Source organism: Dermochelys coriacea, chromosome 5, assembly GCF_009764565.3.
Source record: "Dermochelys coriacea isolate rDerCor1 chromosome 5, rDerCor1.pri.v4, whole genome shotgun sequence".
Lineage (NCBI taxonomy): Eukaryota > Metazoa > Chordata > Testudines > Dermochelyidae > Dermochelys > Dermochelys coriacea.
In genome coordinates this window covers 114,931,464-115,075,642 of record NC_050072.1, presented here as the reverse complement: position 1 = coordinate 115,075,642, position 144,179 = coordinate 114,931,464, and the positions used below count along the sequence as shown (strand labels likewise).

The window sequence follows — 144,179 nt, the reverse complement described above, 5'->3', positions numbered from 1 at the left end:
TAACCCTTCCTGTTTAAATGCTTACATTTTAAGAGCTACAAATTGCATTTATCTTATCTGTCCCATAGGTTAGGCACTTCTGAGATTTTATTATGAACTCTTGGCTTAGCAATTCCCCATGGGCATACTGTTCAACAGTATTTCATGACTAGGGGGATTGTCCTTTGCTTTGACCCAACTTTATTTCTATCCCCCAAACATACCTAATGTTATCTCAGCTTTTTTGTGCATGCACCATAGTCAGCTGGCATAAACAGGTGCAACTCTCACTGAAGGCCACATATCTATGTATATGGATCCTCCTGGATTCCTCTGTTCACCAAACCCCATCACCAAAAATCCCCAAGTGATTTTGTGAAACCTCACACTTCTCCACATTTTCATATCATTAGTTAAAATATTTTCTCCTCCTTCAAATACCTACTTAAGGCTCATTGCTGTCATGATGGCTATAGAATGCTACAAGTTGATAACAGTTAGGCAGATGGTGAGCTAAACTATATGCACAGCTACTATTTACAAAGACAGGATAGAATTATTATTAATGCTCTGTCTTCCCTCCTGCCCTATTCTCACCCCTTTGGTTCATCTGTCTATTGTGTCTTGTCACTGGCTAAGACTGTATGCTCTTTGGGGCAGGGACTTCCTTTTTACTTCATATGTGAACAGAGCCTAGCATAACAATCTCTCATTGTGGCTTCCAGGTACTAGTATAATGCAATTAATCAATAATAATAATTAATCATAAATAAATGGAGATTTACCATATAGCATGGTTTATAGTAGTAACGGAGCATGATGAATTGCAATGGACACTCAGACACACATTCGGAGGCTGATAAAGAGAGACAAGGCAAGAGTAATTATTCTATTGGCACCACAACTTTCTACAGTGAATGTCCAATAGACAGGGTAACACAGAGACAGGCTCGTGTATAATGCACCTGATATGATCAATTACTGTGTATTGTAAGATTGACCCTGTTTTTTCCCCCTTCCTGGTTTTCAATCTTGTGTATTACAGACAATGTAATATGGAGAGTGTAACAAAACTAACGGTACCAACTCCTGTCACAAACACTGGCACAATAATTAGAAGGCCCACACAAGGTTTGTTTTTCTTTCTTTCTTATAATGAAAATCAAAAAAGGTCAACAGAGCTTTCGTTGAAATAACAGGTTTATAACTCAAAATCCCTTTACAGCAAAGATACAAACCTGAATTGTTAGACAAGCCAATCAGCTATTCCAGATTCCAGTAACAAATCCAAATAAGCAACTCTTGCTTAGGTGTTCAGGAAGCACATAAACTCGTCAAATCTTCAGACTTACAGTAAGCCACACACATCAGCCAGAACTCCAAATTAATGTCACCGCAAATGCAGCATTCAAAACAGCACATTTCAAGATCCTGTTCTTGACTAGGCTGTAGAACAACAGTGCTACGGATTAGAGAGCTAGCACTAAAAGCCCGAGGCTCTTTAGTGTCAAGAACTATGGTTTGAGTCTCCTCATTGCTTTTCGGAATGGGGATAACAAGTAGTTATGAGGAGTAAAATGGCTAATCTTGACTACACCTGGCAAAAATAATGGGTGGTTGTCGGCCACTGAAAAAGAAAAAAGGATGAAAGGAAAAACACTGCACGAGGAATTTATGCCGAACTGATTAAAGTATTAGTAGGTCTATGCAATGTGTTCACCTGGTATCCTAAAGCAGAGTGGGTTCAAATTGTATGCCAAAACTTTAAGCAATTAGTCCACATTCGTTAAAATTCCTGGACCTGTGCTGCTCTGTCTAGGTATACATATAGCTCCACAACACTAAGGTGCAATCTTTTCCACCAGAAGTGGCTCCACCAGCAACCTTCCCTCATGCCTCAAGTGTGTCTACCCCAAAGGTATGCCACACCTTTCATATATTCAGGGATCTTATTGGTGTCCACACCTCTGGAGAAGTGTCTTTATTTCCTTCCCAGACCCCTTTTCTGTGCCAAAACTCAAAATACGTTAATTATGGAGGATCTGGTTGCAACTCCATAGTAAGGGCTGAGTCTTGCATGTAAGTCATGTATTTGTTGTCATTTACAGAGATTACAGTGTGTCCTCCCCAAGTGCTTACTCGTTGATGTTTTTAATGAATTTTATGATAATTTAGTATTTGATCCCTTAATTAGAGTTAAAATTAATTTTAAAATGGAACCTTTAAGAAATATAGCACATAATGTCACACCTTTCTTTGTCCCAAATCATCTTAATAATGTGATAGCCTTCAAAATTTCCATATAGTGATGATTAATTGAAATCATGTTCATATTGAAGACTTTAGGTTGTAATTAGGTTAAATTATTAATGATTGTTATATCTAATTATTATTACAGACTAATAGACAAGATCAGTTCAATAGCTTGGATCATTCTTAAGTGGGGCTTGTAGTGATGCCACGAAATAACTGTATGACCGATTAAGGAATTTTAATATTTGCGGTCGCAGGTTAGACTGAAAAGATTTTTAATGAGCGATTCATTTTTCTACCTCCCCCCTTCCCATTGTGACAGGGAAGGGCTGAGGTTGTTTGGATGCCTTAAATGTGCATGTCCAGAGCTTCATGTGTTACTTTTAAGTTTAACTTAACTCTGAATTCCCTGGGTTTGTGCTTGTTTTGAGGATAATTGCAACATCCCTGTAATGTTTTTTACCCTTAAATTACTGACATATTTTTCCTGGGTATTAGAGCTGATCAAAAATTAGAGCTTCTGCCTTCCAGGAATTCCAATATGTTGACATTTGTTTTTGTCCTTATTTTGGATGAAAAGTTGAACTACTGAGCCCCTAGGGTGAGATCATAGTGCATCCTGGGGGATGGCATGCAGCTAGAGAGGAGGTCCCATAGGACAGAATGGGGGCAGGAGGGACCATGGAACTACAACTCCCAAGAGGCACTGTGGCTGCTCAGATGAAAGAAGATGCTCCCAGACAAAATGTTTCTATTCAGGTTGAGTAAACAGAATGTTTTGTTTTCATTTTCTCAGTGGAAATTTCAGCTGAAAACTTTCCCCACAGATAATTTAGATTTTGGCAAAGTTTGATCATGAGCACATTATTATTATTTATTATTTAATACTGTTTATTTAATATTTGTATTATAGCCCCAATCAGGAATCAGGATCTCATTGTGGAAGGCACTATCACACATGTATAGCAAAAAGGCAGTCCCAAAGAGCTTACTGATGATGAGATATCTATTGCAATATCATTTGAGATGCTCTGCATCACTTACCTATGGATTTCCCTCTTCTGAGGAATGTAACTAACATGGTTAAAACTTTTGAACTGCAGTATTCTCTATCTCTTTCTCTGACAGTGAGACTTTTTCTCCTTCCTAATTGCCTTGATAAGGTCACTTGATTCTTTTTTTTTCTCAGTTTGTCTTTATTACAGTGTCAATAGCACACCCTAAACTGGAAATATGTAGAAAGTAAAGTGATTTTTCTTGGATCTGTCCCTTGCCTGTAGAACTCTTGTTATTTGCCTGATTTGTTATTATAGCTAATTGTATTACTACTTAGGCTTGCTAATACAGCACAAAAACAAAATGAATGGCTAGTAATAAAAAGCTTTTAGAGGCAATATTTAAGCAATAATGACCTCTGAATCATGCATTTCCTGGCAGTTAATGACTATCTGGGATGAGTAGGGGGTCTGATATAAAGCTGAGGGCTCTTAACCCAACCAGTCATTAGCTGCCAGGAAATGTCTGACCTGGAGATCACTAATGCTATTATAAATCATAAAAACCTAAAGAAAAACTAATTATCTTCTTGTGTGTTAGAAAGCTAAAAGTTGAACTGCAAGTTGCCATGGATTTGATGTTCATTTTCCAGTACTTGCCTTTTCTCAGCTATTAATCACCAGGATAGTACCAATAGGAGAACAAAACTCATAATTCCATTGGGTTTAGAATTGTTCTTTGGCTATGATTTTTCACCCACATATCTGAATCAAATATAAATCTCTTCTTCCATTCACCACACTAGATCTTAATAAGAGTAAGGACTAAAAGAGCAAGAAAAGTGTATCCTCCTGCATCAGACAACTTCTAACTAAGGGAAGAACTGGGAAGAAACGTTCTTGTACCTTCTGCTGAAGCATCTGGTACTGGTCATTGCCACAGACAGGATACTGGACTAGGTTGGACACTGGTCTGATCCAGTATGGTGATTCCTGTGTTCCTAGAATGGAGACTGGGAGTCTGTTCCACATTTTAAAGAATCTAGTGCTTAAATTTTTTCCTAATATTCATCTTAAAATTTCCTTTGCTCAATGTCCCCACATTACTCTTAACTTCACATTCTAAATAATTCTTTTCCAGCCTTCAAATATTTTCCATCATATTCCAAGTGCACCTGAGTTTGCTCCTGAAATGCACCTTGTGAGTTTTGCTTTTGTCTTTTGAGCAAAATTGTCCATTGAAGACCTATCCTGCCCAATTTCCACCCCATCCATTTACCTTTTCTCCTTTCTCTTTGTGATGGCTGTGACAGATATTGCAAACCCATGCAGTGTCTTTGAAGGGCTATTTTATTAAATATATGAATTGTTTATGAATGATTGTGTTCTACTCCATGGGGGAAGGGATACTACAGTTCCCCCAGAAACTAAAAATAGTGGGTGGTGATTAAAGTGAGTCACTGAGACAACTCCAGAGAGGTACTACCCCCTGAAATGGTTTGCATATATTGGTTCAAGATAGGCTTTCCAGAGACTAGGATACAAAGGTCTTTTGGTATAAAATGAGAGTTTGAACTGACACAGGGCCTTCTTTCTGATCCAGCAAATGGACAGGACCTTCTGTCCACAATGAGCCTCAACCCTTGCAGGACAATTGGAAAGATTTTGGCTTATTATGGCACCATAAGGCTGATAGGTGACGTCTGGTAAGCATGCATATAGGAACTTTTACAATTTTCTGTGTTTTCTCTATAGTACATTTACTGTAAGAATAAATATGCTTGCTTAGAAAGAGTTGTGTGATAAGTTGGAACTGCTGGCAATACATTGTTCATAGATCTCAGAGAGAAAGCAAAGTGCAGGCACTGAGCTTTAGCCAGACTGGCTTTCTAGGGATTTCACAGTCTAAGGCAGGTGCTGAGCAGCCTTAAAATCCCCAGTCAGAAGGGAATGGGCCACAAGTCCCTATTCAAAGACAGGTGATGACTCGATACCTGAGGCCTGACTGGAAACCACTGGAGTGGATCATGGAGGGAGGAATACAGATGCAGTTACCCTGAAACTGTAACAAACACATCTCAGCCTTTTTATAGCAGTCTTGGAAGTCTTTGGGCCAGAGCTTTAGAGGTGTTGTTACAACAAAGATAGAATTGTATGTGGATTGGAACCATTTTATGGCAGGGAGAGAGCTATAACTGTCACCCATATAATGGAAATGGAATGTAGTTTGAATAAAAAAGTATTTCATTTGGAAAACGCTGCCATTTTCCCTAGTGAAATGACTCTGGGCATGATGATAGGTCAGCTGCAGGCCTCATTCCTGGAGTACTTACTGCATATTACAGCTTATTGCAGTTTTTTACTGCTAAAAACAAACAATGAAAAGCCTGCCTGATAAGCTTCAGTGTGAAGTTTTATGTGCCCTCATTCTCTCAATATTTTCCAAAGGTTTTATGTTTATATATTTTACCCATGTGAGCTCAAAGCTCTTTCCTGGGTAAATGCTTTTTGTGATTGGTACATCCTTGTTGATTTACAATCAAAGAGGAAATAGAAAATTAATAAATCACAGAAAAATGCAAGAGTAGTTACACTCTTAAAGCAGCATGTGCTTACTTAGGGAAGGTTTAGCAAACCTGAAGAAAACTGAGGAAGCAGCACTGTGAGACACGGGGCCAGAGCGCTAGAAAACATCAAGGTTATAATAACTCCAACTGTATCCATTTGTCAATTGACCCTGTGCCCTCCCCACAGCTACTCCAGTGATATTCAAGCTTGTCAGCCCTGGAGCCAAACATGTTATTTTAAAAATGCCCTGGGGCCACAATCAATACTTTAGGACATATTCTTTGCCCTTTTTCTGCTACCTTAGCACCACTCACATGATGCAAAAAAAACCCAGAAACCATCCTTAAATCCCCTGCTTGATTACCTCTGCATGGGGGAGTTCTCAGAAGACACAGAGACAGCTCCTAAGCTTCCTTCCCTACAGCACAAGGGGTATATTTGGAGATGAGCACTGCTGGAGTATTCTGGAACTGCCCTGGCTGCCTGATTAGCCCAGCCTCTGCACCAGAGGAAAGAGGAGGAACTTAATTAGCTGATTTAGTTGGGGATTGGTCCTGCTTTGAGCAGGGTGTTGGACTAGATGACCTCCTGAGGTCCCTTCCAACCCTGATATTCTATGATTCTATGACCCTTAGGAAGGGGAAGTGGGACTGCAGCATCCTTCAAGAAGTGGAAGGGGAGGCAGTGCTCCCAAATGACTGTTATTGGGGTTAATGCTAGTGCTGAGAGGAGCTTTTCCACAAAACCAAATGGATAAGAGAGGAGACTGTTTGGGGAGCCCTTGAGGGCTGAGGCTCTGAGGTAAGAGCCATGAAATATTGCTATGGGGAATTACTGGTGCAGGAGACTGGTTTGTGGAAGGGGCAGCTATGCTTGCACTGACTTTGAAGTAAGAGTTGGTAAGGGGTGGGATTGTGTTCGATAAGAAGATTCAGTTAAAGAAATGACCAAAGCTGAAGGCAGCTTCCCTGGATTCCTTGAGAAAGCACAGACAAGGGTCACCCCAGGGCGTGAGCTGACCCAGCAGAATAAAGCATCCTCTGGTAGGAGGAGCATGCTATAAAATAGGTTCAATGTATTACACAGAGGTTATAAGAATTAAAATAATTTGCTAATAGCAATATGGATGTATATTTTCTTTATGCAGAAATGGTCTTTGTTCTTCCCACACTCCCTGCTAGAAATGCTTGATACCTTCCTCTGCTGAGTTTCCATGCAGTCCTAGAGAAGAGAATTAAAAAATAATGTAATCTGGGAGACAATTAAGACTCAGCATTAAGGTAAAAGAAAAGCATGTTTATTAGCTACATTGGGTATTCCTGGATATCTTACCTGAAACTAAACTCTGAAAGTGCCTTTTCCCTCAATGCGCTAATCTGAGATGTATTCTTACAGGTTTGTCTGCTTTGATTGCTCTAAACTCTGAGCAGAAACTTGGAATGTGACCTTCCAGCAGATTGTAATATATAGGCAGAGTTTAAAGAGATCTCAAAGAAGTGTTGAGAATGTCACTGCACAGTGATGGAACGTCATTAGTTGATAACATATTTGACATCTTTTTCAAGTATATAAATTGTATTAGCACATACTATTGCCACTATGAAGGAGAGTGGAGGTCTGTTATATATCTAGATCGTAGAGCAGACTCCGAAGTAATATGGTCTAAATTGGTAGGAAAACATTCTGAGTGCATCTCTCTGCTTCCAGACCAGACCGATAGAGGCCCAGAGCAGCAACTCAGCATAGTTAGACATGGAAGTATTGCCAAACCCAAGAATTGACAAATCAGAAGATGAACCAAAATTAACCCATAATTCCAATCTGAAATCCACACAGAAACCCATGTCAGGGCATGCATCCCTGCTTTGTATGTATATAGTACTGCATTATTGCTGGTAATATCATACCCAGAAAAGAGCTGGCTTATCTTGGTTGTGGGAATATTTGATACTGAATGCCAAGTACCAAGCACTGCTTCAGATTTAGCCACGTCTTTGCCTCTTCACCAACAACTCGGGGGGGGGGGGGGCAGAACTGGGGGGCAATAGAGGCTAGAGCTGCACAATGGAAATATTGTGGGAGTTCTGCCCTTGCATCAGCCTGCACACACACACTGGGGGGGGGGGGGAAATAGAGGTGAGAGTGGGTACTTGTAAAGGCTGGAGTGGCCACCATGGCACCTAGGATCAGGCTGGGGAGCAGATATCAACTGCCAAGATCCCCCTTCCGGCCTGAAGCCGGCTCTTCCCCATACTGAGTGTCAGTAGTACCCCTCACTCCCCCTCCTATACCTCCATCCCGCCTCATCATAATGAGCTTCTGCCCACCCCACACCCCCAGCAACTGACCTTCCTCAGACCCATCTCCAAGCTCCTTAAACCTTTCTTACGTTAAACGTGGTAAATGGATTTGTTCTTTAGCATTCCACCAGTGAAGTGTTGCAGTTAGCAAAGGTGTAGACACCTTTTTTTAGATCATTGACAACTTAGCTAATGAGCCAGTGCACTAGGACTTGTCTACAGGAACGGCCAGTTCACGAAACAGTGGGATGGGAATCTTTCCTGCACTAGCCTGCAGCACTGACACACATTAATAGCTTGTTAATGCACTCTGATCTACTCCTCTTTGAAATGGGACTGGATGAAAGTGGATTAATGAACTGTTAATGTGCATCAGCAGGGTCCACATGTACAGTTAGTCCATGGCAGTTTATTGAGTTGGTCAAGAAGGTGAATGATTGACAGACATATGGGATAGGTTTAAACTCAAGCTACAACTTTTATTTATTATATTGTGGGCGGGGCACTATATTGCCACCCCCAGCTCTCAAGTGCCAGGCACTTAATTAGTTCCAGTGTATGTTACCGGGCTTTCACCACAAAGCAACAGCAGCTTTGGGAGGACCCTCCCAGGTCTACCCCATGAAATCCGCTCACCTGTGAAACTGCTTCTCTCTCCATCCCCTGCATATAAGGGGGCTTTGTGATGGGGGCCACAAGCTGGGTGGGGGGAACCTCGGTCTTCAAAGACTTCAAGATCCAACCATGCAATCCCAGGTCCCATTTTATCTGTGGGAGCTGGCCCTTTTAACCCTTCCATGCACTGGGAGCACCAGCGATTGGCATGGATGCACCTCACACTCACCATACCTGCTACCCATCTCCTGCCTGACCCAATCCCTAATGTTACAGAGCCAAATGTCAGTCCCAGCATCTGACAGATGACTGCCATCCTCCCTAAAGAGTGCAGGGCCATTGTGTCAGCTGTCACTATGTGTTATCACTACTATCTTCCCACACCCCTACTCTCAAAATTATCCTGGCTACTGCATGGTTCCTATTTCTTGTCCAGTCAACAATAGCTGACTGAGTGGCCCCCCTCCCTTACTCCATGACAGAGGAGCAGCACAGGGCTGACCGTGCTGCTGCAATGCCAGTGACACTTGATCCCTACAGGCGCAAGGTTGTGGGAAGGCTGAGTGCCCGTTGACTGTTACTGATCTATTATTTTTAGTGTGTCAGCTGAAACTGACATTTACAACTTACCTATCCAGCAAAACAAAAATGTGCACTTCTATCTTTCAGATGCACATAGACTGACTTGCAGCTCTGCAGAAATACTCTAAAGGGGAGAGAGATATGAGCCATCAGATAGACTAGAGAAGACGATTCATAATCTGGGGGAGGAAAAACATAGGGCAAAATCGCTTGTGATTCTTTTAAGCAACAATCATTCATGCCAATTAGATAATGTCCCACAGTAGATAAAACTCCCTCACCAATAACCCACAGTGTTACATGCTTTAAGATCACTACTTATAATTTCTTAATGATTCCTACTTTAGATAGGAAACTGTTCCTTCAAAAATTTGCTAACACTGTCCCCATTTTATATTCCAAAGTAATTTATTACCTATTCTGCTAATTCCTTTTAGACATGTGGAGAAACCACTGAACTCAGATCAAAAAGAATATTTTTCACACACAAAGTCATAAGACTTAAACGTCAAATCTTGTACAAAATCGTTTCTTTGAACATGATGTTCTTTACTTATTTTGGATTAGTATAAAGCGCTGGAACTGATTCCTGTTGATTTGAGATAGTTACTTTTGATCACTGTTGATTAAATTGCAATGTTGCTTTTCTCTAGTTCCAACTCCAAGGACACTAACCTGCTCCTTGCATGGAATGACAGGTTGTGTATTTTTTTTTAAATCACAAATGCAGGACATCAATACCTGATAAAACAGCAGGGTCTGCTTAGTGCAGTGGGCTAATGAACTAGCTTCACACCTCATGGCTAGCTTCAATAACAAATGAAATGAGTTTGGTAATTTCAACCAGTTTCAAATGGCTGTTTGTCCAACTGAAAAGACGCAACATATTTCAGCACATGTGGTCTGAGATTATTAGTATTTACTTATATTTATATTGTGATAGCACAAAAAGGCATCAGCCAGAACTCCACTGTGCTGAGTGCTAAACAATTGTATAATTAATGATAGTCCCTGCTCCAAACAGCTTGCAACCTAAAAAAAACAGAAGAGTCTCTGGCCTGGGATAGATTAGATGTAGCAAGTGGTCAGGAACATAGCCAGCACTGTGGGTTATTTTACACAGCTCTAAGCCTGGATTTAAGTGCCATTGGTTCTATTTCTTTCATGAGTACCCAATTCAACCAAACATCAAAGGCGCTCATTGATTAGCAAATTCTGGGGATTAGCAAAAATTGTTTTCAATAATCTTTCTTTTGAATCGAACCCTCTTATGAGACAACAAAACACAAGGCCCAGTTATGGCCTCTGATGCATTCATGTAAGTCCCAGTGGAGTCCATGGGACCATGCCTACTTGTTTGAGGGCAGAAATGAGCTCACGGGATCTTACATATCATGCATATGGCAAAGCTTGGTGTTTCTATGGGGGAGGAGGGAGAACCTAGTTTTAGATGCTGAAAATCCTTGAGTGCATTACTTTATTTCTAGACCAAAGCCTTCATTTTGTTGGAGTTAAGGCTGAAAATATTTCCTTTCAGACATTAATAGAATGTTAGAAGCTTTAAAAATTGAGTGACTAGACAAACAGGAAACCACAGTTGAGGTTCTAATCCCAACTTTATTATTAATTATTGATATTATTTATTCTTGTGATGGCACCTACAAAGCCTCAGTCACATACCAGGACCCCATCATGCAAGGTGCTTTGCAAACTTGGAACACAAAGAGCTTATGGTTTAAACGTAAGACAAGAGTCAACAGGTAGATACAGATGAGGGAGTGCAAGGAATCAGTGGGACAACTGTTGGTCAGTACAATAGGCAATGGTCTCCACACACCAGTGGCCTAACATTTTCAGTTTGTTTTAGGCATCACAGCGAAGGGAAGTTTTAAGGTGGGATTTGAAGGAGAACAAAGATGTAGCTTTGTGGATGTTTATAGGGAACTCCTCCCAGAGGTGCAAGGCAGCATGGAAACTTTAACTTTGCTACCATATCCCAGCCATCATTATACAATGAATCAAAATCGGACAGCTCTAGAAATGATACTTGTGTATCACATAGGATCTACTGGAGGTCAAAACTATCTGCAGGGATGCCCTGTGCTTCCCTAATCCGGTCTGGGCCCCCCAATGCCCCCTCTCGCTCTGCCCACTACTGGTTCTGGAACCCAACCTTAAGGGAAGAGAAAAAAGATTCCAAAGCACAAAAGACTCATCTTAAAAACTGAATACAACCTAAGGCTACCTTAACTTTTACGTGGGGTTCCCCACAACATTGGTGTAGGCTGAGTCTATGCAGATAGCACACATATCCAGCCCTGCATCCTTGGCTCTCCCTTACTTCTCTCTAATCACAGACCTCTGAGCCCCACAGAGCCCTCCACAGCACCTGGAGAAGGGATGGTATTATCACATAGACAGCATCCTCTCTTCTTTTCAGAGGGGTCCCTCCATAGAGGGATCTCAAGGGTATGATCTCTTATGTTCTATACTGAAACATATACTGCCCTCATCATCTCTATATGTGGGCATCTTGCACTTGTGAGTTAAGTGCCATGACTATTATCTGCCATGTGTGGTTCATCCTCTCCCCAGTGGAGAACTGTTCCTCAGTTAAAGGCTTTTTGTTTTGTTTTTAAATGTACATGCTGCCACATATTTATGTTAGAGAAGGCAGGTCAAACAAGGGCCCCTTCCACTTGGAGAAAAAAGGTGGTGAGGTATGTGATGGTTTTCAATTCCTCTGGAATTTCATTCCACACCATCAGACTGGCCCTTGGTAAAGCTCTCTCTCCTGTGCAGACCAGCTTTTTCCTAGCAGTAGAAAGTTACATTGTGCCACAGGAGCAGACTGGTTGAGCACAATCTTCATTCTGGAGCTGTAGGCAACCTTTTTGATATCCTGGGCCCAGGCCACCATATAGCTTGAAGATAAGGATCAAGACATTTAATGATTTCATGTTCTATGGGAAGTCAGTGTAGAGATCCAGCCCTTACATTAGATTAAGGGAACTTTTTTCATGGTTTTTATTTAAGAAATGAAGGTAACCCTTCATACCATATGTCCATTTCAACACCACATGGTTCTAAAAAAACATTCTGAGAGTGAAAGGAAACAGAATTTTAAGTTTTAACATTACTCAATAAATGGAACTACAGATTAATACAAATGGTGCTTTTCTTTGTTACTCTAACATAAAATAATCTTAAAGTTCAAAATCAAAAAGTGGAGCTCCTATGAAATGCTAAATGACTAATGTAAGTTCTATTCATCCTCATTACTGCAAACTTGTATGAAGGGGAATACTCCCACATGCACAGTGTTGCAGAGCCAGAGCTGACTGAATTAATAAACTGGTCCCAATTTGACAGTTTTGAACCCAGCATTAAAATTGAACCATCTACACTCTAATAAAGACCTCAGGGGGATCTAATGCCTTACAAATCTCTATTATTTAAAAGAATTGGCAGTGGAAACCTTAGAACTTTTTAATAACATGGGGACAATTTTAGCAAGAAGTCAAATACTTGCAACTTCTAATTCAGCACCATAAAATGAGTTCCGCTTTTTAAAAAAGTTTTTATTTCTGTTTTTTTCTTTTTTTTTGAAAACTGGCTTTTCATTGTGAATCAAAATTCATGTTTCCCATTATTGCTTATTTCAGTGCTTAAACATGCTCATGTACATTTCCTTTATCTTTTTGAGTTTCAATATTAAAGCAGACTCCATGTCCTCCCATCATTTTTTAATCATGATCACTTGAGTGTAACATGCAAACCAAAGGCAAATTTACAGTTCTGGGTGTAACATTCCTCCAGTTGGATTCCTCATTCCATAGCAGGGTAAAATTAATTTCTTGGGCTCTGACTTTGAGAGATGCTGCAGAGCTGCATCTCCTACTAAGAGTAGCTTGGTGGCAATGAAGTGTGAAGTTTCATCGCTCTGTTTAGAAGTTATTTTGTTTATCATATCTGGAATAACACAGCAATATTAGAAATTAGACTCATTCACTAGAGTATAATAGAGTGTTAGAGCAATACAAAAAATGCTGATTAATGATGGGTAAGCTGAGGGGCAGGGGCGGGATACCGGACTCCAACGTTATCTATAACAACAAAATTGTCATACACAATTGCATATGTTTGACTGTGTCCATCTCTCCCTCCCTTTTTCATGTGTCACTTTTCTTCATAGATTTTGAGCTTTTCTTGGCAGAGGCTGTTTCTTTGTAGTTGTTTGTACAGCACATAACACAACAAGGCTTTGATTCTGACTGGCGAGGCCTTGGAGACTACTTTCATGTGAATGTTAAATACTAAATGGTAAACCAACACAATTGCAAACCATCGTCCTAAGGAGAATAGTCAAAACAAACTACAATGTTCCTACTGCAAGAAGAAGATAGTTAGCCCTTTTTTCTTTAACTCTTTAGAAGCTGGTGCTGATATCTGCTGAGACTGTGACCTCCTTAGCTGTCATGTGAAACTGGCAAAGCACAGCAGAAAGAGTCGCTTTCACCTAACACTGAACAAAGAACTTTATTCAAAAAATAAACTGACCTCAAAACTATTCTGTCTTTTTCTTTGCTTGAGTGTAGAACTGCTGCCTAGAATCTTCCCCACCCCCATCTCACTTGGCTTCCTACTACAGATTTTTAGGAACAGTTTACATATTCTCATGTTAGTCTGGTGCAGCCCTGTGGGACAATGTCACTTAGAGAATCCTGGGTGTCATTGTCTCTTCCCCACGCAGTTGGGGGCATGTCCTCTCTGGTCCATGGGATGTTAGCAGGAGTTGCATCTCAACATGAGCAAGACATTGTGCTCCATCTGCTACTGAACTACTAGGCAACTAAGGAATCCACTCCCAAACCAGGCTAAAGAGAGCATCCTCTATGGTGATCAGGGCACTTCTGCTGGCCTCAGCACTGGCAAGCAGTTGCCTGGAGACTAATTGCTGACACAGTTCAGTGCACTCTTCCTTAATAACTGTAAGGGTCTGAAGACCTAGTCCTTGCAGGCTAGGCTTATACACGTCACTAGAAGCCTTTCTGGGCTTTGTGGCCAGCTAGAGCAGTGGGGGCACAAAGAGCAGAGAGAATGATAGCACTGGTTTGTGGGAATCAGGAAAAGACTCTTGCACAGCTTCGGCATTGGACATGAAGGAAAGGTGGCTGCCATGCAGACTTCCTAACCCATCAGGGTAGAGACATTTTTCTTGGTGGTTTAAGAGACACAGATGGTGGCTGCTGGCTCCCACATGCCTCCCCCAAGGTGCTTGTGGCTAGTGTACAAAGGGAAATGGGTACGTACTTAAGTATCTTGATGAATTGGAGCATATGCGAAGACAATATAAGCAACATATTGATTTCCATCAACAAATTGGAGCCAAATTCAGTCTGCAAGATTAATAGGGGCATTGGTGTGTATACCTTGGTATACACATTAACTTCACTATAGCAAGCTCCACCTCAAGCAGTGGGACAGCTGCCTAGTCTACACACAGGGTTTGTACTGGTATAACTAATTTAGTTAAGGTTTAAAAAAATCGTTATAGTTGTACTGGTACAAGCCCTAGTGGAGCCACAGCTATTTTGGAGATAACGTTGTCTTATGCCAGTATAGTTATTCCCCTTCCCATATGGCAAATAGTCATCCTGGTATCTTTGGATTCATATAATTGCATCCACACCAGGAGCGTTTTACTGCTTTACCTATACTGGTATAGTAAGGAGTACAACATTCTAGTGTAGACAAAGCCATATTGTTTTCCCATACCTCAAATCAAAAATGTTTTCTTGCCTTAATATCCTGTCTAGGCACGTTGGGATTTGAGAAAATTTAGTCTTCCTGCAGTTCACTCCACCTCAAAAAGCTATGGAGCGAGTGGATCCACAGCACACAGTTACTTCTCAGCCCTCACCTTTCAGCACTTTTCCTTGTCATGTCTTCAATAATAGTTTTCTCTCACTGATGCTATAGCAATGGTGCTGAATGCCAATGAGATAACATGATGCAACCCCCAGTTGGTCCTTTGTAGGTAATTTCTTCAGGGTACCAAATAGCCAGCCCACATTTTCTGAACACAAGGTGGGTTGGGTCAGCCAATTATCCATATTATTTTGGTGGTAACCATGGCTACACGATATAAGCTGAGTATTCCAGTATCTACACCTCCATTTATTTCCTTAAGGAAATGCAAAACCATTTTACAGTGAAGGTGAAATTCACTAAGTACAGTATTAAAATCAGAAAGCTTATGATAATAAATGTTCTCGCTCCCTACCCACCTAAATAGCCTTACAGTACCACAGAGTTTTTCTGCCACCCTCAAAGCAGATGAGAGTCTTTTAATAAGGGAGAGAAAGTAAGGGAAAGGAAGAAAGGGAAGAAACGGCAAAAGAGCCCCAAACCAAACAACGTATAAGGCTAATAAATTCAAAATCCAAACCAGAAAACAAAGCGACTGATCAAAAAAACCTAGCAGCTTTTTTTTCCAGATCATAGCCTTTGCAGGGGCCTATCAACACTTCATGAAAGTGTCCCTATACTCACAAATGAACTGATTTTCAAAGACAACATAAAAAGTAAATTTTAAAGCAACCAGTAAGAAACAGAGTTCATTTCACAGTAAGAGCTCCAGCAGGAGCAATACATTTTATAAGCACAGAGCTCCTTGCAGTCTGAATCACAGCTCAATGACTAGTTTAGACATTTCAAACAAAACTTAGCTACTTCTAAATATAATGAAAAATAGGCAGTAGATTTAATATAGGGTATAGAGGGCAACATTTATGTACTCTGCATTTCATACCATATTTATATACAGGTAAAACTCAATTAACTGTATTGCAGACTATGCAAAGTTCTATTCTTTCTGTTCTTCAGAGGTTATTATAAAATGACTACCAATGGGTCTAAATGCGCTCTAAACCTAAAAAACACACAAGATAATTTAAGTCAGTAAAGTTTCTTCTCCATTCCACCCCTAGAAGGAGGAAGTTGCATGGAATTTTTTTCTTCTGTTCCTCAAATCTGACATTTGTATAGAAACTGAATTTCATTTGTGTTGCTCAAAATATCTGAAAGTTTGAGTCTCCCCAAAGTCATTTGGATAATTGAGGCAAACCTGTACATACTAAGTCAAATATTTCCCACATTTAGATACATACATCTTCATTAAAATTAAGGGATTGCATAGGTGTTAATTGGGGACAGAATTTGACCCACTGAATATCGTACAGTCAGTGTTCAAAGCATTTTGTGTCAAAGGCCAACAGATCAATGTCGTTTTCACAGGGATTGGTTACAGTTGTATCCGGTAGCATTACAGCACATGGAGTTTTGTTTTTTTTTAATCTGTGATGTTTCCTCTTCATTGTTAAACCTTAATAATAAATAGCTCCTTCATACAGTGCATGTCACCCTTAGTCTCAAAGTACTTTATGAATAGGGCTGTCAAGTGATTAAGAAAATTAATCATGATTAATCGCACTGTTAATAATAGAATACATTTATTTAAATATTTTTGGATATTTTCCACATTTTAAAATATATTGATTTCAATTACAATACAGAATTCTAAGTGCTCACTTTATATTATTTTTAATTACATATATTTGCACTTTAAAAAACAAAATAAATAGTATTTTTCAATTAACTTAATACAAGTACTGTAGTGCAATATCTTTATCGTGAAAGTTGAACTTACAAATGCAGAATTATGTACCAAAAAATAACTGCACTCAAAAATAAAACCATGTAAAACTTGAGAGCCTAGAATTACACTCAGTTCTACTGCTTGTTCAGCCAATTGCTCAAACAAATTTATTTACATTTTCAGGAAATAATGCTGCCCACTTCTTGTTTACAATGTCACCTGAAAGTAAGAACAGGCATTTGCATGGCACTGTTTTAGCCGGCGTCACAAGATATTTATGTGACTAGATGCACTAAAGATTCATATGTCCCTTCATGCTTCAACCACCATTCCAGAGGACATGAGTCCATGCCAATGATGGATTCTGCTCAATAATGTTCCAAAGCGGTGTGGACCAGCACACGTTCATTTTCATTATCTGAGTCAGATGGCACCAGCGAAAGGTTGATTTTCTTTTTGGTGGTTTGGGTTCTGAAGTTTCCGCATTGGAGCGTTGCTCTTTTAACTCTTCTGAAAGCATGCTCCACACCTTGTCCCTCTCAGATTTTGGAAGGCATTTCAGATTCTTAAACCTTGGTCGAGTGCTGTAGCTAACTTTAGAAATCTCACATTGGTACCTTCTTTGTGTTTTGTCACATCTGCAGTGAAAGTGTTCTTAAAATGAACAACATGTGTTGTCATCATCCAAGACTGCTTATAACATGAAGTATATGGCAGAATGTGGATAAAACAGAGCAGGAGTCACGCAATTCTCCCCCAAGGAGTTCAGTCTCTAATTTAATTAACACTTTTTTTTATGAGCATCATCAGCAAGGAAACATGTCCTCTGGAATGGTGCTGAAGCATGAAGGGGCATACAAATGTTTAGCATATCTGGTATGGAAATACCTTGCAATGCTTTCTACAAAAGTGCCATGTGAATGTCTCAGTGACATTGTAAATAATAAGTGGGCAGCATTATCTCCCGTAAATATAAATAAATTTGTTTTTCTGAGCGATTGGCTGAACAAGAAGTAGGACTGAATTGACTTGTAGGCTCTAAAGTTTTACATTGTTTTGTTTTTGAGTGCAGTTATGTAACAAAAAAAATCTACATTTTTAAGTTACGCTTTTGTGATAATGAGATTGCACTACAGTACTTGTATGAGGTGAAATGAAAAATACTATCTTTTGTTTATCATTTTTACAGAGCAAATATTTGTAATAAAAAATAATAATATAAAGTGAGCAATGTACACTTTGTATTCTGTGTTGTAATTGAAAACAATATATTTGAAAATGTAGAAAAACATCCAAAAATATTTAATAAATTTCAATTGGTATTCTATTGTTTATCAGTGTGATTAATCACAATTAATTTTTTGTATTAATTGTGTGAGTTAACTGTGTTTAATCGACAGCCCTATTTATGAAGTCTCACTACCCTTATTTTTCAGCTGGGGAAACTGATGCACAGACAAATATAGTGATTTGTTCAAGGTTACCAGGCAGATATGTGGCAGAGCCAGGAATAGCATCCAGACAGCCAGGCCAATGACCCTACCCTTTGGGTCAGATTTCCTGACAAACCCTGAATTACAAGTGCTCCATGTAACACTGCTAACAAAATATTATTCCACAGACTATCCCAGAAGAAGTGTTGCATGTTGCATTGAAATGCTACTAAATGGGCCATAAAAGATCTACAACAAAAACAACATAGCTCCCCACATCTGCTGGGATTAAATGGCTTAAGTACAAAGAACTGTGGTCTTTGCTGTTGGCATTTATAATACGATTAGCTGACATTAACAGAGCATGTGTAAGGGCCTCTAAATTCTATCTGGAGGTCACACCCAGTCCTCTTGCTGTTTAGGGCATGGCTCCATGTTGCAATTTGAAGAAAAGTGCTATATAGTTCCCCTACTACAGCAAGGCATTGGCCTTAAATCTAATTATAGAACATAGTCAGAATTGGGTCAGCTGAGCTTCCACACCACCGATGACCTCTGGCTGCAGAAGATGAGTAAATTGCCCTGGGAGGGTAACCCCAGTGTGAGAGTCATCCTGCAGTGCTGTACAGCCAACAAAGGAGTTCATATGCCACACATGCTCCTTGCGGCACGCTTAACAGGAAAGAGGGGATGGGGATGGTAACTGATTGTGGGCCTGGTCCATATGCCACTTATGTTGAACAAAGAATAAATTTTTGGCCCCTAGTGGCTGTTAGAGGCCAGCATAAATTCTTAGAGTAGTCCCTAGCCTATTACAGCACAGTGCATGATGGGAAACATGCATCATCAAGATCAGGGCAGTGCCAGTGGAATCTTTCTACCTGCTGACTTGTACACCATTGATTCTGGTAGTACAGGGGCTCTGGCCCACTCTCTCTGATGGTATTATTTTCCAGGAATTCTTAGAATATCTTATTGCTGAATATCACAAGGGAAGAATGATAATTGAAGGCTAAAACACAAGATTGGGAGTCCAGCGATCTAGCTTCTGTTCATTGTTCTGCCACAGGCTTCCTGCGTGACCTTGGCTAACTCACTTATGTCCTGATTTTTTCCATTTATATAACTCTTACCAAAGTCCATGTAAATTGTGTTCATGGAACATATATCAAGATTAGGCCCTAAATCTGACTCATTTACCTGTTTTTATAGATGGAGAAACTATGTACTTACTTGCTTACCTTCCAGTGGGGTAGTGAGGATTCATTAATTAGTGTTTGTGATGCACTTTGAAGATGAAAAGTGCTATGTGAGTGCTAACTAGTCATAATTAAGAAGGGACATACTGGATTACTATACCAGGCAGGCAAAAGAAGGACAGCATTTTTCAAAAGTGAATTGTACTTCTAAAATACTGTAATAAAGTGACTTGCTGAAGATCACAGAGGGAGCCAATGTCAGTGCAATGTTTATAATTCAGGAGTTCCTAACTCTCAGGTATGTTCCCAGAACACTCTGCTTTCCCATATAATGTTTATAGTTTAAAATATTTTATTCTGTGAGGATCTGAACAGATCAAGAACTTCTGAAAACCTCTTAACAAACATAACTTCATTGAGATAATGTTGTTAACAGACACTACATCCATACAGCCAATGTCCACCAGTTCTGAAGAATCTATTTGGGAAGTTGTTTTTGAGGAATGTTACAATGAGAAATTTGTGGTTTCATATGATTTTGCTGTGATACTTGGCAGATCAAGTTTCAGTTGTGAAAGGAAAACACTGAATTGTAGTATTTACATATAAATCCTTTTTTGTTTCTGGTTTTTCAGAGTAGCCCAGCTTGACAATAAAGCTGTCTGAAAAATGGGAACATTTTTCACAAACACACACTGACACAAATACATAATAAACAATAAATAGCAAGAAAAATGTCTGTATTTCCCACTGAAAAAACTGGAATTTTTTTTTCAACCAGTTCTACTTGACAATCTTCAGAGTAATTGAGAAACTCTCTTTGGTGTACGGACAGTCTCTTTTGTTCCAAGTTTTGTACTGCACCATCATAAAGAGATGCTGGTTTGTGACTTGAACTCCTAGGCAATACAAATAATGAATATTAATAACAATAAATTGATGCCTTTTTGATAGATCACCAGATTTACTGTATATTCCAGATAAAAATTGGCTTCCCTAAGCACAATTTTACTTTTATGGAGTCTGATATTTATACTTTTAGGACTCAGAATTGTTGCCTACTTTTCACATGTGTTATATTATAGATTTTTTCCCTTTAAATTTTGTTAACACAATGACAATTTATTTTGTACTAGTTTTTCAAATTTGTGACTGTAGGGATAACATTCAAACCAGTCAGGGTAATCTGAGAACACTCATTTATTTCCTACTTTTGGATTTCTCATCAGGGTCTCACTTCACATTTACATTCCACTGATAAGGCCTCAAATGGAGGATTGTCTAGTTCTGGATGCCACATTTCAGGAAAGAAGTGGACAAATTAGAGACAGTCCTGAGGAGAGCAACAAAAATGATTAAAGGTGTAGAAAACATGGTTTGTGAGGAAAATTTTAAAAAATTGGGTTTATCTAATCTGCAGAAGAGAAGACTGAGGGGGGACATAACAGTTTTCAAGTACAAAAAGATTGTTAGAAGGAGAAAAGAACAAATTTTCTCCGAACCTCAGAGGACAGGGCAAGAAATAATGGGTTTATATTGCACTAAGGGAGGTTAGGGTTGGACATTAGAAAAAACTTTCTAACTATAAAGGTAGTTAAGCACTGGAACAAATTGCCAAGGGAGGTTGTGGAATTTCCATCATTGGAGGTTTTTAAGAACACATTAGACAAACACCTGTCAGGAATGGTCTAGTTATTACATAATCTTGTTCCCAGTGCAGGGCACTGGACTAGATGACCTCTCAAGGTCCTTTCCAGTGTTACTCTTCTATGATTCTATCTCGGCTTTGACAGACTTCCTATTTTCTAATACCAAAGCTGACTTCAGGTTTACAAAGTGTTTGGGCCACTTGACATTGAACAAAATTGTGGGAAGAGCATAATACATACAGTTAGCATAAGTTCCCCCCCCCCCGCCACACACACATATGTATATTATATTAATACCATGCACTTAATACCTATTAATGTACTGCACACTATGCTTATATATGGTAATAACAGTGAAAGACTTAAAAAGCTCAGTCTGTTTAGTTTATTAAAAGGAAGATTGAAAGGTGATGTGACTGCAATGTTTAAGTACCTTCAAAAGGAGAAAATTCTAGGTAGAAAAAGGCTTTTTAATCTAGCAGATAAAGGCATAACAAGAACTGAGGGCCAGAAGTTGAAGCTAGACAACTTCGTATTAAAAATTAGGCACCAGTTTATAACAGTTAGGACGATTAACCATTGGAACAAACACCTAAGGAAAGTGATGGATTCTCCATCTTTTGATGCCATCAAATCAAGACTGGATTCCTTCTTGGAAGATATGATTTAACCAAACTCAAGTTATTGGGCTCAATACAGGGGTAACTGGATAAAATGTAATGACCAATTATTTACTGGTTCTCATGGTCCCTTCTGGCCTTGAACTTTGTGAATCTAGGAAGGTATTTCTGTGTTATCATAGTTACTCCAGAGAAACTCCTACTGGCAAGCAAATTGGAGCCCTCAGTATGCCTATTTCTGCATAATCACATGGTTAAATTCATTTGGAAGAAGGGGAATCTAATCAATTACTCATTCAAAGTTTTAACTAAGCTCAAAATATAAATTTAAGGGTTGCAATAAGACATTTTACCATAAAGATCTCATCTAGATACTGCTTAATTCAACTTCACTGCTATAAATTGGGGGAGGGGTTGGTCCCTTCTTGTTTTTATCCCCTCTCATACTCATTCCTCACACCTTCTTCTCTCTTTTCTTTCTTTCTCCATCCTCCACCTTTATTCTATCAATGAGACATCAGGGTCGTCCATTTGACGTGCTTGTGTAGGAAGTAAGGAAGGCTTTCATAAAAACTTGTGTTTTCCATTATATCTAAACACACTTAGACTAGGAATAAAATAGGAGCTGGGAGTCCAGGAATGGAAAACCAAAGACATGATCTGGATGTGCCTCTCTTCATTCTCTCTTACACACAGAGGAAGCAAGGTCATGAATGGTTCAGAAATATGTTGAAGAGCAGAGTTGCTGAAATTTCCCCTCGAACTAGAGCTGTGCAGGAATCAGAATTCCCATTTGGCAGAAAATGTCAGTTTTTAAAAATATGATTTAATTTGCTCATTGGCTGCCCATCTTCCTGTTTTAGGTGGGTCCCCTGCTGGCTGGTTCCCCTGCCTGCTTGGTGGGTTGGTTAGTTGCCTGCCTGCCAGACACCATGAATGGATGCCTCAGGTGCCCAGCTGGCAAGCTCCCCAGACTGCCCACCTCATGGGTGTGTGGGCTGCCTAGGTCTCAAGTTCCACAGGCAGCTGGCTCCCCTTGGAACTGAGGATCTTGGGAGCCAGACACCCTAGGGAGCAGGGAATTGTGGGGATCATTTTGCTTGGAAACACCAAAGTGTTCCAGCTGCAAGACTGTTGCAGTGTGTCTGAAACACAATATTTCTTTGACCTTCCTTCCTGTGAAAAATGTTTAGGTTTTGATATTATTTTTTGTCCTTTTTCATGCTGAACTTTTTTTCAAAAACAATTTTTCTTACAGGAAGGAAGTTTCATTTGCCAGGCAGCTGTAATTATAATATAAAACAAATTACGTTTCTAAGCAAGAAGTTATTTTGAAAAGAAAAATCAAAATAGACTTTAAGGCCGGAAGGGGCCATCATGGCCATCTAGTCTGACCTCCTGGATGTTGCAGTCCACAGAACCTCATTTATCACCCCTGTAATAGGCCCATGACCTCTAGCTGAATTACTGAAGTCCTCAAATCTTGATTTAAAGACTTGAGGTTACAGAGAATCCACCATTTACTCTAGTTCAACCCAACAAGTGATGTGTGCCCCACGCTGCAGAGGAAGGCAACCTTCTCCGCCCCCAGTGTCTGCTAATCTGACCTGGGGAAAAAATTCTTCCCAACCCCATATACAGTGGTCAGTTAGACCCTGAACATCGGGATGAGACCCGTCAACCAGACACCTGGGGAGGAATTCTCTGTAGTAACTCAAAGCTCTCCACATCTAGTGTCCCATCTCTGGCTGTTGGAGATATTTGCTAATAGCAGTCGCAGATTGGCCACATGCCATTGTAGACTGGGAGTAACCTGAATATTTTGTGAGCTTTGTTGTAAGTGACCGTTTATCACTAAGTCCAGCTTGTCTGGGTGGCAAGATAGGCTGGAGTGCCCAAGGGGACTGTCTGTGACTCCATGATAAGGCTATTATAGTATTTCAGGGGGTTCACATTTATTACTGGGTTGGTGAAATCTGTTTATAGAACATACCACGGGTATGGGGTGTCTATCAAAAAGCAGGGCAGTCTGCCCTGAGGTTGGCACTCGTGGTTATGAACCACTCCAGACAGCATGACAATATTAGACTTTAAAAAAAATTCCCCTGTGTAGCGCAAAGGAAGATGCATTTTATAGAGACTACAGTGGGATGATGTGAGATGTGGGAATATAAGAAAGACATTTTACAGTAGTTAATATGAGACAGGAGAAGAAAGGAAGTTCTTGTGAGACACTGCACTTCGACATTAAAGCACTGGAGTCAGTTCTTGCCTCTGCCCCAGAGTTCCTGTGTGACCTAGGTTAAGGTACTTGGTCTCTCTGTAAAAGTAGAGACATTATTTCCTGTTTCCCACAAAATTGTCTGTTTTGCCTATGTAGGTTGTAGACTCTTATGGCAGGGCTGTGTATTACCTTGCCTGGGTCTAGAATCAGAGGCCGTTGGAACATTTTTATAAGACGTATTTTCATCCAGATATGGTGCTTTGTCAAAGCCAAAACATGTAACAGAGATGTACTGGTTTCAACATTTTTGTCGGGAAGGTTTCTGAGGACCAGGGCTCTCTGGTCACCAGAGAGAGAGAGAGAGAGATCCAAATTGAAAACCTGAGTTGTCAATCCAAAATGGTCATTTTGACCCAATGCCATTGCACAAAAATGTTCAGAAGGTTTTGTTTTTATTCAAATGTGTAACACAAATGTTTAAAGCCTCAAACAAAACAGAACTGTTGTCCTGGGACCAGCTCCAGATAGACGTATCATAAAGGGGGCTACCTTCACTTCGGGTCTTTAGTTGCCAGTGTCATGCAGATAATTAATAATAAGGGCAAAAACAAGGTTTGTAGTGGTAGCATTGAGGAAGAAAGGACAGACTATAGAGATTATGTAAAGGACAGTTTGGCAGCCTTCCCTCTTTGTGTATTAAATTAAATTTGTCTCCCACTAACTTACCCACCAATTGCCCACTATAAATATTTCGCTCAGTTGTAGTTCAAAATAACTAAGTTACAAGCAAAGCTGTTATATTTGATGGGTTTAGGGCTGAAAAATCCATGTGGAACTCAACAGTTTTCTTTGAACTGGAAATTACATAAAACTCAGCAATTTAGCTTGAATTTCACTGTGAAGTTTTTTGATTCATTCAAATCTGAAACTCAAAGTATGTGAAATGGAATGGAAAATTCCTTGTGAGTGGATGTCACTATCCTGCATGACTGTAGCCTATAACAATTAATCAATGTGCAATAAAATCAATTAATCAATGTGCAATAAAGAAAGCAACAATTAATCAATGTGCAATAATGGTACAGCATTTTTTCTATGAAGACGCAACCACACTTCTTAATAAATTCCCCTTGGCTGTGTTCATGCCCCTTTTGAGTTCGTTGTCTGTGAACATTTGAGTGATTGAGTAGCAAATCTCTTCATTATTTAGGGAATAGATTAAGCCTTTAGACACACCCTGAGTAAAGGACAGTACATAGACTGCAGCATATCAGCAATCACTGTGCCACATTGATGCATCTCTGAGATACAGTCCTTCCTGTGTGCACCTCTTGTATTGGGTCCTGGAGTGGTACAACCTTTATATGGAGCAACATATCTCTCATGCATAGTGGCTCTACCCCCCCCCTCCCCTGACCTCACCTTACTGGAGAGGAAATATTGGGCACATACTGTCCCCATGGCATGTGAGAAGGTCTTTAGGGTGTTGCATTGGGGGATGAAGGGTAATTATTGCTCAGTACAGCCATGGAATGCTAGGGCACAAACCAGCCCCTAATAAATAGCTGCTTGGATCAAATATAGATTATCAAAATGTTCACCCAAAGCTTTAACAGACTCCTCAGATGAGTCTATTTTATTTATTTGTTTTAAATTCAAAATGGGTTGGTATGGACCCCATCTGGTCAGAATTTTCAAATTTTGCACTTGATCAAATTTTGGATTTGGAGGGAACAAACCAAAAAACTTGTCCTCCTGACCAGCCTTAGTTTGGATAACTTTATAAAAGAAAAACACACTAGACTGCTGGTCACCACTATACCATCTTCCTCGCTCCTGGAAGTGACGTCAGGGAGTGAAATCCCCCACCCCTTGACCTGCTGCTGCTCTCTGGCAGATGCTTATGGGGTAGCAGGACTGCGGTTATCTCTTGGTGCATTTTGCTCTAGGGGCTGTTTGATGAGCCTTATATCTGGCTGGAGTATTCAGGGCAGTCCATTTTAGGGCTAATTTCCCTTCGGTAATTGCGAACCTTACTTCCTTCAGCTGAAGGGGGCATTAGCCTCCATTCTAATTTTCATTCTTTTTTTCTGATTCGTACATTCATGATGCTGTCAAAGTGCGATCAGAAAAATAGGGATAGGGTGCCATTGGAAAAAATGTTAAGTGACATTCTTATGATGGCACAACTGTCCAGCACAAGGAGCACTTCCCTGGAGCTACAATCCCTGACATGTTTTCCCTTAACTATTATACACCACTCTAAGTAGTTTGGTTGAGAAAGGCAATAATTTTTCTTCCAAATCTGTTACAATACACAGTCCTGATTTTGAACTAATTCATACAGCCGTCCATGCTCTTGATGCTTAACTTGACATTGCTAATAATAAAATCACCCATACTGAAACTCAACTGGAAATGATAGACAAGTATCTTGCACGGGTGGAGGAAAAGATTTTGACTTGGTAACAATGAATGGAAGTACCAAAATTCTAACTGGTGTCTTAAAGATAATATCTTGTTATATTGGGAAATAGAGAATCTAGACAATTTCAACAAAGCCTCTCATATTTTATAAAAGCTCTGATGTCTGCATGTATGCCTTTTGATAACTGGGGGACCTAACTAAAGCTTTGATCCTGAAGTGAATTCTGCATGGAATCTTGACTTCAGCTGGGCTCCATGTGAGTGCAGGAGTTTGCCTCTGTAAAGCTCATTATAAGATCAGGGCTTTATTAAATTCTTAGCAAGAATTTGGCATTCCTTGTAAGTTTTTTCAGGATACCCAATAAAGATTCCAGACCAGAGCCTCAGCCAATGCAAACCTGACTTAAGTGAAGCTATGGTGATTGATACCAGCTGAGGCTCAATCCCACTATCTAAATCTTCAGACAAATTTCCTCTTTCCATTGTTGCTATAATAGAAGTATTTATGCCTTCTTATGATAGAGATCTTGTGTTGCAGTTAGTCTGGAAAAACCTGAAATTTTATATATAATAAAATCCAGACCTATCCGAAGCTGCCCACGCTCAGTGTGAAAATAATTTTGCTTAAGGCTTGAGATTTGCTGCTTTCAGCTTCCACGCTTCCATTTGCTTCCTTGCCAAGCTTAGATTAAATCATAGATCAAAAGCATTATAGATTGTTTGTTTGTTTTGACTATGATGATGGGAAAATGTTTTTGGCTTCTTCAATTAAGAATAGGGAAGTTAGCCGCATTAATTCTGATAATGGTCCCCATCTCCATCTGACAGATTAGTAGCTATTTCATGATTGCTATTGTGTTGATCAGAGCAAGATCAACTATTTTAAGAGATTTATTTTATAAATGTTAATTTTTAAAGTAAATGTCTAATTATTTCTCCTTTTATTATCCCTCAAGATGTTGTGTTTGTTTGAGGACTTCTTTGTAGATAAAATATATTTATGGATTTCTGATACTTATTTGTATACAAACTTTACATTCTGTCATTGGTTGAGAATTAAGTGTCATAATAATCCTGAAATGATAAACATTTTTACAAAAGCAAAATATTTCATATGGTTTTGCCTAGACCCTGCAGTTGATTTTGGTCTTCTATCAAGAAGGACCAAAGTAAATTATCTTACTTACAGCAGCATATACATTGTGGAGGCTATTCACAAAAAAGTGAATTAAGGATGGAGCTTTCCCCATGACTCTAGTAAATCCTCATGCTTGTTAGCTTATCAGACCCACTTCTGATTTTTATAGCAATTTGTGTGTGTGTGTAGAGATGAAAAGCCTGTACATTGCCTTTCTGTAAACTGCACAACTTGTTACTGACACCATGTGGCGATTATTTAGCGTTCCCCAACTCCACAAGGATAAAGAGGATAGAGAGCTGATCAGAAAATGGCATTTCTGTTCTCCAGGAAAGTCAGACTTTTTTTAAAAAAAAATATCCTGAATCAAAACTAAAAATTATCAAAATATCAAAATCTCCCAAACGATAGAAACTAGAAAAAATTGATTCTGAAATATTGCAATGTTTCATTTCAATATTGCCAAATTGTTTCTTCTAGATAATGTCATAATGTTGAGTTTCAATAAGGGAAAAAAATAATAATTTCAATAACATTTAAACAATATAATATATTAAAATTATTACAATATAAAAGTTTAAATGAACGTAAACTAAATGTTTCAACATTACCCAAAAAACTGACAAAGCCGTAACACATGATTTGAAATATTTCCTGTTGAAAATCTCATTGAAATTGACATATTCCATGACATATTGAAAATGCACTTTTGTCAAAATTGAAAACAGAAAACTGTTATGTAGAAAAATGTTTGACTCGCTCTAAAAGTAGACAAGGAAGATAAAGGATACCTTTTCTTGGACCAAAAAAATATTTTTAAATATACCAAGTTTTAGTTCAAAGAGTTTTTTCTGGAAATTTTGATAGATTTTAGGTTTGGCCGAATAAAAATTATCATTACTCTGGCTGCGTCTTCCTCCAGAACAAGCTTGATCACAAATATCTTCCTGCCTCATATTAATAAGGCAACAGAATATATCCAATGCTGACTTCCTGCTACTATACAGTAAAACCTAGAGAACAACATATGCAGTTGGAGAGCTGCTGTCAGATGGTGATTCAGGACTGGCCTTGTGCTTTTGAGTCTAACTAAAGGATCAAAGCAGGAAAAGGGGTAAGCTATTTGAATGTGGGGCTAGATCTCAGTGCACACAAAAGAGCGGGGATATCTAAATATGGCAATGTTTATTCAAGGAATTATTGTTTACAGTAATGCCCACAGGCTTCAGTAAGGGATTTGGGCGTCATTGTGCAAATGTATAATAAAGACATGGTCACTGCCTTAGACAGCTTACAGTCTAAGCAAGAGACCACAAAAGATACAAGAAACAGACAGGGGGGAACACAGAATAATAGGGATACAGTTATGATGTGTGTGTGATAAGCAGCAGTCTCAGCACACCAGCTGCATATCCTTGCCAAGTTTTTCATAGGCATTGTGGCAAAGGAGGGTTTTAAGAAGAGATCTGAAGCAAGGTAACATGGTGGCACTGCACAATTTCCCCATGCATACAGGGCAACAAGGGAAAAGTGCTGAGTTCTTGCAAGACTTTTTTACTAGGGGGCAACAAAGTCTGGCATCACTGAATGGAAGCAGATGTTGATGGCTTTATACCCTATACAAGGTGATAGACAAGGCAGGGCTAAGCCACAAAGGGAAAACAAGTAACATGTGACACACATTCTTTTATGCATCTTTATAAGACTAATACAATAGCCCACAAGGCACTGAAGACATTAAAGAACATCTTCTTCATAGCTCCAAGTGCATTACATGCCATAATGTCATTCTGTTTTATGCCACATAAGGTATTGCTGAGTTTGGTGCATGTACTACAATTTACAAGATGTTTGCTTGTGATGCTTAGGGTGATTGTCTTTAATGATCAGAAATGGCTAGTCATTGTCAGTGGACACTTCATTGTGTGGAGCTGTCTCCAAAGTCATTAGACGGGACACAGGTGGGTAACAGCCCCTCAGGTACACCAATCTCTGTATATCTAACGTTTTCATTTTTATAACTCTACTCTTGCCCCTTCCCTATCACCCCCATCCTACCATTGGCCAGCATCTATGTAGCTTGTGTCCGTGAACAATGCAGCATGACCATTTATTCATTTGGAGCCTGTGGTGGGAAGGTCAGGGAGGAATCCATGGGCCAACACCATGCCCCCCAAGCTGCTCCTTGTCTTGGAGGGTGACCATAAGGTATTTAGAGATGTATTGTCTCACTTCTGTATCTGGGACACAAGGCCCTTGTGCCATCATCTGAAGAGAGGGGAAAACTGTCTGAGACTTTGTTGTCCCAGGATGTGCACAAACCTTAGTGATTGTCCAAGGCCCTGGCTTCCTAGACCAGAGATGACTCAGCCCCACCTTCGGTCCTGATCTATTGCCAGAAACCAATTGTTAACCATCAAGTAGCTGCAGGGACTGGCACAGTCAGCCAGGAAAAGCCAGCCAGCCAGTTTCCCCTTTTGAATGACAGTGAGTATGCTCTGCAGCAAGGGGGCTTTGAGTGGTCTAGCAGATAGGGCAGGTTCACTGACACGCTATATCCTCACAAGGAGAAGGGAAAACACACCGAACAAATCTGTTGAAATTCTGCTATAGTAAACCCCAAAATGGGCAAGAGGATTCAGGGCTTCAAGTTTCTGAGCTATCAGATATGGGTGATTATACCCTTATCTGAAGATCAGGGTGCCTGATTAGATGGCACACTGCATAATCTGATGGGGACATTCACAGGTTGTCTATTTCCTACCTGAGAGAAGCACCCTGTTAGCTCACCAGAATCTTAGAAACTGGAGTAAGATCAGAAATAGGATTCTATAGTATCCCTGAAAAAAAAAAGTGAGACATTGTAACTTGGGAAGTCCAGGAAAAACTAAGGCTAGGGATGAATGAAGAATCTAGCAGTGACTGGTGCAACCTAATTCCCATGATCCCTAAGCTGGATGGGAGCATTTGCCTCTGAATGTATTTCTGGAGAATAAATTCAGTTTCCAGATTGATGTCTATCCAATGTACATGAGGTTATTGACCAGATAGAGAGGCTAGATACAGCACCACTTTTAGAATTACTCAAGGGAACTGCCAAGAGCTAACTGATTCCTGCGAGTTAAAAAAGCAGCTTTTGTCAGCCCACTTGTTCTGTTCCATTTAATCACCATGCTCCTAGGACTACATAGTGCTCCAGTGACCTTTGAGAATATCCTATGACAGCAACAGTGGCATGCAGCCATATCCCCGGATAACATGTTTATCTTTAGCCCTGACTGGCAGCCATATCTGTGTGGCGTGCAGGTCCTCCAGTCTTTGAGGGATGCCAGACTCACTGCTAACCCCAAATAAAGCAAACCCTGGCAAAGAGGAAACAGGTATCTGGAAGGGAATGAGAAGGTTCAGCCCCCTTCTAAAATGGAGGGCCTACAAAAGAGCCTTGTCCCTAAACACAAGAAGCAGTCTGGACTGTCCCATGGGACTTAGTGTCTAAATCCTAAATCAGTTAGATGTTGCAATGCTGAACGCAGCAATGCCTAAATACCTGTAAAAATATGAGCCTGGATTCTTATTAAGGCTGAGAAGAGGTAAGTTCAACTACAGAACTTCAAGGAGCAGGCAAGCTCCTGAAGGAGTCTCTAAGTCAGAGCACTACTAAGAGGTGAGGGGACAATAACATAAACTGTGAAAAAATAAAAACAAAATCAATCAAAAGATACAAAACAAAAAATAATATAATGTTAAAGGTCATTAAAACATCATAAAACAATAAAAATATAGTAAGAAAATAAAAACAAATGCCAAATAAGATAGAAAAACAAAAATATAGAATTAAAAATGTAAAAAACAAAATTACAAAGTACAAAAACAAAAATTGAAACAAATATAAAATACACATACAAAATAAACAAGAATAGGATAAAAATTAAAAGACAAATATGAACAAAGTAATTACAAAAATAAAAAAAAGAAAAATACAAAATACAAACAAGAATAAAATAAACATTTTGATTTACTTTAAATTATTTTTTCTTAATTTCATTTCATGGGATATTTTGAAATTTGATCTTTTGTTTATTTCAGAAATGAATTTCAAAAACATGACCGTTCCCAAGAAATGGAAATTCTAGCTCCCGCACTGCTCTGCTACTTTATTTTGCCCAAGTTTCTGTGTAAACCAATTAACTGTGGCAGGGTCTGAAAGAAATTCTGGCATGGCCCAGGAAGGATTGATGACTGTGAGCTAATTTGCTGGCTTACATGAGTTGGAAGATGGGAGCAGCTGATTGGCCCCTGGAAATAAGGAGAAATTTAGGCAGTATGAGAAAAAGTGGAAAAGAAAGCAGCATGAGCTACCGAAAAGACAGTGGCAATAATGACAGTCAGCAGGATTGTCTGGTCAACTACCCACACTTTCATTAGTAGAAGGGAAAGGATGGAGAACATTCTCAATCTGCTGGTGGTGCAACAGAAACAGCACCAACAGACCCAGGCATTCTTCCTGTATTTCCTGCTAGGTCATCTACACGGTCTTATGGCGATATTTAGAGTACCTGCATGGCTAGCCCTCCCTCCCCCCCCATCAGAGTATAAACAGAAATGTAGATAGTGAGGCACTGCTTAGACAAATACAGTAAAGACACACTTGAAGCCTGTGGGGATGTACCCAGGTACATACCCTACATAGTTCTCTTCATGCCCAAGTAATGCCTCCCCATCTACACAACTATTTTTAGCAGTATAGTCTCCTGCTTCCTCCCTGCTGCTAGAGCATTCTCCCACCACAGAGAGAGACTCCAGCAGTGGGAAAAGGCCCTGCCAGCTCCTTGTTGCTGGAGCTCTTCCCCATCTCAAGGAAAGACTCCCTTAGAAGGAAAAGGCTCTGGTGGGGGGACAGAGCATGAAAAGGGTATGGCACCTCCCTGTTGCCAGAGCCTTTCTCCACTGCCTTCCCTCTGCTCGAACCTTTCACTGACATGTGGAGCTACCAACCACAGTGTGGACTCATCTTGTTTTTCATTGTGGTGTGTAGTTACACATACACTACAGGCTGCCGACACTGGTGTGCAATATAGACATAGTCACAGAGTCAACAAAAGCAGCAATAAGCCCAAAACCAGCAACAGGAACAGTTCCAGAAACACCTTCAGAGGGCTCCAGGGAGTCTTGCTCCTGCTGGAGAAGGTAGCTCAGGCAAGTCTGGCCCTAGATGTGAAGTTAGGGCAGAATATGACCCTAAGGCCTGCATCTGAACTTTCAAGTGATTGGCTAGTGAGGCCAAGGCAGTGTACTAAGACTTCAATGGTCAGCGGTCAAGCTCATATCCAGGCTGCTATTTTAGACAGACTGAGATTGACTCCAGAGACATATCATCGCCTGTTCCAGGTTGAATCATTTCAACTGCAAGTACATTCTTGTGTACTGTCCCAAAAATTGTGGCATCTTGCTACCCATTGGTTGTGTCCAGAGATGAGTTCCAATGAGAGAATGATGGAGCTGGTTGTCCTGGAACAATTCTTGCAGCTCCTGCCTGCAGGAGTCCAAACCTGGGTAAGGCATGTCCAGCCATCATTGGTAGGTCAGGCAATGCAGAGAGCAGAAGACAAGGGAATTGAGTGCCCTGAGTGGCATAACGGACCAAAAATGTCTAATTTGTGAAGGCAAGAATAGGGGATGCCCCAACCTGGGGATTCAGGGGAGAACTATCAAGGAGACAGAGTCATTGTTAGTCGTAGGTAGGTTTGAAGAGCTAGCAGTTCCCCCGTCATTTCCAAAATCTAGTGGAAATTCCTCTTAGAGCTGCAGTGAAACCCCATTAAAGTGTTTCTGAAGTGAGAAGCCAGGGCTCATCAGGAAGGACTGCCCACGAAAGAAATACAACTCTATGGAGTGGTATTTCAGCTGAATGGATGATCTGAGATCCCATAGCACGAGCTCATCCCCTAAACTGTGTCAGACCACAAAGGAGGAAGGATCAGTCCAAGGTGTGCTTTGGCTATGGGATTGTAGGACATGTAGTAAAAGGATCTCAAAAGTGGATAATTGCTTTTGGGGCGATAGTGGCTGTACAGTATAAAGCATGCAAGGACACTAATTGATGGCTGAGACACAATGAACAGAGCTAGATTTTCAAACACATCAGATATTTGGAAGTATTTCTACCCTTCAGCACTTGACAGGGGAAGACCTTTTTCCAGATGAGACAAGCTTAGCACTGGCTTCCTTAGAGGAAGGCTCTCTTGGTGTCAGTTGATTATCTACCTTCCAGCTCCTAGTTTGAGTTTTAGCTGCATCAGCACATGATATCCACACAGCCTCTGGATGAAAGACTTCACTGACTGGTTAAGCTTCTGCTTGTGGTGATTGAACACCAGTTGGTGGGCACAGAAGTCTTCATTTGCATCATGTGTTTATTCTATTTAGTTCCTAATAGTGAACTTAAATCCATAAGGAGAAACATGCATCTATACTCATAAGCAATTCAGAAGATGTCCAACAGTTTGAAGTGGAAACACAAACTGTTCAGCAACATTAGAGCAAGCTCAAACACCTGAGTTAACTCAGTATTCACTACTGGAAACCTCAGGCGGAAGTGCAAAAGCTCTCTTTGGCTCATAGACAGGGGGTCCATTGCCTTGGATGAGGGACTCCAGTGATATGGTAAGATATAAGGTAGACAAAAACAGTAATATTTGAGTCTCTGTCCACCTGTGAGCCTGGGAAATCCTCTTTAAATAAGCTTTTGTTGGCTAGCTAGGTCATTCACAGTTTCTTTGCTCTTGGCTGGCTCAGGGTCCCATGCAATTCAGAGGAGGGAAGGCAATCCCGCTGTCCTGATAAAGGTCTCTTGCCTTGGGGTCTGGTCTCTAACCTGAAGTTTTCTGTGAGAATTCATGAGTCAGTAGCAGGGTCTGCCTAGCACACTGACTTTACACAGCTCATAAACTGGGAACTTCTTTTTCTTTCAAGGCTACTTCTCCTCAGCCTTATGCTCCCCTTCTCACCAGGGAAAAGTCCCTGACTTTCGATTAGTTTAAAAAGTCTCTCTGACTTTTCTGTTTCCATAGGTTTCCTTCTGAAAAGGTAGGGATCTCTTTGCTAAAGAAATTGGGGACCGTGGAGAGAAAATACTGAACTGGGATTAGTTGGAATTTGGTGGAAGAAGGAAGTATAAGGGGGAGTATCTGGGAACTGATGGATTGGGGGGCAGGGAAGAGTACTTTACAAAGTGAATGTCATAGATCACCATGTGAGGTGAAAACATTTTTAAAGGGAACTCCATTTAATTTTGGCAGCGTATTACTGAGCTGTACCCAGAAATGTGCAGGTCTATTGTGTTAGAAAACCTAGAGATGCCCTAGGAAAATGTACTAGAACATTCAGGATGGGGGAAGCAGGCCAGCCAACCTCACCTCAAGCAGAGATATAAGGACTAATCTCTCTTGTAGGATATGAATAACTCCCACTGAAGTCAAAGGCTGTCACTTGTATTTGGGGATGGGGGGAAACCAGGCTCTAGGAGGGACCCAGATAGACCTTTTCTGCATCCATTCTCATGCCTATGACCATGCCTTGTGATATTAGAAGTCCAGGGGATCAATAGCTAAAATCCAAACAAGGCAAATACCTGGAAATATTCAATTTGCCCACCTCCACCGAAGGTCAAACAGTGAATCAGAGAGAAATTGTCAGCCTAAGGATACTTGAAGATGTGTGTGTGTGTGTGTGTGTGTAAATTGCTTGTTCAAGGTTACTCACCAGTACTGGTGGACATGAACATTATGGAGGCAAACTGACAACTGCTCCATTGTTTAACTACAGTCAGCAGTGAAACTGGTCGCATGCTATGATGGCTGCTGCATGCATGTGGTTCTTTGATGTGTCACACAACTAAGTCCAGATGTCAAGAGTTAGATGTTTTGAGACAATGTAGAGTGAACAGTTAAAGATTAGACTTGCAAATCTCAAAGTACAAGATGTCAGTCTAGTGATGTTAAAACATCCACTTAGAATAAGTCACACAGTTACTGTAGCATATTATAGAGAAGAATCATGAATATGCAATCAGAAAACAGTTTTGGAGCCTGATCACCATCTCTGTCAATTACCGCAGTCACTTTCTTTGACGTTGCCTTGTCATTTTGACAGTGATTATACCTTTACATGATGTATTGCAGATATTACACTTCAGTTGTTTACAAATAGAACCATATCTTACACTTTCACTATAAGAGTAGGACGTTTTAAGTAAGGAAAACATTCCTCATAATAAGTCTTCCACTTAGGTCAGTCATGCATGAGCACAAGAGCTGCAACTGAGAAAATCATGCTATGCCACAACTATATGACACAATCAAACCTAACAATACCATTTTATACCTTAAAAGCTAAGTCAATTTGGAGTCTTACAGTCAAACGACTAGAAACTAATGTGAAGGATTTTTCAGATACTAATGCAAGTACTTTGTAAAATAGAACAGTTAAATCTATCCCCAGTAATATAAAATTTGTTGAAACAAAGTTTTAAGGAAAGCAGGAAATGACCAGTCAGTCTGTGTGTGCACTCACCTCCTCCTTCCCTTCTCACCCCTCCAAATCTCTGGCTCTTGAAAGGAGTCAGTTAAGTCTTTGGCATTTTTACAAAGGATTTAAGATCACAAACAAAAGAGAAACAAAAGATAATCTACAATTAAATCATAAAGTGATTATAATGAAAATTTCTCTCCAATCCTAAAGCAACAGCTAATTATTTATTTACTATTTAAAGTTATGGTTGTATTTGTATACCTCCATCAATTTAATTTGTTTGAGATAGGGATTGGAGGGTTAAAAAAATTGATATAACTCAGTTGTTAGTAATTAATGCTTATATTTATTATATAGATATTTACATTATGAATGTGCTCCCATATTCTAGGTAGTTGTAGTAGGCTGTGCCTTTCAGAGACCAGGTAGTGTCCCACATCAAGAATCACAGTCAGCTGGATTGAAGAGTTGGAACATACAGAATAAGTTCTGAGTAAACTTTAATAAGTTTGTTGGGACCTCCTGACTTATGTGTCCATATCAGTTGCCTCCATGTCTGATACGAAACTAGAGGTATTATATTGGTCAAGGTTCCAGGCAAAGTCTCCCGTCACACTTTAGATGAAACCTGTCAGGAACAGAAATGATATGGTAAGGGTGGTGTTGAGCACTTTCCAGATCAGAAGATGTAGGTTTTGAAACTAGCACTTTATTTTATATTGTTGCAAAAATTCTGGAGGTGTTGATAGTGACTCCATGGTTAGGGTTGTGGTGAGAAATGTATTTAAGCAGATCTGAAATCCCTGTTTCATTTTTTAATGCTAGATTTTAGTTCCCAAACTTGGCACAATAGCTCTTCAGGGAAGAATTAAAATTTCCATATAATCTTCTCAATACAGTATTTATCAACTTTGAGGGAAAACACTTTAAAATATTTCCCCTAAGAATTTGTGCGCCCTTTTCACGCACAGGTTTGAGTTCATATTGCTAAACAACCACACTAGAACTGGTCAGAATGTTTTTTCTGAAGAATATTTTGACTTTCAAAAAAAAAAACCCAACAGATTTTTTTTCAGTTTTTGGCAATCACATGACTACATGGTAAAGAGTCATTTAATTATTAGTATATATATATAAATATATAAAAAACACCCCTACGACACACCCCATCCCAATAAAATAGATATCAGTTGCACCTCTTAGCCATCTACCCAGGCATTTCAGAAAGAATCAGTACATTCAATTTCCAGTTCTCAACAAATCATTCCAATGGTTAAATCATCTCTTATCATTTTCTCCCATGTGGAACCAATTGTAAATACCCAGTACCGTTTAATCAACAGCCAATCAGAATGGAGAACAAGAGTTTATTTATTCCCAGACACCTAAACGCTGTACTTTATAGAATTCTTCCATTCTGACTGAAGTGTTTGTGCCTGGAGGGGAACTTCTGGTTCACTAGGAGGTTTAATGTTCTTGCTTTTGCCAGTGTTCATGCTTATTTGTCATGCCACTTTTTTGTGGCAGGGACAATGATTGGATAACCTGTCATCAGCATTATTGTTTCCAGCTGAAAAATGTCTAGTTCTAAGTGACAGTGGTGTGGTGATGATGAGAACTGAATGGGGTAGAGAAAGTCAATCAACACTCCTCTTTGCCCCTTCTAATGATACTTTCCCCCTCTGTAATTTTGTGCAGTACTTAGCACAGTGGTAGGTGCTATATAAAAACAAGGTGTTAGTGAATGAAGTTGAAAGGCAAACCTGATAAAATTAAATACATTTTGCATTGCCTAATTAACTGGTTGAATCCTGTGCAAAATATTATTGAGATCAAAAGCTTAGTAGCATTCGAAGATATTAATCTATATAGCCATTACGAATATGCAGTTACTGTAGATATGAAAACAAGTACAAAACCCTTATGTTTCTGGCCAGAAACCAATCACTTACCAAAGGAGGTTAGAAGAAAATTTCTTCTGTAGCCAAATTATTCCATAATTATCTGGTATGGTGGTTTTTGTACCTTCTTCTGAAGCAGCTGGTACTGGCCAAGATTGTAGATGGGTTATTGGACTACATGGACCACGGCTCACATCTGGCATGGTAATGCCCATGTTCCTATGGTAAAATAAATTGACCAATTTGCACAAACTCAGAAAACCTGTATCCATTTAAATGAAACAGAAATGTACTCATTCAGAACCTTAGACTGGATTCAAAGTTGTAAAAAGGCATTGTCCTTTTTTCAGTTTTTCAATCTGAACCAAAAAACTGGCTAAACTTATTAAAATGTGTAAGTAAATAAGTAACTAGTGGACAGAGCACTAAGCTGGGACTCGGGAGACCTGGATGCTATTTCTAGCCCTGGCGTGCAGGCTAGCCTTAGCAAGTCACATTACAGCTTTGTGCCTGAATTTCCCCATCTGTAAAATGGAGACAATGATGCTTTCCATCTTTTGTAAGGTGCTCTGATCAAAAGTGCTTTTTTAGTCTTTTTGATAACTGCTGCGTATTGAGCAGAAGTTTTCCAAGAACTAGCTATGGTGACACCAAGATCTTTTCTTGGGTGGTAACAGGTAATTTAGAACCTATCATCATATATGCATAGTTGGGATTATTTTTCCAGTGTGCATTACTTTGCACTTCTCGACATTTGAATTTCATCTCCCATTTTGTTGCCCAGTGCCCCAGTTTCATGAGAACTCTTCATGAGTAACTTCTCGCAGTCTGCTTTGGACAAAACTATCTTGAATAGTTTTGTATCGTCTGCAGACCATGCTACTTTACTATTCACCCCCTTTTCCAGATCATTAGTGAGTATGTTGAACAGCACAGAACCTAGTACAGATCCTTGGGGGATCCTGCTGTTTGCCTTTCTCGATTGTCAAAACTGAGCATTTATTCCTACCTTATCTTTAAAAAAGTGACTGATGCATGAGAGGACCTTCCCTCTTACCCCGTAGCTACTTCATTTCCTTAAGAGCCTTTGGTGAGGACTTTGTCAAAGGCTTTCTGAAAATCAAAGTACACTGTGTCAACTGGATCATCCTTATCCACATGCTTGTTGACTCCCTCAAAGAATTCTAAAATATTGGTGAGGTATGACTTCCTTTTACAAAGCTGTGTTTGACTCTTCCCCAACAAATCATGTTTATCTGTGTGTATTATAATTATGTTCTTTACTATAGTTTTCTATCAGTTTGCCCCCTATTGTAGTGAAGTTCATTAGCCTGTAATTGCCAGATTTCTGGAGGAGCCCTTTTTAAAAATCGGTGTTACATTAGTTATTTTCCAGTCATCTGGTACATCTGATTTCAGTGATAGGTTACATACAATAGTTAGTAGTTCTACAATTTCATATTTGAGTTCCTTCAGAACTCTTGGATGAATACCATCAGGTACTGGTGACTTATTACTGTTTATCAATTTGTTCTAAATCCTCTTCTATTGACAGTTAACATTCATGGCTTCAAATTTTCACGAATCTGAATGACATTCGTTGCAATCTGAAAAAAAAAAAAAGAAAAGAAAAGTTCTGCCTATTGTCCCTTTCACGAATTTAATGCCCAGAAACAGAATTATTTTTGCTGGAGAATTAGCTTCAAATTTGTTCCAGAGGTGTTCGCTCACCGAAGAAAATGCTTAATTGCATTCCTTAATGGTAGCAAATACCTACTCACATTCACAGGTTTTTAAAAGGAACTTTATTCTTGCTTAGGACGAGACGATTAGGTCCCACATCAAACAAACATCCAGGCCATAGAATTTCACCAAATGTTCCTGCATCAACCCCATCATTTCTGGTTAAGCTTGAGCATATATTTTAGAAAGGCATCTGATCTTGATTTAAAGTACTGAAGATTCCTCCACCTCCTTAGTTAAATTGTTCCAACGTTTAATTACCCTCACTGATTTAAAAGAAAATTGTGCACATCATTTCTTCTACTTGTTATAGAAACAGTACAATAAATAAAGTTTCAGATGAAATTGATTGTTAGGCCAAACCCACCCTATCCAGCTCATCAGAATGCTATATCATAGTCTGCTGGCTTGCTGGGAACAGGTATCAATGGTTCCACTCACCTTCCAAGTCTAACTAGCTTGGACTACTTGGATTTGAAATCAGAGTTTTCCTTCTCCTAGACAGAATTGCCTCAAGACGCAAAGCGAGCCCCATTTGCCTCAGTGTGAAGGTTGTGACATTGGGCGATCTAGCATTAAGCTCTTTAGCTTATGCAGATGGCACTGGACAACTGGCAAACAAGAATTAATGACTGTGATGTTCGCTACCTTGGAAAATTGATATAGTTGACTTGAACTTACAATAACTTCCAAGAAGAAGAAGTGTTTGCGTCTTGGAAAGGGAGAAAAAGATAAAGTGTTTAAATGCAGCAGCAGCAAAGTCACAAGAAAAAATAGTCTTATGTGCACCTAGGAAGTCTGATCAGAGCCACTAGGTCCCTCAAGGATGAGGCTAACAGCTTTAGCTACAAGTGTTGCACTGAAGCTGATGAAATTATGGATTGATAAAAAACATAGTGAAAAATTTACCATACCAGTTTACTAACAGTATTACTGTATGGTCTGCAAGCAGCTGCATTAAATGGAACAGACATCAGAAGCTGCAGGCAATAGAGATGAGTGTTTTTTGGAAGATGGCAGGTATAAATTGAATAGAATAGAATATAGAATGATTTCAAGACAAATGAAGTAGTTAGAAGGAGAGTAGGATGTGAACTCAGGGTACAGGCCTGGCTGCAATTATAAAGATTGGTAGGGACACTGCAAAAGACAAACAGATGATAGGATTGCAAAGAAAATTATGCAAACACAACCAAGGTCAGTCCAGCCTAGAAGCTGACCAGTGGCTAGATGGCAAGATATCATATGCAGAGACCTGACCAAGCTGGGCTTCATTGAGGAACAAGCCATGGGCAAGAATGAATGGTGACACTGAACTGCTCTTTATGTCTCCAAAGATGCTTTGGGACTAGAAGAAGAGACATTATTTATAGTCTAAATTTGACTTGTAGTCTGAATTCAGTGTTTGAATAATGGTATATTGTGGAAACCCAGAGAAAAACCTGGGCGCATCTAATTGTAGCTGTTTCAGCTAACACATCAGAAGGCAAGTTTGGGGTGTTTGTGTTTTGGGTGATTGATCATGGCACATCTCAGGGGTGATGGCATTGTATGTTTTGAAGTGATGTTATTTGTTTCAGAAGAAGCATTTTCAGGAAGAGCTTTATGGAAGTATAGCTTTGACGATGCTGTGTTGCACTACAATGGTCTTTCTAGCAGACTTTCAAGAGCAATGTCCCTCTTTTGATATCACTTTTTGAAAAGTTCTAGAGTAATCATTCCTTTCCTGGCTAGCTCTGAGGGCTGATACAAAAGTGGGTGGGGCCATGGAACTGTTTATCCATCCAGGTTCTGATATGCTCACGTCAGCACAGTATGTGAGCTGTTTCCTTATAGCCCACCCCCTTTCAGATACCTAATATCAGCAGAGACATTAAGACAGATTGCACTCCCCTTTTGCCTTTCTAACAGAATGTTGTTAGAAATATTTTTGAGCCTATGAGACTAACAGCTAGGCTAAACTACCAAAGATATCAAAAGTGTCATGATGAAGATGACTTGGTGGGCTAGTAATAGTGTTCTATTGTGTATCCAGAAGGTCTGAATTTGATTTCCGTCCTTATCTAGGTTCCCCAGTAGATAAGAATTTGGGATAGTGTTAAAATAGCATGCCCTGCCCCTGAGAGAGAAGGGAGCCTCTTATATTTATCTGATTACAATGCAGCATTGATAGTCTTGAAGAGCCCTCACTGCTCACCTGAAAGGGTATAAAACCATTAAAATTAGAGTACTTGTGGCACCTTAGAGACTAACAAATTTATTTGGGCATAAACTTTCATGGGCTAAAGCACATTTCATCAGATGCATGCAGTGGAAAATACAGTAGAAAGATATATATATGTATTCAGAGAACATGAAAAAATGAGTGTTGGTATGAATTAGAGGGCTCTTAGGGATCCATAGGGTCCATCCAGCACCTTTTGCATTTGCACAGAGCTGCATAGTTGTACTGTCTGAATGTTTACAGATCAAGCACAAATATTCACAGACTAAATTTTACATTTAAACATGTGGGTATTCACCCCAGAAGTGCTTGTGCAGTCATCCCACCAGAGAAGAGAAACAAATCATGTGGCTTATCTGAACAATCACAGTTAACCAGCAAATTGTTTGTGAATATAGGGTATCAGAATTTAACAAAAATTGCGATAAATATTCATTGTATACTTTCCTATAACAAATACATTCATGGAAACTGAGAACTGCTTGCACACATTCTGCGAGTGGGGTGGGGGGCCTGATTCATCAGATAAATTACTACTTGCAAATTAATCACTCCACTCTAGTTCTGGTGAATAAACAGGGTGGGGGAGATCTGTTGGCAACAAGAAAGATCTGATCTCTCCAGAGAAAAACTAGCAGAATTATTTTTGGCATACAAAAAAACCTTTCTTCTAGTTCTGCTTCCACTAGTGCTCTCTATAAAAGCATGCAGTACCTGTTGTACATCTCCAGCAGTGAAACAATAATGATATTCTGGTCATTAATTCCTGGACTGTTTATCTGCTTGTTTACTCTCCAACAAAATGATTGCTGTTTAATTATACTACAAATAGGTTTTGCCAGCCAATTGTACAGCAGATGTTATTTACTCCCAAAACAATCCTCATAAGACCAATGCTGCACATGTAACAAACCAAAATGTATTCTATCAAGTCACAGGCAACATTCACAGCCGTCCAGCCAGTCTTTTAACTATCGTGAACTTATCCTAGCCCCTTTCCACTTCAGGATTGACCAGATTCACATTCATTAATAAGGCATATACACTCATACAGAGCAGATAACACATAGTTATCCTCAGTGAAAACATTCGTTTAAAAAAATGTAAACCTTCTGGGCCAGATCTGTAACTGGTGTAAATGGGCCTATTTTCTTTGAAGTCAATGGAGCTATATGGATTTATACCTGCTGGTTCTCGAGCTATAAATATCCACCTTCACTTTCTTTTATTGAAATATACATAGCAGACTCCCTCACACACCCCTCCAACTTCACCTACTGCATATGGTCCAATCTCCAGGACATCACTGCAACAGAGGGAAAAAATATCCAAGTAAATGCCCACAAGCACATAGGAGGCTAAATAACCCCAGCAGGTCTCAAAAGCATTGTTACCTTCTCAAATTCATAATCATCATAAAGGAAACATTGTTATGGATGTTATTGGTGTTGCAGGTATTTTAATGAGCGACAATAAGAATAGTTAAAAAGTTAAAACTCCATAATCAAGGAGGTAAACAAATCCAAATTAAATGTAAAATAGGTTTCTATAATTACAATGATTTCAAGGAAATAGAGGCAGACACCCGGAGATTCTCTCTTGGCTTGTGACTCCTCATACTCTAAACAAGACAACTGGAGGAGGTGTGGGTGAGAGCGGCAGCTTTATAAATCAGTCTAATGAGATGGTCAATCTGCATCTGTCATCCCTGTGGCTCAGGCATTCTATTGCTACTGCAGCTGCTTCTACAAATGTCTCTTGTATATAGCAGGGCACATCTGGAGGTCCTTACTCAATTTTTACTCCAATAACCTCTCGTTGATTTAATGAGAGTTTCTCCTGAGTAAAGACTGTGTTAATATTGAGGGCTAGATGAGAGATCTTTGTGCAGGGCTGCGCAAGAAACCCTCTCCCCTGCCTTCTGCAACTTCCTGCACTCATCTAATGAAATCAGTCCCTGTGTGCTGGGGAGCTCAGGGACCGGGCACTCCTGTCCTACCAAAAGATCAAGCCAAAACAAGGATGTGGGATGGAGGTATGATCCTCCCACATCAAGCCATAGAGCAGGGCAGGCACACTGTGGGGGACAGCAAACTATTCCATGCTATAGCATAGAACTTATTGCTCACCTCCATGCACAAAGAGCGGCAGACACTTAGCAATTTGTAGCTCAAATAGGCTCAGTCTCCCTCGTGCTCTTATAGGAGTGGTGGTTTTGTTTCTTGGGGTTTTTTGTTTGTTTGTTTGTTTGTTGGCGTAGAGGGCGGAAACCTGTCTTTTCCATTCCTCTGTCATTTACTGCTGCTTCTATTTGCTCTATGGTATTGAGATTGACTGTTCTGCTCTCCCTGATCAGGGTTCTTCTTAAGGTTTCTATTGGATGCCTTCATTTCCTCACACCAGTTGGCTTCCACTTGACAGCTTCATGTGGAAGCCTGTTATGTGGGAGTTTTGGCATCCAGAGTACATGCCCCAGACAGGGCTGGCGCCAGTTTTTTTGCCACCCCAAGCAGCGAAGGGAAAAAAAAAACAACCCAAGCCTGGTTGAGCTGCCACCGAAGTGCCGCCAAAGAGGAAGAGAGGGACTGCAGGGCCCGCCACCGAATTGCCACCGAAGACCCGGATGTGTCACCCTAATGACAGACGGAGTGCCGCCCCTTTCTACTGGCCACCCCAGGTACCTGCTTCCTTCTCCAGCTAATGCAGATGGTGGTTGATTTGATCTTTCATTTGGCCATCTAGTGAATTCCATGCTTCTTAAAATAGATCTTTGTGAGGTAACAGCATTCTTGCAAGAACTATGTTGGACACTAAGCACAATTCAGAGTGTCTCAACATTTTGGTTTATGGTTCCCAAACCATGGTCTTTCTATTCCTTGGTTGTTACATCCTGCTTTAGCATCAGAGTCAGCCATCACATGTCCTGTTTAGATCTGCCAATTACACTTTGGTGAACTCATCTTTATCCTCATCACTATGTTTCTCTGCAGGAGCACAGCACTGTATGATTGATATCTTTAAAACTCTGGTTTGGAATCTAGTGCTTATGAAGCATTGATTGATAAGTTCCCAATTGATGAGTGATTTTTTTTCCTCAGAAGGTCAGAGTGAGCACTACTTCCTCTGAGTATTTGCTATCACTATGACCTGAGCCAATGAGATGTTTCTTCTCTTGCTTGAAGCACTTCTTATCTGCACGCACCCATTTGCTCTGATTGGTGCCCAGATTTCAAGTCTATAGCTGTCCAGCTCCCACATGTTCTGTGAGATCTTTGATATTTGAAACATTGTTCTCACATTCCAATAATCAACTCTGAAGTGTTTTTTTGCTGTTAGCATCAAACTTCCAGGGCACCCGGACTGGCTTTCACCCGAAGCCTTCATACTGCATGCGGGGTTGGCAGTGTTCTCTTTTTTACCAGAGTGGTAGCCGAGTTTTATTTCTATAACTATTGATGCAACTCCAGTAACCACAATGATCTAGCCCTGAGCATAAGCTTCAGAATTTGTCCCTTTGTATGTATGTGTTTATGTATGTATCTTTCTTTCTTATGAATGTACAAAGCAAAAGTGAATTATAAAATAATAAAGATTATAGGTTGGCAGCTCTTCTGACTAATCAAAATGTCACTTGTATCCGTAAGGGGGACAGGACTACTCAGCTTCGTAAATCTCTCCTTTTCAGTAAGCCCAAGGTGAAAACCTTCATCAGCTAAGAGACATCAGTGAGCGTTCATTGATGTAAATGTACATTACCTTACCCAGCGCTAGTGGATGCAGCTGTAGGAGTCTCCTGACTGAGACACAAGCATCTGGCTATGTTAGTAAACAGTCTGGCAGTAAAATGTGTCAGTTTATAGCAGAGCTGAGAGAAGCTGCCACCTTTCTCTTCACAAATTTTCACAGCAAAATGGTGACATTTTGCAAAGTTTACATGCCACAACCTTACCCTTAATTCTTCTGAAGCTGTCATTCCTCCAGATTTTTCTAACATTTACACAAAATTTCACAAATTTTTAAATTGATCAAATAGCGGAAACCTCTTGTTCTATAAAAGTGAATTGTGTCAAAGAAAGTTCCTTTTCCATTCCTGGGAGTGGAAGACCAGAGTTAAGTGTTTACTAGTAATAACTGACATTTGCATTAGGTATTACTCGCATAATCAGTTCAAACAATATTGCAGCACATAGGGACATGTCTTCATGTAGCAATAACAATACTACTTAACATTAATATATATCACTTCACACCTTTAAAGAACAATATGACTAACTAATTAATCCTCAGAATAAACCTTGGAAGGTAGATATGAATTATTATGTCCATTTTACAGATGGGAAAAGTGCAGGTACATCTACATTGCACACTCCTTTCAGTGGGGCATAGAGTACATACACTACACACCCACAGTATGTGTATAAATGGCAGTAAAGATGGTGATGCACTGCTTAGGCAACTAGAGTAAAGACACTCCTGAACCCTGTGGGTATTTACACATACATACCCACAGGGTTCAGTAGTTGCCTGATCTGTTGATTGTGTGCTAATTATATTGATTATTTAAGAATTTTCCTCTAACATTCTGAGGTTTGGTAGGTTCTTTTCCCAAGATCAAGCCCAGTATTGTTAGAATTCCTGTTTATTTGGGAACCCCAATGTGCATAGTTGCTACACTTAGGAAAAACCTTCTGAATTTGCAATAGTTTTATTAATGCTATTAGTAAAGTTATAAATACTTCACCCCAGGAAGATGGAAACAATACAGAATGTATATCTGAGCATCCATATGTTTGCACCATCCCTTGCAGAACAACCTGAAGTCTTAGTCTTTATCTGCCTCACCATCATCATCATCACCACCTTCCTTGTCACCATCACCAGTAGTCGTTGTCATCCTGCTATCTCTCAAGGCACACAGATTGTGATGCAATTTTTATAATGTATTGTGCAGACACTGTTATGTAGGCATTAGAATGAATATTCAGTAGGGGTTTCATCCCCTTTTCCTTATTTGTAGTCCCTCACCCTACTAATGTTATAAGTTACTAGGCCTTTTATCTCAAGCCTATTAGCATATCCATCAATTAGTTACCACAGCACTCTGATGGTCAGACATGCGCTGATTTGCCTAATTTAAAATATCCCCAACTGTATAAACTAGCAGTTTGTGGTTACCTGTCTGCAGTTTAGTCATTACAGCATTCTGTCGTACAATCTAGGGTTACTCCTGGTTAGCTGCTTATGCTAAGGCTTTTGGGCCTATGTCTTGTTTAGCTAAGCTGTTGTCTGACAGGACCGGTGGGCTCATTACATTACTGATTTAATATATGCCCGTGCCTTACCTTGCATATACCTATAGTCTACACTCGGGTATGTACCTACAGGATTTGCTAATTACCCAAGCAGTGCCTCTCCAACTACACTGCTAAAAATAGGGTTATTTTTAGCAGCGTAGTGTCCCACTGCCTCCCCGATGTGGAGTATTTCCCCCATGCCTTGTCTCTGCTAGCATCTTTCACTGATGTATAGCTACCCACCGCAGCACGGTCACAGCCTGCTTTTCACGGAGGCATGTAGCTACACCTACCTCTTGCAGAGCACATATGGTATGCAACATAGCAACAGTCTGAGACACAGAGCCATTGAGGCCAAGAGCCACAAAGCTGCCTAAATCCCCAGGTTGGGACTCCACTGCTGAATTCCCACTCAGCTGCCACCTAACCCTGTAGGCACCTACATTAACTCTGGCCCTATGTTTTTGCTGTAGAAGTTTCCACCTCAGAGCGTGCTGCCTCACTCTAGGTGTCTGGACACCCATCTCCTGCCTAAGCCCCAGAACTATCCATGAACCAGAGGAAGAGAGTGTTCATCTGCCAAACTTTCATGTGGGGCACTAACCAGTAGGCATGTTCAGAGGTCACCTAGCAGATCAGGGCCCATTCAAAATCTGACCACAGGAAAAGGAGGCTGTGGTGTGCTCCTTATAACCCAGTGGTTAGTGCATTCACCTGGGGAGTGGGAGACCCAGGGTCAATTCCCTCTTCTGTGCCAAAGGGGAGAAAGGATTTGAATAGGGGCCTCCTACCTCTCAGGAGAGTGCTCTAACCTCTGAGCTATGGGATAGTGTGGTGTAAGAATTAATCGATCTCTCCTGCTGAAGTTGTTCTACTGTGGATAAATAGAGTCATTGGCATAGTGGGGGCTGGACCTAACATTTTCCACTTTCCAAGTGGGTGCCAAACCACCAGGCTCAAGAGTCAATCAATCTCAGGATCATTCTCTGGCCCATGACTCTTTAACTTATACACAGTGGAGCAGCTTCAACAGGAGAGAATGAGAGAGTGTCCCCAGTATATCCCAGAGCTCTGTGGTTTGAGCACTCTCCTGAGTGATTTGGGAGACCTGTATTCAAATCCTTTTTCTCCTTCAGGCTTGGTTGAGGGGAGGAGGGAATTAAACCTGGGTTGCCCACATCCCAGGTAAGCGTTGGGCTAAAAGTTATAAGAGGGGCTCTTCCTCTGTCTGTGTAGTGTGCAGTGAAATACCTGCCTCACTCATTCTCACGATAAATTACTTCACACCTAAACCATCTGACTCCAGGAGAGGGGTTCCCAGTTATGGAGGGCAAACAGCTAGGTGTGATCTTCAAGAGGCAGGGTTGGCTTTGTGGATCCCATTTTTAGGCATCTTTTCTCCCCGTTGATTGTATAGCGTCTAGGCACCTAATCTGGGCTTTGTGGATCTCAGCGGCATTTCTGTGATTTTTTTTCCTAGGCTCCCCTTGTGGATCTGTACCTGAATGACTTATCCAAGGCCAAACATGACCTTAATGGTGAATTAGGCCAGGACACCGGGATTAATATAAACTTATGCAAGCAGAAAGCTATTAGAGCTTCAGTTTTCTGTCACATACTGATACTTACAGGAGCACATTGATCACTGGTACTACGCTGAGGCATTATTTATTCCTGATTAAGGGCCCAATCCAATTCTTATTGAAGTTAGTGAATAAAGGCCTTTTTTTTTTTAAATTGAAAAATGTTGACCGCTCTTCCAATTGCTCTGGGTACCTCAATTTTTTGAAACCTTCTGGAAGGCTGATTTTCAGAAAACATTTATCATCTGCCCTCTGAATATCTGACCCCCTCTTATAGCCTCTTAGGTTAATCACCCACCCCCCACAGGAAGCACCTAAAATCACTAGTCAAAGCTTGGCCTGGCCTGCCAGACTGTACACTGAATAGGTGGCACATAAACAGCTCAGTGATGTCTAGAATTGCTTGGAAGTATATTAGAGGCCTGTGATAGTACAGCTACTCCAGGTTGCAAGAATTGTAGGTTCCTGTGTCAATGAAGCCCCTTCCTCTTTGGGTCACCATTGCAGAGTGACTTTTGAGAGTACACAGCAATGTGTGTTGTATATAAAGATAGAGAACTCCAGGGAGGGAGGGCAGGTGGCGGATTTTTCTTCTCTTTCCTTGCCTGTAGCTGCTTCCTAACATCAATGGCAGAGAAACATCTTTGCCATCTCAATTCTCTCTCTCTCATTTTTAACCATCCGACTCCATAAAATTTCCCATGAAGTCCTTGGGGTCAATGATCTGGTAGGCATATATAGGTTTCAGCACACAACACCATATTTAACTTTCTGTTAACAAGAGTCATGTTCCTATTCCTAGTGGCTTCCTTTATGCACAATGAGCTGAAAATGTACCCTATAATGAATGTTCTGTCACCAGGAATAGTATGCAGGAGCTCCTGTTATAGTCTTTTATGGAGGATCAGCAAACAAAATGTTTCCAGTGAGGGTTTTTCTCTATTATAAAACAACAGTCTTTGGTAGATTTTATTGAGCATCTAAAAGCAGGAAAACAGCTTGTTCCATGAAAAATTCTTCCTTTTCTGCAGCCAAGAAATCACTGGTCTGATGTTAAGGGCCAGCTATTAGTCTTTCTTCAGCTGAGCAGGTGGCAACTGTGCTGTATTCCAATTCAGTTCCCCAGGGTCAGAGCTGTGAACCTGGGTAATGACTGTGTTTATGCTGTGCCTGGCTTAAAAGTCTACAGAGAAATATTCTTTCTTGTATCTCATTGAAAAACCAGTCGGGCACAGAAAGACTTAGTTCTTGCTTCTTGTCTGTAGTATATTTCTTGAGTTTTAACTTGACGTCAGATAGTTGTGGTCTCACTTCACAGCTGATCAAAGCAAATAGAATCTTTCAAAAAACACATGTCCTCCTCTCTGAGGGCCAATCATTTTTTTAAAAGTTTCCACTGAACTGGAGAACTCAGAATTTACAACCCACTGAAAGTCTGTTATCTGCTGACCAGTAGCTTGAAGATTGAGTACCTTTTTTAAAAGCCCCCTTTCTGCAGATAAAATAAACTGTGATTGGAAAGCAAAGGTGTTTGCACCTCAAACCACTTTTGCATTTACAGTCAGTTCATTAGAGATGTGAGCTCCCAGCTTTGTAACCTCAATTCAAGTGTGAGTGCAAAAAAAAAAAAAAAAAAAAAAAGTGGGCAAAATTTTGCGAGAACTTGTTTGCTGTTATGAAAAACTGGTATTAAAGGTGCCAGAAGGTTAAAAAGCAAGAGTGCAGTGGTAGAGACCAGAATCACTGCCAGCAGGCAACTCTAATAAAAAGGACAGATAGGTGAGAGAGATTAGTATTAATTATATAGCACCACAGGTGTGCATGGAACTTTATAGGAAAAGATGAAGACACTGTACTTGATTCTTCATTGTTGTGCACCTTGTGGAGTAACTTACACCTCTGCAGAGTGAGTTGCTAAGTATGTGTAAAATGCCACCAAATCAGAATGGTGGCATTTCATACTCACTTTCCATAAGTATAAAAAAGTACACAAACTGCAAGTACACAAACTGGAGTATCAGGGTCAATGTCTCTGCCCCAATAGTGCAGTTGGAATAAGACATGATTAAAGAACAATAGACATTCATAGGCAAAAAGAATGGGAAAATGCAAACTTTGGGTATAATTTTCCAAGCAGGCCTTTGCAACACACAGAAATTGCACCACTTTATTTTAAATTGGTGCAAAGCCACATATGGACACTTTTTTCAGTTTAAGTGTGGCTTATTTTAATTTAGTTTAAATCTATTCCTGAGTAACCTAAGCTAACTCACTGCAAGCCAGGTTTGTATCTATTTGAGTGCCACATAGCCTGTTGCACATATTTAGCTAAGTCAATTTTAAATCACACCTTTAATTAAACCAGTGCAGGTCTGCATGCAATGAGACACTAGTTATATCTTAAATCACTGTACAGGTTTTGTTAGAAATGTTAAGTATTGCTTCTATTAAAGAAAGAAGCATGTTTCCCTGGAAGATTAGAGTTGACAAGATTTGTAGACATGTATTTTAAGAAAATATTTAAATAAGTAAAGGGTAGACAATAAGTATATGCAATGGAGAAGACTGCCACACATGAGGGGCAACATGGAACAATGAGGAAAAAATGATTGTGGGAGACGAGTAGTGGGGGCTTACTCAACTTGGGACAAGAGCTGGCAGGGACAAAGATGGCTTCATACCATACCTCCCTGCCAATCCTGTGGCAAGCCAGGGCGACTTCAGTCACCAGGCAAAGCAAAACTAACCTTAGTCCTGGTCTAAAGTCTGCTGGCTGATAACAGGCCATTACATTAGCCTGGGATTTCCAGCATACCACGCCAGCAATTAGGGAGCATAAACTACCTCATTAAATATGAAAAGATGTGGGGCTTTGAAACCCAAAATAAAACCAGATTAAGTTTATAGGTCTGTGACAGAATCTTTATTACACTTGTAACATATGCAGTTCTTCTGTTATTTACTAACAGTAAGGACAGTCAAACTGGAAGACTAGGCTAAACCAACCAGCATAGCCAGAGTGACAAACACTTAAGCAGCTATAAACATTTATTCTGGTATTGCATCTGCTAGCGCACAGCAATATCACAACAAAGCAATTTTTAACACAGTAGTATCTTCTGGGAAATATTCCACTGTTGCATTATCACCAGTGCAGCTGCGGCAATGGTAGTAACTATGGGAACTCCATTGTGTCATTCAGAACCTTACAGAATCATTGAAATGGAGGGAATGAAATGTTTCCACTGAGGTGGAAACAAGAAAATATGATATAGGGTAAATGCCAATGGCCCACCTACTCTAGTACTTCCATCATTGTTCCCAGGGTTTGAGTGGCAATAGTGGCAAAGAAAGGATGGTGAATTTTCTGAACAATTCCAGTCTTTATGGGTCAGCCATATTGCTTTCTGGGATCTGCTGCTCATTGTTCTAGTGGGGTGGGGAACAAAGGAACCCCTGCTAGTACAGTGAATTAAAGCTGTTCTTTAGATGTACATCTATTGTTTTGGATAACATGAAATTGTTCCATCAAGAATTATAATGCAGTATCCTACTGTCACCGTGCCTCTGTGGGTCACAACTGAGAATACCAAATCCAGGATAAACTGCTAAGAAATAGGGCAGACACACCCCAAAATTGGTGGTTATTCTCCCATAAGATATATCAAACCAGCAACAAAATTAAACTTCTGTTTCACCGTACTGACTAACAAGAAGTCAGAAAAGTAGTTTCCTTAGGTATTCCAGTCCTTGTATCACGACCAAAAAGACTAGACAAAGATGAGTGGTTCTTTAAAACCAGTTTAATCAAATAAAAGGTTCTTCTGATCCCAAAGAACCAGCCACACACCCAGGTCAATATACAACTCAGATCTTTCCTAGTAATCATGCTGTTGCCAATCCTTTAGTATCTAAAATCTGAAGGTTTATGTATAAAAAAGAAAGAAAGGTGAGAGTTAAAATTGGTTAAAGAAATCAAATACATACAATAAATGCAAAGTTCTTGGATCAGGCTTGTTAAGTTTCTGTTTGCTGCCAAATCATGGGAAAGTCCTCAGTCCCTTTGTTAGAATGTTCCCATTAGTGTAAATTCACAGTTCAGAGGTTTGAGCAGGAAAGAGGCAAAATGAAGATGTTTCCTGGGCCTTTTATAGCTTCCGCCATGTGGAAGGAAATCCATTGTTTCAAACAAAGCCCTCAGCACAGCTAATGGAAAGTTACAGGAAGCAAGATGGTGCTTGGAGTCATGGGGCAAGTCACATGTCCATGCATGATTTCGCTTAATCATAGCAGGAAAGTCCATTTAGTGTAGATGAGCGTCTTCCATTGTGAGTTAAGTGTTCTTTAATGGGCCATTCAACTCAAATAGTTCCTTCACAATGTGCAGGCTAAATACCTTGTGGGTGTTACCCCAGAAGTTAACATATTTGAAATACAGGTATAGAGTAGGGCTGTCAAGTGAGATACAGCATGGCCAGAATGTTTCAGAGTAGCAGCCGTGTTAGTCTGTATTCGCAAAAAGAAAAGGAGTACTTGTAGCTCACGAAAGCTTATGCTCTAATAAAAATGGCCAGAAGGCAGCAGGAGAGTGATCTAGGAGAGATATGTAAATCCCAGGATGAGGAGAAGCCTTGTTTCCTGTAGAGGGAAGAAAGGTTTCTATAGATTAATTAAAAGCACCTGAAGCCAATTAGATCAGCTGAAGCTAGTCACCTGATAAAAACCCCCTGCTTCAATCAGCTAGGGGAAGGAGTTAGAGCAGAGTACAGCTTAGAGGAGTTGAAGTAGAGGAGAGTTTAGAGAAGTGCAGTGGCTGGCTAGAAGACCAAGACCCTAGGTAAAGAGACACCCAGCTTGGGGGGTGGAGAGTGGGAGAGAAGCCCCACAAGCTGAAAAGCAAGAGAGGGAAGTAGCCCAGGGGAAGGAAACACTAGTTCAAGTGGTTTACCACTATCCCTAAGGCCGCTGGGCTGGGACCCAGAGTAGAGGTTACTAGTGGGACAGTAGATACCCTAGTTCAGGGGCAGGAAACTGCCCTGAACCCCCTTCCTCCCCCCAAGAAGAGGACGCGCGGGACCCATCACAATCGTACCAGCAATTTGTCACACAAGCAATTCAAAAAATTAATTGATTGCGTGATTAAAAAATTAATCATGTGATTAATTGCACTGTTAAACAATAATAGAATACCATTTATTTAAATATTTTGGATGTTTTCTACATTTTCAAATATATTGATTTCAATTACAACACAGAATTCAGTTCTCACTTTATATTTATTTTTGATTACAAGTATTTTCACTGTAAAAAACAAAAGAAATAGTATTTTTCAATTCAACTAATGCAAATACTGTAGTGCAATCTCTTTATCATGAAAGTTGAACTTACAAATGTAGATTCTTTTTGTTACATAACTGCACTCAAAAATAAAACAATGTAAAATTTTAGAGCCTGCAAATCCACTCAGTCCTACTTCTTGTTCAGCCAATCGCTCAGACAAACAAGTATGTTTACATTTGCAGGAGATAATGCTGCCCGCTTCTTGTTTACAATGTCACCTGAAAGTGAGAACAGACATTCTCATGGCACTGTTGTAGCCAGTGTTGCAAGATATTTACATGCCAGATGTGCTAATGATTCGTATGTCCCTTCATGCTTCAAACACCATTCCAGGGGACACGTGTGCATGCTGATGACTGGTTCTGCTTGATGACAATCCAAAGCAGTGTGGACCAACAAATGTTTATTTTCATTCTCTGAGTCAGATGCCATCAGTAGAAGGCTGATTTTCTTTCTTGGTGGTTCAGGTTCTGCAGTTTCCGCATTGGAGTGTTGCTCTTAAGACTTCTGAAAGGATACTCCACACCTTATCCCTCTCAGATTTTCGAAGGCACTTCAGATTCTTAAATCTTGGGTCAAATGCTGTAGCTATCTTTAGAAATCTCACACTGGTACCTTCTTTGCATTTTGTCAAATCTGCAGTGAAAGTGTTCTTAAAATGAACATGTGCTGGGTCATCATCCAAGATTGCTATAACATGAAATATATGCCAGAATGTGGGTAAAACAGAACAGAGGACATACAATTTTCCCCCAAGGAGTTCAGTCACAAATTTAATTAACACATTATTTTTTTAATGAGCATGATCAGCATGGAAGCATGTCCTGTGGAATGGTGGCCGAAGCATGAAGGGGCATTTGAATGTTTAGCATATCTGGCACATAAATACTTTGCAATGCTGGCTACAAAGCAAATGCGTGTTCTCAATTTCTGGTGATATTGTAAATAAGAAGAGGGCAGCATTATCTTCCGTAAATGTAAATAAACTTGTTTGTCTTAGCGATTAGCTGAACAAGAAGTAGGACTGAGTGGACTTGTAGGCTCTAAAGTTTTCTATTGTTTTATTTTTGAATGCAGGGGGGTTTTTGTACGTAATTCTACATTTGTACATTCAACTTCCATGATAAAGAGATTGCACGACAGTACTTGTATTAAGTGAATTGAAAAATAAGATTTCTTTTGTTTATCATTTTACAGTGCAAATATTTGTAATAAAAATAATATACATTAATTTAAATTACAACACAGAATAAAATATATATTAAAATGTAAAAAACATCCAAAATACTTAATACATTTCAATTGGTATTCTATTGTTTAACTGTGAGATTAAAATTGCAATTAATCAAGATTAATTTTTTTGAGATAATCGCGTGAATCTACCATGATTAATCGACAGCCCTAGTATAGAGCCAATACTCATAACTTCAACTACAAAAATGATACATGCATACAAATAGCATAATCAAATTCAGCAAATCATAACCTTTCCATAGATACCTTACTTGATATATTTTGTTCAAGATGTGTTGCATTTATGTAACAGTGGTAGCAAGAATGATCTACATGGTCATATTTTAATCAGATAACAACACACCTATGTGTCAGAAAAAAAACAGAAGCATCCCCAGAATGCTCCATTTATGCTTCCTCACCGCCCTGGATGTTCATGGTTGACATCTTTTGTACTAGCACAAAGGATTCTGCCATCTGCTAGAGGGATGCAAAGGGATTGCACTGCAATCAATTCACAGGAGGAATTCTGTTTTACTCAATTCTTCCTGGGGATTACTGGAGACTGCATGACAGAGCTATCAAACTCACAAAATGCACTGACTTCCACACATAGCTGCTTCTATCCCTCCATACTCTTTCAGGTCTCTTTTCAGGTGAAGCACAGAAGGTGCACCTCCCAATCACATCATGGTTGGCCTTTGCAAGAAGAAATGGGGAAGTCTTCTACACCCGTTTTACACACATTCAGGGTTTGGTCACAGTTTTGCCCAAAGGCCACTAATAAATTGGTTAAACACGGATTAACAGATCTGTCCTGATAACTACTAAAGCTATATGGCAAGAATACCAAGCTGCAGTATACTAGATTCATTCATATTTCTCTATAAATACTGTCTCAACTTAGAAAATACGGTATGTTGTCTATCTAGCAATGAAAAAGATGAGCTATGCCATTTTAAAATTCAAAAAAGGATGCCTTAAGGATAATATAATTAACACAAGGGATAAAATTATGACATTGGGAAGAGTACAAATCAATTCTGAAAACATGTTTGACAAATAACAAGTGGATTAGGAAAAGACTTTGGGAGAGAAAATGGTCACTCCGGACTATAATTACTAACACAGACAAATGGCCAGATCCACATTCTAATCAACTGTACTCAAGGGAACAACACCAATTTACATCAGATAAGGACAGGGCAAAATCTCCCATTTTATTCTTCAAATAGAATTCCTCCTTTTTAGCATGGTAGTCTGGGAAGTAAATTTCACAATATTTGTAATAAGTAGGTTTTCTAATAGCTGGGCTCAGTCACTAGGCTGGGCAACATGTCAACATGTGCATAACCATCTATGACTGAAAGTCTGAACCAACACTCAGTGAAGTCAATGAGAGAGGAGGTAAGATATTCAAGAGGTCAGTCTAGATGATCTGATGGCCCCTTTTGGCCTTAAACTCTGGTTATAATATATATATATTTTCATATTATATTATATATATATATATTATATAATATTATTATTATAATAATATATTATATAATATATATATATATATATATATACAATATGAAAATATTTACACTCAAACTACGTTAATCTCAATTTACTTATAACTTAAACACAAATTAACATAATTAGCTTTTAAAATCAATTTATCTGCTATGCTTTTCCCTTCTTCCCCCACCCTCTCCACTCAGAAATAACTAATCATTCATCTTTGATTTTTAAAATGATGTAATTGCATTTTTCTGGTCACTTCTATAAATTTATTGTGAGCTTATCTTCCACTTTTGCCTAAATGGAGACATTTTATTTCAGATCTACTATTATTTTGTCATTTCTGGGAGCACCCATGATATGCAAAAAGCTTTCTGTGCCAAAGAGCTTACAGTCTAACACATGCAAAACAGACAAAACAGAAGGGAAAGAGGTACAACAACCAAGAAAAATGGGTTGAGTGATAGTTGGCCACAACTTGAAATAATTCCTAAATGATGTTACTAGAGATACAGAATCTCCTGTTATCCTCCAATTTTGCCATTATACACCAGCAACTAAACTCTGGGTAACATGACTTTGGAGAAACTTGAAAGCTAAGGGCCTGATCCAAAACCCATTGGATTCAATGTTAAAATGAAAAAAAGTTACTAGTTTCAGTGGGCTTCTTATCAGACCCCAATTAACTAGCAGCTTTGTGGAGTAGTTCAGGAAGTTGACTCAGAAGCTGTGAGAGAAGCAGATAGAAGTGCATTGAGCTAGTATTACTGGCAGAGCAGAGATGGAGACATTAGAAGACAATACAAAAATGATAAGGCACAGAAATAGGGCCACAAAGACAAGGATAAGAAGCTTGATCTTATTATCTGTGAAGAAATAGGAGCCTGTGGAGGTATTTAAAGAAGTTGAAGATGGCAGAGTCAGAGTTTAAGCCCAGAAGGGACTACCAGATCATTAGTCTGACCTCCTGTATATCACAGCCAACCAACACCACTAAATCCAACAACCAGATCGGAATTATGAGCAAGGAAGATGATCTTAGCAGCTGTTTTTTTGCATGAAAGGACTGGAGTAGGGAGATGTGCCTGCCAGGGAAGCCTGAGAGGAGGAAGTTATAGTAATCAAGGCAGGAGATGAGGGCCTGAGATTTTTAACTGTGTGGAGAGAAATAAAAAGATGTACCTGGAAAATGTTTGGATGAAAGAACTGTAGGATTTGAACATGGCTTAGTATCATGAAAGAAAAGAGTCGATGACAAGAGTCATGTTGTTAACTAGCGCAGAGATCGGGAGAGGGGGAGGGTTAGAGAAGTAAGGTAAGGAGTTCAGTTTTGGCCATATTAAATTTTAGTGATGTCAAGAAAGACACCCAGGAGAAGATTTCAGAGAAACAGCTTGACATGTGAGGTTGGGTGGGTGGTCAGAAATGAGCAGGTAGGTTTGAGAGGTGATGGTTGTAGCCCTGTGAACAAAGTCTTCAACCGTTGGATCACAGAGAAAGCCTTGAAAGTGGACTCCTATGAAAGTGAGATGTAACAGGCAGATCTGCTGAAAGACACACTGATTACTAGACCCTATATTTTCTTGTTTCAGAGTAGCAGCCGTGTTAGTCTGTATTCGCAAAAAGAAAAGGAGTACTTGTGGCACCTTAGAGACTAACAAATTTATTAGAGCATAAGCTTTCGTGAGCTACAGTTCACTTCATCGGATGCATCGGTAAATGCATCCGATGAAGTGAGCTGTAGCTCACGAAAGCTTATGCTCTAATAAATTTGTTAGTCTCTAAGGTGCCACAAGTACTCCTTTTATATTTTCTTGGGATACATAAAGAGATTTTTCTTCTAATGGGGTAAATATTTGATGGTCACATTAGCCTCATTTGCATAAGATTAATAACTATCAGTTAAGTAATTTGAATAAGCAAATGAAATAATCACATTCTTAGTTTGCTGTTGTTCAGGCAGGAATTTCCTAATCAATATTTATTTACCTAGCCATCCCAACTGGAGCCAACTGTGGCAGTTTAAAGTCATTCCATGTTATTGAGAAATGAATAGAAAACACTTTTCTGTTTACTTATAACTACTATGTAATTTACTCATCTCTTTGGGAGTCCACTTGCCATAATATTTCAGTGACGTTCAGCTGCTGAAATGCATTGAAAGTGTTTCAGAAGAAAGCTAAACTAAACTAAACTGTACCCTAATCCTGGCTGGCTATCTGAACCAGCAATATTGTAGCCACACCATATTGGATACTAAAGACTGAGCAGCAGGATATGCATGATTCTCTTTATCTTGTCATTTCAAGAGACAAACCCCTTTTTGGCCTAAATCTTCAACAATTACTAGAACTAGCTGGAACATTTTCAACTACATTTCATTTAATTAAATCAAAATGTTTCTGATGAAGTTGGGAGGCAATGGGTGAGAGAGAGACTCATTCTCTTTTTAATCTGGTGGTTAGGGCACTGATCTGGGATGTGGGCAGACCTGTTGAGAGAATTTGGGGATACCAGTACATAAAGTCCAGTGGGGCCCCATTCTCTCCCATTTCACTTTATTTACACAGATGTAACACTGTTTTGGGACCTCCAAGCTTCAGATCCTGTTACAATTGTCAACCTGTTCAACCCTCTCATCAGCCCTGGATGTGGGAGACCCAGGTTCCAGTTTCTGTTCACTCTGAATTAGAGCGATCTGCAAAGAAAAACTCTCCTCTGAATCATGCAGAGCGGAGACTTACATTTGCGTCTCCCTCATCGCTGGCATTGCCCTACCCACCCTCACATACCAAATCAAAAAGCTCAGGTTTTGATCCAAATATGGACATTTTGACACAATTCTGTTTGCACCCCCATATTTAAAAGGTTTGGTTTTTCCATTCCCATGGGGGAGGAAGACAAATTTCAAAACTTCAAAAGTTGCAGTGAAGTGGAATTGCAGTCAGCTCTGCATGGGAATTTTGGTGCCTTACAAAATCAAGGCATCCAACATCACTAGTCACTCTTGAAAATTTAGGCCACTGTTTCTGCTTTGAGAACGAAACCTTGAAGATGTTATGCATGAACATACAAATGCCTGACAGTCAATATAGTTTGATTCAAACTGCATGACTGCTTTAAAAAATCCCATGTGCCACTCACCCAGCAGCTAACTTGCCAGCCATGCTAATAAATGTACTAGGTGCACCAAACTGTAAATGGACCTAAGCTGCAAAATACAGATGAGGTTAGGGAGCAAAATCTTCCTGAAGTTCAAACCATCCATTTCTAGCTCTAGTGCCCCAGGAGCTAAAAAGATGCTAGTGAAAAAAAAACAGTCATTAAAAAGTGATCCATGATTTTACTTATGAGCTTACTAATTACCCTTGCTAGTCAGGCAATGATGTCACTTTCTGAGGAAAAAGTCACAGCAAAGCAGGGTAGAGGCCATTAAGTGTTGCTTATGGAAAGCACTTACTTCAATCCCCAAAACATAGCCAATATTGCCTGAAATGCTAAATTTTTAATGTGTTTTCAAACCCACATGATAGGAGTAGCTGCCCCTTGCCTTCATTATATTGTCAACACAATGGGAATCATTAAGCAGTGAATACTTCCTCGCCTACACTCAGGACCTCTGAGCTAACAGTTAGTCACCAAGATGCTATTCTGGGAGAAGGAATCATGGAGCAATATTCTGTGCAAGCCTACGCAAAGGAAGTTGCAGATGAAAGTAGAAGTGGGGGGAAAAAATACCTCATATCTTGAATTGTGCAGACACAATGCAATAAACTGTGATTGTAGAAAGAATGTGCTCGCAAAACTCTGAGTCATTGTATTCACCTCAGAAAAAAAGGATATTTTTCATCTCTTATTCAGAACAGATAAAATATTAAATGAGTTTCATAGCATGTGCTTGTCTGAGATCCTGGGAAGTGTTGTAAAGGAAAGATTGATGACTGTCTACGCATTCGCCTGTTCTTTCAAACTGAGTAGGAAGGCAAGGAAAAAGGAGTATAAATATTGCGTGACTAAAGCACTTGCTGAATTTCTGGACATACACATGCTTTAAAAATATGTAAGCACCCAGTTTCTGTGGATCCAGCCCTCCCTTCTATGTGTTTGACTGCAATCATGAAAAATCAATAACTTAGCAATGATTAATATTTATGAGGTTCCTCATAAGCTCATCATAGAGGCTAAGGTACTTACATACCTAGGCATTTGGCAGATGATTCATTAAGTACACCTCAGAAAGCCTGCATCCACATCTTAGAGAGGGTTGGCAGAATGCTTGATCTTTGCACTTGTGCTTATCATGATTTCATCAAAACTCCTTGATGGGTGCGCGTAACATAGCTCACAGTAGCATGACAAATACTGGCTAGTATTACCTGGCCATGGGTGAACCTGAAAAGCTTTAAATTTCAGGTTCAGTTTGGCTAAACTGCTAAATATTTGATCATTCTAATAAAACACATCTGTGGAAGATTCTTCCTATCTCTCCACACAACCCACCCGCAACTGGCCCTGAATCTCTCCTTACCTGCTGTTTTCTTCTTGAGGGGAGGCTGTTGCAGCCAACTCCTGCACAGCAAAAAGTCTACCTATTGCTAACGAAGATGGGTCACAAGCATCACTCCCTCCCAGAAGACCTGACACTGCAGGTAAGGAGTGCTGATAGGGATAATGGCAGGTGGAGAGTGAGTATATCTCACCCATCTCCCATGAAGATTAAGGAGTGGGTCTTAACCAAACATTTCTAAATCTTGCCAAAGCCCTTTTTTTACCCTTTCACATCAATGGTTAAGATTCAATCATGAATTTTTCTCATTAACATGTATAGAGAAAGGAACTGAGTGGACAAGTGGCCAAAAGAGTTTTGACTGAGGCAAAAATGTGAAGGTGCACTGTATGATGTCTCTGGGAAGTTAGAGTCAATGGAGTGAAACCAAGAGCTGTTTTTCCACCCTGAATTAGACTGTAATGTGCAGGGAATACTTTGCATCCCAACCTGAGCACTTATGAAAATTCCACCTTTAAGAGGGTTTTATAGAAATTACTCGAAATACCTGTAGAACTTTAAAACAGATATCACTGTATATTAAACTATTCTATTGATTTTACAAGAGTAGGGATATTACATTCTATAGGCTGGTTCTCAAAACCTACGGAAAGAATATTAAACCTATAGAAAATATAAAGTTAAAGTTGACAGGACTTCAGTAAGGAGAAAGTTTTGCAAACTTGAATTTATATAATTTCATGTATACAACTTCCCTCATAAAAAGATCCAATAAGCGTGATGAGAGTAGACTTAAAATTGCAGTGCTTCCCAAATAGCCTGCAATTGTGCGATTATCAAGTTTTCCTATTCTGTCCCAAAACATCTCTCTACAGTTATGTAGCCCCATTTTCTGCAAGAGCTATCCTGGAGTCAGGGAAGCTGAAAGGCAGTGACAGAGAAAATTGCATGGTTTCCACTTCACTAGGCCCAGAGATGAAAGCTAAATATTGTTTTTGTGTATAGTCATGTATAAACTTACAATCACAAAATGCATTCTGCCCAAATATTGTTATACCTTGACATTAATGTTGTCCGTAATAGCCATCCTAAAATGCTAGAAAGCTGTAGAGTTCTGGTAAAAGTAAAGGCATTTTGTAAGAGCATTTTGAGAAGCAGAGGCTGACTGAAAGCAAAGCCTCTCTTAGGATAATCAGGACAATTGTACCCATTCATTTATGACAATTTAAACTGGGAGTAATTCCACTGAAATAAATGGAGTTACAACAGCTCTACAAGATTATGCAGATGCCATCAACATTATCATGGCAAATCCCAAAGGCATGTAGCCTTCTTAAAAATCAAACACCACCTGGATCAATCTCTAGTGAGGTACCTAAGCTGCTCTGGATGGATATGCAGTTTATGTCCATCACTGATGATCTTATTATAGTTGCTAAAAGCTTCAGCACCACCTCATCGCTGGACATCTAGAGACATTCCTTAGTAAGCATGCTTTGTAATTCATTGGTCATCCATCCTAATATGTTCATATCAAGAATGCCACCAAAACCGAAGTAGGGTTGATGGAGGCGCTTGCTGGGTTCAGCTTAGAATTCCCTCATTTCTGATTTTATCCTGCCAGTTGATATGGATCAGCTCACAAAAGCAGTGCCAATTAAAAATGCTGCTCTTTGGCATTCCTCAGTGCCCATGTTTCACTGCCATACAACAGAGTTGATATGGTTCTATAGATCTGCAGCTTCGTAGCAAGCTTGATGTCATGACATCCCACTGAAGGGCTCAAAACATGGCAGCAACTGCTGCTGTACAAGTGTCCACATATTTCAAGCATCCTCCAACACTGTCAATGACACTTCTCAAGTATTTGACAGTTGCCACCTGCTTGATGTCCTGTCCAGACATCTCATGTAGATGGATGCAACATTAACTGCACTTCCTATGCTAAGTACACTCTAAGAACCGTAAAAAGACATTCTTAACCTACAATGCATATACTCATGCCTACTGTAGCTGGCACATTGCTGTGTACTTGGAGAACTGGAAATTGGGATCTGATTTATTTTCCAGATCATTAACACATGAATTATCTGCACTAATGCCTAGGATTCACCGCCTAGAGTAAGGGCTAATATTTTTAGTTGGCCTTATCCCATCCTCTACATTTTCCCCCACACAACTTGTTGGCCTATGCAAATATAATGTATGTGCACGCAAAGTGGGGAAATAAGTGCCTCACTGATTTGCATGCAGCAAACTAGGAAGCAGTTTCTGAATATTATGAACCAAATTTCACACAGCTGAAGAGGTTTCCTTCCACACCTGCATCCAGCCCATAAGGGAATTTTCTTGTACTGTGGTTGGCACATTACTAACTGTGTGATTCCTCAAGTTGCTCCAAAGCAGGAGGTGAACAACAGTGGTTAAAAGCTGTCCTCTTTTCATCACTCTGTAACACTGTCACCATGCAGCCTATCCATATTGAGTTCTCCACCAGAGAGGCTTTCTTTTATCCACTCCAAGTCTTCTACCACATAAGCCTACAATTTTATCCTGAAATAACGGTCTGCTCCCTGTTGTTTTAGTCCTCAGAACTTCTGAATCTTTCTTTCCTTATAAAGACTACAACAGCCCTCACTTCCCTCCCTCCACACGGTTTCTCCTGGTGTTGTCAGACACACCAGGTTAATCACAAAGTGAGAATAATTCCACCACCCTTCCTTGACAAAAGGCCAGTTACCAAATTCCTGTATCCCAAGAGTACTGTAATGGTTCTTAGAGATTTTAACTGAGTTTTTGAATTCACAGTTGGTAAAGAGTCAAATCCTGCTCTAGTCTTGGTGGCAAAATAGATGTCAAGTACATTGCAAAAACCCCTTCCCTGCCCCCAAACACTCCCTGTTTTCTTCCCAAAGCTCTACTTGTTCCTCTCTCACCACAAATTTCTGATTGTTCCCAAACACCACTCCCTCTCCTCCAAACTCCTCATTCTTCCCTGCCGTCTCCTTCCAAGCACTACTCTTCCCCACAAACAGCTCTTCCCAGTCCCTTCATTCTCCCCTCCCTTTCCCCAAACCCTCAGCAAGGATATTTAGTCACATGTGGGATACAGTGTCTCTTCCCTGTTTGTGTTCCATCATCTGAGTTTTTCTGTTAATTCCTTTGTTTCAGCACCTTTCAATACCATTTCTACACCTTCCCTATGACTGTGCATCCAGGACTGCTTGTCTTCCACTGTCGTCATTACTACTACAGTGTTCCCCCATGAAGGGTAAAAGAAAAGTAGCTCTCTTTTTCCCTCCCCTCTCTAACTGCACTTGGGATCCTTTTGCCACCACAGTCTGTGTACTCAACGCAGTTGCTCATCCAGCCATCAGTACACTAGCCTTCTAGTGGTCTTCTCTAAGGCCACTCACGCCCAAATCTAATTTACCCTCTAGGTTTCATATATTTTAAAGCCAAAAAGGACAATAACACCCTAGTCCGACCTTCTGCATATAAATTTCCCCCAAGTGATCACTGCATTAAATCCATAAATTCTGCCTAAGACAGAGCATATCATTTTGAAAGTCATCCAATCTTTCCAGACCTTCAAGCAGTTGTGTCTATGTGTTTCTGACCCTTTCCAGTTTTTCAGCATCCTTTCTGAAGTACAGCCACCAACACTGGAAACAAAATTCCCATAATGGCCAGACTAATACTATAGAGTGAGGCAGTAACTACCTCCTCATGCCTCCTCAATTTTCTCAGTCAGCTCAGTGAAGTAGTTGCCTTTTCTTCCTATGTGTTTCTAAAATACCCTGTACAGCCCTGGCAGAATATTGTATACAGCAAATAAATAACAATAGGTCTTCACAGTTGCCGCTGTATGTGCCAAAATTCTGTTCCCCACCTGCTCCATGCAGTCCTACGTACCTTCTAGCCATTTTTCCCTGTGTCCTACTTACCCAAAGCTCCAAGAAACTACCTGCCATTGCTGCCAGGAGACTCTCACATGGTGTGCACTGATATTCATAACAAAAAAAGAAAAGGAAAAGTTCACTTCCTCTTGATGCCTGCTCTTGTGATGACAATGTTCTACCCTGCCCATCCTAGGTTATATATATTCTACCCATAGCATTTCCAGTGCAAATATTTTCAAATCAGAATGTTTCGCGATATTTCCCAAACACTAGAATCTCCCTGTGGCTGAAATTCAACCCTGGGCAGAGGGCCAGCACACGGCCTGTGTCCTACTTACGCCCCACTGAGCCCATTAGAGCGAGGTTTAAATGGGAATTAAGTAGTGCCTATGTATTGTATTGGGCCTCTGCCCACTGGTGAATTTCACCCTCTCTGAGTATTTTCTGAATTGAAACATCTACCTATTCACCCATTTCTACAGTACTTGCTTATCGTATTATGATATCAGAGCAGTGCTAGGCTCAAGAGTAGCAGGCAAACCAGTGTATAGCAATGGGGCACTGACTTTACTCAAACACGGCCTTGATGCCAGTCTATGCTTCTTAATGCCATCAAAAGACAGGCTTAAAACAATTGCACATCTGTGTGCTACTGCACATCTCCCTTTTCCTTTCATGAAATTATTTTATTGTGTGAAACAGAATAAAGAATGAATAGTAAGCACTACAATGCTAACTACTTCATTATAGTATCTGTATTTCCTGTGTTTTATTAATGTATATTCAGACGGATTTGAATGCAGTTCTCCACCAGAGCACAGAGTGTTAACAAAAAGAAACTGTATCAGTTGTTTCCGGTGCAGTCCTTAAATTTTGGGCTGTGTATTATTGTCCTAATAAAGTTCTAATCTAAAACATGCAGGCCCAATAGCAGATGCAATGACTAGAAGATGATGTGATGAACTGTTGCAAAAATAAATAAATAAATGGATTAAAAGAAGATTTTTTAAAAGAAAAAGGGGGAGAGGGGATCATCACTGGAAATCTTTAATTACCAGAGTGACCAGGCATTCATTTTTATGTCTCATAAAAAAAACCCACTCCCCCACCATACTACTGGTCAATACTGCCTCAGACAGGAATAACAGCCAGTCACATATGCATATATTTTATAACCACTTAATATTAGTTAGATAACTACTACCTAGCTCTTACATAACACTGTTCTGTACTAAGGAGGGTAACTATAATTATATCCATTTTACTGAGGAAACAGAGCAGTGAAGCGACTTGCCCAGGTCACCTAGCAGCTCTTTGTGAGAGCAAGAACAAAGTCCCCAGACTCCCTGTCTGTGGTCCTATCCACTCAACTATGCTGCCGTTCACAAAGCTCCTCTGTATTTTGTGTATTAGAAATCCAAAGGACAGTTTCCAGCATTACAACAGCACAGGTCCCTAAGGGCAATGAGCCAAATTCTGCTCCCACATGTGTCTCATACAGTCCCACTGACACCAACAGGGCTGCATGGGATATATGTGAGGACAGAAATTTGTCTCACTTGGTCATTAATGCTGCCCTGCTCCACATGCTTCTCCCTCTCTTGCAGCCAGACTGCTTCCTCTGTCTCAGGTACAGGAAGTGAGGTCAGATATAGTTAAATAGCAACCAGGGAGTAACTCTGCTCTCAGTTACATTAATGCATTACCATGAACTTCAATAGGGTCACCATAGTATAAGAGGGCAGAACTTGGGCCTGTGTTCTCACAGTATCTTTTACACTTGATGAGACTAGATGACCCCTGTGGTCCCTTCTAACCCTAAGGTTCTATGATTCTATGTACATTTTCCATTTTGCCACTGTACTCTGTGACACATACTGGTTTGAAACCATGCATGTTATGAGTTGACTGTAGCAAACTTGTTACGATATTGTGGTTCTAAATGATCAGTTTAATAAGTAGGAGAACCAAAACTAAGGCACACAAGATTTCTTTTGGCACAAGGGCTGGGGACCTACAAATGCTGTAGTTTAAACAATGTTTTTAAAGCAGCCAAACCAAAGGACTGTTGTTGTTTTTTAAATGCATCTCTCCCGGAAGATGAGGCATCAAAATATAAATCAGAGAGAGATCAAGTAGGTGTTTTCAAGTCCCAGGGGCAGACAAAACGCAACAAGAGCAGCTCCAGATAAAGTGCTAAAGAAAGTAGGTAAATGTAAATAGGAAGGACCATGCTGTTCAAAGCGAGGGATGTAAAGAAAAGGTTAGAGTCATTAACCACTCCATAAACTACCTTTCCCAGTGCTGCTGCACAACCTTGCACTGCCAGCTCAAGGTTCAGTACTAGTTAAAGGTTCTCTCACATGGAAAGGAGCAGAAAGCAGCCCTCTTAAACATTCACTAATGCTTATTTTAAAGTCTAAAATACTAAGGTGAGATAAAGTATATAATCCTAAAGTTATTGAGGAAATAGTTTAAAAATCTTGTACTCAGAACCTCTAGTTCTCATGTACTTTACATGGGAAGGAAACATCCCATACGAGAGATGTCACCCACCCAAGAGATGTCACCCCCCCCCTTGGTGACTCATGGACTAGGGCACAGGATACATTGCTCACCCTAATTAAACCATCATAGATTTAGAAGAAATGAACTTAGAATTAGAAGTCTGCCACAGAAGTTGTGTAGTGACTTTTGAGACTTCTTAGACTTATTTTTGTCATTTGTAGCTGCAACAAACTTAGAAATGATCCCCAAGGTTTTTTTTTTTAAATTAGAGACAGAGGAAGAAACAAGAACCTTGAATCTGAACCCTTTTAAATTAATTGAGGGTTGGGGGAAATTCAAATCCACCCCATTATGTTTGTTTTCAGGTTCAATCAAAAACCACAAAGCACCTGGTCTCCAATTCCAGTTCAAATGCAGCAAAAACCTTGAGAGAGCAGCTGAGCTCAAGCAATTTAGGCCATTTAAAAGGGAGAAAAATCTCACAAGAACAACTTATGTGGTTTTGGCACTGTTAGTTAGCCCTAATTTGGTCCTGACCCTGACCTCGAAACTCTAGCCTAAATGAAGCACTGACTCCTCAATTCATTCTGGATTTAAACTTTTCTAGAAAAGGTCATGTTTGTTTCATGTACCAATTTATATACAATGAGAACTGATGTGAGCTTTCACCCCAAACCATAAGTGCTGGAACTAGAGGGCTGCCATACCCCCTGACTTGAAGTGGTTTCCATCATATGCAGGCTTTACAGTTTACTTCAATTATCAGAGGGTTATTACAGTTTGGTTCAATGGCTCTCAGCACCACCACTATAGAAATTGTTCCAGTACCCCTGCCCCAAACACCAGACAAAGACAACATGAGCTAGTTCGAAGACTTGAAAATGTTTGGATAAATATTTTCTTTTATTTGCACAGCTTTTGTGCTCCCATGTTCTGGTCCAGGACAGAAAGCAAAAGTACTGGAATATTGTGAGAGTTGTTTTCCTGGTGTTGCTGGACTAAGCAGAAGCAGGAAGTCCCTGAAATCTCACATGAAAAACTGTATTCATAAGATTTCCAATCCAATTCTACAGGCTAAAAAAGTTGTTATCAGATGTGGTTAAGACCTTCAAAAACATTGTCATCCTTGATGTAATTTTCTTATGTCTTTGCCAGGAGAGGGGGGGAAAAAAGCACCAATACCACCATATACTCTGCCTATGGAAAATATTGGGAGTGATAAAAAGCACTGATTAGGACTTGATATTAAAGACGCTGAATGATAATAACGTGTCAGCTTCGGTGAAGCTTGTTCAGAGTTCTAATGAAACTCCTACAAAAAATGAGAAATGCTGTAAAAAATTCATTCTACCAAATTCTCAACACAAGATGGTAGTATCGATAGTGTCGATCACAAGCAGGTATGAAATTTCTCCTGTATAACATGAGGCACTTTACTACGCATTTATTAGGGCCAATACCAAAACCTGATTACCCTTTATTCCCTGTGAGTTCAATCCAGGAAAGGTGTTCGACTGACAACCTTCAAAACTTATCCACAGAGCAGAAACGGCATAGGCATTTCCCCACCAGTATGCTCCGCCCATAACTTACCTTATGAACACTGCTGGTAGGTGGCCTTGTAGGGTTGTGGTATATTAGTGGAGCAAGAGGAGGAAAACTCTATCACTCCTCAGTCCATATATGTGCTTTAGAACAAATGACTTCAGACTTCTGGGCTGTCAACACATCACTTTCATAAGTGCAAAATTCGCTTTAAATTCAATGCAAAACACATAAAAACAATGCAGGGATCTCAACACAAATACTGTAAATAGAATCCAAATTAGCCAGTTAAACAATTTATCCTCCATCCACAGAGAACCCCAAAACAACAGGCCTTACCTTCTAGAGCAGGGGTTCTCAACCTTTCTTCTTTCTGAGCCCCCCCCCCCCCCCCCCGACATGCTATAAAAACTCTACAGCCCACCTGTGCCACAATAACTAGTTTTCTGAATATAAAAGCCAGGACCGGTGTTAATGGGTAGCAAGCTGGGCACTTGCCCAGGGCCCCATAGCACAGGAGGCACCGTGAAGCTAAGTTGCTCAGGCTTCTGCTTCAGCCCCAGGTGGCGGGGCTCAGGGCCCCAGGCTTCAGCCCCCATTGCAGTGGGACTCCGGCTTTTTGCCCTGGGTCCCAGCAAGTCTAACACTGGTCCTGCTTGGCAGATTCCCCTGAAACCTGTTCGTAGCTCAACAGGGGGCCCCAGACCCTTGGTTGAGAACCACTGTTCTAGACTACATTTTTGAGGAAGCAGAGGAACTTACATTCCCAGACTCTTCCTGTGTGCTGTATATGCAAACAAGTACTCATTCTCCTATATACCTGTGGGTATACCTTTGTGAACCCCAGGGCTCATAAGAGCCAAGATGTGTTCTTAGCGCTTAGATTTCCAAAACAGAGCAAGCTCAGTGCATGTGGGGCTGAGGGGATGCAGGGCAGCGACATGCACTAAAGATGGCCGAAGTTTTGTTAAGTGCCACCTTTCAGAACAACAGAACTGTTGACACACAATGATTTGGTGGGGGATGGGATTTGACCTCCATTCCCTAAAGACCAGTGCTACCTTAGGAAGAAGCATATCTGGAAATGGCATGTTACAGCATCAGAAATGATCATCTGGTGACTTAGGAAACTCCCTTTTCACCAGTAATAGTTACAGCATTGCTATTATACCACACACTATTTCAACATATTTATACATATGCTTGTATTCTGGAGGTGGCAGCCCCTATTGTCCCATTTCTATTTATTTGACTCTGTACTGCCATTTTGCAATGGTGAATTGTTCTTGGGCAATTTTCACCATGGTGCCAGCTGCTAGCATCTTACTAAAGCTGTTTTCTCATGTATTATATGCTATTGTTTTCCACCACTGTCCCTTAGCAATCAGTAATCCTGTGCAAAAAAAGAGCATAACAGTGCAATTAACTTCTGTCAATAGTATAAATTTAGGCTTGTTAAAACAAGGCTTATTAGTGCTTCCTGGGGTAATCACCCTAGCCAAACTTTTCCAATCAAAAAAGTACAATAAGATACAGCTGGGTAATTTTGTGGATGATTATTAAAGCTCCCAAAAGGCAATGAAAAAATGCAGTATGAAAATATAATAAATTGAAATGTTTCAGTCATACTTTAGGATGCTCAAATTGTTGCATTAATTTTAGAGCCAGCCACTGCAACAACTCTGTAATGCTGATCATAACTTCTTACAGTTGGTGACTCTATTGCCCACACAACTGGCTTATGAAAGCAAGAAGGTCTGCTTTATGTTTAAACGCCTTCTCTTCATAGATGCTAAGGCCAGAATGGACCATTATATGATCTAGTCTCTTCTCCTATATAGGACTCAGAGCCTCACACGCTAATTTCTATATCAAGCCCATAATGTCCGTGGAGGTTTTCTCTTCTCTGGAAGTAACATATGGAAATAAATAATAAATATTTATGAAATGTTGTTCCCTGGAGCTGGTTAAAAAAAAATCATTGGAATGCTTTTCAGATGAAAAACGCCCTTGTTATAAAACCGCATTTATTTGTTTGTTGTTTTTTCAAGCAATGACTGCTCCATGGATTCCTGCCTGGAAGGCTTTTGTAAGTTTCAGTTTTTGCCAGTGAAACTGACAAAAGCTTTCCCGAAGGGCTGTTGAGCTGAGCACCCTGAGTCCCTGACTCTCTGTCTCTCATCTCCCCGACCGAACTGGCAGAGAGAGTAGGCATTCAGCGTCTCTGGGTCTTAGAGATGGATGGAATCAGGGGTGCTAAGCATCAGGGATCTCTGACTCTCTGGCAGGTGAGCAACTGGAAAGTCAAAAAATTCTGTTTTGGTTTTCCTGAAATGGATTTTTTCTTGAAAATCTTTTTTTCCTTCCTGCAATCAATCAAATTTTAAAAAGCATTTTTGTTAATGTTTTGTCATGGTTTGGGACCATTGTTTTCCCCCAAAAAAATTTTACAGAAGGGTACTTCCATTTTCCAGTCAACTGTAGGTTCCACCTCTTCTGGTACCATTTAGAAACTGCTGATTTCTTCTGCCATCATTTTGAAAACTTTGGATGTTACCTAGTCAATCTGCACCAATGTGGCATCCTTCAGACTAGACCAATAGTAAAAACAAGCAAGCAACTTCTTAGTGATGCAGGATATGCACTGGGGCAGAATGGGCATCTTAAAAGCTCTTAAAAACATATTCCCACTGCATGGTTCTATATATTGTCATGTTTTAACAACTTTTTAATCCAAGATTTGCACCCTGTTTGGCATATACTGAACACACCTAAGCATAGCCCCAAAGCCTTTTTTTACACTTAAATGTTCACTAAAGGGTTTTAAAAAGAGAGAGAGAGAGAGAGAGAGAGAGAGAAATTGCACATTTTTTCAAAAATTTTGTTTCCTTTCCCTGCCCCCAAACTTCATAATTTTATTCATATGCACCGACAGAGTACGCATATATAGCTACACAAACAAACAAAAATACTTTGGCCTGCTACAGTTGCCTTTTTCCTGCTTTGCATGGCTAATCTGCATGGCGCTGCAGCATCTTGTAAGTGTCTGAAAGGTGTCAAGCACAGACAGACAGGAATGCATAAATAAAGTGTGTGTATTGGAGGGGGGGATTCTCAACTCTGTATTTTCAAACAGATGTGCTAGCTTGTTCTGCATGAAAGTACCCAGCAAAGCCTGTATCATTTGTTTTGATGTTGATCCTACTTTAATTAATTCAATTTGCTATCAAACTCACAAAGCAACAGCTACGATGACACTTATATGCGATGGCCTTAAGTTATCATAGTTGAAACCAACTGTAACACATTCTCCAGCTATCCAAATAGCAGTCTGAGTACTTCTCAACCAAAATGACATATTTAAAAAAGCAAATAAAACAAACACTCAAGCTGTTGAGAGATTCTGACTGGAGGGTGACAAAGACTTTTTTTGAACACATGAAGAAGTAAAATGCCACATTATGAGTGAGAGTATGTGTGTGTGTAAGAGAGAGAGAGAGAGAATGTGTGTGTGTGTTCATGAGATGAAACCTCTATCATCTATTAGTTTCAGTTCAGGACTAGTGGGGATGCTGCCTTCAAGCAGAAGTGCTGAAAATTACCAATCACAAAAGAACATCATCTAAGAAGAAGGAGGAAAAAAGATAAACAAACAATTCAATACAAGCTTTGTAATGACCACATATTTCCAGTCACAGCAGGTTGCTGCCTGGTCCCTGCAGGAAAATGATAAATGAATGCTATTTAATATTTTGCTTCAACAGTTTTTCCTTTCAGAAAATTATTTGCAATACGATAATGAGAGGAGCCGAGGTGCAAAGAGGAGCATTTTGTAAGGATGACTACCTTACTAGGGCACTTCATCTGATACATGTGTTGTTTATCCAGAGTGAACTTAGTGGTTAAAATGATTAATTGAGCCCATTTTATGTTACTCATAGGCGCTCTCGCAAAGGCAGCGACTGCTATTTTTCCTGGTGACACAGAAGCCTGAAGTACACTAGCAATAACAAAACGACATTTCTAAATTTAGCCGTTCATAAATCTTATAAAATGCCAGCCCTATCCAGTGGGCTTCCTGCCCCCTCCTGACTCCCACCCCTTTCTTTCAGATCTTGCTCATAAATACAAAAGACCTCAATGTGTATGCAGGAGATGTGGAAAGATGCTCCGTTGCTGCATTGCTGAACTCTTCCAGGGTATCAAAGACTTCCTACAGACATTTGGTAAAAAGCACCAGATTATTTTTTCTTCAGCTGATGGAGAAAAAAGAACTGAATATAATTGGCGAATGTGTACAAAATATATAATTACTCATATTAAAGAGGCAGCATGATCTAGTATATAGGGAACTACACTAGAGGTGAAGGGGTCAGGAACCTCAGTTCTAGTCCTGACACTGCCACTGACCTGGTGCATGACCTTGGGCAAATCATGTCAGCTCTCTGAATCTATGTTTCCCCTCCCACCCTTTGTCTTACCTATACAAAGTATGGCTACAATGCACTGCAGGTGTGATTGCAGAATATGTATGCATACCTGAGCTAGCTTAGGTATCAGTAGCAGTGAAGCGTGATGAGAGCTAGTTGAGTCTGAGCCCTCCAGGGAGCGTATGTACATACTTGGACTACTAACCTCTGCTGCAGCCCTTGTTGCGTGGAACTGCTAGTGGCACTAGCTAAATTAAAGCTAGTTTGGGTATGCAATCACTCTTCCAATTGCAATGTAGACATCCCCTCAGATTTTAGGCTCTTTGAAGCAGGGACTATCTCTCACTATATGTTTATACAATGCCTTGCCCAATGAGCTCTTAGTTGGTTCCTCTAAGAACTAGAGTAGGTATACCTTTATCATATCCTCCTCTTATTCTCCTTTTTCCCTCAGTGGTGGGCAACCTGTGGCCTGTCAGGGTAATCCACTGATGGGCCGTGAGACAGTTTGTTTACATTGACCATCCACAGGCATGGCTGATTCCAGCAGCTCCCAGTGGCTGGGAACGGCGAACCGCAGCCACTGGGAGCTGCGGGCGGCCAATGTAAACAAACTGTCTCGTGGCCCACCAATGGATTACCCTGACAGGCCACATGCGGCCCACGGGCTGCCCACCACTAGCTATTTGTTGCATATCAATATAGAACCTTTTTGTTAGAACAGTGGCCATGTTGATAGGTCACAACTGTGAGTCTCTTCACTATTTTGACACCAGATACACAGGTCCCAATTATCTCTTGCACTGCAGCCCTTCATGGCAGCATAAAAGCCCCTGGGGAATTGCCCCTGCATGAGGGGATTTCCTGCCTGTGGTAGAGCAACTCTATATGCCCCCACTTTCCTAGTGCAGGGAGCCTGTTGTGGCTGAAGAGAGCATGGCTTCAATATACTACACTCTGGATACTCTCAGCTATCGGAGGGTCTAAAAGGCTGTGGCAGCCAGAATGTAGGTTAGTTTGGCTCCTAACTGCTGAAAGCCAATTCCCTATCCTCCACCATAACCCTTCCTTCAAAACATAGAGATGGAGCCACAGGGGGTCATTTACTTACATCAAGACCTCTACTAGATGGGCAGAAAAGGGATCTTGTTTGATGCCACATCTGTGAGATGACATCTTTAACAGTGCAGCAACTTACCCCACTTACCCCTCCACACTGAATATGACCCCCAAGTTGTGATGTGAAACTGACACAGGCCCGCTGAGCCTACTGATCAGTGGGTTACCAAATTTAGAGTAATAAAAAGGCCACATAGAGCATTTTAGGGGTAATCTTGATGTGTCCTGTGGCAATTATTAGAATGCTCATCCAGTTCCACTCTCCTTGCCAGCTCCAGCCATGGTTTTTGGCTGCAGTATCTCAAGAGCTGCAGATGTTTGCAATGTCCTTGACACGGAATTACTGGCAGCTGGGAAATTTATTTAAGCTTTTCAATGTCTTTGGATGTACAGTCTGTGTTTGGGGAAATGGACAGATGCTGTTTGTCATGACAAAACCTTTCTAGTAATGGGAAAACCATAACAAGCCACCCACCTAAACGGATGCTGCAAAGTGAATGTACAGAGCAATTTTAACTTTGCTTCTTCCTGCTTTGGAATAGCACTTCTGCAGCTGCAGATTGTAAAATTAAGACCTGGACCATGCTGCAGGTTAAAGTACTTTTCAGAGATAAATACTTTAGACAGAGTCATTTCTTCCTCAAAGAAATTTTCTGATGGGACTGAATATAATAACTTTTCCAACCACATCTCCATTTGTATTTATATACTCTTTGAAAAACAGCACAAGGACATTTAAAGGGACACTGTCAATTCCAGTTTGGTACCTAATTTTTTTTTTTTATTCTTTGTATGGCAGTAGTTGCTGCCCCACCCAAGACCACATCTCCATTCTGATAGATGTTCTACAAACAGAGAGTAAGACAGTCCCCGTCCAGGGCAGCTTATAAGCAAAATAGACAAGACAGACAAAAGGCTGGGAGAAAGGTAAAGTACAATTAAAAGGAAATATTTTTTAAAAAATATATGATCTAATTTGAGTGTGTGGGCTTAAATGTAACATTTTTCAATCAAATATGGATAGAGGACATTCTTTCTCTGAGTTATGAAAGAATGTGAGAAATTTTAGAGTTTGGCTTTCTTTTAGAAAAGCAGCTAAAAGTTCAGATGGTTGTTGTCCAAACTAGAAGGTTCATGAGAACAAAGTTCAGCTCTGATGAGAACTGCATCATGTCTGATGGCCACTGGAAATTCCATGGGAGCCTCTTTTCTTATAGTCTCTTGATATTTCCAGATGAAGTAGCAGTCAAACGAGAAGTGGAAAAAACATACCCCCAAAGCCCCACATTATGCTCCTTAAAACTCCCCCCCCACACCATTTTGTCTCCAAAAAGCTCAACAATGGCCAGGCAGGTGATGTGATGTGACTGCTGCTTATCACAATATTCACAATTGTTCCTTTTGTCCATCCCCCCACCTCTGTTCCATCTACCTGTTGTCTCTCATTTTATAACTAGATTATAAGCACTTACAGACCATCTTTTTGTTATGTTTTTACACATTTCCCATTATCTTAATACAAAATAATAATAAATAATACATATAATAAATATCACAAAACCACAAAGAAATTTTAAAATGTTCGATTCAGATTCGCTCTGGAAGTGAATTAAAGTCTGGGGTGGAGTGTCTGTAACCTTTTTCCCAAAAAGTGTTCTGCTACCCCTAATATTTATTTATATGAGACATCATCAGGGAATAGTTAATATGTTCAGAAAATCTTGTCTGATGTTCGCAAAATACTGTATTGCAGCTAATATACACATCATCAACTGGAGACTTCGCAGCATTCTGTCAGGTGCAAATTAAATAAATTCTCTCCACCTACTTGTGGCTTAAAAATTACTGGTTCTAAGATTATTATAATGGTCATCATTCAATAATATTCCCATTAAAACCTCTCTTTAAACTGACTAGGGTGACTTTGCAGGAAGCACCCCTGTCCCTGCCTGGTACACACCCACCCATCCACAATTCAGCATGAGCAAATCTTTATCAAGAAAAATTAAAATAAATCATTACAAGCAAAATAAACATAATCAAGAGCTTCTCCAACTTGGAGTTCACCCAGCTCTTGGGATGGAACCCTGTGGTCGGATACATCTTCCCCTGCATCCGATGAAGTGAGCTGTAGCTCACGAAAGCTTATGCTCAAATAAATGTGTTAGTCTCTAAGGTGCCACAAGTACTCCTTTTCATCTTCCCCTGAGCATCAGTGCAAGGGGAGAGGAAATGAAGTTGGAGTTAAGTCCTAGTGCACTGGTGCCCCTTCCCCCTAACATATGGCTCCACTAGGATACCCAGTGCCTAGGTCAGTCACCAGGGCTGGCGCTGAAACAGGAATTTGGCATTGGTGGTTAAATTATATAATCTCATTTTATTTACCCCAATGTATTCTTTTGCATATTGAGTATCAGACACTATAGTATAACCTGATATAATATTGAGAAACACTTTCATATTTTCTCACAAACTCGAGCAGTACCTCTTTCCCCAAAGAAGAATAAAAACATGACTAGGATGAGCAAACTACCTGCTCAATCCAGGTTGCTTCAATGTTTTAGATTTATTCCTTCTCTACGGCATATGCACAGCGTACCTAGCAACTAATCTGACATTTTCCTTCTACTTCACCCATATTTTCATTGATGGGCAAATGTATGTTACTATTACCTTTAGACTACAAAAATGAAAATACATGCCAGTGGCTCCAGCTTTTCATTCTGCATATCAAAATTTACGATCATTAGTGATGATCAGATCTCCTTGTAGCAGACATTATCACTCCAAGGTTAATGTCAATCCAAGTAGAAGAGTAAAGCGATAATTAGGGTTTGTCAATTATGTATATATAAAAAAGCATAAATACTGATGACTGTCATTTTTAAAATTTAAATCGGTATGCTATCTATATTTCTTATTATACACCAACTTTTTATTGCTAAGCAGTGAATGCTAGTTTTATGTGGATTTCAAATCCCCGCTTGTGAAAATAATTTAAAAAATCTTTAAAAAGTAGAAAAAAGTACCTCCTTAATTCCAAAGTAACAGGCATGATGAAATTTAAAATATCCTGGCTGATCATCATTTGGTTTTTAATGTCTGTGTCTCCCCTACAGATCGAGCTTGTCACCTAAGCAATCACCAGAGTTTTTGGTACCAGATTAGCAATCTTAATCCTTTACCTCATCTCTTTATTAGTTATTATGTATTTGTATTGCAGTAGTCCCTAGAAATACTAATCATGAATCAGTAACTACCTGTGCCAGGTTCTGTACGAACATGGAACAAAAAGATTGTTCTTGCCTCAAAGAGCTTCTACTGTAATTTATTTATAATTCACATTCATATTCTCCATGAAAACTTGTCAGCCCATGTGTAAGCCATTGTGAAATCTTCTACAGAATAAAACATAAATATACTACCCTGAATATTTTTCCTGAACCAACAGGATTTGGGGGCATTCTGTCCTCTAATTCCACTTTTGCAGTATCATTCAGTTTTATATTTTTTTTCAATCATTGCTATTGACTAGCAATTGATTGTAGCCTTAGCTCCACAATTCATGTGGCATTTGAAGTTTTTACATTACTGTTATCCTTCTAAGCCAATTAAACATATCTCTGTTACACCGCATGGTATGCACTTCCATGTATGCTAAATGATTTAATTAAAATCCTTCTCCACCCTTCTGTCCATTTGTAGGAATCCCTTTCTCTAACTAGCAATTAAAAAGGATAACTATTCATTAATGGGAAGCAAAAGGAATCACCAAATATTCCCTGGAGGTAAATGTGCAGATTTAAATTACCTTCCTTAAAAGTATGACCTTACAGATATTCAGTGTCATTTTGCTACATACAACTCCTCGAGCTGCTTATCTCCAAGGCTCCAATGGGTACTTTTCTGTTTATTCAAGATTGTATCAATACAAATCAAATAAAAATTACATATCACTAATAAAAGGGCGATAGTACCACACAACAACGTGGAGTGGATGGCTCTGGGGATTAGAAACAGGGATAGTTACCAGAAATCTGCAAGTAATTTTTTTCTAGTTCATGAACAATTCTACATACATCTCAACCACATGCCCCAGATTCCATAAACATTTTCTTGGTAGTTTGGGGGATTTTTTTAACACAATCACTAATGCCCTGATTTTGCAAAGCACTTACACATATGGTTAATATTCCGCACATGATTAGTCCCACTGAAACTTCTGTAGCCATTGTAGCCTGAGGCTCTAAATCTTACAAAAGTGCACGAGCACTGGGACTCAATGTGACCACTCACCTGCTTCAAGGTTCTCACGTTCATAAGCATTTGCAGGATGAAGGCCTTAGAAGAGGACAAGTGATATGTGAAGGTTTGAGGTAGAGAGGGATACAATCAAATACATTCAATTTTAGTTTATATAGAGATTTGCAATTTTAAAAATCAGTGTTATAAATAGATAAAGTACATGCCAACCACAACTATATTCCCCTCAGCCTAGCTCTTGATTGATTGATTTCCTATAGGCATTATGCCAGGGGAGTATCTTGTACTATGCTAGCGTCCACAGTGAGCTGAGCACTGTTGATCTAGGATAGGGTTAGGGTTACTGTTCAGTCTAGGGTTAAAGTTGTACAGGAAAACACAATCCCTTCAGCAAGAGCTTACCATTAAAAGAAGCTGAGCAATAAACAAATGCTGAAGTACAGAGAGAAAACATGCATTCAAAAAATACTTATTACCCTTAAGTAAATAGCAACTGCCTAAATCTTCCCCTTTACTTAATCTTTATTAGCTGGCTAGTTTCTCTAGCACCATAACAGAAGTGGCTTTTGAGGAGGGACAAGGTGGTGGCCTTATTGGCTAGTGCAGAAAGGATGCAGGGAATGCATTACTGCAGTTCAAATAATTGATATCACAAATGAATATTAATAAAGCCTTTGGTCTCAAATTCACTTAGGTAATGCAGCCCAGAGCAGTAGATACCAAAAGTGTTGTCATCTGGCAAGCTTTTGGAGGTCTGTAGGAGATAAGAACATAAAAATGGCCATACTATGTAGCCCAATGGTCCATCCAGCCCAGTATCTAGTCCCAGCTTCTAGCAGCCAGAGGTAGACAAATAGGTGGTCTCAAGGCAATTCCTAATAGGCAGGTATCTGCATTGCAAAACCCATCATCACAACTGGCACCGTTGCTTGCAAACACTTTAGAAATATCAGTATATAAGGCTCTAATACATGCCCACTGACTCCAGTGGAAAGACTGCCACTGACTTCAGCCAACTGTGGCTCAAGCCCACAATGAACAAGGAAACAATTACTTTTTTGCTGCTAGATGTCAACCTTCAGAATTAGGGTTGAGACTGACGGGGATAGAGCAGTAAGGGCAGCTTGCATTGCTATTGTCCATGTTGCATTTGCCTTGTGACTATATAGGAGACATTAGTCACAGCATCTGAATATATCTGCTTGGTTAACCCACAAATCATGTTTACTTATATTAGATACTACAGAAACACAATAGTCAAATGTTCCCTGAAAAGTTCAAACTCAGCTTCATTGGCAATTCTTTTGCGAACCCTTCTTCACATTTATAGACCTTAGCATCATTATTTATTTCACCAAGAACATCACCTCTCTGAGCAAAGCAGACTGATGTGTCAAAATGCAAAGCATACAAGATTTCAAATTCATCTTATCTAAGACCTCAAGAAATGGATCAGAGTCAGTTACTTTAGATATGAAGAATAATATAGGAATATTTTGAAGATCAAGATACCTTTTAACAGAATTAAACTATACCTTTCCTTTGCTGAAATGCTATTGTTGCCCTTTTTGACCCAAGTGGCTAGTCTAAGTTTCGGGCCCTGTGAATATTCCAGTTGGGAGTGTAAATTGGTGGTAATCAGGTACTTCTTCGATTCAGATTTATTTACAAAAAATGTACAAAGGCATGTGTCTCTGAACACAGAAGGAATCAAATAGCAGGAATAGCTTTTTTAGCTCAGAGCACCAACACCACTCTTTTCAGCCTGCACCCGAACCCAAAAAACCTCTTCCAGCTTTCCTCCAGGATCAGTCACCGTGCTGTCAGCAGCTCCTTTAAGGTATCTCTCATCTCTTCTGTTTAAACCCCTACCCAAAACAATATTTAGCAAAAGATCCTGAATAACCCTTATGTTATCTGAAGGGTGAGTTCACACCTATTAACCTCAATCCCATAACAAGGTTTCACCCAACTAATAACAGTATCCTTTAGAGACAAGCATTTGGGTTGGTTGAAGAGCTAGGCAGGGGAAGACTGATACAATATGTATGCATTTTAATACACAACACAGGGGTGAGGTTATTCTGAAATCCTATTATTTATTAGATTTACTGCTGCAAGAAAGAGTAGTTAGATATCAATAGCAAACTTACTGGAATAGTTGTCCAAACCAATAGATGTATCAGCCATAGGGTTAAAAACAAGCATTTTTTGAAGTGGTATGTGGGATCAAATGCATATCTGATCTTCCTTCCTCTTGGAAACCATTTGAACAAACTTATAAAAACTACACAGGCCTCCCGTCTCCAGAAACTTATTCAAGCAATCAGACCGCTAAAAGAGAACCATTCTTTTCCTCACATTCTAGTGATAATTGATGTGCATTTGCTTAGGATTAAAGTCAGTCTTTAGAGGACACCAACTGTCCATTAGATCTACTTCTATTTCCTTTAATTTTTCACTCTTGCCTTCTCTCCCACACACCCTCCGTCCCCTCCTAGGTTTTCATTGCTGCACTAATTTGTTGGAAAAACAATCAAATATTAATCACAAGCTATGACTGTGTACTGACTATTTCAAATCCCATCATTATAAATTGTTAAACACCAACAGTAAAGTTTTAAACAGCAAGTCCTGTGTTCTCCCCAGAAACATTGTTTAAAAGGAAAAGGCAGCAGAAGAGCAGAGAATGATATCACAATTCAAAATATTCCCAAAAGTTTCATTGCAGCATGGAGAGATTCCGTTTTTTTTTTAATTCTCTCAGCATGAAAATAAGATGTACAGGTTTAAGTGTATTCCTTGTCTCTGCACAAATAAATGTAGTTATTATTATTTGTACTGGAATCCACTGACTGACAATCAGACTTGCAGGAGTTAGAGCTAGGCAGCAGACAGAGTCCAATCCTACAATGAAATCAGTGGGAGCAGAGGACACTCAACAACTCAAAGGAGACTCTCAGCACTTCGTAGTCTTGGAGCTTGTAGTCAGCAAATAAAAAGAATGCTGATCATTGCTATATGACAAGTGCTAACACCAATGCTAGCGGCCCCTGAGTGGGTACTAAGTTAGCCATTAGAGAGCTGTGCTGGGGAGCACCAGGTACCCCTTTCCAAAAATGTAGCAAGAGCTATTTACTGGAACACTCCCTGCCAGTGCTTTCAGAGACATTATGTTTGATCCACAGTTTAATGTGGTTCAACTTTCCCCCACTCCCACTCTGTGCACACCACTCCTACCAGAAAGAGCCTAAATTTCCTCTAAATAAACTATTAAACTGTATTTTATATGAGACATTAAATAAGTATTTGAAGGGAAGTTATAATGACTACAATTGCCAAATCAGCCACAGGGATTGCAAGCTGTATTTTTTCTCATAGACTCTGGGTTTGATGTATAATAGTAGGAATACCTGCAGGTCTGAATTCCTCAAAAGTCACTGGGACAGTTCACATAAATAAGGACTGCATGACCAGGCTCACATTGTTCTAGGGATTCTGTATACACAACTCCAGTTGGCATCAGCTGGAGTTTTCCACATCAATCAAGACAGTATATGGTCCTAAATGAAACTGGAGGAAAGGGCCTGTCCTGTTTCATATGTGAAAACCCAAAGACATCAATGAGATAGCAGAAGAGTTAATGAATGCAGAATTAGATCCTGAGAATTCATTTCAAATTCCAACATCTATTACAGAGAGATCAAGTCAGATGCACTGGCCAAAATTTTCAGAATTGGCTACTGATTTGGGATTCCTCAGAATTTTGACATTCAATTTGAGACACACACACACACACACACACACACACACACACACACACAGGGGTCTGATTTTGAGAAAGAGAATTGCACACCCACCTTTAAAAATCAAGCTTCTCTCCTCCTTACATCTCAAGCTGTGCAAGACAATCACAGGTCACTTTTAAAAATCTTGGTACTGGGTCCAGTTCTGATGCCATGATACATCCCTACCAAACACTCTCACTTTCCTCTGGCTCTTCCCCTCACAATACAAGCATGATTTAATCTCTCTCATCTTAAATAAACCCACCCTTGACCCCACTTGCCTCTCCAGCTACTGTCCCATCTCCCTAAGCTAATTGAACACGCTGTCTACAATCATTGTCTGGCGTTCCTCTCCTCCAGTGCCATCCTAGCCCCTCTCCATTTAGCATCTGCCCTTTGAACTCCATTGCCACCACTCTCACCCAAATCTCTGATGTTCTCTGCCTAGCCAAATCTTGGAACAAGGATAACATCTTCATCCCCCTTGACCCTTGACTTATCAGACATCTTGGACACTGTCATCCGTGCTCCTCTTCTTGAATTCTTGTCCTCCCTTGACTTTCACGACTCTGTCATCTCCTTGTTCTCCTCCTATCCTTCTAATCACTTCTTCAGTGAGTCCTTTGGAGGATCCACCTCATTTGCCCTTCAAGTTTCGGTGGCAGTTCCACAGGTCTCTGTCCTTGGCTTCCTTCTGTTCTACACCTCACCTCTGAGTAATCTCATCCACAAACACAAATTCAACTCCATCTCTGTGCTGATAACTCACAGATCCACCTCTCTTCTCCAAATCAGCTCCTTCTTCAAAGGAAAAACACCAGCCTGTCTCTCTGACATCTTTTATTGGATGTCTAGTGCTAGCTCAGTCTCAACATGGCTAAAACAGAGCATTTAATCTTATACCCATGCCCCAACCTACTTTCTCAGTCACTGTGGACAACACCACCACCTGCTTGTCAGCAGGTCCATAACCTAGGTATCATCTTTGACACAGCCCTCCCACTGGGTCCTGACATCTAAGCTATATCTAAATCTCGCAGATTCTTTCTGCATAACAGCTCTAAATATACAGCCTTTCCTGTCCATCTGCATAGCTAGAATAATTCTCATCATCTCACATCTCAGTTACTGTCATGTCCTTTTCTCTGGCCTTGACAAATGCAATATTGCCCCATTCATATCCATTCAGAATGCTATTACAAAGATCATTTCCCTAGCCCATTGCTTTGACCACATCAACTCTCTCTTTGAATCACTCCACTCATAGGTGCTGAGTTTCTAATCTGCCGGGGTTGCTCCTTCCCAGGTCTGCCCAGGCCCTGCCCCCACTTCATCCTTCCCCCAAGGCCCCGGCCCCCCCACCCTGCTTCTTCCCATCCCCATTCCGCTCCTGCCCCTTGCCCACCTCTTCCCAACCCCACCCTGACTCTTCCCCACCTAGTTCCGCCCCCTCCCCTGAGCTTGCTTCCCCTCCCCTTAGCCCCAGCTCATCCTGACACTGTAAAACAGCTGATCCGTGGCAGTCAGTAGGTGCTGGGAGGGAGGGTGAGGCACTGATCGGTGGGGCCCGCCGTTGGGCAGGAGGCATTGGGGAGAGGGGGAGGTTCTGGTAGGTGGGCTGCCAGTGGGTGCTAAGCACCCACCATTTTTTCCCATGGGAGTTCCAGTCCTGGAGCACCCACAGAGTTGGTGCCTATGACTCCATTGGCTTCTCTTTCTCTATCACATCAAATATTGCTAGGCTTCTCTTTCAAGGACCTTCACTGTCTCTCCCCACCGCACCTATCATCTTTAATTCACTATCAAAATGTCACCTCTCACCTCTGACTAGCCAGTGATACCTGCCTCTTACATTTGTTACATTTTCAAATGGCACCTTCATGCTTCCACACTGCCCGTTATGCTTGGGAGGAGTTCCCTGTAAACATCCCCAAAGCTATTTCACTATCCTCCTTCAAACTCTCCTTTTCCATGATGCTTACAAAAAACTTGACAATGGGTAGGCCGCTGGTGTGCTGAGACCACTGCTGTCATGATGACCAATATTGTCTCATTGTTTCCTTGGATTCCCGTCTTTATATCTTAGTTCATTGGTTATTTCTTGTCTTGTACTTAAATTGCAAGTTTTTTGAGGCAGGGACCAGGTTTTTGTCCTGTGTTTAGATAGCGCCTTGTACAATGTGGTTCTATGCCATGCCTAGGGTTCCTAGGCATTATGCTAATATAAATAATGATAATAGAAACCCACTAAAGCCAGTGCTGTAACTGATGGAAGTACTTGGCCCATAGACATTTATTCAAATGGAAATTTAGTACTTTTAAGATCAACAAAATAAATATACTCTTGCTACTATCTCTTTGTCCAAAGAGAAGCTTTAAGTGAACTGTATTAAAAAGAAAGTTAAGCATCAGGAGATTTAGAAACACAGTCTTTTACTATGTTTTGTACAGCACAATAGGGCCTTGATGTAGATGAGAACCTCTGTTGTTACTATAACAAAGTATTTTATTTATTTGGCATACGCAATCCAGTCAAGCCAAGCTAGAGCGTTCTTATCAACGATGGTCAAGGCATGAAGACCTCCAAGAAGCTGAGTCATTTTGCAGTTCTCAGCAGTATGTGTTATGGTTTGCAGCTGCCCATATTGACATAGTGGACTGTCTCTAAAGCGCCATCGAAATAACAAATTATTAATAAACAACAACTCTTTTCCTGTGGGGCCTTCAGGTTGCTTCTTGTGCTACTATTTTAAATAAAGTTCCTTTGAATTGATTGCAATGTTAAAGTGTATCAATTTGATATCAGCAAAATGGTTAAAAGAAACAACAAATGTAAGTCTACACAATAGATTTTGCCACCATTTTCTAGTAATGCATTTTTGTAAACTGAAGTTTTGTACATTCTTCATGAATACAACTTTCTTTTGAAGAAACCAAATTAATTTGTCTCCTTGAAAGCAATAGTTTCCATTTGTCGGATAAAGGTGAATATTAAAACATACACCTACTAGAATAATTCCCAGTAGAAACCTGGAGGATCATTTTTTACATACACTCCTCCATCAATGCTACACCAAGATGAGGATGCATCAGATGTTGCTGTATTTGTTTTTTTGGTTTTTTTTTGTTGATGTGATTTAAAAGTTTTAATAATACGAGATTGCAACTTCCTTCCCCCCACCCTCCACAGACGTCAATAGAGACTTTTTGTTCGGTGAAAAATAGTGTCATTGCATAAGTTCAATTTATTTTCCTTTCCTTTCCTGGCTAAAAATAACAGTAAAGTAAGTTTGAAAATTAGATTTTTCTACATCATTGTAAAACTTTCTCAAATAGTTTGTCTGATTTTTTTTAATATTCCATTATAAAAAGTTAGAGCTGCACAGCTCAGCCCTCAAAAGGCAATTATTGTTCCAGTAGTTTGAAATAGGGCCTGAACTTTTATTTATATGTTTCAGATTTCATTAAAATTCTGGGCCTTTTCAATAGATTCATAACCTTGATTATTTGGCCAAAATGGGAAGGGGGGGATTCTTGAGCAGTTGAAAGAGAGAGAGAGAATAAATAACGTGAGCTTTGCTAGTTTTCACTAGTTATGTATTAACAACAAAAAAGCTTTGTAAATGCTCGAAAGCCAGTCATAGTTTCTGAAGAGCAGGATATTCGCTTTTTGCTTTTGTGAATTAGATTCAGTTCACAGGCGTGCACACGCGCACACACACACACACACACATCTTTCGCAACAGGACTTTCAAAATAGGAGTTGTGTAGGTAATGACTATTATTCATATGCTTTCTGGACATTGGGGAGCAAAATTCTGCTAGAAATACATATGAATAGCAGCCATCTAAAAACACTGCCCTTCAAATTACAAAGGTCTAGGTCAGTGGCAGACTTAAGCGTCCAGTTATTGCATTGGTCAGGGGCCTCCCATAATGAAATGCCTGGTTGGACTCTTAATGCTCCAGAGTTTTCAAGAGGCAATCCTCTGAAATCCCCACACATGCCCAAGCCCTGCAATCTGAGCCTTTAATAAAATCCTCATGTCATCCAGGCTTTCTGTTAGTCTTTTCTTTATCCCAATTGATCGTAACAACGAAATAACACAGGCACTTCAAATTTTCTATATGGTTAATATTAATTGTAATATTATGCATTGGCTATATTTGAATCAATTAGGTTCTAAATTATTAACAACTGTTATGTCTAATTGTTAGGATTATATAGGATACAAATTAATCAACTGTTCAGGTAAATCTTAAATTAGGAATCACAATCATTGGGACAGTGGAGGTAATTCAACCAGTCACCAACTTTCCCTCTGAAGTTAATTTGCATGCAACAATCACATTGGTTGTAATGGCTCAGTGGTATGAGAGAAACTGGACACATGCAAACAATTTTGCCCTTTAGCGACACCATGAGGATAAAGAGAGAGAGAGAGAGGCTAATGTATCTTTTAAAATCAATTTAATCTTCTTTAGGACCATGAAAGTGCTTTAATCATAACTGTATTGCATGGCATCAATACAGGGCAGAGTTAAGGTTGTTTGGGTGCTTTAATTGTGCATTTTTTACCTTATCATATTTGGATTTCTTTTAAGTATAACCTTAACTCTAACATTTACTGATTTTGTAATGCTTGGTTTTTTAAAAATTACACCATCCCTGTAATGTTTTTAAACTTAAGTTACTGACGTATACTTACAATCTTAACTCCATTTTAACTTTTTTTTTATATGGGATTTTAATAAAGATATTTTTTCTGTGAAAGAAGAAAGTAACTCTTTCTGTGATTCTCTACTAACATCACAGACATAGCATCATCTCAGGAAGTTCCATTCAGGTTCAGATTGGACAGGAGCTAGTATAGAAGCTTGTGTTACTGCTTTCCATTTTGTACCTATTCTCTCCACTAATCTCTAAGGGCCCTCATCTTGTTAATCCAATATTTTTCATGACCTCTAGATTTGCTAAATTCACTTTAAAATTAAGAGAAATCCTAATGGGTTCAGGAAAAAAAGTCACTTTATAGTTAGAAATTTCACTTGTATTGCTTGGTGCATATAAATGTATTCTTTCATAAAATTAATTGAGATTGGGTAGCTGTTTAATTTAATACTGCTTTTCCTACAAATCTATGGTGATTAGTACACAGTACATTAATTTGTTCAATACTTTTTTTTTTAAGTGGACAAGACTGCATATTGCATCAGCTGGGCCCCACAATCAAAGAACAGTAAATATTAGTCCTAAAATAGAATTGTAACCTGTAATAACAACCAATATGAAAGACCTGCATTTCCAGCTGGCTAGCCAGCTCAGACGTGTGGAGTCCCTGCTTTTCCTTTCACAGGCCTTCTATGAATGGAAACTAATGGACTGTAGTCTGGAGAATCATTCTAAACAGAAAATCAGAACTACTATATTTAGTTTAGAAATGAAGACGGTGCTTTGGTCTTGACAGATTAAAAAAATAGAGTAATGAGCAAAATACAAGGCTGTACAGAGCTGTTTAAAATTATTATTAATTATTTGTATTACAGTAGCACCCAGCAGCCCCAGTCAGAGACCAGGACCCCATTGTACTTGGCACTGTACAAACAGAGAACAAAAATCTCTTTTCTTTTACCTATAAGTTTTATATATCACTTGTTACCAAGCTCCTTGGATGAAATTCTGGCCCCACTGAAGTCAATGGGAGTACTGCCATGGACTATAGTGCGGCCAGGATTTCACCCTTCAATTTTGATAAACTTTGACACAAACTCAGAAAGCCATCCCCTTAGGAAAGTGCATAAGCATGTGCTGCATTTTAAGCATGTGCTTAAGTCCCAATGAAGATGATGGGATTTACGCAGGAGCTTAAGAGCTTCCCTGAATCAGCGCCTAAGCAGCCTTCAAGCTAATTTTTCCTAATACCTACAAGTTCATTAGCTGCACAAAAACATGCATCTGAAGCAAACCAAATGACTAGAAAGCTATTAAGATGCATGTTGGATGGATGGAATGAAGTCACCTACACTACCTTGAATAGTTAAGCCTATAACAAGTTTCTCTTACCTTTTAAAATGGCACCTCCCAGTAAATTCCTGCAGCACTGGTCTTCTTATTGGCTGCAAAGTTTGCCAAGCCAATTGGCGGTAGCCTCAGCAGTGAAGTACAGACCACCATGAAATCTGGTCAGAGGGCAGGCAACACGGATGTGTGACATTGTCTGTCTTTGGCCACAGCCACAGATGGGATCCTGTCACTGGCCCCGGGTGTGTGGAGGCTGCCTGCACATGGACCCTGGCCCATTCAAAACTGGTTCAAAAGGGACCATGAGCAGAGTTGCAAAGCAAAGCTGGGTACCCGAACTGTCGGTTCAGTTATATGGCTGGTTTTTTTTAATGTCAGTTGCAGACCATTCTTCACATCGCATTGATATTGTAGAGAAATCTGGGCAGGGCAAGTGGGCCCACAATGGGGGCGTCTATATCAAGTGTACTCTTGGGTGGTCAAAAAGAGTTCTGTGGATTGTGGTAGACTCGGGATTGCCTGTGGACAATGGATCAGCACTCTTGTTGCACACCCTGGGAATACCTGGTTCATACTGGGGAACCTGATAATCCAAACAGCAGACTGCATTCAAAGTAATTTCTAGGGCTGAATCCTGGTCACTTGCCAGCCAACAGTCCTGATGTTATTCCGCCTCCTCACATTCAAGCTACTGGGCTAGCCCTGAGAAGTCTGCAGCTCAACATTGAGAGATGGTCAGCAGCCAAACACAGCATTATCAGAAAATCACTAGTGACTTTCTTAGTACATATGAATCCGTTGACCACAACAGCTGGCTTCCTGCTTGGAAAGGGTGAACAAATAATTCTGTAAAATTATTTCAGTCATCCAGCAATCAACGGTATCAATGCTAAATGTAAAGTATTTTCACCCACTTGTATGATTTATAAGCACAAATAAAAGTGCCACATTTTCTATAGTTACAAGATGAGTTTCATAACAGTATAGTAAAGATCAGTGCTGTGAAAGGCTGAACACCTCTGGATTCCAGCAGGAGTTAAAAAGCTACTCAGCACCCCAGAGTCAGTGCTACACACTTGCATGATTGAGCCCTTTCATTGCTTTTAATGGCTTTCCTTAAGCTTTAATAAATATTGGCAGGTAACATGAACTATTTCTGAACTACTTGTGAGATATCCCTGAAGCTCATGGAGTTTCATTGAATGACAGCAGGTGTTACAGATAATATTCGAGATCATTCAACCCTGTCCTATAGTCCCTTGCTTTTCAAAATGAAACTCAGGACAAAATAAAAATCAAAAGTTTATTGGGTCCCGTGGGTGTTTTCATTTAAAGAGTAATTGATAAATACTAAGCCTATCGTACAACTGAGCACAAGGGTGAAGCACTATCAAATATAAACCTGGGGGGAAAAAAGATTTATGAGTGCATGTGATTTCCTGGGTTGTCTAGACAGGCCCATTGAACTCTCCATCTTTGATTATTTTCTCCATTATGCATTCAGTAAACAGAATACAGGATAGCAGAAGATATAATACAGTCTCCTGCCATATTGTTGTAAAATGGATTAGAACTGGTAAACTATCAGGCGAAAGGCTTAAAGTGGAAGCTGCTACTAGCGAAAGCGATGAAGCCATATAGATCATAATGTCTGAGATCCTGATTATTTCATTTAGTAGTAGACCTATGGTAGTCGCCAGAGGCAAGGGCCGCTTGTGCTCATCACTATACCAACATATAATAGAGAGACAGTCTCTGTCCCAATAAGCATATAAACTAAGTGTGGGACAAGATGAATGAAAAGATTTGCATTTAAAATAATGAGGTCATTGTACATCTTGGTGTGGTCGCACAGAGACAAACCCCAAATAGAATGCATTGAGTGCTAGCGTGAGGAATGACATTCTTGAGGGGATTCGAGCACTGATTCATGGGTCAAAGGACTGGCTTTCCATAATTACCTTAATTCATTTAATTAATCTGTAATTAACCTGAAGCCCATGTGGCAGGCATACTTAGCAGTGATTCTAACAGCTTGAGATTTGATAATTTGTTGGGGAGTAGTGAGGGGCGGAGGACAATTTAACCTGCTGGCATGAAGCCAGCATTCCAGGGACCCCAAAATGGTGTATTGCAAAATGCACCCAAGAAAAAAATGGGTTTGTTTTATTTCTGATATCAAGATAAAAGTAATTTCCGAGCACTGAAGGTATAGTATGCCATTTGTTAACCAGATACTCATGTGATCTTGGTCTCATTCTGAAAGGCACTGAGGTCCAGATTGTGAAAGATATTTAGGCATTGTTCACTAAGGCCTTGCAATGCTGGGCTGATTTAGGACTTGTCTATACAGCAAATTACTGCACAGCAAGCCAGGTGTGATCTGACAGTGCACCTGCTTGCCGCATAGTGGACACTGCTACAGAGCACTGAAAATCCCAGAGTATGGCTTGATGTACTGCTGTTTGAAAGCATAACATGTCAATCCACACTGTGGGGCTTTCACTGGGCTGTAGCAGTCTCTAAGCAGGATGTCACTGCACGGCAAGTTGGTGCATTGTAGCTTCATCCTGTTTGCTTTGCCACACATTAACTCATTGTCTAGACAAGCCCTTAGAGAAGGCAGGTCAAAAAACATGCCTTGCACTTGGAGCATCAGGTGGTGAGGTTTGTGAGGGTCCTTATTTCCTGTGGTAGTTAATTCTATAATCTCAGACCAGCCCATAAGAAAGCTCTGTCTCCTGCAAAGATGAACGTTATCCTCATGATAGAAAGTTCCACTGAGCCCGAGACTTTCAGATATCTGCACCCAGATAAAGGCCATGACTTTGAAATTCCGATTGACTTCAGTGGGGCAGAGTGCTGAGCACTTTTCAAATGCTGAGCATTTTTCAAAATCAGAACCTAAATTTTCAAATGCAGCTGCATTTTTGCATGAAGCTGTGACAAGGTGTGCTTCCATCAAACCCACTTTTGAACAAACACAAAGCATGGGTGGTAAAAGGGTATGTTTAATTATAGGAATAAGAAAAGTCTATTTTTCCATTCTCTGATGTTTTTAAAATACCACTTTGACCTGATATCATCTAAACAGCTTCTCCAAAGACCAATGGGTACATTGCCAACCCATTGCCTGAGAAGCCATTCAGAGCCCAACCAAAAATTACTAATGTAAGTCATTTGCTTCTTGCAGGTGAATTACAATTTTTCAGGCAGAAATGTGGCTTAAGAGTTAGAACCTTACACTGGAACTCATGGGTCCCCAGCTATAGTATATTTTACTCAAGTTTTGAGGATTAGTTAATGTTTTTTAAAGTGGGTTGAGATTGTCAGACGAATGGCATTATATGAATGCAAATTAGTTTTAAGAATGACCATACATTTGTGGTAACATCCATTAACTAATTTTAAATATTCTAGTTGTTGTTTAGAAAATTATTCATTCATTGCCACTTTAAAATACCATGCAGAACACAGGAGGACAAATTCTATAGTTCTTTCTCAGTCAGCACTCCCTCACTTCAGTAGACATTTTGCTTAGGGAAGTACTACAGAATTTGGCCCAATATCTGTATCATCATTATCCTTCACTACTCTAACTATAGCTGTCACATACACTACCTTTCAGATACAATATGAGAGTTCATGAGATGTAAAGTGAAACCACACGCTGATATGTGATAAAGCTATTTTTCGTCCCATGGAGTAAATTAAAACCCTAGTAACTTCTGTGACAACTGTACATTTACTATCCCCATTCTACATTGGCACCATTAGCTCTGTAGTTATAAAATACCATACATTCTGACTGAACACTGCAATTTGTACATGTTCTCTCTACTGTACTACATCTTTTGGAGCTCTGCAGAACTAAGGCAGCAGATGGGAAGATTAACTGGCATATTGTAACAAACATGTAATTCACTATTCCACTGCTTGAACATAATGTTCCTTTGGTCACCTTAGATTTTATGAAATCACATTACTCTTTTGCACAGAGCTTCATAAGAGCCTGGAATAACTTACTGCAGAATGATATACCACCCAGACCACAAAGTTTTAGCTTCAAAGATGATGGAAAGTGAATTGGACTGACTCCATACATCAGCTTTGTGATGTAATTATTCAAAATATATGAAGGCAAATGTACAGAGTACTGCAAATGCTTGCAAAAAAGCTAATGCGCCAATAGACAAATATAGCCTCCTAGAAACTAGAAGTTGTGAAGAGTACAATCTATTACGATGCCTTCGTGGAAATCCCAAGCATATCTAAATGAGTGTGTTCGCTGCTCAGTTAGCACAGTGACAGAATCTCTGCAAAGGCCTGAGATATATATAGTAGATTTCAGAGTAGCAGCCGTGTTAGTCTGTATTCGCAAAAAGAAAAGGAGTACTTGTGGCACCTTAGAGACTAACAAATTTATTTGAGCATAAGCTTTCGTGAGCTACAGCTCACTTCATCAGATGCATTTGGTGGGAAAAAAAAAAGACCTAAAAAACTAAAAAAAAAAAAAATTTCCACCAAATTCTTCCGATGAAGTGAGCTGTAGCTCACGAAAGCTTATGTTCTAATAAATTTTTTAGTCTCTAAGGTGCCACAAGTACTCCTTTTCTTTTTGCGAATACAGTAGATTGTAATAATTTAGGATTTTCTTTTCACAGTCATTATTTCACACGTCATTTCCCTGCCATGCTATATCCCAGTGGCTTTCAACCCATGGTCCGTGGACTCCTGGGGGTCCACAAACTATGTTTAAGATTTCCAAAGGGGTCCAACACCTCCATTCAAAATTTTGTAGCGGTCTGCAAATGAAAAAAGGTTGAAAAACATTGCTGTTTCCTGATGCTGCTTCAGTAGACCCTTCTGTTGCTGTTCTATATTCCATGTTCTTTCCACTGCAGTAAATCTCTCCCTGAGTCAATATGAGTTTTGTATGCCGAAGGAATACAGAATCAGGCCCTGTAAGGGCTCTATGTCCTGTTATAGAGCTGACATACATTATCTTCCAGGCTTTTATGATGTGACGCCTTACTCTGCACAGCATCTTCTTACTGAACCATTAATTTAAGAGAAGTGCTGCTCCTTTGTGCTGTCCTTTATACAATATGCTTGTGTTTTCTCATGATAACACAACCTAATGCTGGTCACCCCTTATCTTCACAAAAGGCTCCCACTCTTTCCCCTTTCTGTTCAGCAGGGAAGAAATAAAGGATAATGAAGTCTTTTGGTTGCCCTGTGACATGGCACAATTGTTATTTTTCACTGCCGAAGAATTCTCTGCAAATGGATATGAATAAAACATCAAAATTATCATGAGTTAAGCAGTGACTGCAGAATATGGCCTCAGTTGGGTCTCCAGGTGGGTAGATTGGTGTGACAACATGTCAGGGCCTATAACAGAAAAACTCTGGTTAGAGGCATACAGTCAAGAGGTAGCATTGTCCAGTGGATAGGGCATTGGACTGAGGTGAAGCGACTTGGGTTCTACTCCTGGTTCTTCCACTAAATAGTGACCTGCTTTGTGACTTTGATCAAGTCACTTCATTTCTTTCCCTTCCCCTTTTGTCTGGCTTGTCTTTGTCTATTGTATACGCTACTCTTAGGCCAGTCACTGTCATTTACAGTGCCTGGCACAATGGAGCCTAATCTTGGCAGGGGCTAGCCAGAAAGGGAGCAGACAACATTTTTCTCTGGAGGGTGATCAGGGCTAAGGAGACAAAAGAAAAATCAAATAGGCTGTGAAGTTCCTTGTGGGTCTCTGCTACAATTGATGAGCAAACTTGTCAGCTCCTGAACCAGAAGTCAGAGAGTGACCTCAAGCTTAGTTTTCCCCTCTAACAAAGCTTTCCAATGGCATGAACAATGACTGAGGCAGCCCTACTAAAGCACAAAGGGCTAGATTCTCAGAAGCCCTCAGCACTCATTTAGGTGCCAAAGTGGGTGGCGAACACTTCTGAAAATCTGGCCCTGATATTTTAGTAATTCAGTAATATTCAACCTTTTCTGAATATTCTCTTTTAATGTCATGTTTCTATGTGCTATGATTTGGGACCTTGTAAATCACGTGAACACATCTTATAATTATCTGATTCAATTAATGATACTATTGATTCTCTCCATGAGTCACATTACCCATTGTCAATAGTGTGACAGAAGGCTAAACGGACAGAACATAAACACTCAGCATTGCTTCATTTCAAGAGAAGCTATAAAACCTGTACTCACCGATGGAGATTCCATAGGGCTTCAGGCTATTCCATATGTATTCATGAGTGAGGAACTGACACAGCGGCAAAGAGTTTAAGAGAAGCACCTGAAATTGGTATTCAGGCGCCTTTGATATTGTTCTCAAGTCCTCATTTTGTGCAGTTTTTAAGGTGATGTAGGATAAAAGCACACAAAAGACCAGATTTCACAGTGGGAGACCAGATTTCATGGTCTGTGATGCATTTTTCATGGCCATGAATTTGGTAGTGATGTTATTTGCTGGATTGTCCCCTATCGTTGCTAAGAGCAGAAGCAGCTATAGCAAGAATAGCTTTTATGTAAGTGCTATTTCCAAGCCCCCAGTATAGCACATGCAGTAATGGATGTGGAATCACAGAATCCTAGAGAAAGATAATCCTTTGGGTTGGCATAAATGGAGGGGATTGGATCTGGCTGTGGTGGAAAAGTGGAGCGAAAGCACTAGTACAGCTGATTTTTAGGTTGGAAGAAGGATGCAAAGCAGCCTGATCCTGCCACAGGAGGGCAGTGGTAAGGAAACATGCCCGCTTCTGCTACAGCAGTTGTCTCCATTAAAAGCACTACCACAGTTCTGCTAGTGACCATTCTAAAGCTTATGGGACACTTTGTGTGGGCTGCTATCTTTATTATTGAAACAGGAGAACAAGAGTTTCCCCTCTTTGTTCTGTTGTATTGGAGTGGAGGGACGAGGACTGGCGGTTTCCTGTCATGCCCCAAACCAAAGCTCTGATTTGTGGTGCAGTGGTCCTGCTTATTGCCCAACCCCAAAAGACAGGATCAAGGGAATGACCATCTGGTACCCACTGCCAGCAGAAGAGGCAAGTAGGGAGTCCTATAGTCCATGGGGAGATGAGCAACTGAGGAATAGGGTACTCCATGGAGGTAAACATGCAAGTGAACAAGGGGGGATTCATTCACTGCCAATCCTTGTGAGCAGACCATGTCGGCTCTGACATGCATACCCTGTAAGAAACTGCAGCACTGAAAGCCTACGCTGGTCAGGAATTTGGAACTACCATACAAGATCAAGTCAACAGTCCCTCTAGTCCTGTAAAAGACTCACATAGCGGCTAATGCCCGATGCTTTAGAGGAAGGTGTAAAATCTTCAACATTATGCAATTTTTCTATTATTATAAAACAAGCTGCTGGTGATTGCTGAACCAGGACATAGATTGTTGGATCAAAAGTGGAAGAAAGAGGGAACTGCAATGGTCTTCACAGATGCCAGAAGACCTGATTAGTTAGAGAGACACGGCCACAGGGCTATAACAAGCCCGATCCAGAAACGCACTCAATGTCATTCTTTTCTGGCTCAGTGTGAGGCTAGCTATTTTTCTGGGGCCCGTTCCGGTGCTGGGAATTGTTGTCTCATCTTCACACAGTCCTTCTATCCATAACCATACTACCAGCCTCCAGTGACATTTATTATCTCTGCAAAATGAAGTGCTTAGTCAGGCTAAGAGCTATATTCTCTCACATTTTGTTGACCCAAATATTTCTGTTTACTTATAATTTTAGCACGTGATCAACACACTTAAACTACAATTTTTCAGAATAATTATTCATTTGTGCCTGAAACAGAAAGTAAATCCCCACACACACACATGCACAAAACACTCCCACGTTGCCACCGGAGGGCATCTACTAGATACAGCACAATCTCCTTAATAAAGTACCTTATCATACAAACATCCTTAGGCACTGTGCTCTTTTAAAGGGGATTATCCATAAACTCAGACAAAAGCAATATTAACAAGATAATCTTCAATTTAAATACTTTTAGCAAGGAAGCATCCCTGCATTTTAAGGCTGGGGAGAGGTGCGTGTGAGAGAGACATCCTGCTACAAGGGCATAGTTATTAGTTTAGTTTAAGATAATTTTTTGGGCCCGATTTTCAAAAGAGTTCTGCATCCACTGAAGTCAACAGAAGCTACAAGTGCTGAGTACTGCTGAAAATTAGGCCAGCAGTTAACAGGTTGTTTCTCAGTAAACAGCCCAATGCTTCATCAGTGGTCATTGGTGAACAGTTTATAAGCACAATCGCTATTTCTTCCCACTGGAAAGTTGATGTTTTAATAGCAGTTGTTTATTGTCAGATGCTATTTTTTACTATGTAAATTTCTGTGATAAACATCACATAGAAAGAAATGGGCACACTTACACATAATAAGTATCCTATGTGTACACTGGGGCAGTTAAGTAGTGACAGTATTGGTTGTATGATCAAGACTTTGGAGCAGGGAGGAGCGCTAGCTCTCTGAGGCTCAATCCAGATAAGCTGCCACTACACGTAGGAGCCGGAGGGGGGACATGCCACTGCTTCCGGGAGCCACATGGAGCAGGGCAAGCCCCAGACCCTGCTCACCAGAGGCAGCTGCCTGGTTTAGACCATCTAGAGGCACTATTGACATGATCTTCACTGCTCACCAGCTTCAGGAAAAACGTAGAGAATAACACAGACCACTCTACTTGGCGTTCATTGACCTGACTTTAACAGGATTGTGGAAAATCCTTCTGAAGTATGGAGGTCAATCAATATTTGTCACCATTCTTCATCTCCTTCATGATGATATGCACATGGTGATCATCTGTTATGTATCTACTATGGCTCCTTTTATGGTTAAGACAGGTATCAAAAAGGGCTGAGTCATTAATCCGGCGTTATTCCCCATCTTCCTTGCTGCAATACTCAATTTGATCACTAGTAAGATCCTGGTAGGAGTGCAACTAATCTAACAAATGGATGGAAAGTTGTTCAATCTTGGGCACTTCCGAACCAAAATCAAAACATCGCCAACTTCAGTCATCAAGCTTCAGTATGATGATGATGCTGTAGTGTGTTCTCCTTCAGAAACAGATATTCAGGTAATCACTGTCTTTGCTATAGCATATCAGAAAATGGGACTGACACTTAACATCCAGAAGACAAAGGTCCTCCATCAGCAAGCGCCTAGTAGACAATTCCCAGCACCAGCAAAGCAGAGCCATGATCTCCCTTTAGAGAATGTTGTGCAATTCCCATATCTTGGAAGCCACCTCCCACAGAGAGCCGATATTCATGAAGAAATCCAGCACTGGATGTGCAAGCTTGCGACATCAGAACCAAAACCAAACCATAAAGTTGTTGTGATCCCTACCCTACTGGATGGGGCTGAAACATGGACAACATACAGGAGACATCTTAAGGCACTGGAGAAGTATGATCAATATTGTATGCGTAAGATTCTCTGAATCAAACGGGATGATAGATGCACTAACATCAGCCAACATTACTCGCATCAAGGCAATGATTATTTATCATCAGCTTTGCTGGGCAGGCCATGTTGTCCAGATGCCTTATTCCAGACTGCCAAAATAAGTCTTCTTTTCTCAACTAAACCAAGGCAAAGACACCAGAGGAAGGCAGAAAAAAAAGTTACAGGGATGTCCTCAAAGCTAATATGAGGAAATGCAACATTACTGTCAATTCATGGGACCAACAACAGTTGAGAATCTGGTTGAGGCAGGGAACTCAACTCTTTGAGAACCAGATGCAACTACATGTAATGGAAAAATGGAAATGACAGAAAGAGTGTACTATGGCCCAAACCAATACCCCAGGTTCACCCACCGTGCTCAGTAATACACATCTGCAGTGTGGCTCCAGAATAGGCCTTCTCAGCCATCAGATGACCCATAGATAATTTGAAATAAGCAATCCATGAAAGACAATCATCTTTGACCTCAAGGAATTCCCAGTGATGATGATGAAGTGGAGTATCCCTCTAGAAACATATTAGACCAGTGCTCCATGACATGCACTGGCTGCCTCTGGGATACCATGTGCAGTTTAAGCTGTTGGTTTTGACCTATAAAGCCCTAAATGGCTTTATAATGATGTTAGCCTTGGTGCATTTTCCGTGTTAGTTGCATGTGATGAAATTTTGATTGGAAGTTAGATGCTCAGATTATTAAGGGAGGGTATATGAATACCCAGATTATAAAGCTATACTTTGCCAGGATGTCATTAGGCAAAATTTCCTAACATCTTTTAAAAATATAGGACCACATCATCGCTAATGGATTTCCCCCAATTTAGACTCGCTGAGCATCTAGCCCATAAAATGGAGAGCAAAATTAGTTTTGCAGAGTGTTCCTGACACCTTATTACCTCCTGTCTCATTCCTGATTTTTTCCCACTGATTGAAGTGACTATAGAAGCTCTTGAAATACAGCAGATGCAAAACAATTTGCAAACAATTCCCTACTACACAGGTGCCCAGGAAAACAAAAAAGAATTGGGAAGATACAAAGTAATTTAAGGAGGAAGCAAAACCATCCATCATGTTACCTGTCCTGGTCTTAATATAGATTGTCATATCACTTTTGCTGCTGTCGTGAGCACAGAGCCTATCACTGTAACCATTTCACTGATGTCCCACGTGCCATTTCTGCGCTCCACCAGAGTCTGAGTATTGGAGCCATTCTGCTGCTGATCCCTGCCCTTCCATCTGCTTTGGCATCTGTGCTAGGAGCAGAACCAAAGATGCACATCTGTGGTTTCTCTCATACAAGCCTCCAGGACCAACTCTCTGCAGATGCTCCAAGCATGATATAATAAGGAAGCTCATCCAATTGTTTCTCACATGCTGCACATGAGTTATGTAGAGGAAAGCTGAATCCATCAAAGAAACAAAGTTTCCCATTTATCCAGATGGATGCTACAATTCAGAGAGATTAATATTTGTCCTGTAGCTGAATCAAGTCACTCATCTCAGCTTAAATTACAGGAGAGGTAAAAATACACCAACAAGAGGGACATTTAATAATCTTTATGGCAACTTTTAATCACACAATTGCCAATTTCCTATCATAGGTCATTGATATACTGACACAACACTGTAGAGCACTGATGGATGAATTTTTAAAGACTCAGAAATTCATTTCCATTTGGATAAGCACCCAGAGTCTGAATGGGTAATCTGAAGCTGTTTGGTCTAGATACTGGACTGAAAAAATCTCATCTGAATAATGTCACCATCAGTTGTCCAGTACTTCCTGGTTTTGTCTGCATAGGAAATATTTGTAAAATAGCAGTGTAGATGAAATCTGAAGGCGGTAGGCAAAACTGGCACAAAGCTGCACTGTTCTTAGTGCCAGTTTATAGATGTGAGTAAAGATCTTTAATGCATCTGACTAGGAACAGAAATTCCCTACTCTGAGGAGCCTCTACTGAAAAAAAGGCCTATCCGCTGATTATTTCAGCCAGAAGCAGAAGTGACTGTTCACAAAAATGAAAAAAACTCAGAGCAGCTTCTGCAACCCTTTCTTACCTGAGAGGTATCAGAACAAACAATGGGGCAGTTCAGGCAAGTAGGGGGTTGCAGGATAGGTCTTTGAAAAAATATATTCTTCTAAAAGCTAAAAAAAAAAAAATAGCGAGTTCATTCTCAGTGAAGGTTTGAGTCAGTTCTTTAGCAAAAAGAGTTTTGCCCATCACTAATACTAAGTGAACAAAGTTGTTCCAACAGCAATTCTTATTTTTATTCATTATTTATGTCAATAACAAGAAGGCATCCATGAACTCTGTGGTTATCTATTCATTTTGAGGTAGAGTTTAAGGAGTTGGTTTTGGCCTATAAAGCTCTAACTTCCCTTGCTCAATTTTATATAAAATATGCAATATTTTTAAAGTGCTCTTCTCCCTCAAATAACTCAGGCTTAAACATAAACCACCTCTATGGCCATAAACAGTATATTATTCTGTGTCTTTAGTTGATCATTTGATTTGTTTCCCCCTAGAAGAAACCATACAGAGCGCATATCATTCCTAAGTTGTTCTTGGGTAACTATTTGGATTGGTCTCTTGATGTGTGCCTTTTAAATTATTATAACAATTAGTAGCCTTAGGCACGGCTGATCCCAACAGTTTGTATTTTCAGTGTGCCCATCTGTGCCTCAGTGCTTCCTCTTCCCTCTCTGTGTAACAAAACATTATTCTTAAAGCTGCCAGACCCTCTAGTTTCCAGTAGCAGCAACCTGTCATTATGCAAGGCACTGAATTTAGCCGTATAGAGTGGAAATCTATCAACTTCATTTTTTAAATTTGTTAGTCTCTAAGGTGCCACAAGTACTCCTTTTCTAGTTTCCAGTAGAAACTGTCACTTCAGATCTATATTAAGTTTATTTTGTAAGGCCTTTGTGTAATCTTTCAGAATAATCTTCAGCCCCTCAGCTAGTTAAGACCTCAAGCATGCAGAGGGATGACAGTGTTGTTTAGAGATATGTAACTACTTTACAGCCTCAAACAAGCAGTTGTTCTGATTTCCAGTGTTTTTCCTGCAGAGGAATCCTCTGAAAGTCTGATACATTCTTGAAATACTGAAGATTCGTTTCTGGACCATCTAATTCTCTATCTCATGACAATGGATTACATATTATCAACTGGCAGGCTGGGCCATTCAGGTATTTCTTTCAGTCATTCAGAAACCATAATTCTTGTGAACCGTTGGAAGATGCTGTAATAGGAGTTTATACACTGCTACTAAACATAGATTAATGCATGCCACCACCACCTCTACTTAGCTGAAGATACAGAAACAAGTGTGTTTGAAAACACTGTTTGACCATTTTCAATCACTGTCTTGATAAAAATGGGCAATTTCCACTTAGAGCACAACTCCCACACTAGTTCCTCCTGATTGTTAATGAGACCAGCTTTCTTCTTTCCTTCACATAGCCCATGAACGAAGTGTTATCTTCACTACACATACACAAGCAAACCAAATAGAGAAAGATGCCTTATCTAACAGCTATTATATTTAACAGTTAGAGAAAAAAGAAGCTTGTATAATGGTCAAAGTGACTCACTACAGTAAATAATAACTTCTCTTCTGCCTAGATTCCTATCCGGCTTCCCTCAGCACAGTATCTGAGTGGCTCTTACCTTGTTCTTTCATCCTCTTGAACCTTCTGTGTGGCCAGAGGCTGTTCATTAAAATGCTGTTCTGCCATTGTGAAGCAGGACACAACTGAGGAGTTGATCCCTCAAGTCCTTGCATAATACACAAAGTTGTTCCATGTCAATATGAAAATATGAGATGAGGCAAAGGAGAGGCACAAGTAAGGATAAGTATCAGACATAATCTGCCACAAAAGTGGAAGTCTCTTATTCACCTACCACTTGTTCTCAAAAACAGAAAAGGGGCAGGAAATGGATGAAGAGTTAAAGTGTCTGAGAGGGTATGGGCTTACGTGAAGTCATATGAATGGAAGTGGAGCACTAAACTACATGTTCCCTGCTGTAGCCTTACTTGTGTCACTAGACAAGAGTAATTTGGCATCTTCATTATGTCTGGATGGAGTCCTCCTGAATTTCCTTTTCAATCCTTCCAGATTGTTGACATTGAAAGCATCAACACAATTGTAATAGAAATAGCCCATATGCGAATTCCAACAGCTCTTTATTCTGAAGCTACTGCTAGTCTTCTGAGAGCTATCATTAAAGACTCTAACTTGTCTGAATCTGCTGTTGTGAATCCTTCTTAGAGGTTGCCTGCTCTGTAACTGTTTTATGGTTAGCTCAAGGAAGGACTTACACATGCAGTGTTTTCAGTTCCAGCTTTTCAGGAGATAAACCAAATTCCTATATAGGGATTCCATCCAGGAGGTCCTTATTTTCCAGTTTAGTAATCTGTTTAACAATAACCATTTTTCTCTCTCTTATCTGTACTGTGACAGAACACAAAATATACATTAGGACCTAGGGGATTCCAAAACCCAAACATTTAGCTTACCAGGCCAATGGATACACTATACTCAGTGGTGAATACTTATTGTGGCCTTTATTATATTGGCTTTGTTACATGCTGTGTTCCACATTTGTACATTGGCAGGTTGAGACAGGTGGGTTGAAACTTTTCAAACAACAATTTTCCTGACAAAATATGGTATTTCATTGAAATAAAGATTTTTTTAATAGGAAAACATCCATTACAATGGAATTTTTTTCAACAGGAAAGTTCTAAACAGAATATTTTATTTTCATGTCAAATGTTAACAAGTTTCATTTTGACAACTCCTAAGTGAAACTTTTCGGAATGTTCTGCTAAAATAGCAGCTATTTTGACTTTTTGTCCCATTCCAGGGAGACAGAAATTCTGCATTCCCAAACAGCTCTAGGTGAGAAGTCGGAAGAAATCACTTGAAAGGGTGCATGGAAAGGTGGAGAAGACCTGAAGAAAGCCTGTTCCATCCTAAGGGACAGCCCCGAGTGCTCAGTAATCAGCCTTGGGAGAGATTTTTGTCTCTTGTGACACAGTTTCTGCAGTGTGCTGCTTCTGGGGTAGGACAGCTTTGCATCTGTGTCTCAGCTGTGGAGGCACACAGGACCACACATAAACCATACAGTCTAGCCTTGGGCTATTTAACACTGATTTGCCATTGGAAAAAGAGTATGTTGTTCCATTTGAGATGGTTTTTACCAAAGAAGTTTTAAGAAGCCTTGAATCAGGAACACAAACCATTTCTGAATAAGTCACTTATGTGCTTATGCATGCACTTTTAAAGTGACACATAGCTGGCAAATCACCCCAAGTAGAGACGCCACCAATGGTAACAACATTACAGAGTAATTATTTTCAATGGACAAAAGGCTCCCTCTGAAATAGCTGTCAATCTGTCTCAAGCACAACCGTTCTGTCCTCTCCCATCAAGTCTTTTTCTTTATCCCAATTCCTAGTTTCTACCAATGTAAATATTGGTACTTAAAAGTTCTACTGCTACACAGAAGTAAAGCAGAGAACAGCAGCAAAGACACCAAACAAATATATAGTAAAGCCGCAATCCAACACCCGTGTGTTGTAGTCAAAGGCTTTATCTCCAAATATATACCACATCATTCAAACAAACTGTAAATGTATATCTCTGAGATAAAGTTTTTAAAAATTAAGATTCATGCCAGCCCAAATGAATGTTTCACTGCTTGCTTTATAATTGTAAGGGTGCATTTGAAATCTGACTTCTGGGTGACTGATATTTACAGCATTGCCACAGGTCAACATTGCCATTAACGCAAAGTTAGTTGAGTGCATTTTGTACTTAATTAAAAATACAGATTACTATATATAGGTATTTACTATGCAAACATAATATTCTGAAGGCAAATTCAATGCACACAGTTATGTAGTGTATCTATACATGCACACTCTGCTTTTCCATGGTGATTTGAGCTGTCCTTGGCTAGAGAATAGCTCAAATAGAGCATTGTACCAACAAAGTATCCTCATGAGAATGAGCTACAAAGCTCATTGGAATCATGATAGTGGTGGTTTTCAACCGCATTCCAAATGTAACTGGTAAAGGGCACATCAGTATAAAATGTTTGGTCACCCAGCTAATTAGAGACCGATTGAAAAACTTCAGAGAAATATTGTAACATATGAAGTATTTCGGTGCAAATTAAGTCCCTTATCCAAAGCCCATTATTGGGAGTCCTTACACTGACTTCACTGGCCTTTGGGTCAGGCCCTAAAGCTTTAGGCCAAATCTTCAACTGAGGAAAAACCATTGTAGCTTCATTTAAGTCACAGCATCATTTTGAAGCTTTGACTTAAATGGTGCTACATCAGTTCATATCAGCTGAGACTCTGTCCCTTTGTAATGAGCAATTTAGTGTATCCTAATTTAATTCTATTTTGGCTGATTAAATACACAGTCATTTTTTTGTCATCCTCCATTTTGTCAATCAAATTTCTTAAAGTTTCACCCTGCTATAGTTAGACGACTCTCAGAGAATTACATATCCATAGAGGGACCTGCAGAATGCCCCATTAGCCCCCTGAGGAGACGTGAGGTTCCAAAAGAGCAAGGTAGGAACTATGTGTCCAAACTATTCGGAGGATGTGGAAGAATCACCTACTGGTGCACCCGTTTCTGAGCAAAGCAATCAATATGCAGTGCATTTATGATTAAAAACAACAAGGATAAGCTGTTTAGTAAGGGACTGTCATTTACAATGGCATCGGCTTAAGTCGTCCCACTGACATCAGCAGGTCTTAAACTTGTGCTTAAGTGCTATGCCGAAAAGGAATACTTATCTGAACCAGGGACAGTGTGTTTGCACAATGCCTAGTGCCTGAGGGCCCATCCTCAGCATTGCTAACTCTCACAGTTTTATCACGAGACTCGCAATGCTCACTGTTTTTCTTAAAGTACCAACTTCTGGAGTCATGGAATTATGCAAGATATTAGTTTTCATTTTTTAAAAAGTAAGTTCCTAGTTCTCATGGATTGAGAGGAAAAGCCTGAAAATGTGACATATTAGCGTGCACTAGAATTTTCCACCCTTGTGATATGGACTAAGGCACCATGCAGACATGCCTCAACTCTTGCTTCCAGCATAACCCTATTGTAGACAAAAGGTCACAAGATCTGCTTTTACAAAATTTCTCTCTCTCTCTCTCTCTCTCTCTCTCTCACACACACACACACACACACACACACACACACACACACAGAGTATTTACTCTAAAAATGTAATAAAACTAGTGAAATTTATATGGCTCCCCACTCCCTTGAGGCTTGCCTGCAATAGTGCACACTCAGCAAATGTACTCTGGCAACTGAACAATTGACTCAGGCTACTCTCACTGGCAACTACTCAGTGGCCAATTGGCCACTGATTGATACCTCTGACAATCTATGGCGATGAAGAGATCAGTTTTCAAAGCATGGGCAGGTGTGGAGGGGATTAGCCATGCAATACTTACTAAGTTGTCTGAACTCTTAGAGGTAAGTCTCTAGGCCATGGTTAAAATGTGAAATAAAATATTTCACAGTCACAAATCTTAACTGTTTTGCTGCTGCTCCTCATGCCAGGCAAATGTCTCCAGCACTGCTTTGGATCTCATTCCCACCATGAGATCTGGTAGCATAGACCTCTGCACCCATGTAGACTCTCAAACTTTCGTCGATAACATTTTGTCATTCAGGAGTGTGAAAAAACACCCCCTCGAACAACAAAAGTTTAACCAAAAAAAAAGCGCCAGTGGGAACATCGCTTTGTCGGTGGGAGAGCTCTCCTGCTGACAAAGCTACTATGTCTCGTTGAGGGTGGAATATTTAGTCGGCAGGAGACCTCTCTCCGACCGATAAAGAGCAGCTATACTGTGCAGCTTTTAGCATCTCTAGTGGCACAGCTATGTCACTAAAAGGTGCGTAGTGTAGACATAGCCTCAGTGAAGGAATATCAACAGGATAGCAAAAACTCAACGGGACTCTACACAGGTTCTGCAAGCAGATCAAGACATAAGTTACCAGATGGATTACAAATGGAGCTGTGTGATTAATGGGAAAGTACCTGTGACTATTTTTGCTAATTCTGAACTTCATTTGGATTTGGTCACATCCAGACCTGTTCTTTCCCTCCCTCACTTCTTTTCACAACATTTTTGCAACAGCAATTTCATTCTTATATATTTGCAAAAAGCAAGTTACAGGCTAATAGCATGATTTGTTTGATCAAGGAGTGAAATTTAGTTCTTCAGTACATACAGTTTGCTTAAGGTGGAAGCACAAGTAATTTGTAAAGGTGAGTATGCAATCAGAGAACAGAAAGAATACTGTGTGACCTAGTAAATTATGAATACAAACTAAAAGAGGGCTCGATTGTGCCATGAAAGGTGTAGGCCTGTGTTGGGGGCTATATGGCACACCACCACCAAAGAGGGAGTACTGGATTTTGCCTCAGAAAGACAGCAAGGCCTCTTGGTGCTTACTGTTGACAAAGGGAAAGAACTGGGACATCCCCTGAAGAGGTTCAGTGTACGCCCCTCTATTGGTTAGTGGTTGCAGGTTTGGGTGAGTGGATTAATAGCTCCACATTTCTGTGCCCCTTCCTGCCTCTGGTGGGATGCCATGACCCCGTGGGGGAAATTAGGGAGTAATCCTTGAGCTTCCAAATGAAGGGACTGAAATTCTGTCTGGTACTTACATGGGCAGTGCAGGGAGATGCTCCTTGCTCCCTTTTCACCCACCCACAGTATGCATGCACATAAGGGCTTGGCAGAATCTAGCTGTGAATGGAGGCATGCTACAAGTAGGTCATAAGCCATCCATAGGCAGAAAATTATTCACGTAATCCATCCAACAGTTACAAACAACAGAGAAATCTGGAAAAAGTGATCCTGTTGTGGACAATTCAGGAACAGTGAAATAGAGTTAAATTTTCTGAATAAATTGTTCACGATGTACATTTCAACTAGTTCTAACCCTAACATTCCAGCGTAATTTCAATCAAATACTGAGGCACTGATGGAACACCACTGCAATCCAGAGAATGAAGTGGAGAAGCAGCAGTCCGAAGCATTTAGGCAAAGAAGGATATGCCTTTCCAGCTACAGAGCAACAGTTATCCTTTGAAACAATAGAGAATGGTGTTTTTCTCACCTCTAAACCCTTACAAGTGAAAAGAAATTATTTTTTCCTAAAAGGCCCAGATGGGCCTAATGCCTCTCACTTTCACCTTGCATGGTCTGGAATTCATTGGTGTGTCTGGCCCCAATTCAGTTATTCTTATTAGTTTTATTCATGCAAGCTGCTGAGCACTGCTGAAAGAAGGACAATCAGAGCACTAGCACTCAGCATCTGTTCAGCAGCTGTGCAGAAAGCCTTTAAGAAAAGCCCTGTGCGGTTTAGAGAACAATAGTCATCCTATAGAATTTTAACCCAAACTCTAGAATGCTCTAGCAGGGATGTAACTATTAGACTATATCAGCTGGTTCAGAAATGTTATAGCCAGGAGGTCAATGTCAATTTAGTGTTATAGATTTTTAAAGTAGTGTCCATGGAACCCTGTTGGTTTAGATTCTGTAGGATTTTTCTGTAAAGGGAGGCTTCTGTGCAGTGCATGGAAATATTATCGTGATCAGCAACATGAGCCAACCTCTACATCTAGGAGTAGGATTTCATATTGGTATTAGAGGTTATAATAATGTACTATGTATTAAATGTATTAATGAATTAGTTGATTTCATTCTGCCAGCCACCCTTTTCGAAGAGCAGAAAGGAATGACCCTCTGGGGCAGGGGTGGCCAACCTGTGGCTCTGGAGCCACATGCGGGTCTTCAGAAGTTAATATGTGGCTCCCTGTACAGGCCCGACTCCGGGACTGGAGCTACAGGCACCAACTTTCCAATGTGTCGGGGAGTGCTCACTACTCAACCCCTGGCTTTGCCACAGGCCCTGCCCTTACTCCACCCCTTCCCGCCCCCTCCCCTGAGCCTGCCGGGCCCTCGCTGCTTGCCCCTCACTCCCAGAGCCTCCTGCATGCCAGGAAACAGCTGAGCGGAAGGTGCAGGGAGGGAGGGGGAGGCGCTGATTGGTGGGACTACTGGTGGGTAGGAGAAGCTGGGAAGGGGTGTGGGGAGCTGCTGACGTATTACTGCGGCTTTTTGGCAATGTACATTGGTAAATTCTGGCTCCTTCTCAGGCTCAGGGTGGCCACCCCTGCTCTGGGACATTGGTAGAAATGTATCTGACAGACTGCCAGTGTCTATACTAATGTTAAGGCAGGAACAGACCAGAACAATCCTTATGGCTGATTCTGGTCACCCTCTGTTTTAGGATAAATTATATTATAATGTCTACTATGGGGTCTTGTTTCCTATATGCAATACAAAGTAGGCCCTCTAGTTAAATATACATTTCTTTGTTTTAAGATCTCGTAAGTAAGAGACAGGATCTTGTATTGTGTCTCTGTTAATTAGATTAAAGGAATGTTGAAGGCCTGGACCCCACTGTGAACTGTTTTGGTCACAAGATTTAGTAACGTTTAATTTACAATGGTTTAATAAGGTTTAATTTACATTGAAGTCTATGGATTTTGCTGTGTCTTTTTATGACCAGTTACTCCTTAATTGGTGTTATCTTTTGATGGCTTCTTTTTTGCTCAACATAAAATACGGCTGTTTGTATATCTTTGAAGGTCTCTGTAAAAGACTGTTTGTGTGAATGAGGAGTGTTTGCATCAGGAAAAGATAAGGTGTGAAGGCCATTGTTAGAGCCAGATGGTCAAGGGAGGAGGAGTGAAGAGACTTAACGATACCAGAAAACCATCAACAGGCATCCATGATGAAGGAAGGGCAGACTGACAACCCTGAAGTGGAGGCTAGCACCCCTAAACACAAGATAATTGATTAAATCAAAAAGGACTATAAAACAGGGTTCTTTGCCATGGAACTTTGGGTTCGTCTTCCCAACAACTCCAGGAGCATCGGATCTTGACCGACAGAGCCGGGCTCCCCTCTGAGACCAATCTGGCTGGCCACTTGATCCAGACTCTTGACTGGCAGGACTCTCTCTCTCTGTGTGTGTGTGTGAGAGAGAGAGAGAGAGAGAGAGAGACTGAAAAGCATATGCTAACTACTGTATTCTCAATAAATGTAGCATATTGCCTTCTCCCCTAAAAAAGATCTCATGTGCTTTGTATAAGTATAACATACCTCCACATTGAAGTGAGTACCAGCAAGTAAGAGAGGATTTGCGGGGATGGAGATGGAACATAGACGCCTAAATGCTCTCCATTCCTTTATGGGCAAAAAGTCCTATGTGATTTACTCAGGATGACGGGGACGTCTATAGAAATTAACCTAAAACACTGTTTCCATTGTCACGCCACCCCCATCACAATCTATTGTTTATTACACCTACTTGTTGCATCTTGTCTTAAATGACTGAAACCCTTCAGGGCATTGACTATTTTTTACTGTGTGCCTGTACAATGTCTAGCATAATGGGGCCCTGATCCTGGGTTCCATTAATACAAATAATAAATACCTGGAGAATGTAAAAGGGAATGATAACCTCGCTTTAGTTTTTCTGACCCATCCTCAACAATTCTTCAGCAGAAGAAGTTCAGCTATTGAATTCTATAGGGTGCCTCAAAAGAAGCCTAAAGCAAGCTTACCATTAGCTATCGAAGCAAATATGAATTTTCCATGCAAGTTGAATGTAATTGATGTAAATAGCAAGCAAATCTAGGATTTTCATTGACTCCTGCTGCCAATGAGGAAAAGTGGTTCACTTGAGTGTGCATAAGAGCTGCACTTAGCAGACAGGAGACCTGCAGCCAAACTCGGGGGACACTAAGATGTACAGTAAAAAGCTGGGGCATGTTCTTCTTTCCCTTTCCCCCCCCCCCCCCGCCACATCACATATTGTGCTTATGGAAGACAATGAGAGCAGGGGCATTCAAGAAGGCCAGCCACTGACATGCTTTGACATGAAATTCTTCCAAAGGCTCTTCGGATCCTCTGGAGCCATCTGCTCAATGGCTCATGACCCGCTGGGCATAGTGATCTTGGCAGCCTAGTAGCCTGTGGTGCTTGCTCGCCTTTTCTTACCTGACACCATGCTGGACACACCCTACCAACACTATTCTTTCACAGCCATCATCTATACACCTGGCCTGAGCCCTCCGTTTTCACTCCATCAATACACCCATTGATGTGAACGTCATTTTGAATGTATAAGGGCTAGGAATTGAATAAGGACTGCAGAATTTGGCCCTCTGTTTTTTATTGTAAGTATTTTGTTGCATATATTTTTCAAAAACTCTTTTATTGCCACAAATTGCTATTCATGGGGCTGAGAGAATGGCTGGTAGACATACCATGAGAAAACTATGGGTTGTATTGTAACAGCCAGATAAAGGATCCCTGAGAGAGTCCATGACAAACACAGAAATATTAAGATAGGTGGTTGTATTCAAATTTCTTGAGAATCTGTATGCACACCCTTACAGGAAACTAATATTCTCTGATTATACTGGATCTAAGGCATTTAGGACCAAATTTTAAAAGAAAGCCACTGATCATAGAAGACTTGTAAAATTTCTGCACTTGTAATAGACTAAGTTACGTTATAAAAAGAGATTTGTTTGTGCAGCTAGCCATTCTGTATGAGTAAATGTACATTTACCAGCACAATTATGCATTTAGCCAATACCAAGAAAAGAACTGGGTACTTCCAGAGCTAAAAAGAGAAACCTGAGCTAAAAAGCTAGGCTCTCAAATCCACAGCTATAACAAGACTATTCTTTGTGGTCTAGGCACAGATGGTGATACATACCACCAACTGACCAGTGGGTTTACACATGTGTACACTCAAATTTTGCTGAAGGCACTTTTGTTTGAAAGAAGTGGCCCTTCATTCTTTTTACAAACAAAAACTGCCTTTTCTCCATCACATCATCTTTGGACCCACAATGCCAAATGGTTCTTTACAAAGCTAAGGAACATGCAATATTCATCAGTTTTGCCACCGGTGTGACTTTTTCACACTGTTCAGCTAGAGAGTTTAGCAGCTTTATTTTTAGGACGGAATAGCTTCACATCCTGGGGGAAGCTTGTCAAGATGTTTCACTCTGAGCTCCCAAAGACTATCTGCAAGTGTTGAGGGGGCAGTGAGATTAAGAGGAAACTGGAACGCTGCCTGCTTTTTCACATACTGACAATCCCTTCAGAAATGCTGAGTCACTGCAAACATTTAATATTAGATAGGTGGCTTCCCAAATAAAGAAATATTATTTATTTGTGATGCAGCAGCACCTAATAGTTCCAACCAGAAACAGGGCCCCAATGAACTAGATACTCCCACAGGCGCATAGGATGACATGGTCCCTGCCCAAAGAATATACCATCTAATTTGAGGCTTTCACTCATTCTTCATTCTGTGGTGCCAGCTCTTGCATTTTTATTGCAAGACTCATATTTGGTGTGTCAAGGTTCCTTCCCCACTCTGAACTCTAGGGTACGGATGTGGGGACCTGCATGAAAACCTCCTAAACTTACTTTTATCAGCTTAGATTAAAACTTCCCAAGGTACAAACTATTTTACCCTTTGCCCTGGGACTTCCATTGCCACCACCAAACATTTGACTGGTTATTGGGAAAGCGTTGTTTGGAAAAACGTCTTTCCCCCCAAAATCTACACCAAAACCTTGCACCCCCCTGCCTGGGGAAGGCTTGATAAAAATCCTCACCAATTTGCATAGGTGACCACAGACCCGAACCCTTGGATCTTAAGAACAATGAAAAAAGAATTCAATTTCTTACAAGAAGAATTTTAATATAAGAAAACGTAAAAAGAATCACCTCTGTAAAATCAGGATGGTAAATACCTTACAGGGTAATTAGATTCAAAACATAGAGAATCCCTCTAGGCAAAACCTTAAGTTACAAAAAGACACAAAGACAGGAATATCCATTCTATTCAACACAGTTTAATTTTCTCAGCCATTTAAAGAAATTATAATCTAACGCATATCTACCTAGATTACTTACTGAGTTCTAAGACTCCATTCCTGTTCTGTCCCTGGCAAAAGCATCACACAGACAGACACAGACCCTTTGTTTCTCCCTCCCTCCAGCTTTGAAAGTATCTTGTCTCCTCATTGGTCATTGTGGTCAGTTGCCAGCGAGGTTATCCTAGTTTCTTAACCCTTTACAGCTGAAAGGGTTTTTCCTCTGTTCAGGAGGGATTTTAAAGGTGTTTACCCTTCCCTTTACATGACATGGTGTTTCTCTCAAAGCCCAAGCTCCTGGAATCGCAAGAATCTCAGCTTTTTAAAGAAAAAATAAGTATCTAAAATTCATGGCTGTGGAAAAGCTGGAAAATGCGACCCAAGTATAACCTAAAGGCTCCAAAAAAACCAAAGAAAAATAATCCAAATTTTACTATTTTTTAAAATCTCCTGATTTTGCAAGGTCTGACTCATTAATTTTGAACACTTTGGGTTGCAATACTGTTTATTTGCTGCTGGTACATTTCAGTCACCTAAATTAGGTAGAAGGGAGGTGGGTATAATCAGATGCATCCCAGTTCAGCTCTAGAAATGATCCAAAACTAATCCAGGGATCCTAATAACCCAGATTTGGGAGAAGTTCGATCCGATCTAGATTCAGGTTTACTAGCTTGGTCCCGTCTATTCTCCAAACTACTGCTTCAGGTTCTAAGATGATTGCTTATGGGAAATAAGGAAGGATTTTTTCCCCACCCAAATACAATACAATTTATCAAATTTCAGAAACCCTTCAAATGGTTTCCCTTATGCTACCCTTATAAATACACCATACACAGTATTGCCCTGGACACAATCATGAAGAAATATGAAAAGTGAGAAAGTAGAATAGGTTTAGATGCCTCCAAAGGTGTAGCTGCTTTATATCCCAAAACACAGATATTTTAGCAGCCAGACAGGAAAAGGAACTTGCAGATAGTTAAAGTATCAATAATGTTGCTGGCTTTGGAAGAATGTGAAACAAAACTGTGGCCACCCAGAACTTCGTGGTTGCTATAATGCTGCATATCATGGCCACTAAGAACTTAACTGAAGCAACCGGGATTGAACTCAGCTCCACCTTACCTAAAAGCACAGACCTCTGCCACTTGAGTGAAGGAAAAATAGCTTTTAGCAGTCTAGTACCGATGGTACAGTTGAGAACTTCTGTATCCATCCAGGAGGGGCAATGGTATGTATAAACACTAGCCACTTCATTCCAACACATTTGAAAGCATGGCTCCAAATTTGCAGCAGTGTTGTCTGGTGAACAGAGCATTGGACTGAGACTCAGGATATCTGCATTCTAGCCTCAGTTCTACCACTGGGCTGCCGGATGATCTTGAGCAAATCATATCACCTCCGTGCCTTAGTTTCCATAAAGGGAAACATGGAAAATGATAATTTACCCATCTTGTAAGGCACTTTGATTTCTATTGATGAAAAGTGCTATACAAGAGCTATTACTAATATCTATTACTGTTCAATCAAGATCTTTTTCCCCTCTCTCCTCACCATCACCATTTTCTATGACATGGAGCATATAACATATGACAAAAAATAGTTATTTGGGTGAAATAAGCACGTGGCACTCAGCTAAAGCCCATCTAAATATTTCCTTTGGAAGCATTACTTTTTTGAAATTTGGAAATAAGGGTAGATACAATCCTTAGCCACAACTCCAATTTCAATTGGCTACAAAACCATGTTTTTCTTCCCATCCAGCACTAAATAATGGCCTGGAGTTGCTGCACACAATTTAACAGCTGTGATGTTTGAGTCCAGCGATAACACCATTTCAGTGATGCTGTCCCTACAGGCCAGATTGTGATAATCTTACTCACATTGAATAGTCCCTCACTCCATAAGTAATCATTTGGGCTTCAGTGGAACTACTCCAGGTGTTAGGCACTATTCCACATAACTCAGATATCACTATCTGATCCCATTTGTCCATCCCTGTATTAGTTAAAAATAAATTAATATTTGTCAAATTCTTTTAAAGGGTAAAATTCCGTAGGATTGATAAGTAATATTACACATCATTGACAGGGCAGTTGTGAAGCTTAACTAATAGATATTTGTGAAATCCTTTGTGATATTGGAATGAAGGTGCTACAGAAGTGCAAAGCAGTAGCAGAAATATATACTTCATAGGGCAGAGTACCATTGAATCGCACCTTCTACCAGGAGTAGTCCATTGAAGTGAGTGAGACCCCATGTGGAGCACATTCTGCCTCTATATAATGTAGTGGGGGGAAACAGGGAGAAAAGCTGTTTAGTCATGTTGCTAATTCCTGTTAGGCTGAGAAAGTCAAGTCTTTTGCCTTTGGCAGGCCAGCTCATTTTCTTTCTAGGTCATTGCACAAAGTGAGGATGATTAAATGATCTATTATTTTTAAAGTGATAATTAATTCTAGGAGATCTTAAGGGTGTTCAGAAAAAGTGATTCCACATTCCTGAAAATTATTTAATTTGTTGGTGTGAAAGCCACACACACACACACCCAACTCTCTCTCATGCATACATACATTCTTACTCGCCTTTTAACACAGTTTTTGTGGATACACTAAAGAACATTTAACTTTGGATCCTTCTGTAAAACAGGCCTCACAGTGCATGGAAACTTACACAGCTAGCTACAAATATACAATATATAGCAACAAAGGAAGTTCTCATTAACTGTCTCTCTGTAAACATGACTGATCAACACTGTAACTTGCAACAAAAATTCTCTGCTAATCCCAGTGCAAATGTCTAAAACTAGAATAGACTTCACTATTCATGCTACATCATTTTGCCTACGACATCTTAAAATCTGATCTTGACTTGTAGAAATATGACTTTTCTGTAAGAAAGGAGTTGGAGATAGGATCTGATTAGATACTAGCAATAAGAGGACTTCATTCATTTTAAGGAGTTAGCAGATATGCCTCTTATTTAAGTTCTTACTTATTCTCTAAATGCACTAACATCTCCCTCAGAACTATGCATTCTCTGTATCTACTAGGAAAATACATTCTTTATGTCTATCTATATCACTAATATTGAGGAGCATGCTAGCAGGACCAGTATTACAGAGTCTGCATTTTCCTTAGGATTCAGGGAAACATTTGCAAAAAAGAACAAATAAATTTCAGTGTGTCTGGTGTCCTTTATAGACTGGGGACATTCAGAGACTGAGGCCAAAGCTCTTCTCCCCCATCTTTGGTCCCCACAGGCAATCCCCAAGATATAGGAGCAACAACCTCATTCCAAATTTTACCTTTGCTGTCTTCAAGAACAGAGGTGGCTTATCCCTGCTTACTTCTGGAGCTAGCTAGCCCATTTTGTTCTTCCCCCAGGTCATCAGTGGAAACAAATGCTCTTTCTCTTCCCCTCAAGAGTTTCTTCAAGGGGCTGTCTGACATGGTTGTTGATGTCTCCCAACCCCAAGGGTGTTCCCCTCCCATCAGACAATCGGAGAGGGACATACACCTTTTGCTGCCCTGATAAGTACAGGATAGAAGCATTCCATAAGGCCTAATGGAAAAATCATGCACCATTCCACCACTCTATGTAACTAACAAACATTATATTATGCTCTTTTAAAGTGAGTATTTCTGTACAAAGCAAGAGAGTTGTCTGGCATTCAGGAGGGGATAAGCAAGGCCAGCAATGAAGAAGAAGAGAGGATTACCACAAACCACTGAATAATGGTTTTTCATGAACAAAACTACAAAACCTTCCTTATAGTAAGCTGGGCCGAACTCTTCTCCCATTTACATCTGTATAAATCCATTACTTAAGTCGAGTTCCTCTGAATTCACACCATGAAAAAGAGCAGAATTTGGTCCCTCATGTACAACTCAGACCATGCCTACAGGGACTTCAGACATTCAAGATCCAGCGTTCCAAGTCAACAAGCCAAGCTTCTGTCAGAGGGATGCTCCTGGCATGAAGCAGGCATCTTTTCTTCCATCTTTTTCAATGTTTTTCCCTAAGAACATAGTTTAATTCAACATCTGCCACAGCTGCCTTCATTTTTACTTACTCAGGTTTTTTATCAATTAGGGGGGAAATAGCTCCCTGAATATTGATTCTTGCATGTAAAACTGTCTCTGCTTTTCCTCATCTTCAATCAGAAGATTTGGTCATTCAGATTTTGAACAGAGATAATTTATACACATGGAGATATCACTTAATTACAAGTGTCTCATTTAATTAAATGCAGCTCAGATGTTTAGAGCAGCCAAATGACCAATCAGGGGGCTCCTTTCTAAAGTGCTGCATTCTCCTCTCCTTGCTGATTCCTCGCTCAGCCAAAACTCCTAGTGAAGTCTTTTAGCCGCAGTGCAGTCCTCAATTGCACAATATGTCAAGGGAATACCCACTGATGTCAGTGGTAGCTCCCTGCACTAAAAGAGAGCTATACGAGACAGAGACACAACAGGATGGATCAACTATGGAGTTTTGGCCACATATTTTGTAAAAACTGAAACAAAATGGTCTCAATCACATTGTCCTTGGACAAGCATACATCACACCAATCCCTTGGTTCCTAAACCTGCAGTAATATAAAATCAAATTAAAAGGCAACTTTCTAGTCAGTTTCTTTGTTCATTTTTCCATGATTATTCAAGCACTTTAACTGTATTAGATAGGAGTGATTTTTTAGGCAGAATATTCACTAATTGCCAAGTTCAAAACTGTATATTTCATTGTAAATTCCTAATTAAAATTTCAACCAGTTAGGGAAACAGAGATAATACCATGTGACTTAATAACCCTACACTCACTCATGAATGAGGTGCAGATGATGAATCGTGCGTCGAGTAGTTCAGATAATGAAGACACGTGAGAATATTGAGATCTGTTTAAAAGAAATCCCAAAAGGGAGGGAGAAGCAAAATTCACTGAATTTTAGTTGAATTCAATTAAATTCAATTCACTAATTAGTCATCCAGATCTATTGGCATCCTCATCACCAGTGTTAGTGGGGAAGTCCAGCCCTGAATAGGCTTGGTGGAACTACTCCACAGAGGTAACTTGGCAAAGCAACATAGATTTTACATGGCTGTTGCCCCTGGCACACAATCCTGTACTAGACAGAAAATATTAATCTCTAGGGCTGTCAATCAGGCACATTTCATGAATACTAAATTTATGCGAAAGAAATTAAAAGTGGAGGAACTCTTATGGATAGATCCTGGTTTCGCTAAAATCAATGGCAAACTCAGTGTGAAATCCTGGCCCCACTGAAGTCAATGGCATTTTTTACATTAACATCAATGGGACCAAGATTTCTCCTGCATTTACTACAGTGGAATCAGGGTTCATTCCTTAATGGGTATCAGTCTGAACTGTCTACCATTAAAAAATATGCACTCCATTGGAGGTTTGAGCTGCTCATGTTCTCATTCACTGTGGTAAAATGTAATTAATCAAGTCTGCAATTCAGATTAAATGAACTCCTGTACATACTCTGAACTGCTTCATAAATAGAATCTCACTGCTCAGGGAAAAACATTTTTACCAGTTACACAAAAAAACAAAGAATCTGCTGGTTTTGTAACAATTTTTGTTGTTGGTCTTATGGGGAAAAGAAAGTTGCAGGCAAAAACTGCTGCTTCTCCCCATAAGTCCGTGCCACACTCTGAACAATTAAAATGACCCACAACCCTTAGCCCTCTGTGTCTTCTGTAGAAACATGCACACTATGATGGCAATCTTAAACAGTATGTTTACCGAAACTTCCCCATCTAGCCAGGTTTTTATACTACATTAATCACTGTAGTGCGTTATCAGAACTCTGAGATACTTGGTGTTATTCAGTTTCACAATCTCACACCTATCAGATTCCCAGATTTCAAATGTGTTTTGCTGCTCTGTCCCAAAACCACATGTGTCTATCCATCTTCAGTATTATGTGTGCCCTATTAGCTTAGTATCTGAGCACCCTCACAATCACTAACAGCCTTGTGAGCTAAGGAAGTGCAAGTATCCAATTTTGCAGAAGGGGAAATGAGGAAGAGAGAGACTAAGTGACTTGCCCAGGTCACACAGAAAGTCTGCAGCGAAGCGGGGACTTGAACCTGGGTCTCCCAAGTGCCTTAACCACTGGACCATGCTTCTTCCTTTACTGAAGTGCTTACTGGTCCAACTTTGAGAAGTGGTGCATTACTCACATCAGGCAATCTCTCTATACTTGAAAATGCTCCCACAACACAAGGAGGGAACAAATGGGAGATGGAGAAGCAGGGGAAAGAGGATACTGGAGGATTAGAAAGAGAAGAAGCTCCTAAATCAGAGAAGAATAACATTCCTGTGGGGCCTAGGTATGCCATATATAGGGGTTTCCTCTGCTATACTGTGTAAGGGACTGGGGTATAGGCCATCAGGCAAGGCTGGTGTCCGCAAGTCAAGGACAGCCACAAGGCAGAAGTCAGTGAGGAGGGATCAGCATAATTACTAGAGCTAGGATCAATAGGCAAGAGTCAGGCCAGGGTCACAGATCAGAGGTAGTTACCAGGTTGGAATGAGGAGGCAAGAGTCAGAGCTAGAGTCAGAGTCAGCCTGAGGTCAGGGCCCGCAGATAAGAAAACACAGTGAGTTCTGGAGTCACAGCAAGCCAAAAGTCTGCATGGTTGCCCAAAACAACTTCCAGTGCCACCCACCAGGGTTAAATAGTGAACAAGAGCCAATCAAAAGACCACAGGGTAGTGTCACTCTGGACTGTTTGGACGGTACTTCCTGTGGGGCCTAATCTCCATAGTGCTCCTTTGGAGGAAGCTCTACATAGCCTCCCAGTGGTGAGGGTGGAATATCAGGTGGCCCAGTCTCTACAGCCTTGGATTCTAGTCCCACAGATCCTAATATACTGCTTCCCAAACCCCATAAGAGGAGCCAGGTTAAGGCTTCCTGGAAACAGCATGCCTAGCTACACTGTTCCTCATAATTCAGAATTTCATCCCCTTACCTTTGACAGGCAAGTCATCCTTTAAAGGATCTTCCTCAATCCCTTCTCATCCATCCTTTTAAGGGCAGTACATGGGAGCCCACAAAGAATCCATCCCTCTGTGGAAAACACAGAGGAGATATACAAACATGGGGAAGGAAAGCAAAACATCAGGCAGACAAATGAGGAGGTGGGTGATGAAAGGGACATGGGCATTTATGTGGCCCAAACAGATTCATGGAGCATCTTGTCTAAAAGGTAAACTATGAAGCCGTTTATGTAACTTCATTACATATGAAGCCCTGCTGATACACCACTTCTGGAAACCACACAAGAATTTCCTTTTCTGACACAACCACATTTATTCCAGGAGACATGAGTAGGCACTAGCCATAATGTAAAAGAGCATTCATGAATTTTCTAGGATGCAGACCTGGCAAGATCCGTGTCTCTGTGTCATCGATTCAAAATGCTATATGAAGTCAGAAACACTCCATACAGTACAGTACATGGAAGAACGAGATACCAGGGATAGAAACATGAGAGTAACAGATGGAGAGAAAAAAAAGGAGATTTTGGTTCTACTCTGGATTTTCATGTAAACACTGCATTGATGGCAATAGGAGTTCCACATGCAGAGTAGGAATGAGGTCTTAAAAACATTATATGGTGGATAATTACACAGATGCCATACATGGAAAAGAGGGGACCTTCTGGCCAATTTAAGGGCATGGAAGAGATAATGGGATAGTTAGGGTAGACATGGCCACCCCAATGACAGGTCACACGTAACATACAACTGTGCACATTAAGGGCTCAGTGATACAAGGTGCTGAACATTCTGTTCCAGTACAGAAAAGCACTTCAGCATATACTTGACAGAAAACACATGCTTAAGTCCTTAGCTAAAACAGGCCAACGTACTTAATGCCATGCTGGATGGAGCCATAAACAGGTTTTGTTCCTGGCTATTAGGAGGGGTCACCACCACAGCTGCCAACTTTCATGCAGTAATTAAGCACCCCAACTTTCACAATAAATCAAAAATCAAGCTAATCCCATTTCGAAACAAGGCCAAAGCAAGCCAATCCCTAAGACCCCCAACACTCTATGTGACTAGATCCTCCTAGCATGCAGTCTGGGACCGTGGTGGGCCCGATGTGCACCCCTGACTTTCTCCCCCCTGGCCCCTGCTTGCCCCTTGCCCCTGCTTGCCAGGAGCCAATCAAAAAAGAGCAGCAACAAGCTACAAGTCAAACAAACAACAAGCCAAAAACTAGCCAACAAGCAACTCACAAGCCAATTAAGCCAAAAACAAGCCCAATTTCTGCCTTTTTTTCCCACGGATTTGGCATGTCTGGTTGCCACACATGGCTTGGATTCTCCCAGGGACACTGTGAATCCAAAGCAGACTAAGTTCACGGTGTCTAAAACTGCAGGCCACTTAGACCTAGCCCAGTAGGCAGAGTTCCATTTAGGCAAAGGGGCCCCTTCCTAAAATCAAGCGCCTCTTCAAAAGCCCAAATGCTGCCTTTAAAAAGGGCCTTCTTCCCTAATGAAGCCCAGCTTTCAGCCTTTCCCTCCAGGACTCCATTCAGGTGGGGCAGGTTTATTTTCCTCCCCTACATGTAAGTTCAGTGACCATTAGAAGACTGCTCTAAATCTGTATCAAGTATATTCCCACTTTTCCAAAATTCTATTATCCAAATCTCTGTATTATCCGAATCCCTTCCTTGAACCACATGCAGGAGTGAGTGAGCAGGGTTGTGCCAGGAGAGGGGGGTCCCTGCACTACTGCAGAGCTGGAGACACCTGATCCTTGCAGGCACAATATGCAAGAAAGACTGCAATCCTGGCAGGGCAGAACAGAGTCCTGGCCAAGGGGGGGTCTCTTCTCTGCCCTTCTAGGACCGCAGCCTCCCCTCCACACCTGGAGCTTGAAATAATTGAGAGGGCAAGAACAGCAGTCCAGGGAGCTCGCTGAAGCGCTGCTATCACAGGAGTGAGTGAGCAGGGCCATGACAATGGAGCTACAGAGGGTTCCCGGTGCTGCCCAATTATCCAAACTCTGGATTATCTGAATAAAACCCATGTCCCCTATGCGATTTGGATAATTGGGAGTAGTCTGTATATATCAGTCGATACGGTGCCAGTAGATGGTGCTGAAAAACACATAGCACAGTTCCTAGGTTTTGTAGAATCAGTAAAACTCCATGTGCACCGAAAATACCTACCTATATACAGCTCCTGACTGCGCTCCTCCCCTGGCTGGGGGTGATACACCATCACTCCATCACAGCAGCTCAAAAAACGGACACATACCCTGCCCATAAAGATGTGTTTTGTTCTACACTTGTTTACTTTCTGCCATGCTGTAAGCTTGTAGTCTAATACGAAAGGGGCTGTTTAGGCCTCCCTGAATGAATAGGTGACTCCTACCTAATGATATCATTAGAAGAGAAAAGTTTATAGCTTGAAAGGATACAAAGGTTGTTCTGTCTGAAATGCACTTTACACAAACATTTTGTTAGCTTTAGATTCAAGTATAACTCATCAGTGGCCATTGACTCTCATATTTTCAGATGAGAAATGAATTTCTAAAGGTCATTTCTCTCTTTTTGCACAGATGGCTGATTCAATAAAACCAAGATCCAGGAATGCCTCTCAGTGGAAAAACCATGTCATAGCAGAAACCTCAAAGCTAGGAGCTAACTTCCAATCCCAGGTCTCTCTGCATTGAGTAATCTAGTCTTTGAAAACGCATCATGAAAACTGCAGAAAAGGTAACAAAATCAACAGTAAGAAGACAATTAAATGATACATTTGTGAAAAACTAAATGCAAGACAAAAAGTACAGTGTCTAAATAGCATGTGTGTTCAGATGGAATTGTATTCTTATGCAGCTGTCAGAATATTGATGGGTAGCTTTCAATGATAAAGTAACAGGATTATACTTAATTCTTAGTTAAACTGAGTAAGGTGCTTTTGATTATGAATATGATTATGATTTTTTTTTATTTTAAGATAATTATACCCAATGGTATTAGTTATACTTTTCTAAGACATTTGCCGCCCATATAAAATGAAGACTTGACTTTTTCTGATTAAAATGTCCCTCATCATTGTTCAAACATATGATAATTTTTCAAAACAGAAGAAAGTTCTCGTAAATATAATAGACCTAATTCTGAAGCCCTTACTCAGGAAAAACTCACATTGATTTTAATGCGAGACTTGTCTGTGTAAGAACTGCAGGACCCCAGAATGAATTGGCCAAAACAGAGCATAATCTACTGTAATGAGAGAACTGAGCCAAAAGAAAAAAAATTACTGTAATAAACATGAAACATTACAAACATATAAAACCATAAAATTAGATGGTTTAATTGAAATTAAAAGATTAATGAATTCTAAGAACTAATATCAGAAGGCACAATATTCTAATATACAGGAGTTGCTCAAGAGGACACAGTTTATCTAGGTTTTTCTAATGGAAATCCTCAAACCACAGTGAATTTACTGAGTTTTACATACAACTCAAAAAATACTGACTAAAATTAGTCTCTAATGACTTCATCATGCAGTACTCATTCTGGCAAGACAGGAGTAAGAATTGCAGGATTGGGTCTTTAAAAGTTAAACCACAACTGCTAATTTAAACTCTCAAACAAAATAAAAGGGCTAAGCAACACCATCAAAAAAATTACACTGTGAGAACATTAATTTATGCAACACATCTACAGATACTATTAAATGCTGTGCTAGAAAACCTATTGAATTCCAACAAATTACTATACTGTAAAAGAAATTGCTATGTTCCATAACTAGTAAAGGGGCCTATTTGTCAACCTGTCCTTTCATACTTCTCAAAGGGCAACCAGCCACCCTTTTCAGCTGATCCAATTAATAAATAATACTGTAATAATTGCAGTAATGCAGTGGAACCCCACTAATTCACACAAGAAACAGGCAGACTCGTTACCAGTTATTGGTGGGGTCTGCCTTGCAGACAGTGTTGTCCACACCCTAGTGTAGCAGCTCCCATCATCAAGGGTGCTTCTGTTTATGGAGGCCAGTGCAGTTTGTAGGGGGTGGGGACAGAGCATTCTCAGTGGAGCTTGAGCCTGTTGAAAGATTTTTTCCCAAGGGATTTGCAGAGTCACTCTGGCACTACTTGGAATTTGACACTCGGGGTAAGAGCTCCAACTTCTGAATGAGTGGTAGAGGGGATGTTGGGGTGTGTTCCTTTCATGGGTTTCCCTGCTTCCACACACGGTCTCCTGCACCAGCCTCTCTTTTACCACTTCCTCCCTATCATCTCCATGCTAGATTTCTCTCCCCAGGGGAAGGCATAATCAGTAGCAGCAGGGACTCCCTCCCTGATATCCTGTCTCAGGTTAGGGGAAGCAGAGGATTGCCTGCAGATTTAGAAGATTTTGATTCCTGGCTTTTTGGCCTGAGTCTCAGGCTTCTGGGATTTCTCAAGCTTTCAGAACTTTTCAGAACAATGTCTTTTAAGTGCCACAAGTATTATGTGCAGTAACCACAATCATGACAGTGTCACTGAAGAGATCAGAGCCGCAGTTCTCAAACTATGGGGCGGGCCTCTCAAGGGAGGCATGGGAATGTGTCAAGGGAGCTGTGAACTTTTCTTTTTTTTAATTAATTAATTAATTTTTTAAAGAGTTCTGGCTCTCAGCCCGGGGTGGCTGGGGCTCATGCAGAAGGCCAGGCACAACCGGAAGGTAGGGATAAAAGGGAACAGCCAAAGCCCTGCCATCCACGCTCGGGCTTTCCTCTCCTCTCCCCGCCCCACATCCCTCACCAGGAGGTAGCAGGGCTCTGGCTGTCAGCCCCGGGGTAGCAGCAACAGCACCGAAGTTAGGTTGGCAATGAGGTGCTAAGTCTGCTGTGCAAAGTGACAAATATCACGTTTCATATTGCCAACCTTACTTCTGTGCTGCTGCTGACACCACGTTGCCTTTAGAGCGGGACTCCCAGCCAGTAACCACGCGGGGTGGCAGTGTGTGTACTTGGTGGGGGGGCCGTAAACCTTTACAGACACAAAGAAGGGGGAGCCTGATCAAACAATTTTGAGAACCAATGGATTAGAGAAGAGAGAGATGGATCTTGCTAAAACAGGCTGCAAAGACAACCACCCTGGAATCCCTGAACCCCATTATTGTCCGAATTCACTTTACCCTGATTTAAAACAATGCAAATTATTAGATTTTTTTTTATTTTGAATAAATATGTGAGAGAAACCAGGTGTGACGGTGCTGTAGGGAAGGTCCAGGGGACAAACCAGAGGAAAATCCCAGGCTTTTCTTTGGCTGCCTGGCAGGGGAGAAGATAGTTGGAGCCAACAGGAGGCACAAACTCTTACAGCGCCAGTTCCTCAACTGGTATAATTTGGTGCAGCTCCAATGAATACCTGTTTATACCCTCTGAGGATCAGACTCACAGAGTGATGACAGAAGCTGCAGGACAAAGAGCTTCTTCGCTGCTCCCTGATACTGCTTGTGTGACATGGCAAATAGCTGTTTAAAGAAAAGGAGTACTTGTGGCACCTTAGAGACTAACACATTTATTTGAGCATAAGCTTTCGTGAGCACATTTGGGAACAATGTATACCTTCAAATCAGCGGCACTGCGATGGGTACCCGCATGGCCCCACAGTATGCCAACATTTTTATGGCTGATTTAGAACAAGACTTCCTCAGCTGTCGTCCCCTAATGCCCCTACTCTACTTGTGCTACATTGATGACATCTTCATCTGGACCCATGGAAAAGAAGCCCTTGAGGAATTCCACCATGATTTCAACAATTTCCATCCCACCATCAACCTCAGCTTGGACCAGTCCACACAAGAGATCCACTTCCTGGACACTACTCTGCTAATAAGCAATGGTCACAAACACCACCCTATACCGGAAACCTACTGACCGCTATTCCTACCTACATGCCTCTAGCTTTCATCCAGATCACACCACACGATCCATTGTCTACAGCCAAGCTCTACGATATAAAAATACGATTTGTTCCAACCCCTCAGACAGAGAAAAACACCTACAAGATCTCTATCATGCATTCTTACAACTACAGTACCCACCTGCTGAAGTGAAGAAACAGATTGACAGAGCCAGAAGAGTACCCAGAAGTCACCTACTACAGGACAGGCCCAACAAAGAAACAGAACGCCACTCGCCATCACCTTCAGCCCCCAACTAAAACCTCTCCAATGCATCATCAAGGATTTACAACCTATCCTGAAGAACGACCCATCACTCTCACAAATCTTGGGAGACAGGTCAGTCCTTGCTTACAGACAGCCCCCCAACCTGAAGCAAATACTCACCAGCAACCACACACCACACAACAGAACCACTAACCCAGGAACCTATCCTTGCAACAAAGCCCGTTGCCAACTGTGTCCACATATCTATTCAAGGGACACCATCATAGGGCCTAATCACATCAGCCACACTCTCAGAGGCTCGTTCACCTGCGCATCTACCAATGTGATATATGCCATCATGTGCCAGCAATGTCCCTCTGCCATGTACATTGGTCAAACCGGACAGTCTCTACATAAAAGAATAAATGGACACAAATCAGACGTCAAGAATTATAACATTCAAAAACCAGTCAGAGAACACTTCAATCTCTCCGGTCACTCGATTACAGACCTGAGAGTGGCTATCCTTCAACAAAAAAACTTCAAAAACAGACTCCAACGAGAGACAGCTGAATTGGAATTAATTTGCAAGCTGCATACAATTAACTTAGGCTTGAATAGAGACTGGGAGTGGATGGGTCATTACAAAGTAAACTATTTCCCCATGTTATTTCTCCCCCCCCCCCCCCCACCCCACCCCCCACTGTTCCTCAGATGTTCTTGTTAACTGCTGGAAATGCCCCACCTTGATTATCACCACAAAAAGTTTTCCTCCCCCCCGCCCCATTCCTGCTGGTAATAGCTCATCTTAAGAGATCACTCTCCTTACAGTGTGTATGATAAAACCCATTGTTTCATGTTCTCTCTGTGTGTATATAAATCTTCCCACTGTATTTTCCACTGAATGCATCCGATGAAGTGAACTGTAGCTCACGAAAGTTTATGCTTAAATAAATTTGTTAGTCTCTAAGGTGCCACAAGTACGCCTTTTCTTTTTGCGAACACAGACTAACATGGCTGCTACTCTGAAAGCTGTTTAAACAAATTCTCACACTCCCGGGGAACTGTCAAGGCCCAGCCAATATTCTTGTGTGTCTGCCAGAGGAGCCAGCCAGAGACAGTAGAAGTGTGAGGTCCGGAGAGGCACTGCAGAATGGCTCCCTGTGCAGATAGTCTTGGATATGCAGGAACTGGAGCCTTGTTTCTCTGCAGAGCCTAGAGGCTTTGCTGCATTTCCAGGTACCACCCACCTTGGAAACCACTCCTGCCTGAGGGAAACTCGACAGGAAGATCTTCCCAGAGCACTGGCCTTCACTTGACACTTAGCTTATGTTACAAGAGGCCCTTGTGGCATTGCATTAAGAAATATGATGTTCAACCTAACTTTGCAGTCAGTGTGACAGGGATTGGTATGTTTAACACCATGTCAGCAGTTGGGAGAAAACACTTCTGGAACCAAAGGTTCCACAACAACCAGACAAACAATGTGTAACCTCTCTTGTCCCTGACTGCAGAGTTGTGTTTAATGTCATGCTAGCTAAGACAACTCCTCTAGGTCAAGTCTTACATGACCTAACTGTCTAGTGTAGACGAGCCCAAAGTTCTAGTGGCCTTTGTCCCCTCCCATAGCTTTTTTCCCTTGTGGGACAGTCTGCCCATCCCAGACAAGATTTTACCATTAGCACTACAGAGCCACTATAGCTATAGGAAAGTCATAGGTCTTTGTATTTTAAAAATCATTATTAGACTCGTCTAGTTTTGATATGGATACCACTGAGAGAGCACTATATTAATTTTACAGGGTCATTTTTTGGAGTATGGCCATACTGTGCATTGATTGTGCAGGCATTTTATGATGGCTTCTTTCCATCCAATCCACATGTAAACTAAAAAGCATTCTGAAGCTTCTGAAATCTGGACTAAAACTAGACAACAACTGAAAAACAACTTCTGAGTCAGTAACTACAAGATCAATAAAAGAGTCTAAGTGATAATCAATGCCAATTCAATTCAATGTAACTGTACCAAAAGTGGAATTAAGATCATTTAAAAAGAGCATTAAAAGCATCAGACTTTTCTCCTCTCCCTTTACTATGTAGTTCAAAGCCATTTAATATTAATTTGGTAATTGGTTCTTTATTCGCATTTCCTTATAAATTATTTAGATTGCAACAGAAATGTCACAGTTTTGCCAAATTTTAAACTTGATTTATTTCAGTCAATCTGACTTAGCTTTCATATTTTAGATACATAAATAATTGCAGTTGGCATGTGCAATGGTTTCCCTAGCTTTCCTCCAAACAAAATCATCTGCCATTCCTTGAACTCCAGCAATAAATTAGGGGTCAGACAACTACACTATTAGCTTTATCCTTTTCTCTCAGCTAAAATAGCCTATTTATTTGTCATTGTTGTTAAAAACTCAGACTGGAAATAATGCACAACTAAATCAATGTCAAGAACCAAATCTGTCTGCATGATACAAGGTGAATAAGGTAATATATTTTATTAGACCAACTTCTGCTGGTAAGAGACACAAACTTGTCTCTCACTCACCTTGTCTCTCTAATATCCTGGAACCAACAGATCTACAATACTGCATAAATCAATCTGTGATAAGGCATTAAGGGTCTGCAAATCATAACACAATTACATCAACTTGCTTAAAATACATGTAACCCTTCTGCCAGGCTGAGATGATAGCAGCAAGGGCCGGGTTCAGTACACAGGGGTTCCCTCTCATCAAAGCAAATGCAAAACTGGCTGGAGCCCCCACCTAGTGACCTGGGAAAATCTTACACACACCCCTGGGCGCCTCAAAGAGGCAATACTTCCCCTCTCACAAGCACAGAGAGTCTCGGTGTAGCAGAGAATCTTTAATAACATGAGGTAAATGACATCAGCATTAAATTGGGAAAACACCACAACTAGGGCTCATCAACCAAACCATGAGCAAAGACCTACCCCAGCAAATTGGGCCCGCAAGCCTCTCCAGCCGTCCCACAAATTGCTCCGTTCTGCAATAGATCTTCAGGCTCCCCCCACTTAACACAGTGCTTAGTGATTTCAGCTCTTAAGTGATTTCAGCTTGTAGTAGTGGGAGCCTCAGTGCTGGTACACCATAAGGCCAAAGTGAATTTAACTCTGATGTTCCACAGTGGAGAGAGAAAGAGGTGCAACTGATGTTTCAGGCCCCCCACAAAGGGGGCCACACCACCAAGTACTAATACCAATCTCCAACCTCTCTCAATTCACAGAGTTTTGGAACCCATTTCCCTTGCCTAGCGAATGCTACTTAGTTGATGGTGAGTCCCTCCATCATAACAAAAAGCCAAGTACAGTTCCACTGTCCTTGATTCCCATAATCAGGATAATAACAATGTATTCTTCCTGCCCCAATAATAGAGATACTGGGAATCCCACAGCAGCCAAAGTGACCATTTGGGCAGCTATGGGCTCATTCTAGGCGGGGTGGGTGTGACTGTGCAAATGAGATTAGCCCCTGAAGTTCTTTTCCACAACTTGCCACACCTCACCACCAGATGTCAGGGTGGAGCTCATCCTGACTCTGCTTACTTACATACTAGGTATAAACGTACAACTAATTTTTGTATACTGTGCACAAAGAGGAGAGATGCACACTTATGTAAGGGGACTGCTGCCCCCTTGCTAACATTCAGTGGGGGTGTTTTGGTTGGCTAGCTCCCAGTACTAAAAGGGGAAGGGTCTATGGGAAACCAGGACCCTGAGACTGATAGTCCCCAGGAACAATGGGGAGAGGCCAATGCTCCAGGTCAGCCTGAATGACAGGGTGGGCAGGCTAATCAGAGAGTCAGGAGGTCCCATCCTCTGTGTGAGTTGGATTTGCCTGGGTCAGACAGAATGGGACTGAACTCAGGAGAAAGCAGGGGCCCGAGCTGAACTGGGGAGCAGAGCTGTGCCAGATCCAGAGGAACCAGAAAAGCAGCCTAGAGAGAGCAGACCCTGTCCTGGAAGCAGAGCTGCAGCCCCAAAGCCAGAGGCACAGCCCAGAGAGAGCAGACTTGCCCTGAGAGGAGAGCTGCAGCAACCAGAGCCAGAGGGGCCAAAGAAGCAGCCCAGAGAGCTGGAGGCAGAGCAGTAGCAGCAGTGCAGAGACAGAGTGGTGGAGCTGGGGCTGGAGCAGTCTGGAGCTAGGTGTGGTGAGCAGCTGGGGAGACCGAGGGGGACCCTGGGCAGCAGGCCCAGCATAGGGAGACGCCTCAACCAAGGGGCTCTGCAGGCCAGGCTTGGATCGTAACCCCGACAGGGCGGGGGCGATACTAGGAAGAAGTGTCCTACCACTGAGAGCGTGTGGCCACCACCAAGTGTCCAACCCGCAGCATCCCTGCAGCACAGCCAGGGCCTGAGAAGAAGGCCTGGGACTTACAAGGAACAGACTGTGAACTGCCCGGACACTCCAGAGACACTGTTTGTGATGTTCCCTGCCACAGAGTGGGGTGATGTGTTTCCTTTAACCTTTCCCATTTTTCCTTATTCTTTCTAAAATTAATTGTTGATTAAATAACTTGCATTTGCTTTAACTTGTATGTAATAGTCAGTGGGTCAGAGAAGTGCCCAGTGCAGAGAGAGTACCCCGGAGTGGGGACACCCTAGCCCCTGTCCTAGATGACCACAGCAGGGTTGGGGGTCAAGACCCTCAGGAACCCTGGGCCCAGCCTTGTTGGGGTTACCAGGACTCTGCCAGACAGGAGAGTGGAAGGGGAGTCCTCAAGGGCAGGGAGGCCACTGGCTAAATGAAGTGGGAGCAAGGACTCAGATTCTTTCGCTAGCCCACTTCACCGGGGTAGTGCAGAAGCCAGGAAATTTCCCCACAAGAGCGGGACTATTCCCTGGCTTACACTTAGCTACTCAGTACAAGAAGTTTCAGCATAGTCTTTACCAAAAATAAGTATCACACCAAAAAATACAAATTAATGTATTAATGTAGGCCCACTATTATTAATTAAATATGTGCTGGACAAGTATTCTGGGCAATCAAAAATGATAACTAGATTTATTACGGCAGATGGTGAGTTTTGCGATTAGCTGATTCAGACCTAACTGTCACATAGTAAAGAGCTGAATCAATCATACCCACTACATAATGAGATTACTGTATATTGAAATTTTTTAATAAAATCAGTTTGATATTCTGATCCTAATTGCTCAGTACGTCATCTAAGGCAGACATTTTGAAAGGCTTTTACAGACAGACAATCTATTATTTATGACCACTGAATAAAATCTAATACTATCTAATTAAATCCTGACCAATAACCATTTGAGACCATCAATAACACACACAGTCAACATATAGGCATGGAATACCTTATATAAATATAAATATGAACCAACAAATACCACATATTCCAGAACATAAAAGCTCATATGAAGGTTTTTCTGTCAAAAACATATTATATACCTTTGAAACTAGTTTCTGAGGCTTTGATACTACTTTTTACAATGTCTCTCAGATTTGCTGATAATTCTTAAAATCCAGGAACAAATACATACGCAAGGTAGAATAAATAATAAGAATAATGCTAAATGGGATTAGCAGCTTGGTGTTTTCTAGTAAACTCATATGTCTTCTGATCCCAGCACCTTTCTATTTCTTGGTTACCACTGAGGTTCAGTCAAACCCAGTCCCAGTTGAGTCTTTGCTTCTTGCTCTAAAGGGAAGATCTAACTTCTTAAGGGTTTTGTTCTTAAAAGGTCAATTTACAGGCCTGAGATGGGAGTAATACTAGATCTTGATATAAACAAAACTGCATGTGTTGAGAAAGAGTCAAATTGTACAGTCCTTACTCATGCAAAACTCCTATTGATTTCACAGGGAGTTTTGCAAGGAATACAAACAGAGTGAGCACCATAGGATTTTCGCCCCATAGGAGGGACTGCTTTGACTGAGGACTTTGTCTCTGCCTGAAGCGCACCTTAAGGTAGTCCTGTTTGAAATGGGACTACATTAGTCACACTAGTGCATTAGAATTTACACCCCTCTGGCGAAAATTAAAGCACCATGTAGACATGCCCTCAGTTAACTAGCCCATAAAAACCTATTGTGTGCATGAGAGAGGCAAATTGGTAGAATTGGTTACAATTTTTCAATCAAAAATGTTACTATTGATAAATATGGTTTTTCATCAAAACTGCAGGGAAAATGTTAATTTTGACTGGAAAATTAAAATGAAAAAATTCATCTCAACTCATCATTTCATTTCATATAGACATTTCAAATGAAAATCCCAATTTTCTTTTCATTTTAAATTTTAAAATGTTATTTAGTCTTGGTTTTTGGAAATCAAAAAGTTCTAATTTTTTCATTTTGATTTGGAGGTTCCCTTTTTCCTCCATTTTTTACTCCCTTCCTGCCTTTTCCACTGTAAAATGATGATGGGGAGAAAGTGCAGAGAAATCCACTTTCTCACCTTTTAACTTTTTCAAATTGGAAAATATCGGACAAAGTTTACAAAGTGACAAAGTGTGTGGGGAAATCATTTTTTCACACTTTAATTTTTGAACTGAAAAAAGTGAAGGAAAAGTTCTCTCATTTTTTAAATATGTAACTTTAATACTTTTCAAGTGAAAGAAATGTGTGAAAATATTTCCTACCCTACTTTGTAAACTGCCTCTCTCCTACTTTTTCCCCTGGGGCAGGGAAAAGTGAGGAAAAGTTTTAAAAAGAAAAGAAAAGTAAAGAGGAGGAGGAAAAAGCTCAAATCATCAAACCAAAATAGAAAATCTAAATTTTTCAGTTTACAGAAACTGAAGTGAAAATACATTTTAAGTGAAAACAAAATGAAAAACTGTTGTTTTGAATTGGCATTTTGAAATGAAATGATTATTTGTTTAATTTCTAAATATCCCACAGAAAAACAAATGAAGGGGATTCAGTAAACTCAATAAGTGAAGGACCTAGACAGAGTCTCAAGATAGCTGGGTTCAATTCCTGGCTCTGCCAGACTCCTTCTGAGATCTTGAGAAAATTGCTTTCTCAGCTTCAGTTCCCCCTCCCACTTAAATGAGAATTATAATACTCCTGTTCTCTTCCTTTTTGTCTGATTCCTCCATTAAGCTCCTCAGGGTAGGAACTGTCTGTCTCTTTATTCTGATTATATACAGCACTTTGCACAATTGGGCCTCAATCTTAGTTGATGCTGTCACAACGCACAAAATAGATAACAAAATGTTGACCAAGAAGCTAATGCTCATCTCAAGACTGTTTCATCTTCTCCTCATAGTCATATGCTTTTAACTTATTTATTATTAAACTTTTTCAATCTCTTTTTTATGGCTCATATCAAAACAAAAACTTTTTTTTTTAAAAATTAACATGGGTGAACCCCTTATCTTAACAAGCTGTCCCCTATTGTGTCTAGCATGGACACTGGTATTCTTCTCCAGACCTTAGGAATAGCTCTGTGAAGTTTGAAAGCTTGTGCCTTCCACCAAAAGAAGTTGGCCAAATAAAAGATATTAACTCTCTCTTTTATGGGACAAAAGCAGCTACAACAACACTGAGAACAAAAAAGAAATCAAAGTCAAGAGGAAAAGGGGGGTGAATGTGTGAGATGAGGAGAGAGACAAAGAGGGAAAAGGGCAGGGAAGGTGTGGATGGATTTATTGCCCATCTTTCATCTTGGTCTCCTGCAGGGATTTTTAGTTGACCAGTTCTAGCTCTATCTCAAATGGACTCAAATTTTTCTCAGATTTGCCATCTATTGTATGTGATCTTTTCATTCGCACCTTGGTCCGCCAGTCCATGCGTCCATATTGTTTTTTTATTTTTAAATGAATCATCACATACATATTCATTTTACCATCAATATATTTTCCACTTAATAAAATCAATAAATTATTTACAACTGAATAGTAAAGTGCACATCCCCATGAAAATATTGTACTGGGAGTACATTAGTATAAGTGATAAATTGATTTGTATTAGGCAGATGGGGGACTCAAAGATGGTCTACACTTTAAAGTGTGTTGGAAAGCAAATGGATGGTTGATTTTAAAGGACTAGCAATGGGACATGGGGTTTTATCTTTAGTTCATGGTTTCTAAATCAATTCCAGTTGTTAGTGATCAAAAACTGTTTGAGTCAAAAGTAATTTAACATTATTGAAATGACTTGAAAATCTCAGAGCAGTTTTTAAATGGACAGGTGCACCACACCACAATTAGCACTCTTAGGATATGGAAACTGAATTACCTATCCCTTGCCTCCTCATGGTTTGGCTTTAACTTGAGCTAGCTAACCAGTTTATACATGCAAGTCTGAATATTCAAACAATGTTTATGGTTTACCCAAAGAACTGAACCTAAAACTGCACTCCCAAAGGGGAGGCTAGACTTGAGCTCAGCTGAAAATATACCACTGCATGTCCTGTTAGTGATATAATTTCCTTAGTAAAGGCCTGTCTTCCGTGAAGGCAGACACAGCGTTAAAATTCCTTATGTGGGATTCTAACCAAAACCAGAAAGCATGCTAGGATTTTTTACCTAATTGTGTTTACTTCTGAATAGATGTTAAATTCTAACTCTGTTTGGTTCCTGCAGCACCAAGGCTCCTCTGTTCTGATTAGTTTTAATTGTGCAACCCTGCATACCCAGGCTAAAGACAGTCATTTAGTTAGTTTAGCAGATAAATCTCATAATGAGCAATTAAAATAATCAACTTTCAGGCGATAATTTAGAACCAAGTCAATGCCCCATTGGAAATCACTTTTAGGTTACTGAGGTTTTATCAAAGAGGCTTCTCTAAGAACTTGAGAGTATTCCCCTTGGTTCTTAACAACAGGGAAAAATCGATGATAGAGCTAAAGATTTAATTGTGGAAATGCTAAACCCCTGAGAAATCTTATCACCCACACATTTATAATTAAAGTTTTAACTTTTTTAAAGATGGATTTTGACTTCTCCTGAATAAGCATATAATATAATCTTTTCCTACATAGAGTTGGACAATTTTGAAACATAAAATGTGCTCATGTAATGAACATCCAAGCATGAGACCAGGAGTCAGAGTAGAATTTGAAAAATATCATATTCTTGATCCCCTTGATAAGCATCCCATTCCCCAGGACCGATGGAAGATCAGGATTATCATTCTCATAAATGTTTAGTTTAGAAGGTTATTGCAAAGGGATAATTGCTCAAAGCTCTTATAGTGGTAGGAGAACCTCCAAAGGCTTGGAGGTTCCATGCAGTTTGGGTGTTTATTCCAACTTCACCTGAACTCTCGGAATTTTTTGAGTCTGCAAAGTTTGTGAGAGCAGACTGTGTGTCTTATCAATGTCTGCATCAGGCTGCATAGAACAAGAAAACTCAGAAAAAATAAGCACAGAATAAAATAACTTGTAATTATTTATTATTTGTGTTATGATAGCACCCATCTGCAAATGGGGGCTCATTGTGCCAGGCATTGTACACCCACATAATAAGAGTCTCTGCTCCAAAGAGTTTACAACTGAAATAAACAGGAAAAGCAGAGGAGGTATTTATAACCCATGTTACAAATGTGGAATTGAAGCACCAAGATTAAGTGATTACCTGAAATCATACAGGATGTCTATGGGAGAGTTGGGAATTAAACCCAAATCTCCAGAGTCCTGATGTAGTGCTTTAACCACTGTCTTGAAAATTTAAAAGTTATCAACTTTTTTGAACCTTAAAAAAAAAATTGGTTTGGGTTAGGGCTGTAAATTAATCGCAATTAACTCATGCGATTAGCTCCAAAAATGTATTGTAATTAATTGCAGTTTTAATCACACTGTTTAATAATAATAGAATACCAATTGAAATTTATTATAAATATTTTTGGATGTTTTTCTTCATTTTCAAATATATTGATATCAATTACAACATAGAATATAAAGTGTACAGGGTTCTCTTTTTATTACAAATATTTGTACTGTAAAAATGACTAAGAAAAGAAAGTATTTTTCAGTTCACCTCATACAAGTACTGTAGTGCAATTTCTTTATTGTGAAAGTGAAATTTACAAATGTAAATTTTTTTACATAACTGCACTCTAAAACTAAACAATGTAAAACTCTAAAGTCTACAAGTCCACTCAGTCCTACTTCTTGTTCAGCCAATCACTAAGATAAACCAGTTTGTTTACATATATGAGAGATAATGCTGCCTGCTTCTTATTTACAATGTCACTGCAGATTTCACAAAACGCAAAGAAGGTACCAATGTGAGATTTCCAAAAGATAGCTACAGCACTCAATCCAAGATTTAAGAATCTGAAGTGCCTTTCAAAATCTGAGAGGGATAAGCTGTGGAGCATGCTTTCAGAAGTCTTAAAATACCAATACACCAATGTGGAAACTACAAACCCGCACCATCAAAAGAGAAAATCCAATCTTCTACTGGTGGCATCTGACTCAGATGATGAAAATAAAGGTGTGTCAGTCCGCATTACTTTGGATCATTATCGAGCAGAACCAGTCATCAGCATGTCCTCTGGAATGGTGGTTGAACTAAGAAGAGACATCTGAATCTTTAGCGCATCTGGCACATAAATATCTTGCGACACCGGCTACAACGGTCCTATGCAAACACCTGTTCTCACTTTCAGGTGATATTATAAACAAGAAGTGGGCAGCATTATCTCCTGCAAATGTAAACAAGCTTGTTTGTCTGAGCAACTGGCTGACTGAGTGGACATGTAGGCTCTAAAGTTTTACATTGTTTTATTTTTGAATGCAGCTATATTTTGTACATAATTCTACATTTGTAAGTTTAACTTTCATGATAAAGAGATTGCACTACAGTACTTGTATGAGGTGAACTGAAAAATGCTATATCTTTTGTTTTTTTACAGTGTAAATGTTTGTAATACAAATAAAGTGAGAACTGTACACTTTATATTCCGTTATAATTGAAATCAATATATTTGAACATGTAGAAAACATCCAAAAATATTTAAATAAATGGTATTCTATTATTGTTTAACAGCGTGATTAATCACACAATTAATTTGTTTAACCGTGCAATTAATTTTTTTAATTGCTTGGCAGCCCAAGTTTGGATTCACCTGACGTTTGGGGAGAAGGTTATAGATGGTTCTTATTCAAAACAGTTTCCTCGCCTGTAGCCAGACAAAGTAGAGTTCACTGTTGAGAAAAAGCCTTTGAGCTATTGACTAGAAACAAGGCAGTCCGTTCAATCCATGAGTCCTATGTGTAACTCTAGGGAGGATGAGGAGGCTGCTCATAAGAAAAAAAAGCAAAAGGCACTGAAAAGAAAAAACTAATAATTTTCTTAATTCCAATTAGTCAACATGTAAACCAATTTTCTTAATTTGTTAGTCAATATGTAAACCTTACAAGAAAGAACAAACCACAGTCACCTTTTTAATGACAACCGTAACACGATTTACTGAGATATAATTTATTTCACCACAAGATTAGGACTAAATATTGGAATTAAAAATAATAAAGTCAGTGCTAATATAAGAAAAATGTTTCCTTTTTAATGGAAACCAGTGTACATGCCAAGCACATGCTCTTGCTTATTATTAACCATCAATAATATGTTCAGCTGTGTACATGATAGCCCTACCCCAACCAGTTTATAGTCTAAGGGAAATAGTATTACCAATGTAAATTCCCAGGGTAAGAATACACTGTGGTGATGTTGAGAAGTCACCCCAATGTTGCTGGAGATCATATGAGGGAAATGAGGACTGAGATTGTCTGGCTCTAATCTAAGGGGAGTGAGAGGTGCAGTAATACAAAAAGTACTCACATCTCCACATAAGATCAGGCATGGGTCTTTCACAATAAAGTCTCCAGCACTACCAGAGCAATTTCATGCATCTTATTCTTTGTGCCCCACAAGACAGGGAAATGCTGGCAATACCAGTTGGTGAATTAGCTAGCTGGCAGCTACCCTTTGCAAGTTCTCAGGTCTCTCAGCTTCTGGCAGTATTCAGTTGTGCTGGCAGACAGCCCAGGATGAAACATAAATGAGGCTAACAGCAGCTTTTCTCTGTGGCAGTTTTGGTGGAAAGCACCTGCTTTCAAAATTATGCCTCTTCTCTTTCTGCGGTTGGGAGGAAGTCTTTAATCCTGCCATGGAAACATGGGGCCGCCCTGGTGACTGCAGATGGCAATTCCTCTTCTCCTTTAAAAGTAAATAAAACTTCCTCCTTTTGGCAGAAGGTCTACACAAGTAATTGCATATACAAAATTTGTATCAGTGCGTGCAAAACATGCAGCGGAAGTCATAAGCACTCTTCTCTGCCTTTAGGCCTCTTCTTAAAGTTGTAAACACAACACACACACACACACACACACACACACACACAGAGTCATCTAACAAGTGCTCCATAGCTGCCAAACCTCATGGAGTTACATGTATGACCTTCTTTTAAATATCCAACGTGCGTCAGGAGGATGTAGCTGATTAAAAATGACACATGAAGTTTTTGATATACTTTAACAACCATATTCCATGTTTGTGTTAAAATCAATTGTTTGGGGGAAATGGTTTCACTAGAGGCCTGTCTTCACTTAAAATGCGATAGTGGCACAGCTGTAGCACATCTGTGTAGACACTACCTATGCCGATGGGAGAGGTTCTTGGAAGAATTCTTCTGTTGACCTAGCACTGTCTACACCAGGGGTTAGGTCAATACAGCTACATCCCTTGGGTGATGTGGATTTTTCACACCCTTGAGAGACCTAGCAATACTGATGGAAAATCCTAATGTACAGCAAGCGCAACACTGAAATAGTCAACAATCTTATATACAATAGGGAAAGCTACAAACATCAAGGGGTATCAGATTTATACCTACTTGATATATGCTGGCTGGCTCCTTCTTGCTCTAGGAATACAAACTGACCCACCTTTTGTTCTCTAACATTTTGCCTGTAGTGATAAAAGCATTACAGCCCCATATGGAAATAAACCAATATCTAATTTACCAGCATTTGTTTCCACCCTCAACAGATACTGATAAAGGATAGCTGGCATTCACAGGGAATAGAGAATCACAGATGAAAGGATCATAATACTACAGATGAAAGGGTCACAGTACTATCTGTGAATCCAGTTTGTGCTGTCTGACAGTTGGACACTAAGCAGATTTTCGCCAGTATAACAAACGGCAATGTGAAGACACAGTGACTCATCAACAAAACCATGGACAGAAAATAACTATTGGGGGAGAGGATTAATAAGGTTTACTGTCAAGACTACACAGCTAATTGGGGGGGGGCAATCTGAGACACCTAGGACCTCATTTTTCAGACATGCTGATCACCCACCGCTACCATTAACTTCATTTGAGGTTGAAAGAATCATAGCTTTATAGATTTGGGTCAGAAGAGACAATTAACTCACATAGTCTGACCTCCTGCATAATGCAGGCCATAGAACTTCACCAAGTAGAAGCTCTTAACTAAAGCATTTGTTTTAGAAAGACATCCAGCTTGATTTAAAGACTTCAAGTCATGGAGAATCCACCTCAACTCTAGGTAAGTTTTTCCAATTACTCTTGCTGTTAACAATTTGTTTTTCTAGTGAGCACCTCTTAAAAAAATCAGTCCCCAACTGTCCCAGAAGGCACATCCAGAAACAGAGGCTCCCGGAATCAATGGTTATTTTTGAAAACGTTGCCTATAGGATTTATTCAAGCCCACAGAGTAAGTGGCAAACCAGAAACAGATCCCAGGAGCCTCAACTCAGAAAGAGAGCTCCTTTGCGCTCACTCGTACTGCCTCTCACCCTTAGGTTCTCAAATGTAAGAGTCCATAGTCTGTGTGTGGATACGGCCTTGCACTTATGTAAGTAAAGTTGTTTTTTCAAACCAATTTAGTTAAACGGGTGGAAGTTTGTCTAATAATACCTAGCTCCTAGCTCTTTTCTTCAGTAGATATCAAAGCACTTCACAATCTTTAGTGTGTTAATCCTCACAACACCTGTGTCAGCATAGACATTCTTATTTTGTTTTTTTAAGAGTGGCTTGTTGCAGTTTAGTGTACCCAATAAAAACTGAAGTAAGCTAAACAGAAATAAGGGTGTCTACACACAAACTTGCGCTGGTGTAACACAACACTGTTAGTTCTAGCAGTGCAAGTTTGCATGGAGTCAAGGCCTAAGTGAAGTTATTGAGACACCTAGTGAGTATTGTCAATTTATGTTGTTTTGGACATACTCATAAGAATGATGTGTACATCTGAGAGTATCAGGGAGAATGATTAACTCTCATATCTCAATCTGAGACAGTTACTCCCATGTGACCAGATACTTAAGACTTTAAACATTTACAAGAGAATTCAGCTATTAAAAGAATTGTGAAAATAACATTAAATCCATGACACCGTCCACCAAAAGCAAAAGAAAAACTTACAAAAATTAGAACTGAAACTGTTGTTTGGTTATCACCCCACTATACCTATGTATGGCAGCCACATATAGAACCAGCTTCTGGCTTCTTCTGCCTTGGTTTGCAAGGCATAAAGAGCCCCTGTACCAGGGGGCATCTATTCAGGAAGCAGCCAAAATTGGTACTTGTGCTTTGTGAGTACAAGGTGTGAGGTCAGGGGGAAAATGTCACCACTGATAGCAACACCTTGCACCTCAAATGGGACACTGATGGCTTTGTCCCTCAATCCACCTCCAACTCCCTCCTCCACTCTCCGGTAGTCAGTAGCCAACACTCCTGGGGAAGCTCATGTTGTGATTTTTTAAGGGATATAGTGGTTGTGTGTGTGCTTCCTCTAGTTCCAAAGTATGCTGCCTACTTCTACCTACACTGGTAGGATGCCTCTTGCTGCTGCCAGTGATGTGGAACATCTCCATTTTTCCAATTGTGTCAATGATTTGAAAAATACTATAACCCAGAGCACAGTAAGACACTATGTCTTGAGATGGCCTGTGATATCACATGGCGATAATGATGGGGTTAACTGCTACACATCCTGGAACCTCAGACCGCTACTCATTCTCTAATCAATTTCCTGTTCTGCAGGGTGAATTCCATTGAGGAGCACCAAGGGCCAGATTTTTTAAAAGTGTTTATGTACTTAGAGATGCCTACAGATGTCTGGTGGGATATTTCAAAAGTGGCTAATTCCCATTGGGTTAATACTCCCATGGTGAGCTACCTGCTTTTGAAAATACTACTAATCACTATCTGCATCTCAAGGCATCTAATTCCTTAAAAAATCTGGCCCTAAATCCTTGGGGGTGGGGAAGAGGGAGAACAGATGGTAAGGCGGAATTTTAAGGCTCCAAAATGGTGAATACTTGTGGGCCTCTGTATTGCGTTAACACAACAATTACATCTATTGAATGGAGTGGCCAAATTTTGCTTTCACCTGAACACACACAATCCCACTGAAGATTTAGTTTAACAGTTAAATTAGTGGGATTGGAAAGATCTATGTTGGTCAATTCATTTCTTAATTAAAACCTACGTTTTATATTATGTCGTTCGTCTTCAGGACGAGACCTTTACTATCCAAGAATCTGTCTGCTCCTTGTGGATATTAACAAAACCATGATGTTATTTAAATAATAGAGATTTCCGCTGATGTCCTGGCTTGAAATATCTCTTTCCTTCAAATTAGTAGGGGAATTTTACCAAGGGGATCCTGATTGCCCCCCCAGGAAAAAAAAATGCTTACATGCCTGTTACTGTTGTTCTTCAAAATGTGATGCAGCCGTGCATTCTACTGAAGTGTATGCAGACCCAGTGCTCATGAGCCAGAGAACTTTGCCTAGCAGTACCCATAGGAGTGGTGTTCACACCATGCAGCCTTAGCCCCTCCCCAGTCAGTGCCATGCCGACTTTCTTGGTGCCTGGCCACCAAACATCAGAAGTACAGATTCCAACGCAAAGGAGACAGAGGGCGAGCGGTGGAATACATGTCTCCATCACATCTTGAAGAACAAGAGTTACAGGTAGGTAACCAGATTTTTCTTCAAGTAGATGCAGCCCTGTATTCTACTTAGGTGTCTCACAAACACTACTCATAGGAGATAGACTCTGAGCCCTATTTAACTAACGCTGCAGGACTGCCTTCTCAAAGTTGGCATTTGATCTGGACGCAGCAGTAATGGCATAGTGGTTTGTAAAAATATGCACAGAGGACCAAGTGGCAGCCTTACAAATATCCAATATAGGAATGTCAACTTAGGAATGCTGCTGATGTTGCCTGGATGTTGTGGAATGAGTTCACACCCTTTGAGGAGCCATAGCCTGGGCTACTTCAAATGCTGTCATGATACAGGAAGATATCCACCTGGAAATTGTCTGGGAAGAGACCGCTTGACCCTTCATTCGGTCTGCATATGAGACAAACAAACAAGATGAGGAGGGGAAAGATTTGGTCCCATCTGGATAAAAAGCTAAAACTTCACTTGACATCCAGCTTGTGAAGACATTGAACCTCTGGGGTTGAATGCGGCTTAGGGAAGAACACTGGTAAATATATAGTTTAGTTCAAGTGAAGATGGGAAATCACTTCGGATAAAAACTTAGGGTGTGGCCACAGGATGACTTTGTGTTTAGAAAATTGCATGTAAGGGGGCTCCACCATCAAAGCCTGAAACTCACCTACCCTTTTCGCAAACACTATCACCACAAGAAAGGCAGTTTTCTGACATGGAAGGGAAAAAGATGATGTTGCCAGAGACTCAAAAGGCAGCCCCATAAGAGTCGCTAGGACAGCAATAAGGTTTTACAAAGGAAACAGCTCTTTAACTGGAGGGTGGAGATGAGCGACTCCTTTCAAGAACCTCCCTGCCACAGGTTTGAAAAACACTGACTTCCCATGGATGGGCAGAAAGGAAATGTATGGTAAACCCAATCTGATGGTGCTTAGGACCCAGTTGTCCATGGTAATCAAGTCCCAAACACTATAAAAATGAGTTAGCCTGTTCCCGGACGGGGGTGGGGGGTGGACCGAGAAGGAGAGATTGCTACTGAATCACTGTCTTGGACATATGAGACAAAATGGGTGCTTGTTGGATGCTGGGTAATGGGATGAGCCAGCTGGTTAAACCTAGAAGCAGAGCACCCTCTCCTCTGGGATCTGTGGCCATTCCAGGAATAGTCTCGCTTCCTTACAGGAAGGGAGCACTGTCCAAACAAACACTGTGAATAGTATTGCTGCTGCTGCTGACTTCTATAGTGGCATCTCTTCATGGCCAGAGTATTTACTCCCAACGAGTGTAAAGTAGCTAGGGAGTCTTTAAAAGAGAGCAGGGTTTCATTGGTTTTTTTTCCTGAAAGCAAAATCTGACCATAAAATGGTTGGTCAACAATGGTCTGCTGCACATCGGGGGCAATTCTGCTGTCATGAGGTCCTCCTCATGGGCTCGGCCATAATTCTGGCTGCAGCATCCAGCACGCCCAAAGATGAGTGCAACAAGGCGTTGGCCACCATACAACCTTCTGTAATGAATTCCATCAACTCTTTCCTGTAAGGTTCTGGCAACTTGTCTGAAAACTTAGACATGGCTGCCCAGTTGAAAAGGTCATATTTAGAGAGCAATGCCTGCTAGTTCGTGATGTACATTTGCAGGGAACAGGATGTATAAATCTTCCTCTGCATGAAGTCCATCCTCTTGGACTCTTTGTCCTTCGGGGTAGACTTATACCTCCCCTGCCTTGCCCTGGCATTTGCTGCAGTGACCATTGGTGAATTAGCAGACAAGTGGGGATAAAACCCCTCAAAACCCTGCATAGGGATGAAGTGCCACTTCTCCAAATGCTTCACGGTGGGAGGCAACAAAGCTAAAGTATCCCAGAGGGCCTTTGTGGGTGCCAAGAGAGACTCATTTATCAGGAGGGCTATTCTCCCCAGCACTCATGATTGGAGAGTATCCTGCAGCCTATATGTATTCTCCTGCAGGAATTCCACCTGAATACCCAAGGCAGCAATCATATACCTCAGGAGGTCATGATACCTCTTAAAGGCCTCAGGTACTGAGAGAGAGCAGGATTCTGACATGGTAGAATCATCCAGGAAAGATGTGGAGACAGTTTGCTGTGCTGATGATGGGTTCCGTTTCTTGCACCACCGATCTGGTGGGAATAGCCCCAGAGGGGCTCTGCAGTCACTTGCAATAGAGACTGCTTGGGAGCAGGAGCCAACATTGGGACCGCTAATCTTACTCTGGAGTGTGTCAAGGAGCGGGACCTCAGGGACCAAGGAATACCACAAGGATTCCAAGGAGGCCACTGGTGGCTAGTAGTCACTGGGCCAAGAGCCTCTGTCCTGACTGCCTACCCAATAATAAGGGAGAGGATGACCCCAACCTGGATCTTGTGATGTCCTGGATGTTCTCTGGTCACAACAGGGGAGCCAACCCTAAAGGGGCAATCAAACAATCAGACTCATCTGAAGCCCCATATGTGGGCA

The 144,179-nt window shown here is 40.4% G+C and overlaps 1 long non-coding RNA gene across 1 annotated transcript; it reads right to left on the bottom strand.

The window, feature by feature from the left end:
- Nucleotides 1-36,551: 36,551 nt before the first annotated feature.
- LOC119856248 lies at nt 36,552-128,889 on the bottom strand. Its single transcript, XR_005293223.2, has 3 exons — nt 128,728-128,889; nt 38,124-38,291; nt 36,552-36,799 (listed from the first exon to the last, which is right to left on the bottom strand). It is a non-coding gene; the product is annotated as an uncharacterized LOC119856248 (long non-coding RNA).
- Between the last annotated feature and the right edge of the window lie 15,290 nt (nt 128,890-144,179).